At 47.8% G+C, this 144,179-nt stretch overlaps 2 protein-coding genes and 1 pseudogene across 2 annotated transcripts in view; 2 read left to right on the top strand and 1 right to left on the bottom strand.

Moving 5' to 3' along the window:
• Window positions 1-58,787: 58,787 nt before the first annotated feature.
• Window positions 58,788-116,997, bottom strand: LOC137363824 (suppressor APC domain-containing protein 2-like). The gene is made up of 7 exons (XM_068027383.1): window positions 116,513-116,997; window positions 92,577-92,921; window positions 80,822-80,949; window positions 79,256-79,402; window positions 75,998-76,099; window positions 74,105-74,230; window positions 58,788-60,182 (listed from the first exon to the last, which is right to left on the bottom strand). The coding sequence occupies exons 1-7, from the start codon at window positions 116,850-116,852 to the stop codon at window positions 60,054-60,056; spliced, it is 1,317 nt and encodes a 438-aa protein (XP_067883484.1). The 5' UTR covers window positions 116,853-116,997; the 3' UTR covers window positions 58,788-60,053.
• LOC137363825 (small ribosomal subunit protein eS28 pseudogene) lies at window positions 93,183-93,491 on the top strand (annotated as a pseudogene).
• A 21,495-nt stretch (window positions 116,998-138,492) lies between the features above and the next one.
• The window catches only part of LOC137363826 (UDP-N-acetylhexosamine pyrophosphorylase-like protein 1), a gene marked incomplete at its 3' end in the record, with an annotated part of 16,467 nt that continues 10,780 nt past the window's right edge, over window positions 138,493-144,179 (top strand). Inside the window, exon 1 of the mRNA XM_068027385.1 lies at window positions 138,493-138,905. Coding sequence (XP_067883486.1) covers window positions 138,632-138,905 — 274 coding nt within the window. The remainder of the gene's footprint in view (window positions 138,906-144,179) is intronic.

Raw genomic sequence — 144,179 nt, 5'->3', positions numbered from 1 at the left:
CATCAATACCCGAGAATAGTCCCCATCAATACCCGAGAATAGTGCCCATCAATACCCGAGAATAGTCCCCATCAATACCCGACAATAGTGCCCATCAATACCCGAGAATAGTGCCCATCAATGCCCGAGAATACTCCCCATCAATACCCGAGAATAATGCCCATCTATACCCGAGAATAGTCCCCATCAATACCCGAGAATAGTCCCCATCAATACCTGAGAATAGTGCCCATCAATACCTGAGAATAATGCCCACCCATACCCGATAATAGTGCCCTTCAATACCTGAGAATAGTCCCCATCAATACCCGAGAATAGTCCCCATCAGTACCTGAGAATAATGCCCACCCATACCCGATAATAGTGCCCTTCAATACCTGAGAATAATGCCCACCCATACCCGATAATAGTGCCCTTCAATACCTGAGAATAGTCCCCAACAATACCCGAGAATAGTGCCCATCAATACCTGAGAATAGTCCCCAACAATACCCGAGAATAGTCCCCATCACTACCCGAGAATAGTCCCCATCAATACCTGAGAATAATGCCCACCCATACCCGATAATAGTGCCCTTCAATACCTGAGAATAATGCCCACCCATACCCGATAATAGTGCCCTTCAATACCTGAGAATAATGCCCACCCATACCCGATAATAGTGCCCTTCAATACCTGAGAATAATGCCCACCCATACCCGATAATAGTGCCCTTCAATACCTGAGAATAGTCCCAATCAATACCCGAGAATCGTGCCCATCAATACCCGAGAATAGAGCCCATCAATGCCCGAGAATACTCCCCATCTATACCCGAGAATAGTGCCCATCTATACCCGAGAATAGTGCCCATCTATACCCGAGAATAGTCCCCATCAATACCCGAGAATAGTCCCCATCAATACCCGAGAATAGTGCCCAACAATGCCCGAGAATATTGCCCATCAATACCAGAGAATAGTCCCCATCAATGCCCGAGAATATTGCCCATCAATACCAGAGAATAGTCCCCATCAATACCCGAGAATAGTCCCCATCAATACCCGAGAATAGTCCCCATCCATACCCGAGAATAGAGCCCATCAATGCCCGAGAATATTGCCCATCTATACCCGTGAATAGTGCCCATCAATACCCGAGAATAGTGCCCATCAATACCCGAAAATAGTGCCCATCAATGCCCGAGAATATTGCCCATCAATACCAGAGAATAGTCCCCATCAATACCGGAGAATAGTCCCCATCAATACCCGAGAATAGTCCCCATCCATACCCGAGAATAGAGCCCATCAATGCCCGAGAATAGAGCCCATCAATACCTGAGAATAGTGCCCATCAATGCCCGAGAATATTGCCCATCAATACCCGAGAATAGTCCCCATCAATACCCGAGAATAGTGCCCATCAATACCTGAGAATAGTGCCCATCAATGCCCGAGAATATTGCCCATCAATACCCGAGAATAGTCCCCATCAATACCCGAGAATAGTGCCCATCAATACCTGAGAATATTGCCCATCAATACCCGAGAATAGTCCCCATCAATACCCGAGAATAGTGCCCGTCTATACCCGTGAATAGTGCCCATCAATACCCGAGAATAGTGCCCATCAATACCTGAGAATAGTGCCCATCAATGCCCGAGAATATTGCCCATCAATACCCGAGAATAGTCCCCATCAATACCCGAGAATAGTGCCCATCAATACCCGAGAATAGTCCCCATCTATACCCGTGAATAGTGCCCATCAATACCCGAGAATAGTGCCCATCAATACCTGAGAATAGTGCCCATCAATGCCCGAGAATATTGCCCATCAATACCCGAGAATAGTCCCCATCAATACCCGAGAATATTGCCCATCAATACCTGAGAATATTGCCCATCTATACCCGTGAATAGTGCCCATCAATACCCGAGAATAGTGCCCATCAATACCTGAGAATATTGCCCATCAATACCCGAGAATAGTCCCCATCAATACCCGAGAATATTGCCCATCAATACCTGAGAATATTGCCCATCAATGCCCGAGAATAGTGCCCATCAATACCCGAGAATATTGCCCATCTATACCCGTGAATAGTGCCCATCAATACCCGAGAATAGTGCCCATCAATACCTGAGAATAGTGCCCATCAATGCCCGAGAATATTGCCCATCAATACCCGAGAATAGTCCCCATCAATACCCGAGAATATTGCCCATCAATACCTGAGAATAGTGCCCATCAATACCCGAGAATAGTGCCCATCAATACCTGAGAATAGTGCCCATCAATACCCGAGAATAGTGCCCATCAATACCTGAGAATAGTCCCCATCAATACCCGAGAATAGTGCCCATCAATACCTGAGAATAGTGCCCATCAATGCCCGAGAATATTGCCCATCAATACCCGAGAATAGTCCCCATCAATACCCGAGAATAGTGCCCATCAATGCCCGAGAATATTGCCCATCAATACCCGAGAATAGTCCCCATCAATACCCGAGAATATTGCCCAATAATACCCGACAATAGTGCCCATCAATACCTGAGAATAGTACCCAATACCTGAGAATAGTCCGCATCAATACCCGAGAATATTGCCCATCAATACCCGAGAATATTGCCCATCAATACCTGGGCATAATGCCCACCCATACCCGATAATATTGCCCATCAATAACCCAGAATAGTGCCCATCAATACCTGATAATAATGCCCGACCATACCTGAGAATAATGCACATCAGTACCCGAGAATTGTGCCCACACATGCCTGAAAATAGTCCCCATCAATACCCGTGAATATTGGCCATCAATACCTGAGAATAATGCCCATCAATACCTGAGAATAGTCCCCATCACTACCTGTGAATATTGGCCATCAATACCTGAGAATATTGCCCATCAATACCTGCAAATAGTGCCCACCCAAACCTGAGAATAGTGCCCATCAATACCCGAGATAGTGCCCATCAATACCTGCAAATAGTGCCCACTCAAGCCTGAGAATAGTGCCCATCAATACCCGAGATAGTGCCCATCAATACCTGAGAATAGTCTCCATCAATTCCCGAGAATAGTGCCCACCCATGCCTGAGAATAGTGCCCATTAATACCTGAGAATAGTGCCCATCAGTACCTGAGAATAATTCCCACGCAGACCTGAGAATTGTGCCCATTCATATCTGCAAATAGTCCCCATCAAGTCCTGAGAATAGTGCCGATCAATACTCGCAAATATTGCCCAAAAATACCCGAGAATGTTGCCCATCAATACCCTGGAATAGTGCACACCCAAACCTGAGAATTGTGCCCATCAATACCTGAGAATAATGCCCATCAATACCCTGGAATAGTGCACATCCAAACCTGAGAATTGTGCCCATCAATACCTGAGAATGGTGCCCACCCAATCCTGAGAATTGTCCCCATCAATACCTGAGAATAGTGCCCATTAATACTTGAGAATAATGCCCACCCATACCTGAGAATTGTGCCCACCCATGCATGAGAATAGTCCCCATCAATACCAGAGAATAGTACCATCGAAACCTGAGTATAGTGCCCACCCATACCTGCGAATTGTGCCCACCCATGCCTGAGAATAGTGCCCATCAATACCTGAGAATAGTGCCCATCAATGTCTGAGAATAATGCCCACCCATACCTGAGAATAGTGCCCATCAATACCTGCGAATAGTGCCCATCAATACTCGAATATATTGCCCATCAATACCCAGGAATAGTGCCCATCAATACCTGATAATAATGCCCGCCCATACCAGAGAATAGTCCCCACCAATTCCTGGGAATAGTGCCCACCCAAACCTGGGAATAGCGCCCATCAATACTCGAGATAGTGCCCGTCGATACCTGTGAATAGTCCCCATCAATACGCGTGAATATTGGTCATCTATAATTGAGAACAATGCCCATCCATACCCGAGAGTAGTGCCCATCAATACCTGAGAATAGTGCCCACCCATACCTGAGAATAGTCCCCATCAATACCTGAGAGTAGTGCCCATCAATACCTGTGAACAGTCTCCATCAATACCAGAGAGTAGTGCCCATCAATACCTGGGAATAGTGCCCATCAATACCCGTAAATATTGCCCATCAATACCTGTGAATAATGCCCATCAATACCTGTGAATAGTGCCCATCAACACCTGAGAATAATGCCCATCAATACCTGTGAATAGTGCCCATCAATACCTGAGAGTAGTGCCCATCAATACCTGTGAACAGTCTCCATCAATACCAGAGAGTAGTGCCCATCAATACCTGAGAATAGTGCCCATCAATACCTGAGAATTGTGCCCATCAATACCTGTGAATAGTGCCCATCAATACCCGTAAATATTGCCCATCAATACCTGTGAATAGTGCCCATCAATACCCGAGAATAGTGCCCATCAACACCTGAGAACAATGCCCATCCATACCTGAGAATAGTGCCCATCAATACCTGAGAGTAGTGCCCATCAATACCTGTGAACAGTCTCCATCAATACCAGAGAGTAGTGCCCATCAATACCTGAGAATAGTGCCCATCAATACCTGAGAATAGTGCCCATCAATACCTGTGAATAGTGCCCATCAATACCCGAGAATAGTGCCCATCAATACCTGTGAATAGTGCCCATCAATACCCGAGAAAAGTCCCCATCACTACCTGTGAACAGCGCCCAACAATACCCGAGAATAGTGCCCATCAACACCTGAGAATAATGCCCATCAATACCTGAGAATAGTCCCCATCAACACCTGAGAATAATGCCCATCAATACCTGAGAATAGTCCCCATCAATACCTGAGAATAATGCCCATCAATACCCTGGAATAGTGCACACCCAAACCTGAGAATTGTGCCCATCAATACCTGAGAGTCGTGCCCACCCAAATCCTGAGAATTGTCCCGATCAATACCTGAGAATAGTGCCCATCAATACTTGAGAATAATGCACACCCATACCTGAGAATTGTGCCCACCCATACCTGAGAATTGTGCCCACCCATGCCTGAGAATAGTGCCCATCAATACCTGAGAATAGTGCCCATCAATGTCTGAGAATAGCGCCCATCAATACTCGAAAATATTGCCCATCAATACCCGGGTATGGTGCCCATCAATCCCTGAGAATAGTGCCCATCAATACCTCATAATAATGCCCGCCCATACCAGAGAATAGTCCCCATCAATACCTGAGAATATTGCCCATCAATACCTGAGAATAGCGCCCATCAATACTCGAAAATATTGCCCATCAATACCTGAGAATAGTGCCCATCAATACCCGTAAATATTGCCCATCAATACCTGTGAATAGTGCCCATCAACACCTGAGAATAGTGCCCATGAACACCTGAGAATAGTGCCCATCAATACGCGTGAATATTGCCCATCCATACCTGAGAACAGTCCCAATCAATACCTGAGAGTAGTGCCCATCAATACCTGTGAATAGTGCCCATCAATACCCGAGAATAGTGCCCATGAACACCTGAGAATAATGCCCATCAATACCTGAGAATAGTCCCCATCACTACCTGTGAATAGTACCCATCAATACCCGTGAATATTGGCCATCAATACCTGAGAATAGTGCCCACCCAAACCTGAGAATAGTCCCCATCAAGACCCGAGAATAGTGCCCACCCAAACCTGAGAACCGTGCCCATCAATACCGGAGTATGTTGCCCATTAATACCCTGGAATGGTGCCCATCAATGCCTGATAATAATGCCCGCCCATACCTGTAAATAGTCCCCATCAATACCTGACAGTAATGCCCACCCATACCTGAGAATAGTGCCCATCAACACTCGAAAATATTGCCTATCAATACCCGAGAATGGAGCCCATCAACCACTGAGAATAGTGCCCACCCAAACCTGAGAATAGTGCCCAAAAATACCCGAGAATAGTGCCCATCAATACCTGAGAATAGTGCCCATCCATGCCTGAGAATAGTCCCCATCAATACCTAAGAATAGTACTGATCAATACCTGTGAACAGTGCCCATCAATACCTGAGAATAATTCCCACGCAGACCTGAGAATTGTGCCCATTCATATCTGCAAATAGTCCCCATCAAGTCCTGAGAATAGTGCCGATCAATACTCGCAAATATTGCCCAAAAATACCCGAGAATGTTGCCCATCAATACCCTGGAATAGTGCACACCCAAACCTGAGAATTGTGCCCATCAATACCTGAGAATAATGCCCATCAATACCCTGGAATAGTGCACAGCCAAACCTGAGAATTGTGCCCATCAATACCTGAGAATGGTGCCCACCCAATCCTGAGAATTGTCCCCATCAATACCTGAGAATAGTGCCCATTAATACTTGAGAATAATGCCCACCCATACCTGAGAATTGTGCCCACCCATGCATGAGAATAGTCCCCATCAATACCAGAGAATAGTACCATCGAAACCTGAGTATAGTGCCCACCCATACCTGCGAATTGTGCCCACCCATGCCTGAGAATAGTGCCCATCAATACCTGAGAATAGTGCCCATCAATACCTGAGAATAGTGCCCATCAATGTCTGAGAATAATGCCCACCCATACCTGAGAATAGTGCCCATCAATACCTGCGAATAGTGCCCATCAATACTCGAATATATTGCCCATCAATACCCAGGAATAGTGCCCATCAATACCTGATAATAATGCCCGCCCATACCAGAGAATAGTCCCCACCAATTCCTGGGAATAGTGCCCACCCAAACCTGGGAATAGCGCCCATCAATACTCGAGATAGTGCCCGTCGATACCTGTGAATAGTCCCCATCAATACGCGTGAATATTGGTCATCTATAATTGAGAACAATGCCCATCCATACCCGAGAGTAGTGCCCATCAATACCTGAGAATAGTGCCCACCCATACCTGAGAATAGTCCCCATCAATACCTGAGAGTAGTGCCCATCAATACCTGTGAACAGTCTCCATCAATACCAGAGAGTAGTGCCCATCAATACCTGGGAATAGTGCCCATCAATACCCGTAAATATTGCCCATCAATACCTGTGAATAATGCCCATCAATACCTGTGAATAGTGCCCATCAACACCTGAGAATAATGCCCATCAATACCTGTGAATAGTGCCCATCAATACCTGAGAGTAGTGCCCATCAATACCTGTGAACAGTCTCCATCAATACCAGAGAGTAGTGCCCATCAATACCTGAGAATAGTGCCCATCAATACCTGAGAATTGTGCCCATCAATACCTGTGAATAGTGCCCATCAATACCCGTAAATATTGCCCATCAATACCTGTGAATAGTGCCCATCAATACCCGAGAATAGTGCCCATCAACACCTGAGAACAATGCCCATCCATACCTGAGAATAGTGCCCATCAATACCTGAGAGTAGTGCCCATCAATACCTGTGAACAGTCTCCATCAATACCAGAGAGTAGTGCCCATCAATACCTGAGAATAGTGCCCATCAATACCTGAGAATAGTGCCCATCAATACCTGTGAATAGTGCCCATCAATACCCGAGAATAGTGCCCATCAATACCTGTGAATAGTGCCCATCAATACCCGAGAAAAGTCCCCATCACTACCTGTGAACAGCGCCCAACAATACCCGAGAATAGTGCCCATCAACACCTGAGAATAATGCCCATCAATACCTGAGAATAGTCCCCATCAACACCTGAGAATAATGCCCATCAATACCTGAGAATAGTCCCCATCAATACCTGAGAATAATGCCCATCAATACCCTGGAATAGTGCACACCCAAACCTGAGAATTGTGCCCATCAATACCTGAGAGTCGTGCCCACCCAAATCCTGAGAATTGTCCCGATCAATACCTGAGAATAGTGCCCATCAATACTTGAGAATAATGCACACCCATACCTGAGAATTGTGCCCACCCATACCTGAGAATTGTGCCCACCCATGCCTGAGAATAGTGCCCATCAATACCTGAGAATAGTGCCCATCAATGTCTGAGAATAGCGCCCATCAATACTCGAAAATATTGCCCATCAATACCCGGGTATGGTGCCCATCAATCCCTGAGAATAGTGCCCATCAATACCTCATAATAATGCCCGCCCATACCAGAGAATAGTCCCCATCAATACCTGAGAATATTGCCCATCAATACCTGAGAATAGCGCCCATCAATACTCGAAAATATTGCCCATCAATACCTGAGAATAGTGCCCATCAATACCCGTAAATATTGCCCATCAATACCTGTGAATAGTGCCCATCAACACCTGAGAATAGTGCCCATGAACACCTGAGAATAGTGCCCATCAATACGCGTGAATATTGCCCATCCATACCTGAGAACAGTCCCAATCAATACCTGAGAGTAGTGCCCATCAATACCTGTGAATAGTGCCCATCAATACCCGAGAATAGTGCCCATGAACACCTGAGAATAATGCCCGTCAATACCTGAGAATAGTCCCCATCACTACCTGTGAATAGTACCCATCAATACCCGTGAATATTGGCCATCAATACCTGAGAATAGTGCCCACCCAAACCTGAGAATAGTCCCCATCAAGACCCGAGAATAGTGCCCACCCAAACCTGAGAACCGTGCCCATCAATACCGGAGTATGTTGCCCATTAATACCCTGGAATGGTGCCCATCAATGCCTGATAATAATGCCCGCCCATACCTGTAAATAGTCCCCATCAATACCTGACAGTAATGCCCACCCATACCTGAGAATAGTGCCCATCAACACTCGAAAATATTGCCTATCAATACCCGAGAATGGAGCCCATCAACCACTGAGAATAGTGCCCACCCAAACCTGAGAATAGTGCCCAAAAATACCCGAGAATAGTGCCCATCAATACCTGAGAATAGTGCCCATCCATGCCTGAGAATAGTCCCCATCAATACCTAAGAATAGTACTGATCAATACCTGTGAACAGTGCCCATCAATACCTGAGAATAATGCCCGCCCATACCAGAGAATAGTCCCCATCAATACCAGAGAATAGTCCCCATCAATACCTGAGAATATTGCCCATCAATACCTGGGAATAGTGCCCACCCAAACCTGAGAATAGTGCCCATCAATACCCGAGATAGTGCCCATCAATACCTGAGAATAGTCCCCATCAATACCCGAATATTGGTCATCAATACCTGAGAATAGTCCTCATCAATACCTGAGAATAGTGCCCATCAATACCTGGGAATAGTGCCCACCCAAACCTGAGAACAGTGCCCATCAATACCCGAGATAATGCCCATCAATACCTGAGAATAGTCCCCATCAATACCTGAGAGTAGTCCCCATCAATACCTGGGAATAGTGCCCACCCAAACCTGAGAATAGTGCCCATCAATACCTGGGAATAGTGCCCACACAAACCTGAGAATAGTGCCCATCAATACCCGAGATAGTGCCCATCAATACCCGAGATAGTGCCCATCAATACCTGAGAATAGTCCTCATCAATACCTGAGAATAGTCCCCATCAATACCTGTGAATAGTCCCCATCAATACCTGAGAATATTGCCCAATAATACCTGAGAATAGTCCTCATCAATACCTGAGAATAGTGCCCATCAATACCTGCGAATAGTGCCCATCAATACTCGAATATATTGCCCATCAATACCCGGGTATGTTGCCCATCAATACCCAGGAATAGTGCACATCAATACCTGATAATAATGCCCGCCCATACCAGAGAATAGTCCCCATCAATTCCTGGGAATAGTGCCCACCCAAACCTGGGAATAGCGCCCATCAATACCCGAGATAGTGCCCGTCGATACCTGAGAATAGTGCCCATCAATACCTGATAATAATGCCCGCCCATACCAGAGAATAGTCCCCATCAATTCCTGGGAATAGTGCCCACCCAAACCTGGGAATAGCGCCCATCAATACCCGAGATAGTGCCCGTCGATACCTGAGAATAATGCCCGCCCATACCAGAGAATAGTCCCCATCAATTCCTGGGAATAGTGCCCACCCAAACCTGGGAATAGCGCCCATCAATACCCGAGATAGTGCCCGTCGATACCTGAGAATAATGCCCGCCCATACCAGAGAATAGTCCCCATCAATTCCTGGGAATAGTGCCCACCCAAACCTGGGAATAGCGCCCATCAATACTCGAGATAGTGCCCATCCATACCTGAGAATAGTGCCCATCAATACCCGAGAGTAGTGCCCATCAATACCTGTGAACAGTCTCCATCAATACCAGAGAGTAGTGCCCATCAATACCTGAGAATAGTGCCCACCCATACCTGAGAATAGTCCCCATCAATACCTGAGAGTAGTGCCCATCAATACCTGTGAACAGTCACCATCAATACCAGAGAGTAGTGCCCATCAATACCTGAGAATAGTGCCCACCCATACCTGAGAATAGTCCCCATCAATACCTGAGAGTAGTGCCCATCAATACCTGTGAACAGTCTCCATCAATACCAGAGAGTAGTGCCCATCAATACCTGAGAATAGTGCCCACCCATACCTGAGAATAGTCCCCATCAATACCTGAGAGTAGTGCCCATCAATCCCTGTGAACAGTCTCCATCAATACCAGAGAGTAGTGCCCATCAATACCTGAGAATAGTGCCCATCAATACCTGTGAATAGTGCCCATCAATACGCGTGAATATTGGTCATCTATACCTGAGAACAATGCCCATCCATACCTGAGAATAGTGCCCATCAATACCCGTGAATATTGCCCATCAATACCTGAGAATAGTGCCCATCAACACCTGAGAATAATGCCCATCAATACCCGTGAATATTGTCCATCAATACCTGAGAATAGTGCCCACCCATACCTGAGAATAGTCCCCATCAATATCTGAGAGTAGTGCCCATCAATACCTGTGAACAGTCTCCATCAATACCAGAGAGTAGTGCCCATCAATACCTGTGAATAGTGCCCATCCATACCCGAGAGTAGTGCCCATCAATACCTGAGAATAGTGCCCACCCATACCTGAGAATAGTCTCCATCAATACCAGAGAGTAGTGCCCATCAATACCTGTGAATAGTGCCCATCCATACCCGAGAGTAGTGCCCATCAATACCTGAGAATAGTGCCCATCAATACCTGAGAATAGTGCCCATCAATACCTGTGAATAGTGCCCATCAATACCCGAGAATAGTCCCCATCACTACCTGTGAACAGCGCCCAACAATACCCGAGAATAGTCCCCATCAATACCTGAGAATAATGCCCATCAATACCCTGGAATGGTGCACACCCAAACCTGAGAATTGTGCCCATCAATACCTGAGAGTAGTGCCCACCCAAATCCTGAGAATTGTCCCGATCAATACCTGAGAATAGTCCCCATCAATACCTGAGAATAATGCCCATCAATACCCTGGAATAGTGCACACCCAAACCTGAGAATTGTGCCCATCAATACCTGAGAGTAGTGCCCACCCAAATCCTGTGAATTGTCCCGATCAATACCTGAGAATAGTGCCCATCAATACTTGAAAATAATGCACACCCATACCTGTGAATTGTGCCCACCCATGCCTGAGAATAGTCCCCATCAATACCAGAGAATAGTGCCATCAAAACCTGAGAATAATGCCCACCCATACCTGAGAATTGTGCCCACCCATGCCTGAGAATAGTGCCCATAAATACCTGAGAATAGTGCCCATCAATGTCTGAGAATAATGCCCACCCATACCTGAGAATAGTGCCCATCAATACCTGAGAATAGCGCCCATCAATACTCGAAAATATTGCCCATCAATACCCGGATATGTTGCCCATCAATACCCAGGAATGGTGCCCATCAATCCCTGAGAATAGTGCCCATCAATACCTGAGAATAATGCCCGCCCATACCAGAGAATACTCCCCATCAATACCTGAGAATATTGCCCATCAATACCTGAGAATAGTGCCCATCAATACCCGTAAATATTGCCCATCAATACCTGTGAATAGTGCCCATCAATACCCGAGAATAGTGCCCATCAACACCTGAGAATAGTGCCCATCAATACGCGTGAATATTGCCCATCCATACCTGAGAACAGTCCCAATCAATACCTGAGAGTAGTGCCCATCAATACCTGTGAATAGTGCCCATCAATACCCGAGAATAGTGCCCATGAACACCTGAGAATAATGCCCATCAACACCTGAGAATAGTCCCCATCACTACCTGTGAATATTGGCCATCAATACCTGAGAATAGTGCCCACCCAGACCTGAGAACCGTGCCCATCAATACCCGAGTATGTTGCCCATCAATACCCTGGAATAGTGCCCATCAATGCCTGATAATAATGCCCGCCCATACCTGTAAATAGTCCCCATCAATACCTGACAGTAATGCCCACCCATACCTGAGAATAGTGCCCATCAATACCTGAGAATAGCGCCCATCAATACTCGAAAATATTGCCCATCAATACCCGGATATGTTGCCCATCAATACCCGAGAATGGAGCCCATCAACCACTGAGAATAGTGCCCACCCAAACCTGAGAATAGTGCCCAAAAATACCCGAGAATAGTGCCCATCAACACCTGAGAATAGTGCCCATCCATGCCTGAGAATAGTCCCCATCAATACCTGAGAATAGTCCTGATCAACATCTCAGAATAATGCCCATCAACCACTGAGAATAGTGCCCACCCAAACCTGAGAATAGTGCCCAAAAATACCCGAGAATAATGCCCATCAATAGCTGAGAATAGCCCCCATCAATACCTGAGAATAGTCCTGATCAATACCTGAGAATAGCCCCCATCAATACCTGAGAATAGTCCTGATCAATACCTGAGAATAGTGCCCATCAACATCTCAGAATAATGCCCATCAATACCTGAGAATAGTCCTGATCAATACCTGAGAATATTGCCCATCAACATCTCAGAATAATGCCCATCAATACCTGAGAATAGTCCCCATCAATACCTGAGAATAGTCCTGATCAATAGCTGAGAATAGTCCCCATCAATACCTGAGAATAGTGCCCATCAATACCTGTGAATAGTGCCCACGAACACCTGAGAATAATGCCCATCAATACCTGTGAATAGTGCCCATCAATACCCGAGAATAGTGCCCATCAATGCCTGTGAATAGTGCCCACGAACACCTGAGAATAATGCCCATCAATACCCGTAAATATTGCCCATCAATACCTGAGAATAGTCCCCATCAATACCTGAGAATAATGCCCATCAATACCCAGAATAGTGCACACCCAAACCTGAGAATTGTGCCCATCAATACCTGAGAGTAGTGCCCACCCAAATCCTGAGAATTGTCCCGATCAATACCTGAGAATAGTGCCCATCAATACTTGAGAATAATGCACACCCATACCTGAGAATTGTGCCCACCCATACCTGAGAATTGTGCCCACCCATGCCTGAGAATAGTGCCCATAAATACCTGAGAATAGTGCCCATCAATGTCTGAGAATAATGCCCACCCATACCTGAGAATAGTGCCCATCAATACCTGAGAATAGCGCCCATCAATACTCGAAAATATTGCCCATCAATACCCGGGTATGGTGCCCATCAATCCCTGAGAATAGTGCCCATCAATACCTCATAATAATGCCCGCCCATACCAGAGAATAGTCCCCATCAATACCTGAGAATATTGCCCATCAATACCTGAGAATAGTGCCCATCAATACCCGTAAATATTGCCCATCAATACCTGTGAATAGTGCCCATCAACACCTGAGAATAGTGCCCATGAACACCTGAGAATAGTGCCCATCAATACGCGTGAATATTGCCCATCCATACCTGAGAACAGTCCCAATCAATACCTGAGAGTAGTGCCCATCAATACCTGTGAATAGTGCCCATCAATACCCGAGAATAGTGCCCATGAACACCTGAGAATAATGCCCATCAATACCTGAGAATAGTGCCCATCAATACCCGTAAATATTGCCCATCAATACCTGTGAATAGTGCCCATCAACACCTGAGAATAGTGCCCATGAACACCTGAGAATAGTGCCCATCAATACGCGTGAATATTGCCCATCCATACCTGAGAACAGTCCCAATCAATACCTGAGAGTAGTGCCCATCAATACCTGTGAATAGTGCCCATCAATACCCGAGAATAGTGCCCATGAACACCTGAGAATAATGCCCGTCAATACCTGAGAATAGTCCCCATCACTACCTGTGAATAGTACCCATCAATACCCGTGAATATTGGCCATCAATACCTGAGAATAGTGCCCACCCAAACCTGAGAATAGTCCCCATCAAGACCCGAGAATAGTGCCCACCCAAACCTGAGAACCGTGCCCATCAATACCGGAGTATGTTGCCCATTAATACCCTGGAATGGTGCCCATCAATGCCTGATAATAATGCCCGCCCATACCTGTAAATAGTCCCCATCAATACCTGACAGTAATGCCCACCCATACCTGAGAATAGTGCCCATCAACACTCGAAAATATTGCCTATCAATACCCGAGAATGGAGCCCATCAACCACTGAGAATAGTGCCCACCCAAACCTGAGAATAGTGCCCAAAAATACCCGAGAATAGTGCCCATCAATACCTGAGAATAGTGCCCATCCATGCCTGAGAATAGTCCCCATCAATACCTAAGAATAGTACTGATCAATACCTGTGAACAGTGCCCATCAATACCTGAGAATAATGCCCGCCCATACCAGAGAATAGTCCCCATCAATACCAGAGAATAGTCCCCATCAATACCTGAGAATATTGCCCATCAATACCTGGGAATAGTGCCCACCCAAACCTGAGAATAGTGCCCATCAATACCCGAGATAGTGCCCATCAATACCTGAGAATAGTCCCCATCAATACCCGTGAATATTGGTCATCAATACCTGTGAATAGTGCCCATCAATACCCGAGATAGTGCCCATCAATACCTGAGAATAGTGCCCATCAATACCTGGGAATAGTGCCCACCCAAACCTGAGAACAGTGCCCATCAATACCCGAGATAATGCCCATCAATACCTGAGAATAGTCCCCATCAATACCTGAGAGTAGTCCCCATCAATACCTGGGAATAGTGCCCACCCAAACCTGAGAATAGTGCCCATCAATACCTGGGAATAGTGCCCACCCAAACCTGAGAATAGTGCCCATCAATACCCGAGATAGTGCCCATCAATACCCGAGATAGTGCCCATCAATACCTGAGAATAGTCTCCATCAATACTTGTGAATAGTCCCCATCAATACCTGAGAATATTGCCCAATAATACCAGAGAATAGTGCCCATCAATACTCGAATATATTGCCCATCAATACCCGGGTATGTTGCCCATCAATACCCAGGAATAGTGCCCATCAATACCTGATAATAATGCCCGCCCATACCAGAGAATAGTCCCCATCAATTCCTGGGAATAGTGCCCACCCAAACCTGGGAATAACGCCCATCAATACCCGAGATAGTGCCCGTCGATACCTGAGAATAGTGCCCATCAATACCTGATAATAATGCCCGCCCATACCAGAGAATAGTCCCCATCAATTCCTGGGAATAGTGCCCACCCAAACCTGGGAATAGCGCCCATCAATACCCGAGATAGTGCCCGTCGATACCTGAGAATAATGCCCGCCCATACCAGAGAATAGTCCCCATCAATTCCTGGGAATAGTGCCCACCCAAACCTGGGAATAGCGCCCATCAATACCCGAGATAGTGCCCGTCGATACCTGAGAATAATGCCCGCCCATACCAGAGAATAGTCCCCATCAATTCCTGGGAATAGTGCCCACCCAAACCTGGGAATAGCGCCCATCAATACTCGAGATAGTGCCCATCCATACCTGAGAATAGTGCCCATCAATACCCGAGAGTAGTGCCCATCAATACCTGTGAACAGTCTCCATCAATACCAGAGAGTAGTGCCCATCAATACCTGAGAATAGTGCCCACCCATACCTGAGAATAGTCCCCATCAATACCTGAGAGTAGTGCCCATCAATACCTGTGAACAGTCACCATCAATACCTGAGAGTAGTGCCCATCAATACCTGAGAATAGTGCCCACCCATACCTGAGAATAGTCCCCATCAATACCTGAGAGTAGTGCCCATCAATACCTGTGAGCAGTCTCCATCAATACCAGAGAGTAGTGCCCATCAATACCTGTGAATAGTGCCCATCAATACCTGTGAATAGTGCCCATCAATACGCGTGAATATTGGTCATCTATACCTGAGAACAATGCCCATCCATACCTGAGAATAGTGCCCATCAATACCCATGAATATTGCCCATCAATACCTGAGAATAGTGCCCATCAACACCTGAGAATAATGCCCATCAATACCTGTGAATAGTGCCCATCAATACCCGTGAATATTGTCCATCAATACCTGAGAATAGTGCCCACCCATACCTGAGAATAGTCCCCATCAATATCTGAGAGTAGTGCCCATCAATACCTGTGAACAGTCTCCATCAATACCAGAGAGTAGTGCCCATCAATACCTGTGAATAGTGCCCATCCATACCCGAGAGTAGTGCCCATCAATACCTGAGAATAGTGCCCACCCATACCTGAGAATAGTCTCCATCAATACCAGAGAGTAGTGCCCATCAATACCTGAGAATAGTGCCCATCAATACCTGAGAATAGTGCCCATCAATACCTGTGAATAGTGCCCATCAATACCCGAGAATAGTCCCCATCACTACCTGTGAACAGCGCCCAACAATACCCGAGAATAGTCCCCATCAATACCCGAGAATAGTGCCGATCAATACCTGTGAATAGTGCCCATCAATACCCGAGAATAGTCCCCATCACTACCTGTGAACAGCGCCCAACAATACCCGAGAATAGTCCCCATCAATACCTGAGAATAATGCCCATCAATACCCTGGAATAGTGCACACCCAAACCTGAGAATTGTGCCCATCAATACCTGAGAGTAGTGCCCACCCAAATCCTGAGATTTTTCCCGATCAATACCTGAGAATAGTCCCCATCAATACCTGAGAATAATGCCCATCAATACCCTGGAATAGTGCACACCCAAACCTGAGAATTGTGCCCATCAATACCTGAGAGTACTGCCCACCCAAATCCTGAGAATTGTCCCGATCAATACCTGAGAATAGTGCCCATCAATACTTGAAAATAATGCACACCCATACCTGAGAATTGTGCCCACCCATGCCTGAGAATAGTCCCCATCAATACCAGAGAATAGTGCCATCAAAACCTGAGAATAATGCCCACCCATACCTGAGAATTGTGCCCACCCATGCCTGAGAATAGTGCCCATAAATACCTGAGAATAGTGCCCATCAATGTCTGAGAATAATGCCCACCCATACCTGAGAATAGTGCCCATCAATACCTGAGAATAGCGCCCATCAATACTCGAAAATATTGCCCATCAATCCCCGGATATGTTGCCCATCAATACCCAGGAATGGTGCCCATCAATCCCTGAGAATAGTGCCCATCAATACCTGAGAATACTGCCCGCCCATACCAGAGAATACTCCCCATCAATACCTGAGAATATTGCCCATCAATACCTGAGAATAGTGCCCATCAATACCCGTAAATATTGCCCATCAATACCTGTGAATAGTGCCCATCAATACCCGAGAATAGTGCCCATCAACACCTGAGAATAGTGCCCATCAATACGCGTGAATATTGCCCATCCATACCTGAGAACAGTCCCAATCAATACCTGAGAGTAGTGCCCATCAATACCTGTGAATAGTGCCCATCAATACCCGAGAATAGTGCCCATGAACACCTGAGAATAATGCCCATCAACACCTGAGAATAGTTCCCATCACTACCTGTGAATATTGGCCATCAATACCTGAGAATAGTGCCCACCCAGACCTGAGAACCGTGCCCATCAATACCCGAGTATGTTGCCCATCAATACCCTGGAATAGTGCCCATCAATGCCTGATAATAATGCCCGCCCATACCTATAAATAGTCCCCATCAATACCTGACAGTAATGCCCACCCATACCTGAGAATAGTGCCCATCAACACTCGAAAATATTGCCTATCAATACCCGAGAATGGAGCCCATCAACCACTGAGAATAGTGCCCACCCAAACCTGAGAAAAGTGCCCAAAAATACCCGAGAATAGTGCCCATCAACACCTGAGAATAGTGCCCATCCATGCCTGAGAATAGTCCCCATCAATACCTGAGAATAGTCCTGATCAACATCTCAGAATAATGCCCATCAACCACTGAGAATAGTGCCCACCCAAACCTGAGAATAGTGCCCAAAAATACCCGAGAATAATGCCCATCAATACCTGAGAATAGCCCCCATCAATACCTGAGAATAGTGCTGATCAATACCTGAGAATAGCCCCCATCAATACCTGAGAATAGTCCTGATCAATACCTGAGAATAGTGCCCATCAACATCTCAGAATAATGCCCATCAATACCTGAGAATAGTCCCCATCAATACCTGAGAATAGTCCTGATCAATACCTGAGAATAGTCCTGATCAATACCTGAGAATAGTCCCCATCAATACCTGAGAATAGCCCCCATCAATACCTGAGAATACTCCTGATCAATACCTGAGAATAGTCCCCATCAATACCTGAGAATAGTCCTGATCAATACCTGAGAATAGTGCCCATCAACATCTCAGAATAATGCCCATCAATACCTGAGAATAGTCCCCATCAATACCTGAGAATAGTCCTGATCAATACCTGAGAATAGTCCTGATCAATACCTGAGAATAGTCCCCATCAATACCTGAGAATAGTCCTGATCAATACCTGAGAATAGTCCTGATCAATACCTGAGAATACTGCCCATCAACATCTCAGAATAATGCCCATCAATACCTGAGAATAGTCCCCATCAATACCTGAGAATAGTCCTGATCAATACCTGAGAATAGTCCTGATCAATACCTGAGAATAGTCCCCATCAATACCTGAGAATAGCCCCCATCAATACCTGAGAATAGTCCTGATCAATACCTGAGAATAGTCCCCATCAATACCTGAGAATAGTCCTGATCAATACCTGAGAATAGTGCCCATCAACATCTCAGAATAATGCCCATCAATACCTGAGAATAGCCCCCATCAATACCTGAGAATAGTCCTGATCAATACCTGAGAATAGTGCCCATCAACATCTCAGAATAATGCCCATCAATACCTGAGAATAGTCCCCATCAATACCTGAGAATAGTCCTGATCAATACCTGAGAATAGTGCCCATCAACATCTCAGAATAATGCCCATCAATACCTGAGAATAGCCCCCATCAATACCTGAGAATAGTCCTCATCAATACCTGAGAATAGTGCTCATCAACACCTGGGAATAGTGCCCACCCAAACCTGAGAATAGTGCCCATCAATACCCGAGATAGTGCCCATCAATACCTGAGAATAGTGCCCATCAATACCTGATAATAATGCCCACCCATACCAGAGAATAGTCCCCATCAATACCAGAGAATAGTCCCCATCAATACCCGTGAATATTGGTCATCAATACCTGTGAATAGTGCCCATCAATACCCGAGAATTGTGCCCATCACCACCTGAGAATAGTCCCCATCACTACCTGTGAATAGCCCCATCACTACCTGTGAATAGTGCCCATCAATACCCGTGACTATTGGCCATCAATACCTGGGAATAGTGCCCACCCAAACCTGAGAATATGCCCATCAATACCCGAGATAGTGCCCATCAATACCCGAGATAGTGCCCATCAATACCTGAGAATAGTCCTCATCAATACCTGAGAATAGTGCCCATCAATACCTGGGAATAGTGCCCACCCAAACCTGAGAACAGTGCCCATCAATACCCGAGATAATGCCCATCAATACCCGAGATAGTGCCCATCAATACCTGAGAATAGTCCCCATCAATACCTGAGAATATTGCCCAATAATACCAGAGAATAGTGCCCATCAATACCTGAGAATAGTGCCCATCAATACCTGAGAATAGTGCCCATCAATACCTGATAATAATGCCCGCCCATACCAGAGAAGAGTCCCCATCAATACCTGAGAGTAGTGCCCATCAATACCTGTGAATAGTGCCCATCAATACCCGAGAATAGTGCCCATGAACACCTGAGAATAATGCCCATCAATACCTGAGAATAGTCCCCATCACTACCTGTGAATAGTACCCATCAATACCCGTGAATATTGGCCATCAATACCTGAGAATAGTGCCCACCCAAACCTGAGAATAGTCCCCATCAATACCGGAGAATAGTGCCCACCCAAACCTGAGAACCGTGCCCATCAATACCCGAGTATGTTGCCCATCAATACCCTGGAATGGTGCCCATCAATGCCTGATAATAATGCCCGCCCATACCTGTAAATAGTCCCCATCAATACCTGACAGTAATGCCCACCCATACCTGAGAATAGTGCCCATCAACACTCGAAAATATTGCCCAAAAATACCCGAGAATAGTCCCCATCAATACCTGAGAATAGTCCTGATCAATACCTGAGAATAGTGCCCATCAATACCTGAGAATAGTCCCCATCAATACCTGAGAATAGCCCCCATTAATACCTGAGAATAGTCCTGATCAATACCTGAGAATAGTGCCCATCAATACCTGAGAATAGTCCCCATCAATACCTGAGAATAGTCCCCATCAATACCTGAGAATAGCCCCCATTAATACCTGAGAATAGTCCTGATCAATACCTGAGAATAGTCCCCATCAACACCTGAGAATTGTGCCCATCAATCCCTGAGAATACTGCCCATCAACACCTGATAATAGAGCCGCCCATACCTGAGAACAATACCCATCAATACCTGAGAATAGTGCCCATCAGTACCTGAGAATAATTCTCACCCATACCTGAGAATTGTGCCCACCCATGCCTGAGAATAGTCCCCATCAATACCAGAGAATAGTGCCATCAATACCTGAGAATAATGCCCACCCATACCTGAGAATTGTGCCCACCGATGCCTGAGAATAGTGCCCATCAATACCTGAGAATAGTGCACATCAATACCTGAGAATAGTGCCCATCAATGCCTGAGAATAATGCCCACCCATACCTGAGAATAGTGCCCATCAATACCAGAGAATAGTGCCCATCAATACCTGAGAATAGTGCCCACCCATGCCTGAGAATAGTGCCCATCAAAACCTGAGAATAGTGCCCATCAATACCTGACAATAGTGCAAATCAATGCCTGAGAATAATGCCCACCCATACCTGAGAATAGTGCCCATCAATACCTGAGAATAGTGCCCATCAATACCTGAGAATAGTGCACATCAATACCAGAGAATAGTGCCCATCAATACCTGAGAATAATGCCCACCCATGCCTGAGAATAGTGCCCATCAATACCTGAGAATAGTGCCCATCAATGTCTGAGAATAATGCCCACCCACACCTGCGAATAGTGCCCATCAATACCTGAGAATAGTGCCCATCAATACTCGAACATATTGCCCATCAATACCCGGGTAAGTTGCCCATCAATACCCAGGAATGGTGCCCATCAATCCCTGAGAATAGTGCCCATTAATACCTGATAATAATGCCCGCCCATATCAGAGAATAGTCCCCATCAATTCCTGGGAATAGTGCCCACCCAAACCTGAGAATAGTGCCCATCAATACCCGAGATAGTGCCCATCAATAACTGAGAATAATGCCCATCAATACCTGAGAATAGTCTCCATCACTACCTGTGAATAGTGCCCATCAACACCTGAGAATATTGCCCATCAATACCTGAGAATAGTGCCCATCACTACCTGTGAATAGTGCCCATCAACACCTGGGAATAGTCCCCATCAATACCTGTGAATAGCGCCCATCAACACCTGAGAATAATGCCCATTAATACCTGAGAATAGTCCCCATCACTACCTGTGAATAGTGCCCATCAACACCTGAGAATAATGCCCATTAATACCTGAGAATAGTCCCCATCACTACCTGTGAATCGTGCCCATCAATACCTCAGAATAATGCCCATCAATACCTGAGAATAGTCCCCATCAATACCCGAGAATAGTGCCCATCAACACCCGAGAATAATGCCCATCAATACCTGAGAATAGTCCCCATCAATACCCGAGAATAGTGCCCAACAACACCTGAGAATAATGCCCATCAATACCTGAGAATAGTCCCCATCAATACCTGAGAATAGTCCCCATCAATACCCGAGAATATTGCCCATCAATACCTGAGAATAGTCCCCATCACTACCTGTGAATAGTGCCCATCAATACCCGGGTATGTTGCCCATCAATACCTGAGAATAGTCCCCATCAATACCTGTGAATAGTGCCCATCAATACCTGTGAATAGTGCCCATCAATACCCGAGAATAGTGCCCATCAACACCTGAGAATAATGCCCATCAATACCTGAGAATAGTCCCCATCACTACCTGTGAATAGTGCCGATCAACACCTGAGAATAATGCCCATCAATACCTGAGAATAGTCCCCATCACTACCTGTGAATAGTGCCGATCAACACCTGAGAATAATGCCCATCAATACCTGAGAATAGTGCCCATCAACACCTGAGAATAATGCCCATCACTACCTGTGAATAGTGCCCATCAATACCCGGGTATGTTGCCCATCAATACCTGAGAATAGTGCCCATCCATACCTGAGAATAGTGCCCATCAACACCTGAGAATAATGCCCATCACTACCTGTGAATAGTGCCCATCAATACCCGGGTATGTTGCCCATCAATACCTGAGAATAGTGCTCATCAACACCTGGGAATAGTGCCCACCCATACCTGAGAATATTGCCCATCCATACCTGAGAACAGTCCCCATCAAGACCTGAGTGTAGTGCCCATCAATACCTGAGAATAGTGCCCACCCAAATCCTGCGAATTGTCCCGATCAATACCTGAGAATAGTGCCCATCAATACTTGAGAATAATGCCCACCCATACCTGAGAATTGTGCCCACCCATGCCTGAGAATAGTCCCCATCAATACCAGAGAATAGTGCCATTAAAACCTGAGAATAATGCCCACCCATACCTGACAATTGTGCCCACCCATGCCTGCGAATAGTGCCTATCAATACCTGAGAATAGTGCCCATCAATGTCTGAGAATAATGCCCACCCATACCTGAGAATAGTGCCCATCAATACTCGAAAATATTGCCCATCAATACCCAGGAATGGTGCCCATCAATCCCTGAGAATAGTGCCCATCAATACTCGAGCATAGTGCCCATCAATTCCTGGGAATAGTGCCCATCAATACCCGTGAATATTTGTCATCAATACCTGAGAATAATGCCCATCAATACCTGAGAATAGTCCCCATCACTACCTGTGAATAGCGCCCAACAGTACCCGAGAATAGTCCCCATCAATACCCGAGAATAGTCCCCATCACTACCTGTGAATAGCGCCCAACAGTACCCGAGAATAGTCCCCATCAATACCTGAGAATAGTGCCCATCCATACCTGAGAACAGTCCCCATCAAGACCTGAGAGTAGTGCCCATCAATACCTGAGAATAGTGCCCACCCAAATCCTGCGAATTGTCCCGATCAATACCCGAGAATAGTGCCCATCAATACTTGAGAATAATGCCCACCCATACCTGAGAATTGTGCCCACCCATGCCTGAGAATAGTCCCCATCAATACCAGAGAATAGTGCCATCAAAACCTGAGAATAATGCCCACCCATACCTGAGAATAGTGCCCATCAATACCTGAGAATAGTGCCCATCAATACTCGAGAATATTGCCCATCAATACCCAGGAATGGTGCCCATCAATTCCTGGGAATAGTGCCCATCAATACCCGTGAATATTTGTCATCAATACCTGAGAATAGTCCCCATCACTACCTGTGAATAGCGCCCAACAGTACCCGAGAATAGTCCCCATCAATACCCGAGAATAGTCCCCATCACTACCTGTGAATAGCGCCCAACAGTACCCGAGAATAGTCCCCATCAATACCCGGGAATAGTCCCCATCAATACCTAAGAATAGTGCCCATCACTACCTGTCAATAGTGCCCATCAATACCCGTGAATATTGGCCATCAATACCTGAGAATAATGCCCATCAATACCTGCAAATAGTGCCCACCCAAACCTGAGAATAGTGCCCATCAATACCCGAGATAGTGCCCATCAATACCTGAGAATAGTCCCCATCACTACCTGTGAATATTGGCCATCAATACCTGAGAATAGTGCCCATCAATACCTGCAAATAGTGCCCACCCAAACCTGAGAATAGTGCCCATCAATACCCGAGATAGTGCCCATCAATACCTGAGAATAGTCTCCATCAATTCCCGAGAATAGTGCCCACCCATGCCTGAGAATAGTGCCCATTAATACCTGAGAATAGTGCCCATCAGTACCTGAGAATAATTCCCACGCATACCTGAGAATTGTGCCCATTCATATCTGCAAATAGTCCCCATCAAGTCCTGAGAATAGTGCCGATCAATACTCGCAAATATTGCCCATCAATAACCGAGAATGTTGCCCATCAATACCCTGGAATGGTGCCCATCACTCCCTGAGAATACTGCCCATCAATACCCTGGAATAGTGCACACCCAAACCTGAGAATAGTGCCCATCAATACCTGAGAATAGTGCCCATCAATACTCGACCATATTGCCCATCAATACCCGGGTATGTTGCCCATCAATACCCAGGAATGGTGCCTATCAATCCCTGGGAATAGTGCCCATCAATACCTGTGAATAGTGCCCATGAATACCCGAGAATAGTGCCCATGAACACCTGAGGATAATGCCCATCAATACCTGCGAATAGTGCACATCAATACTTGAGAATAATGCCCACCCATACCTGAGAATTGTGCCCATCCATGTCTGAGAATAGTCCCCATCAATACCAGCGAATAGTGCCAACAAAACCTGAGAATAATGCCCACCCATACCTGAGAATGGTGCCCACCCATGCCTGCGAATAGTGCCCACAATGTCTGAGAATAATGCCCACCCATACCTGAGAATAGTGCCCATCAATACCTGAGAATAGTGCCCATCAATACTCGAAAATATTGCCCATCAATACCCAGGAATGGTGCCCATCAATACCTGAGAATAATGCCCGCCCATACCAGAGAATAGTCCCCATCAATACCTGAGAATAGTGCCCATCAATTCCTGGGAATAGTGCCCATCAATACCCGTGAATATTGGTCATCAAAACCTGAGAATAATGCCCACCCATACCTGAGAATTGTGCCCACCCATGCCTGAGAATAGTGCCCACCCATACCTGAGAATATTGCCCATCCATACCTGAGAACAGTCCCCATCAAGACCTGAGAGTAGTGCCCATCAATACCTGAGAATAGTGCCCACCCAAATCCTGCGAATTGTCCCGATCAATACCTGAGAATAGTGCCCATCAATACTTGAGAATAATGCCCACCCATACCTGAGAATTGTGCCCACCCATGCCTGAGAATAGTCCCCATCAATACCTGAGAATAGTGCCCATCAATACTCGAAAATATTGCCCATCAATACCCAGGAATGGTGCCCATCAATCCCTGAGAATAGTGCCCATCAATACCTGAGCATAGTGCCCATCAATGTCTGAGAATAATGCCCATCAATACTCGAAAATATTGCCCATCAATACCCAGGAATGGTGCCCATCAATCCCTGAGAATAGTGCCCATCAATACCTGAGCATAGTGCCCATCAATGTCTGAGAATAATGCCCACCCATACCTGAGAATAGTGCCCATCAATACTCGAAAATATTGCCCATCAATACCCAGGAATGGTGCCCATCAATTCCTGGGAATAGTGCCCATCAATACCCGTGGATATTTGTCATCAATACCTGAAAATAATGCCCATCAATACCTGAGAATAGTCCCCATCACTACCTGTGAATAGTCCCCATCAGTACCTGAGAATAGTGCCCATCACTACCTGTCAATAGTGCCCATCAATACCCGTGAATATTGGCCATCAATACCTGAGAATAGTCCCCATCACTACCTGTGAATATTGGCCATCAATACCTGAGAATAGTCCCCATCACTACCTGTGAATATTGGCCATCAATACCTGAGAATAGTCCCCATCACTACCTGTGAATATTGGCCATCAATACCTGAGAATAGTGCCCATCAATACCTGCAAATAGTGCCCACCCAAACCTGAGAATAGTGCCCATCAATACCCGAGATAGTGCCCATCAATACCTGAGAATAGTCTCCATCAATTCCCGAGAATAATGCCCACCCATACCTCTGAATTGTGCCCACCAATGCCTGAGAATAGTGCCCATCAATCCCTGAGAATAGTGCCCATCAATACCTGTGAATAGTGCCCATCAATACCTGAGAATAGTGCCCATCAATACCTGTGAATAGTGCCCATCAATACCTGAGAATAGTCTCCATCAATTCCCGAGAATAGTGCCCACCCATGCCTGAGGATAGTGCCCATTAATACCTGAGAATAGTGCCCATCAGTACCTGAGAATAATTCCCACGCATACCTGAGAATTGTGCCCATTCATATCTGCAAATAGTCCCCATCAAGTCCTGAGAATAGTGCCGATCAATACTCGCAAATATTGCCCATCAATACCCGAGAATGTCGCCCATCAATACCCTGGAATGGTGCCCATCACTCCCTGAGAATACTGCCCATCAATACCCTGGAATAGTGCACACCCAAACCTGAGAATTGTGCCCATCAATACCTGAGAATAATGCCCATCAATACCCTGGAATAGTGCCCACCCAAACCTGAGAATAGTGCCCATCAATACCTGAGAATAGTGCCCATCAATACCCGGGAATGGTGCCTATCAATCCCTGAGAATAGTCCCCATCAATACCTGAGAGTAGTGCCCATCAATACCTGTGAATAGTGCCCATGAATACCCGAGAATAGTGCCCATGAACACCTGAGAATAATGCCCATCAATACCTGAGAATAGTCCCCATCTCTACCTGTGAATAGTACCCATCAATACCCGTGAATATTGGCCATCAATACCTGAGAATAGTGCCCACCCAAACCTGAGAACCGTGCCCATCAATACCCGAGTATGTTGCCCATCAATACCCTGGAATGGTGCCCATCAATGCCTGATAATAATGCCCGCCCATACCTATAAATAGTCCCCATCAATACCTGACAGTAATGCCCACCCATACCTGAGAATAGTGCCCATCAACACTCGAAAATATTGCCCATCAATACCCGAGAATGGTGCCCATCAAACACTGAGAATAGTGCCCACCCAAACCTGAGAATAGTGCCCATCAACACTCGAAAATAGTGCCCAAAAATACCCGAGAATAGTGCCCATCAATACCTGAGAATAGTGCCCATCAATACCTAAGAATAGTCCTGATCAATACCTGAGAATAGTGCCCATCAACATCTCAGATTAATGCGCATCAATACCTGAGAATAGTCCCCATCAATACCTGAGAATAGTGCCCACGAACACCTGAGAATAGTGCCCATCAATACCTGAGAATTGTGCCCATCAATACCTGAGAATAGTCCCCATCAATACCTGAGAATAGTGCCCACGAACACCTGAGAATAGTGCCCATCAATACCTGAGAATAGTCCCCATCAATACCTGAGAATAGTCCCCATCAACACCTGAGAATAGAGCCCATCAATACCCAAGAATAGTGCCCATCAATACCTGAGAATAGTCCCTATCAACACCTGAGAATAGAGCCCATCAATACCCAAGAATAGTGCCCATCAACATCTCAGAATAATGCCCATCAGTACCTGAGAATAGTCCCCATCAACACCTGAGAATAGAGTCCATCAGTACCCAAGAATAGTGCCCATCAAGATCTCAGAATAATGCCCATCAATACCTGAGAATAGTCCCCATCAATACCTGAGAATTGTGCCCATCAATCCCTGAGAATACTGCCCATCAATACCTGAGAATAGTGCCGCCCATACCTGAGAATAATACCCATCAATACCTGAGAATAGTGCCCACCCATGCCTGGGAATAGTGCCCATTAATACCTGAGAATAGTGCCCATCAGTACCTGAGAATAATTCTCACCCATACCTGAGAATTGTGCCCACCCATGCCTGTGAATAGTCCCCATCAATACCAGAGAATAGTGCCATCAATACCTGAGAATAATGCCCACCCATACCTGAGAATCGTGCCCACCGATGCCTGAGAATAGTGCCCATCAATACCTGAGAATAGTGCCCATCAATGCCTGAGAATAATGCCCACCCATACCTGAGAATAGTGCCCATCAATACCTGAGAATAGTGCCCATCAATACCTGAGAATATTGCCCATCAATGTCTGAGAATAATGCCCACCCACACCTGCGAATAGTGCCCATCAATACCTGAGAATTGTGCCCACCCATGCCTGAGAATAGTGCCCATCAATGTCTGAGAATAATGCCCACCCACACCTGCGAATAGTGCCCATCAATACCTGAGAATAGTGCACATCAATGCCTGAGAATATTGCCCATCAATGTCTGAGAATAATGCCCACCCACACCTGCGAATAGTGCCCATCAATACCTGAGAATTGTGCCCACCCATGCCTGAGAATAATACCCATCAATACCTGAGAATAGTGCCCACCCATGCCTGGGAATAGTGCCCATCAATACCTGAGAATAGTGCACATCAATGCCTGAGAATAATGCCCACCCATACCTGAGAATAGTGCCCATCAATACCTGAGAATAGTGCCCATCAATACCTGAGAATATTGCCCATTAATGTCTGAGAATAATGCCCACCCACACCTGCGAATAGTGCCCATCAATACCTGAGAATTGTGCCCACCCATGCCTGAGAATAATACCCATCAATACCTGAGAATAGTGCCCATCAATGTCTGAGAATAATGCCCACCCACACCTGCGAATAGTGCCCATCAATACCTGAGAATAGTGCCCATCAATACTCGAAAATATTGCCCATCAATACCCGGGTATGTTGCCCATCAATACCCAGGAATGGTGCCCTTCAATCCCTGAGAATAGTGCCCATCAATACCTGATAATAATGCCCGCCCATACCAGAGAATAGTGCCCATCAATACCTGGGAATAGTGCCCACCCAAACCTGAGAATAGTGCCCATCAATACCCGAGATAGTGCCCATCCATACCTAAGAACTGTCCCCATTAACACCTGAGAGTAGTGCCCATCAATACCTGAGAATAGTGCCCATCAATACCCGTGAATATTGCCCATCCATACCTGAGAACAGTCCCCATCAATACCTAAGTGTATTGCCCATCAATACCTGTGAATAGTGCCCATCAATACCTGAGAATAGTGCCCATCAACACCTGAGAATAATGCCCATCAATACCTGAGAATAGTCCCCATCAATACCTGTGAATAGCGCCCAACAATACCCGAGAATAGTCCCCATCAATACCCTAGAATAGTGCCCATCAACACCTGAGAATAGTGCCCATCAAGACCTGAGAATAGTCCCCATCACTACCTGTGAATAGTGCCCATCAACACCTGAGAATAATGCCCATCAATACCTGAGAATAGTCCCCATCACTACCTGTGAGTAGTGCCCATCAATACCCAGGTATATTGCCCATCAATTCCTGAGAATAGTCCTCATCAATACCCGTGAATAGTGCTCATCAACACCTGGGAATAGTGCCCACCCAAACCTGAGAATAGTGCCCATCAATAACTGAGAATAGTCCCCATCAATACCTGAGAATAGTGCCCATCAATACCTGATAATAGTGCCCGCCCATACCTGAGAATAATACCCATCAATACCTGAGAATAGTGCCCACCCATGCCTGAGAATAGTGCCCATTAATACCTGAGAATAGTGCCCATTAATACCTGAGAATAATTCCCACCCATACCTGAGAATTGTGCCCATCCATACCTGCAAAGAGTCCCCATCAATACCTGAAAATAGTCCCCATCAAGTCCTGAGAATAAAGCCCATCAATACCCTGGAATAGTGCACACCCAAACCTGAGAATTGTCCCGATCAATACCTGAGAATAGTGCCCATCAATACTTGAGAATAATGCTGACCCATACCTGAGAATTGTGCCCACCCATGCCTGAGAATAGTCCCCATCAATACCAGAGAATAGTGCCAACAAAACCTGAGAATAATGCCCACCCATACCTGAGAATGGTGCCCACCCATGCCTGAGAATAGTGCCCATCAATGTCTGAGAATAATGCCCACCCATACCTGAGAATAGTGCCCATCAATACCTGAGAATAGTGCCCATCAATACTCGAAAATATTGCCCATCAATACCCAGGAATGGTGCCCATCAATACCAGAGAATAATGCCCGCCCATACCAGAGAATAGTCCCCATCAATACCTGAGAATAGTGCCCATCAATTCCTGGGAATAGTGCCATCAATACCCGTGAATATTGGTCATCAAAACCTGAGAATAATGCCCACCCATACCTGAGAATTGTGCCCACCCATGCCTGAGAATAGTGCCCATCAATACCTGAGAATAGTGCCCACCCATACCTGAGAATATTGCCCATCCATACCTGAGAACAGTCCCCATCAAGACCTGAGAGTAGAGCCCATCAATACCTGAGAATAGTGCCCACCCAAATCCTGCGAATTGTCCCGATCAATACCTGAGAATAGTGCCCATCAATACTTGAGAATAATGCCCACCCATACCTGAGAATAGTGCCCATCAATACCTGAGAATAGTGCCCATCAATTCCTGGGAATAGTGCCCATCAATACCCGTGAATATTGGCCATCAATACCTGAGAATAATGCCCATCAATACCTGAGAATAGTCCCCATCAATACCCGAGAATAGTCCCCATCAATACCTGAGAATAGTGCCCATCACTACCTGTGAATAGTGCCCATCAATACCCGTGAATATTGGCCATCAATACCTGAGAATAATGCCCATCAATACCTGAGAATAGTCCCCATCACTACCTGTGAATATTGGCCATCAACACCTGAGAATATTGGCCATCAATACCTGAGAATAATGCCCATCAATACCTGAGAATTGTCCCCATCACTACCTGAGAATAGTGCCCATCAATACCTGCAAATAGTGCCCACCCAAACCTGAGAATAGTGCCCATCAATACCCGAGATAGTGCCCATCAATACCTGAGAATAGTCTCCATCAATTCCCGAGAATAGTGCCCACCCATGCCTGAGAATAGTGCCCATTAATACCTGAGAATAGTGCCCATCAGTACCTGAGAATAATTCCCACGCATACCTGAGAATTGTGCCCATTCATATCTGCAAATAGTCCCCATCAAGTCCTGAGAATAGTGCCGATCAATACTCGCAAATATTGCCCAAAAATACCCGAGAATGTTGCCCATCAATACCCTGGAATAGTGCACACCCAAACCTGAGAATTGTGCCCATCAATACCTGAGAATAATGCCCATCAATACCCTGGAATAGTGCACACCCAAACCTGAGAATTGTGCCCATCAATACCTGAGAATGGTGCCCACCCAATCCTGAGAATTGTCCCGATCAATACCTGAGAATAGTGCCCATCAATACTTGAGAATAATGCCCACCCATACCTGAGAATTGTGCCCACCCATGCCTGAGAATAGACCCCATCAATACCAGAGAATAGTGCCAACAAAACCTGAGAATAATGCCCACCCATACCTGAGAATGGTGCCCACCCATGCCTGAGAATAGTGCCCACAATGTCTGAGAATAATGCCCACCCATACCTGAGAATAGTCCCCATCAATATCTGAGAATAGTCCCCATCAATACCCGAGAACAGTCCCCATCAATACCCGAGAATAGTCCCCATCAATACCCGAGAATCGTCCCCATCAATACCCGAGATAGTGCCCATCAATACCTGAGAATGGTGCCCATCAATACCCGAGAATAGTGCCCATCAATACCTGAGAATAGTCCCCATCAATACCCGAGAATAGTGCCCATCAATACCTGAGAATAGTCCCCATCAATATCTGAGAACAGTCCCCATCAATACCCGAGAACAGTCCCCATCAATACCTGAGAATAGTCCCCATCAATAACCGAGAATAGTGCCCATCAATACCTGAGAATAGTCCCCATCAATATCTGAGAACAGTCCCCATCAATACCCGAGAACAGTCCCCATCAATACCTGAGAATAGTCCCCATCAATACCCGAGATAGTGCCCATCAATACCTGAGAATAGTGCCCATCAATACCTGAGAATAGTCCCCATCAATACCCGAGATAGTCCCCATCAATACCTGAGAATAGTGCCCATCAATACCCGAGAATAGTCCCCATCAATACCCGAGATAGTGCCCATCAATACCTGAGAATAGTGCCCATCAATACCCGAGAATAGTGCCCACCCAAACCTGGGAATAGTGCCCATCAATACTCGAAAATATTGCCGATCAATACCCGAGAATGTTGCCCATCAATACCTGATAATAGTGCCCGCCCATACCTGAGAATAATAACCATTAATACCTGAGAATAGTGCCCATCAGTACCTGAGAATAATTCCCACCCATACCTGAGAATTGTGCCCATCCATACCTGAGAACAGTCCCCATCACTACATGTGAATAGCGCCCAACAGTACCCGAGAATAGTCCCCATCAATACCTGTGAATAGTGCCCATCAATACCCGTGAATATTGGCCATCAATACCTGAGAATAATGCCCATCAATACCTGAGAATAGTCCCCATCACTACCTGTGAATATTGGCCATCAATACCTGAGAATAGTGCCCATCAATTCCCGAGAATAGTCTCCATCAATTCCCGAGAATAGTGCCCACCCATGCCTGAGAATAGTGCCCATTAATACCTGAGAATAGTGCCCATCAGTACCTGAGAATAATTCCCACGCATACCTGAGAATTGTGCCCATTCATATCTGCAAAAGTCCCCATCAAGTCCTGAGAATAGTGCCGATCAATACTCGCAAATATTGCCCACAAATACCCGAGAATGTTGCCCATCAATACCCTGGAATGGTGCCCATCACTCTCTGAGAATACTGCCCATCAATACCCTGGAATAGTGCACACCCAAACCTGAGAATTGTGCCCATCAATACCTGAGAATAATGCCCATCAATACCCTGGAATAGTGCACACCCAAACCTGAGAATTGTGCCCATCAATACCTGAGAATGGTGCCCACCCAATCCTGAGAATAGTCCCCATCACTACCTGTGAATAGTGCCCATCAATACCCGTGAATATTGGCCATCAATACCTGAGAATAGTCCTCATCAATACCCGAGAACAGTGCTCATCAACACCTGGCAATAGTGCCCACCCAAACCTGAGAATAGTGCCCATCAATACCTGAGAATAGTGCCCATCAATACTCGAAAATATTGCGATCAATACCCGAGAATGTTGCCCATCAATACCCTGGAATGATGCCCAACAATCCCTGAGAATATTGCCCATCAATACCTGATAATAGTGCCCGCCCATACCTGAGAATAATACCCATCAATACCTGAGAATAGTGCCCACCCATGCCTGAGAATAGTGCCCATTAATACCTGAGAATAGTGCCCATCTGTACCTGAGAATAATTCCCACCCATACCTGAGAATTGTGCCCATCCATACCTGCAAAGAGTCCCCATCAAGTCCTGAGAATAGTCCCCATCAAGTCCTGAGAATAATGCCCATCAATACCCTGGAATAGTGCACACCCAAACCTGAGAATTGTGCCCACCCATGCCTGAGAATAGTGCCCATCAATACCTGAGAATAGTGCCCATCAATACTCGAAAATATTGCCCATCAATACCCAGGAATGGTGCCCATCAATCCCTGAGAATAATGCCCGCCCATACCAGAGAATAGTGCCCATCAATACCTGAGAATAATGCCCGCCCATACCAGAGAATAGTCCCCATCAATACCTGAGAATAGTGCCCATCAATACCCGTGAATATTTGTCATCAATACCTGAGAATAGTCCCCATCACTACCTGTGAATAGCGCCCAACAGTACCCGAGAATAGTCCCCATCAATACCTGAGAATAGTGCCCATCAATACCCGAGAATAGTGCCCACCCAAACCTGAGAATAGTGCCCATCAATACTCGAAAATGTTGCCGATCAGTACCCGAGAATGTTGCCCATCAATTCCCTGGAATGGTGCCCAACAATCCCTGAGAATACTGCCCATCAATACCTGATAATAGTGCCCGGCCATACCTGAGAATAATACCCATCAATACCTGAGAATAGTGCCCACCCATGCCTGAGAATAGTGCCCATTAATACCTGAGAATAGTGCCCATCAGTACCTGAGAATAATTCCCACCCATACCTGAGAATTGTGCCCATCCATACCTGCAAAGAGTCCCCATCAATACCTGAGAATAGTCCCCATCAAGTCCTGAGAATAATGCCCATCAATACCCTGGAATAGTGCACACCCAAACCTGAGAATAGTCCCCATCAATACCAGAGAATAGTGCCAACAAAACCTGAGAATAGAGCCCATCAATAGCTGTGAATATTGCCCATCAATACCCGAGAATATTGCCCATCAACACCTGAGAATAGTGCCCATCAATACCCGTAAATATTGCCCATCCATACCTGTGAATAGTGCCCATCAATACCCGAGAATAGTCCCATCAATACCCGAGAATAGTGCCCATCAATACCCGAGAACAGTCCCCATCAATACACGAGAATAGTCCCCATCAATACCCGAGAATAGTCCCCATCAATACCTGAGAATAGTCCCCATCAATACCCGAGAATAGTCCCCATCAATACCCGAGAATAGTCCCCATCAATACCTGAGAATAGTCCCCATCAATACCTGAGAATAGTCCCCATCAATACCCGAGAATAGTCCCCATCAATACCTGAGAATAGTCCCCATCAATACCCGAGAATAGTCCCCATCAATACCCGAGAATAGTCCCCATCAATACCTGAGAATAGTCCCCATCAATACCTGAGAATAGTCCCCATCAATACCCGAGAATAGTCCCCATCAATACCCGAGAATAGTCCCCATCAATACCCGAGAATAGTCCCCATCAATACCTGAGAATAGTCCCCATCAATACCCGAGAATAGTCCCCATCAAGACCCGAGAATAGTCCCCATCAATACCTGAGAATAGTCCCCATCAAGATCCGAGAATAGTCCCCATCAATACCTGAGAATAGTCCCCATCAATACCTGAGAATAGTCCCCATCAATACCTGAGTATAGTGCCCATCAATACCTGAGAATAGTCCCCATCAATACCTGAGTATAGTCCCCATCAATACCTGAGTATAGTGCCCATCAATACCTGAGAATAGTCCCCATCAATACCTGAGTATAGTGCCCATCAATACCTGAGAATAGTGCCCATCAATACCTGAGAATAGTGCCCATCAATACCTGAGAATAATGCCCATCAATACCTGAGTATAGTGCCCATCAATACCTGAGAATAATGCCCATCAATACCTGAGAATAGTCCCCATCAAGACCCGAGAATACTCCCCATCAATACCTGAGAATAGTCCCCATCAATACCTGAGTATAGTGCCCATCAATACCTGAGAATAATGCCCATCAATACCTGAGAATAGTGCCCATCACTACCTGTGAATAGTGCCCATCAATACCTGGGAATAGTGCCCATCAATACCCGAGAATAGTCCCCATCAATACCTGAGAATAATGCCCATCAATACCTGAGAATAGTGCCCATCACTACCTGTGAATAGTGCCCATCAATACCTGGGAATAGTGCCCACCCAAACCTGAGAATAGTGCCCATCAATACTCGAAAATATTGCCGATCAATACCCGAGAATGTTGCCCATCAATACCCTGGAATGGTGCCCAACAATCCCTGAGAATACTGCCCATCAATACCTGATAATAGTGCCCGCCCATACCTGAGAATAATACCCATCAATACCTGAGAGTAGTGCCCATCAATACCTGTGAACAGTCTCCATCAATACCAGAGAGTAGTGCCCATCAACACCTGAGAATAATGCCCATCAATACCTGTGAATAGTGCCCATCAATACCTGAGAATAGTGCCCATCAATACCCGTAAATATTGCCCATCAATACCTGTGAATAGTGCCCATCAATACCCGAGAATAGTCCCCATCACTACCTGTGAACAGCGCCCAACAATACCCGAGAATAGTCCCCATCAATACCCGAGAATAATGCCCATCAATACCTGTGAATAGTGCCCATCAATACCTGAGAATAGTGCCCATCAATACCTGTGAATAGTCCCCATCAATACCTGAGAATAGTCCCCATCACTACCTGTGAACAGCGCCCAACAATACCCGAGAATAGTCCCCATCAATACCCGAGAATAATGCCCATCAATACCTGTGAATAGTGCCCATCAATACCTGAGAATAGTGCCCATCAATACCTGTGAATAGTCCCCATCAATACCTGAGAATAGTCCCCATCAATACCTGAGAATAGTCCCCATCAATACCTGTGAATAGTCCCCATCAATACCTGAGAATAGTCCCCATCAATACCTGAGAATAGTCCCCATCAATACCTGTGAATAGTCCCCATCAATACCTGAGAATAGTCCCCATCAATACCTGAGAGTAGTGCCTACCCAAATCCTGCGAATTGTCCCGATCAATACCTGAGAATAGTGCCCATCAATACTTGAGAATAATGCCCTCCCATACCTGAGAATTGTGCCCACCCATGCCTGAGAATAGTCCCCATCAATACCAGAGAATAGTGCCCATCAATACCTGTGAATAGTGCCCATCAATACCTGAGAATAGTCTCCATCAAAACCTGAGAATAATGCCCACCCATACCTCTGAATTGTGCCCACCAATGCCTGAGAATAGTGCCCATCAATCCCTGAGAATAGTGCCCATCAATACCTGTGAATAGTGCCCATCAATACCTGTGAATAGTGCCCATCAATACCTGAGAATAGTCTCCATCAATTCCCGAGAATAGTGCCCACCCATGCCTGAGAATAGTGCCCATTAATACCTGAGAATAGTGCCCATCAGTACCTGAGAATAATTCCCACGCATACCTGAGAATTGTGCCCATTCATATCTGCAAATAGTCCCCATCAAGTCCTGAGAATAGTGCCGATCAATACTCGCAAATATTGCCCAAAAATACCCGAGAATGTTGCCCATCAATACCCTGGAATAGTGCACACCCAAAGCTGAGAATTGTGCCCATCAATACCTGAGAATGGTGCCCACCCAATCCTGAGAATTGTCCCGATCAATACCTGAGAATAGTGCCCATCAATACTTGAGAATAATGCCCACCCATACCTGAGAATTGTGCCCACCCATGCCTGAGAATAGTCCCCATCAATACCAGAGAATAGTGCCATCGAAACCTGAGAATAGTGCCCACCCATACCTGAGAATTGTGCCCACCCATGCCTGAGAATAATGCCCATCAATACCTGAGAATAGTGCCCATCAATGTCTGAGAATAATGCCCACCCATACCTGAGAATAGTGCCCATCAAAACCTGATAATAATGCCCGCCCAAACCTGGGAATAGTGCCCATCAATACCCGAGATAGTGCCCATCGATACCTGAGAATAGTGCCCATCAATACGCGTGAATATTGGTCATCTATACCTGAGAATAATGCCAATGCATACCCGAGAGTAGTGCCCATCAATACCTGTGAACAGTCTCCATCAATACCAGAGAGTAGTGCCCATCAATACCTGAGAATAGTGCCCATCAATACCCGTACATATTGCCCATCAATACCTGTGAATCGTCCCCATCACTACCTGTGAACAGCGCCCAACAATACCCTAGTATAGTCCCCATCAATACCCGAGAATAATGCCCATCAACACCTGAGAATAATGCCCATCAATACCCGAGAATAGTCCCCATCACTACCTGTGAACAGCGCCCAACAATACCCTAGTATAGTCCCCATCAATACCCGAGAATAATGCCCATCAACACCTGAGAATAATGCCCATCAATACCTGAGAATAGTGCACACCCAAACCTGAGACTTGTGCCCATCAATACCTGAGAGTAGTGCCCACCCAAATCCTGAGAATTGTCCCGATCAATACCTGAGAATAGTGCCCATCAATACTTGAGAATAATGCCCACCCATACCTGAGAATTGTGCCCACCCATGCCTGAGAATAGTCCCCATCAATACCAGAGAATAGTGCCATCAAAACCTGCGAATAGTGCCCATCAATACTCGAAAATATTGCCCATCAATACCCGGGTATGTTGCCCAACAATACCCAGGAATAGTGCCCATCAATACCTGATGATAATGCCCGCCCATACCAGAGAATAGTCCCCATCAATTCCTGGGAATAGTGCCCACCCAAACCTGGGAATAGTGCCCATCAATACCCGAGATAGTGCCCATCGATACCAGAGAATAGTCCCCATCAATTCCTGGGAATAGTGCCCACCCAAACCTGAGAATAATGCCCATCCATACCCGAGAGTAGTGCCCATCAATACCTGAGAATAGTGCCCACCCATACCAGAGAATAGTCCCCATCAATACCTGTGAACAGTCTCCATCAATACCAGAGAGTAGTGCCCATCAATACCTGAGAATAATGCCCATCAATACCTGTGAATAGTGCCCATCAATACCCGAGAATAGTGCCCATCAACACCTGAGAATAATGCCCATCAATACCTGTGAATAGTCCCCATCAATACCAGAGAGTAGTGCCCATGAATACCTGAGAATAGTGCCCATCAATACCCGTAAATATTGCCCATCAATACCTGAGAATAGTCCCCATCAATACCAGAGAGTAGTGCCCATGAATACCTGAGAATAGTGCCCATCAATACCCGTAAATATTGCCCATCAATACCCGAGAATAGTGCCCATCAACACCTGAGAATAATGCCCATCAACACCTGAGAATAATGCCCATAAATACCTGAGAATAGTGCCCATCAACACCTGAGAATAATGCCCATCAACACCTGAGAATAATGCCCACCCATACCTGAGAATAGTGCCCATCAATACTCGAAAATATTGCCCATCAATACCCGTGAATATTGGCCATCAATACCCAGGAATGGTGCCCATCAATACCTGAGAATAGTGCCCATCAACACCTGAGAATAATGCCCATCAATACCTGTGAATAGTGACCATCAATACCCGTAAATATTGCCCATCAATACCTGTGAATAATGCCCATCAATACCCGTAAATATTGCCCATCAATACCCGTAAATATTGCCCATCAATACCTGTGAATAGTCCCCATCAATACCCGAGAATAGTGCCCATCAATACCTGTGAATAGTCCCCATCAATACCCGAGAATAATGCCCATAAATACCTGAGAATAGTGCCCATCAATACCTGAGAATAATGCCCATCAACACCTGAGAATAGTGCCCATCAATACCTGTGAATAGTCCCCATCAATACCCGAGAATAGTGCCCATCAATACCTGTGAATAGTCCCCATCAATACCCGAGAATAGTGCCCATCAATACCTGTGAATAGTCCCCATCAATACCCGAGAATAGTGCCCATCAATACCTGTGAATAGTCCCCATCAACACCTGAGAATAATGCCCATCAACACCTGAGAATAGTGCCCATCAATACCCGTGAATATTGGCCATCAATACCCAGGAATGGTGCCCATCAATCCCTGAGAATAGTGCCCATCAATACCCGAGAATAGTGCCCATCAATACCCGTGAATATTGGCCATCAACACCTGAGAATAATGCCCATCACTACCTCTGAATGGCGCCCAACAGTACCCGAGAATAGTCCCCATCAATACCCGAGAATAGTCCCCATCAATACCTGAGAATAGTGCCCATCAATACCTGTGAATATTGGCCATCAATACCTGCAAATAGTGCCCAACCAAACCTGAGAATAGTGCCCATCAATACCCGAGAATAGTGCCAATCAACACCTGAGAATAGTCCCCATCAATACCTGAGAGTAGTGCCCATCAATACCTGAGAATAGTGCCCATCAATACCCGTAAATATTGCCCATCAATACCTGTGAATAATGCCCATCAATACCCGAGAATAGTGCCCATCAATACCCGAGAGTTGTGCCCATCGATACCTGAGAATAGTGCCCACCCATACCTGAGAATAGTCCCCATCAATACCTGAGAGTAGTGCCCATCAATACCTGAGAATAGTGCCCATCAATACCCGTAAATATTGCCCATCAATACCTGAGAATAGTGCCCACCCATACCTGAGAATAGTCCCCATCAATACCTGAGAGTAGTGCCCATCAATACCTGAGAATAGTGCCCATCAATACCCGTAAATATTGCCCATCAATACCTGAGAATTGTGCCCACTCATGCCTGAGAATAGTGCCCATCAATACCTGAGAATAGTGCCATCAAATCCTGAGAATAATGCCCACCTATACCTGAGAATTGTGCCCACCCATGCCTGAGAATAGTGCCCATCAATACCTGAGAATAGTGCCATCAAATCCTGAGAATAATGCCCACCTATACCTGAGAATTGTGCCCACCCATGCCTGAGAATAGTGCCCATCGATACCTGAGAATAGTGCCCATCAATGTCTGAAAATAATGCCCACCCATACCTGAGAATGGTGCCCATCAATCCCTGAGAATAATGCCCGCCCATACCAGAGAATAGTCCCCATCAATACCTGAGAATAGTCCCCATCAATACCTGAGTATAGTGCCCATCAATACCTGAGAATAATGCCCATCAATACCTGAGAATAGTGCCCATCAATACCTGAGTATAGTGCCCATCAATACCTGAGAATAATGCCCATCAATACCTGAGAATAGTGCCCATCAATACCTGAGAATAGTCCCCATCAAGACCCGAGAATAGTGCCCATCAATACCCGAGAATAGTCCCCATCAATACCCGAGAATAGTGCCCATCAATACCTGAGAATAGTCCCCATCAATACCTGAGTATAGTGCCCATCAATACCTGAGAATAATGCCCATCAATACCTGAGAATAGTGCCCATCACTACCTGTGAATAGTGCCCATCAATACCTGGGAATAGTGCCCATCAATACCCGAGAATAGTCCCCATCAATACCTGAGAATAATGCCCATCAATACCTGAGAATAGTGCCCATCACTACCTGTGAATAGTGCCCATCAATACCTGGGAATAGTGCCCACCCAAACCTGAGAATAGTGCCCATCAATACTCGAAAATATTGCCGATCAATACCCGAGAATGTTGCCCATCAATACCCTGGAATGGTGCCCAACAATCCCTGAGAATACTGCCCATCAATACCTGATAATAGTGCCCGCCCATACCTGAGAATAATACCCATCAATACCTGAGAATAGTGCCCACCCATACCTGTGAATAGTGCCCATCAATACCTGGGAATAGTGCCCACCCAAACCTGAGAATAGTGCCCATCAATACTCGAAAATATTGCCGATCAATACCCGAGAATGTTGCCCATCAATACCCTGGAATGGTGCCCAACAATCCCTGAGAATACTGCCCATCAATACCTGATAATAGTGCCCGCCCATACCTGAGAATAATACCCATCAATACCTGAGAATAGTGCCCACCCATACCCGAGAGTAGTGCCCATCAATACCTGAGAATAGTGCCCACCCATACCTGAGAATAGTCCCCATCAATACCTGAGAATAGTCCCCATCAATACCTGAGAATAGTGCCCATCAATACCTGTGAATAGTGCCCATCAATACCTGAGAATAGTGCCCACCCATACCTGAGAATAGTCCCCATCAATACCTGAGAATAGTGCCCATCAATACCTGTGAATAGAGCCCATCAATACCTGAGAATAGTGCCCATCAATACCTGAGAATAGTGCCCATCAATACCTGAGAATAGTGCCCATCAATACCTGTGAATAGAGCCCATCAATACCCGAGAATAGTCCCCCATCACTACCTGAGAGTAGTGCCCATCAATACCTGTGAACAGTCTCCATCAATACCAGAGAGTAGTGCCCATCAACACCTGAGAATAATGCCCATCAATACCTGTGAATAGTGCCCATCAATACCCGTAAATATTGCCCATCAATACCTGTGAATAGTGCCCAATACCCGAGAATAGTCCCCATCACTACCTGTGAACAGCGCCCAACAATACCCGAGAATAGTCCCCATCAATACCCGAGAATAATGCCCATCAATACCTGTGAATAGTGCCCATCAATACCCGAGAATAGTCCCCATCAATACCCGAGAATAATGCCCATCAATACCTGTGAATAGTGCCCATCAATACCTGAGAATAGTCCCCATCACTACCTGTGAACAGCGCCCAACAATACCCCAGAATAGTCCCCATCAATACCTGAGAATAGTCCCCATCAATACCTGTGAATAGTCCCCATCAATACCTGAGAATAGTCCCCATCAATACCTGAGAGTAGTGCCTACCCAAATCCTGCGAATTGTCCCGATCAATACCTGAGAATAGTGCCCATCAATACTTGAGAATAATGCCCTCCCATACCTGAGAATTGTGCCCACCCATGCCTGAGAATAGTCCCCATCAATACCAGAGAATAATGCCCATCAATACCTGTGAATAGTGCCCATCAATACCTGAGAATAGTCTCCATCAAAACCTGAGAATAATGCCCACCCATACCTCTGAATTGTGCCCACCAATGCCTGAGAATAGTGCCCATCAATCCCTGAGAATAGTGCCCATCAATACCTGTGAATAGTGCCCATCAATACCTGTGAATAGTGCCCATCAATACCTGAGAATAGTCTCCATCAATTCCCGAGAATAGTGCCCACCCATGCCTGAGAATAGTGCCCATTAATACCTGAGAATAGTGCCCATCAGTACCTGAGAATAATTCCCACGCATACCTGAGAATTGTGCCCATTCATATCTGCAAATAGTCCCCATCAAGTCCTGAGAATAGTGCCGATCAATACTCGCAAATATTGCCCAAAAATACCCGAGAATGTTGCCCATCAATACCCTGGAATAGTGCACACCCAAACCTGAGAATTGTGCCCATCAATACCTGAGAATGGTGCCCACCCAATCCTGAGAATTGTCCCGATCAATACCTGAGAATAGTGCCCATCAATACTTGAGAATAATGCCCACCCATACCTGAGAATTGTGCCCACCCATGCCTGAGAATAGTCCCCATCAATACCAGAGAATAGTGCCATCGAAACCTGAGAATAGTGCCCACCCATACCTGAGAATTGTGCCCACCCATGCCTGAGAATAATGCCCATCAATACCTGAGAATAGTGCCCATCAATGTCTGAGAATAATGCCCACCCATACCTGAGAATAGTGCCCATCAAAACCTGATAATAATGCCCGCCCAAACCTGGGAATAGTGCCCATCAATACCCGAGATAGTGCCCATCGATACCTGAGAATAGTGCCCATCAATACGCGTGAATATTGGTCATCTATACCTGAGAATAATGCCCATGCATACCCGAGAGTAGTGCCCATCAATACCTGTGAACAGTCTCCATCAATACCAGAGAGTAGTGCCCATCAATACCCGTGAATAGTCCCCATCACTACCTGTGAACAGCGCCCAACAATACCCTAGTATAGTCCCCATCAATACCCGAGAATAATGCCCATCAACACCTGAGAATAATGCCCATCAATACCTGAGAATAGTGCACACCCAAACCTGAGACTTGTGCCCATCAATACCTGAGAGTAGTGCCCACCCAAATCCTGAGAATTGTCCCGATCAATACCTGAGAATAGTGCCCATCAATACTTGAGAATAATGCCCACCCATACCTGAGAATTGTGCCCACCCATGCCTGAGAATAGTCCCCATCAATACCAGAGAATAGTGCCATCAAAACCTGCGAATAGTGCCCATCAATACTCGAAAATATTGCCCATCAATACCCGGGTATGTTGCCCAACAATACCCAGGAATAGTGCCCATCAATACCTGATGATAATGCCCGCCCATACCAGAGAATAGTCCCCATCAATTCCTGGGAATATTGCCCACCCAAACCTGGGAATAGTGCCCATCAATACCCGAGATAGTGCCCATCGATACCAGAGAATAGTCCCCATCAATTCCTGGGAATAGTGCCCACCCAAACCTGAGAATAATGCCCATCCATACCCGAGAGTAGTGCCCATCAATACCTGAGAATAGTGCCCACCCATACCAGAGAATAGTCCCCATCAATACCTGTGAACAGTCTCCATCAATACCAGAGAGTAGTGCCCATCAATACCTGAGAATAATGCCCATCAATACCTGTGAATAGTGCCCATCAATACCCGAGAATAGTGCCCATCAACACCTGAGAATAATGCCCATCAATACCTGTGAATAGTCCCCATCAATACCAGAGAGTAGTGCCCATGAATACCTGAGAATAGTGCCCATCAATACCCGTAAATATTGCCCATCAATACCTGAGAATAGTCCCCATCAATACCAGAGAGTAGTGCCCATGAATACCTGAGAATAGTGCCCATCAATACCCGTAAATATTGCCCATCAATACCCGAGAATAGTGCCCATCAACACCTGAGAATAATGCCCATCAACACCTGAGAATAATGCCCATAAATACCTGAGAATAGTGCCCATCAACACCTGAGAATAATGCCCATCAACACCTGAGAATAATGCCCACCCATACCTGAGAATAGTGCCCATCAATACTCGAAAATATTGCCCATCAATACCCGTGAATATTGGCCATCAATACCCAGGAATGGTGCCCATCAATACCTGAGAATAGTGCCCATCAACACCTGAGAATAATGCCCATCAATACCTGTGAATAGTGACCATCAATACCCGTAAATATTGCCCATCAATACCTGTGAATAGTGCCCATCAATACCCGTAAATATTGCCCATCAATACCCGTAAATATTGCCCATCAATACCTGTGAATAGTCCCCATCAATACCCGAGAATAATGCCCATAAATACCTGAGAATAGTGCCCATCAATACCTGAGAATAATGCCCATCAACACCTGAGAATAGTGCCCATCAATACCTGTGAATAGTCCCCATCAATACCCGAGAATAGTGCCCATCAATACCTGTGAATAGTCCCCATCAATACCCGAGAATAGTGCCCATCAATACCTGTGAATAGTCCCCATCAATACCCGAGAATAGTGCCCATCAATACCTGTGAATAGTCCCCATCAACACCTGAGAATAGTGCCCATCAATACCCGTGAATATTGGCCATCAATACCCAGGAATGGTGCCCATCAATCCCTGAGAATAGTGCCCATCAATACCCGAGAATAGTGCCCATCAATACCCGTGAATATTGGCCATCAATACCCAGGAATGGTGCCCATCAATCCCTGAGAATAGTGCCCATCAATACCCGAGAATAGTGCCCATCAATACCCGTGAATATTGGCCATCAACACCTGAGAATAATGCCCATCACTACCTCTGAATGGCGCCCAACAGTACCCGAGAATAGTCCCCATCAATACCCGAGAATAGTCCCCATCAATACCTGAGAATAGTGCCCATCAATACCTGTGAATATTGGCCATCAATACCTGCAAATAGTGCCCAACCAAACCTGAGAATAGTGCCCATCAATACCCGAGAATAGTGCCAATCAACACCTGAGAATAGTCCCCATCAATACCTGAGAGTAGTGCCCATCAATACCTGAGAATAGTGCCCATCAATACCCGTAAATATTGCCCATCAATACCTGTGAATAATGCCCATCAATACCCGAGAATAGTGCCCATCAATACCCGAGAGTTGTGCCCATCGATACCTGAGAATAGTGCCCACCCATACCTGAGAATAGTCCCCATCAATACCTGAGAGTAGTGCCCATCAATACCTGAGAATAGTGCCCATCAATACCCGTAAATATTGCCCATCAATACCTGAGAATAGTGCCCACCCATACCTGAGAATAGTCCCCATCAATACCTGAGAGTAGTGCCCATCAATACCTGAGAATAGTGCCCATCAATACCCGTAAATATTGCCCATCAATACCTGAGAATTGTGCCCACTCATGCCTGAGAATAGTGCCCATCAATACCTGAGAATAGTGCCATCAAATCCTGAGAATAATGCCCACCTATACCTGAGAATTGTGCCCACCCATGCCTGAGAATAGTGCCCATCAATACCTGAGAATAGTGCCATCAAATCCTGAGAATAATGCCCACCTATACCTGAGAATTGTGCCCACCCATGCCTGAGAATAGTGCCCATCGATACCTGAGAATAGTGCCCATCAATGTCTGAAAATAATGCCCACCCATACCTGAGAATGGTGCCCATCAATCCCTGAGAATAATGCCCGCCCATACCAGAGAATAGTCCCCATCAATACCTGAGAATAGTCCCCATCAATACCTGAGTATAGTGCCCATCAATACCTGAGAATAATGCCCATCAATACCTGAGAATAGTGCCCATCAATACCTGAGTATAGTGCCCATCAATACCTGAGAATAATGCCCATCAATACCTGAGAATAGTGCCCATCAATACCTGTGAACAGTCTCCATCAATACCAGAGAGTAGTGCCCATCAATACCTGAGAATAATGCCCATCAATACCTGTGAATAGTGCCCATCAATACCCGAGAATAGTGCCCATCAACACCTGAGAATAATGCCCATCAATACCTGTGAATAGTCCCCATCAATACCAGAGAGTAGTGCCCATGAATACCTGAGAATAGTGCCCATCAATACCCGTAAATATTGCCCATCAATACCTGAGAATAGTCCCCATCAATACCAGAGAGTAGTGCCCATGAATACCTGAGAATAGTGCCCATCAATACCCGTAAATATTGCCCATCAATACCCGAGAATAGTGCCCATCAACACCTGAGAATAATGCCCATCAACACCTGAGAATAATGCCCATAAATACCTGAGAATAGTGCCCATCAACACCTGAGAATAATGCCCATCAACACCTGAGAATAATGCCCACCCATACCTGAGAATAGTGCCCATCAATACTCGAAAATATTGCCCATCAATACCCGTGAATATTGGCCATCAATACCCAGGAATGGTGCCCATCAATACCTGAGAATAGTGCCCATCAACACCTGAGAATAATGCCCATCAATACCTGTGAATAGTGACCATCAATACCCGTAAATATTGCCCATCAATACCTGTGAATAGTGCCCATCAATACCCGTAAATATTGCCCATCAATACCCGTAAATATTGCCCATCAATACCTGTGAATAGTCCCCATCAATACCCGAGAATAATGCCCATAAATACCTGAGAATAGTGCCCATCAATACCTGAGAATAATGCCCATCAACACCTGAGAATAGTGCCCATCAATACCTGTGAATAGTCCCCATCAATACCCGAGAATAGTGCCCATCAATACCTGTGAATAGTCCCCATCAATACCCGAGAATAGTGCCCATCAATACCTGTGAATAGTCCCCATCAATACCCGAGAATAGTGCCCATCAATACCTGTGAATAGTCCCCATCAACACCTGAGAATAGTGCCCATCAATACCCGTGAATATTGGCCATCAATACCCAGGAATGGTGCCCATCAATCCCTGAGAATAGTGCCCATCAATACCCGAGAATAGTGCCCATCAATACCCGTGAATATTGGCCATCAATACCCAGGAATGGTGCCCATCAATCCCTGAGAATAGTGCCCATCAATACCCGAGAATAGTGCCCATCAATACCCGTGAATATTGGCCATCAACACCTGAGAATAATGCCCATCACTACCTCTGAATGGCGCCCAACAGTACCCGAGAATAGTCCCCATCAATACCCGAGAATAGTCCCCATCAATACCTGAGAATAGTGCCCATCAATACCTGTGAATATTGGCCATCAATACCTGCAAATAGTGCCCAACCAAACCTGAGAATAGTGCCCATCAATACCCGAGAATAGTGCCAATCAACACCTGAGAATAGTCCCCATCAATACCTGAGAGTAGTGCCCATCAATACCTGAGAATAGTGCCCATCAATACCCGTAAATATTGCCCATCAATACCTGTGAATAATGCCCATCAATACCCGAGAATAGTGCCCATCAATACCCGAGAGTTGTGCCCATCGATACCTGAGAATAGTGCCCACCCATACCTGAGAATAGTCCCCATCAATACCTGAGAGTAGTGCCCATCAATACCTGAGAATAGTGCCCATCAATACCCGTAAATATTGCCCATCAATACCTGAGAATAGTGCCCACCCATACCTGAGAATAGTCCCCATCAATACCTGAGAGTAGTGCCCATCAATACCTGAGAATAGTGCCCATCAATACCCGTAAATATTGCCCATCAATACCTGAGAATTGTGCCCACTCATGCCTGAGAATAGTGCCCATCAATACCTGAGAATAGTGCCATCAAATCCTGAGAATAATGCCCACCTATACCTGAGAATTGTGCCCACCCATGCCTGAGAATAGTGCCCATCAATACCTGAGAATAGTGCCATCAAATCCTGAGAATAATGCCCACCTATACCTGAGAATTGTGCCCACCCATGCCTGAGAATAGTGCCCATCGATACCTGAGAATAGTGCCCATCAATGTCTGAAAATAATGCCCACCCATACCTGAGAATGGTGCCCATCAATCCCTGAGAATAATGCCCGCCCATACCAGAGAATAGTCCCCATCAATTCCTGGGAATAGTGCCCACCCAAACCTGAGAATAGTGCCCATCAATACCAGAGAATAGTCCCCATCAATTCCTGGGAATAGTGCCCATCCATACCTGAGAACAGTCCCCATCAATACCTGAGAATAGTGCCCATCAATGTCTGAGAATAATGCCCACCCATACCTGAGAACAGTCCCCATCAATACCTGTGAATAGTCCCCATCAATACCCGAGAATAGTCCTCATCAATACCTGAGAATAGTGCCCACCCAAACCTGAGAATAGTGCCCATCAATACCCGAGATAGTGCCCATCAATACCTGATAATAATGCCCGCCCATACCCGAGAGTAGTGCCCATCAATACCCGAGATAGTGCCCATCAATACCTGATAATAATGCCCGCCCATACCCGAGAGTAGTGCCCATCAATACCCGAGATAGTGCCCATCAATACCTGAGAATAGTCCCCATCAATACCCGTGAATATTGGTCATCAATACCTTTGAATAGTGCCCATCAATACCCGAGAATTGTGCCCATCAACACCTGAGAATAATGCCCACACAAACCTGAGAATAGTGCCCATCAATACCTGAGAATAATGCCCATCAATACCTGGGAATACTGCCCACACAAACCTGAGAATAGTGCCCATCAATACCCGAGATAGTGCCCATCAATACCTGAGAATAGTCCCCATCAATACCCGTGAATATTGGTCATCAATACCTGTGAATAATGCCCATCAATACCTGAGAATAGTCCTCATCAATACCCGAGAATTGTGCCCATCAACACCTGAGAATAATGCCCATCAATACCTGTGAATAGTGCCCATCAATACCCGTGACTATTGGCCATCAATACCTGAGAATAATGCCCATCAATACCAGGGAATAGTGCCCACCCAAACCTGAGAACAGTGCCCATCAATACCCGAGATAGTGCCCATCAATACCTGAGAATAGTCCTCATCAATACCTGAGAATAGTGCCCATCAATACCTGGGAATAGTGCCCACCCAAACCTGAGAACAGTGCCCATCAATACCCGAGTATGTTGCCCATCAATACCTGAGAATAGTCCCCATCACTACCTGTGAATAGTACCCATCAATACCCGTGAATATTGGCCATCAATACCCGAGAATAGTGCCCACCCAAACCTGAGAACCGTGCCCATCAATACCCGAGTATGTTGCCCATCAATACCCTGGAATAGTGCCCATCAATGCCTGATAATAATGCCCGCCCATACCTGTAAATAGTCCCCATCAATACCTGACAGTAATGCCCACCCATACCTGAGAATAGTGCCCATCAACACTCGAAAATATTGCCCATCAATACCCGAGAATGGAGCCCATCAACCACTGAGAATAGTGCCCACCCAAACCTGAGAATAGTGCCCAAAAATACCCGAGAATAGTGCCCATCAATACCTGAGAATAGTCCTGATCAATACCTGAGAATAGTGCCCATCAATACCTGAGAATAGTGCCCATGAACACCTGAGAATAGTGCCCACCCATACCTGCAAATAGTGCCCATCAATACCTGAGAATAGTGCCCATGAACACCTGAGAATAGTGCCCATCAATACCCGAGAATAGTCCCCATCAATACCTGAGAATAGTCCCCATCAATACCCGAGAATAGTCCCCATCAATACCTGAGAATAGTCCCCATCAATACCCAAGAATAATGCCCATCAATACCTGAGAATAGTCCCCATCAATACCTGAGAATAGTGCCCATCAATACCCAAGAATAGTGCCCATCAATACCCGAGAATTGTGCCCATCAACACCTGAGAATAATGCCCACACAAACCTGAGAATATTGCCCATCAATACCTGGGAATACTGCCCACACAAACCTGAGAATAGTGCCCATCAATACCTGAGAATAATGCCCATCAATACCTGGGAATACTGCCCACACAAACCTGAGAATAGTGCCCATCAATACCCGAGATAGTGCCCATCAATACCCAAGAATAGTCCCCATCAATACCCGAGAATAGTGCCCATCAATACCCAAGAATAGTCCCCATCAATACCCGAGAATAGTGCCCATCAATACCCAAGAATAGTCCCCATCAATACCTGAGAATAGTGCCCATCAATACCCAAGAATAGTGCCCATCAATACCTGAGAATAGTCCCCATCAATACCCGAGAATAGTCCCCATCAATACCTGAGAATAGTGCCCATCAATACCCAAGAATAGTGCCCATCAATACCCAAGAATAGTGCCCATCAATACCCAAGAATAGTGCCCATCAATACCTGAGAATAGTGCCCATCAATACCCAAGAATAGTGCCCATCAATACCTGAGAATAGTCCCCATCAATACCCGAGAATAGTCCCCATCAATACCTGAGAATAGTCCCCATCAATACCCGAGAATAGTGCTCATCAATACATGAGAATTATGCCCACCCAAAGCTGAGAATAATGCCCACCCATACCTGAGAATAGTAGCCATCAATACACTGTAGTAGTGCCCACCCCTACCTAAAAATAGTGCCCATCAATACCTGAGAATAGTGCCCATCAATACCCGAGAATAGTCAGCATCAATACATGAGAATCGCGCCCAACAATACCCGAGAATGGTGCCCATCAATTCCCTGGAATGGTGCCAATCAATACCCGCGAAAAGTGCCCCTCCATACCTGAGTATAGTGTCCATCAATACGCTGTAATAGTGCCCACCCCTACCTAAGAATAGTGCCCATCAATACCTGAGAATAGTGCCCATCAATGCCCTGGAATAGTGCCAATCAATACTAGAGAAAAGTGTCCATCATTACCTGAGTAGAGTGCCCATCCATACCTGTGACTAGTGCCCATCAATACCTGAGAATGGTGCCCACCCATTCGTGAGAACAGTGCCTTCCATACCAGAGAGTAGTACCCACCTCTACCTGTGAACAGTGCCCACCAGTACCTGAGGGTAGTGCCCATCTGCATCTGAGAACAGTGTCCATCCGTACCTGGCAATAGTGTCCACCTGTACCTTTGAACAGTGCCCATCCATACACGAGAAGGGTGCCCATCCATACCTGAAAATAGTGCCCACCCCTATCTGAGAATAGTGCTCAACTGGAGCTTGCCATGATGTCCAGATGACCTGAACATAGTGCTCAAATGTCGTTGAGTCCTGTGCCACCTGTCACTGAACACCTGCACCTGAAGTCAGTGCCCACTTTTATCTGTGTGGTGCCCACCTGTACTTGAGTACATTGTCCTTCTGCACCTGGGTACAGTGCCAAGTTGTACCTAACAACAATGCCCATCAAGCCTACCTGTTTCTTCGCACATATCCCATGTCATGTATCTGTGGGACTCATGTCCTATATCCATGTCACATCATGTACCTATGTGTAACATGTATTCGTAGAGAGAGAGATACAGCACTGAAACAGGCCCTTCGGCCTTCCAAGTCTGTGCTGACCATCAACCACCCATTTATACAAAAACGACATCCCCACCTTCCCTCAATTCTTCTACCACTTACCTATACTAGGGGCAATTTACAATGGCCAATTTATCTATCAACCTGCAAGTCTTTGGCTGTGGGAGGAAACCAGAGCACCCGGCGGAAACCCACGCGGTCACAGGGAGAACTTGCAAACTCCACACAGGCAGTACCCAGAACCAAACCCGGGTCGCTGGAGCTGTGAGGCTGCGGTGCTAACCACTGTGCCATGCATTCATGCGTCACATCTACCATGTCATGCCTCTATGCGTCATTTTTCCCATTTCGAACATCCATGTGCCACATGCCCATGTGACATACCTATGTGTGAATTAAGAATTATGTTATATTTGATTGTAAGTAAAGTTTTCATCGAAATCCGTCTTTACTGGGATAAACTGAATGGATTAAGCTCTTGTTCTCCATTCTCCTGAAGGTGCTAATTCAAGCTGTGATACACCTTCGCGGTCAAGCACAGCCTGCACTCAGTGACCTGTTGTCCTCATGGACCTTGGATGGGTGTTGTTACTCCGCTCCCGCAGGGGTCAATGTGTTGTTACTCTGCTCCAACACGAGCTAGTGTGTTGTTACTCCATTCCAGCAGAAGGCAATGTGTTGTTACTGAACTCCAGCATAGCTCAGTGTGTTGTTGCTCACCTCCTGCAGGGGGCAGTGTGTTGTTACTCCCCTCCAGCAAGATGCAGTTTTCTGATACACCATTCCACAGTATCAGTGTGTTGTTACTTTCATTCATTGATGGGATGTGGGCATCGCTGGCTAGGCCAGCATTTATTGCCCATCCCTAATTGCCCTTGAGAAGCTGGTGGTGAGCTGTTTTCTTGAACTGCTGCAGTCCATGTGAGGTAGGTATACCCACAGTGCTGTTAGGAAGGGAGTTCCAGGATTTTGACCCAGCGACAGTGAAGAAACGGCAATATAGTTCTAAGTCAGGATGGTGTGTGACTTGAAGGGGAACTTGCAGGTGGTGGTGTTCCCATGCATTTGCTACCCTTGTCCTTCTAGTTGGTAGAGGTCGTGAGTTTGGAAGGTGCTGTCTGAGGAGCCTTGGTGCATTTCTGCAGTGCATCTTGTAGATGGTACACACTGCTGCCACTGTGCATCAGTGGTGGAGGGAGTGCATGTTTGTAGATGGGGTGCCAATCAAGCGGGCTGCTTTCTCCTGGATGGTGTCGAGCTTCTTGAGTGTTGTTGGAGCTGCACCCATCCAGGAAAATAGAGAGTATTCCATCACACTCCTGACTTGTGCCTTGTAGATGGTGGACAGGCTTTGGGGAGTCAGGAGATGAGTTACTCACCTCAGGATTCCTAGCCTCTGACCTGCTCTTGTAGCCACAGTATTTATATGGCTACTCCAGTTCTGGTCAATGGTAGCCCCCAGGATGTTGATAGTGGGGGATTCGGCGATCGTAATGCCATTGAATGTCAAGGGGAGATGGTTAGATTCTCTCTTGTTGGAGATGGTCATTGCCTGGCACTTGTGTGGCTACTTATCAGCTCCGGCCTGGATATTGTCCAGGTCTTGCTGCATTTGGACACGGACTGGTTCAGTATCTGAGGAGCCGCGAATGGTGCAGAACATTGTGCAATCATCAGCGAACATCCCCACTTCTGACCTTATGATTGAAGGAAGGTCATTGATGAAGCAGCTGAAGATGGTTGGGCCTAGGACACTACCCTGAGGAACTCTTGCAGTGATGTCCTGGAGCTCAGATGATTGACCTCCAACAACCACAACCATCAACCTTTGCGTTAGGTATGACTGCAAACAACACAGTGTTTTCCCATTGACTTTAGTTGTGCTAGGGCTCCTTGATGCCATACTCAGTCAAATGCTGCCTTGATGTCAAGGGCAGTCACTCTCATCTCACCTCTTGAGTTCAGCTCTTTTTTCCATGTTTGAACCAAGGCTGTAATGAGGTCAGGAGCTGAGTGGCCCTGGCAGAACCCAAACTGAGCGTCATTGAGCAGCTAATTGCTAAGCAAGTGCTGCTTGATGGCCCTGTTGACAACACCTTCCATCATTTTACTGATGATTGAGAGTAGACTGATGGGGTGGTAATTGGCCGGGTTGGACTTGTCCTGCTTTTTGTGTACAGGACATACCTGGGCAATTTTGCCAGTGTTGTAGCTGTACTGGAACAGTTTGGCTAGGGGCACAGCAAGTTCTGCGGCACAGGTCTTCAGTACTATTGCCGGAATGTTGTCAGGGGCCATAGCCTTTGCAGTATCCAGTGCCTTCAGTCATTTCTTGACATCACGCGGAGTGAGTTGAATTGGCCAAAGTCTGGCATCTGTGATGTTGGGGACTTCAGGAGGGGGCCGAGATGGATAATCAACTCAGCACTTCTGGCTGAAGGTGGTTGTAAATGCTTCAGCCTTATCTTTCGCACTGATGTGCTGGGCTCCCCCATCATTGAGGATGGGGATATTTGTGGAGCCACCTCCTCCAGTTAGTGGTTTAATTGTCCACCACCAGGGGGCACTGAGTTGTTACTCTGATCCACCGTGCAAAATGGGGTGGATTTTGAACAGATCTCACAACTCAAATCTGAACATCCATGAGTCTCTGTGAGTCATCAACAGCAGCAGAATTGTATTCAACCACAATCTGTAACCTCATGGTCCGGCGTATCCCCCACTCTACCATTACCATCTAGCCAGGAGAGCAACCCTGGTTCAATGAAGAGTGCAGGAGGGTATGCCAGGAGCAGCACCAGGCATACCTCAAAATGAGGTGTCAACCTGGTGAAGCTACAACACAGGACTATCTGCGTGCCAAACTGCGTAAGCAGCATGTAATAGACAGAGCTAAGTGATCCCACAACCAATGGATCAGATCTAAGCTCTGCAGTCCTGCCAGGTCCAGTCACAAATGGTGGACAATTAAACAACTAACTGGAGAAGGTGGTTCCACAAATATCCCCATCCTCAATGATGGGGGAGCCCAGCACATCAGTGCGAAAGATGAGGCTGAAGCATTTGCATCCATCTTCAGCCAGAAGTGCCGAGCTGATGATCCATCTCAATCTCCTCCTGAAGTCCCCAGCATCACAGATGTCAGTCTTCAACCAATTCGATTCACTCTGCGTGATATCAAAGAAACGACTGAAGGCACTGGATACTGCAAAGACTATGGGATTTGACAACATTTTGGCAATAGTAGTAAGACCTGTGCTTCAGAACTAGCCGCATCCCGAGCCAAGCTGTTCCAGTACAGCTACAACACTGGTTCTACCTGACAATGTGGAAAATTGCCCAGGTATGTCATGTACACAAAAAGCAGGACAAATCCAACCCTTTCAGTCTACTCTCAATCATCAGCAAAGTGTTGGAAGGTCTGATTGACAGTGCTATCAAGTGACTCTTGCTCAGCAGTAACCTGCTCTCACTGACACTCAGTTTGGGTTCCGCCAGGGCTAATCAACTCCTGACCTCATTACAGCTTTGGTTTAAACATGGACAAAAGAGCTGAACTCAAGAGGTGAGGTGAGAGTGACTGCCCTTGACATCAAGGCAGCATTTGACTGGGTATGGCATCAAGGAGCCCCAGCAAAACTGGAGTCAGTGGGAATCGGAGGAAAACTCTCCATTGGTTAGAGTCATACATAGCGAAAAGGAAGATGGTTGTGGTCCTTGGAGGTCAATCATCTCAGTCCCAGGACATCACTGCAGGAGTTCCTCAGGGTAGTGTCCTAGGCCCAACCATCTTCAGCTGCTTCATCAATGACCTTCCTTCAATCGTAATGTCAGAAGTGGGGATGTTCGCTGATGATTGCACAATGTTCAACACCATTCACGACTCCTCAGAGACTGAAGCAGTCCGTGTAGAAATGCAGCAAGACCTGGACAATATCCAGGCTTGGGCTGATAAGTAACATTCACATTACACAAGTGACGATCTCCAACAAGAGAATCTAACTATCTCGCCTTGACATTCAGAGGCATGAACATTGCTGAACTCCCCACCATCAACATCCTGGGGGTTACCATTGACCAGAAACTGAACTGGACCAGCACATAAACGATGTGGGTACAAGAGCAGGTCAGAGGCTAGGAAACCTGCGGCGAGTAACTCCCCAAAGCCTGTCCACCATCTACAAGGCACAAGTCAGGAGTGTGATGAAATACTCTCCACTTGCCTGGATGGGTGCAGCTCCAACAACATTCAAGAAGCTCGACATCATCCAGGACAAAGCAACCTGCTTGATTGGCACCTTATCCAGAAACATTCACTCCCTCCATCACCAATGCATAGTGGCAGCAGTGTGTACCATCTACAAGATGCACTGCAGCAACGCACCAAGGCTCCTTCGACAGCACCTTCCAAACCCCCGACCTCTACCAACTGGGAGGATAAAGGCAGCAAATGCATGGGAACACCACCACCTGCAAATTCCTCTGCAAGTCACACAATCCTGACTTGGAACTATATCACCATTCCTTCACTGTCACTGGGTCAAAATCCTGGAACTCCCTTCCTAACAGCACTGTAGGTGTACCTGCACCCCTTGGACAGCAGTGTTCAAGAAGGCAGCTCACCACTACCTTCTCAAGGGCAATTAGGGATGGGCAATAAATGCTAGCCTAGCCGGCGATGCCCACATCCCATGAATGAATAAAAAGAAACAGGGCACAGTGCGTTATTACTCCACTCCCGCCGGGGGCAGTGTGTTTCTTCATTCCAGCTGATCCTGGTCATTTGCTGCCACCTGCTGGTGGATTGAAAGTGCCTGTGACGCCTTTCTCCAGCTGGTTAAATTCAACCAGTTTCAAAAGCAGCCAAATTACTTCCTTTCAAGGCACTGACAGTCGCATTCAAACAGACTGCATGCAGTTAATAAATCAGAGTTAATTTTTCTTCGGAAAGAGTTGATGAACACAATGGTTTTGGTTTCTCCCCAGCTGTTTTGTGCGATGCAGTTTAGCTCGGGTTTGTAACCTTCCCCAAACTCTGCAGTCTCCAGGAATTAAAATCACAAAGGATTTAGAACGTTTAGGTTTGATTTTTTTCTTTGCATCCTTTCCCTTCCGACTTATTTTGGAGATAAGGAACTGACAGTTCCATGATTGCAAGATGCTGGACTGACAGGCGGTTCCTGTTCCAATTGGCGGGGCTCTCAGTTGACCAATGCCAGCAGGGCTCGGTGTCAGAGGCTGTGCCCCATGGCGGTGTCATCGCCCTGGGCTGCGCGCCCCCCTCTGCAGTTCTATCAGCCCATCGTGCTACCTCAGTTGAGGAAGACTCCCACTGGCCCAGGCACAAACCCCAGGCTCGGAGCGCTGTTCTGTGCTGATGCAGGGGCCGTGCAACAGGACTAAGATTGAATCGAGGGTTGAGTTGTAACGACTCCTGCAGTCAAATAGCCTGCTAACAGAGACCCATACAACCATGAGAAACAGTGCAGAAGGAAAAGGATGAAAATGGGTCGGAAAATTCCTCCCAGGTTTCTACTGAGAACTAACAATTGAAAAAGACAGACTTGCATTTCTATAGCGCCTTTCACAGCCTCAGGATGCTCCAAGAGCCAATGAAGTATTTTTTCAATTGCAGTCACTGTTGGAATGTAGGAACTGTAATAGCCAATTTGTGTACAGCAAGATCCCACAAATGAGACTATGAGCAAACAATGTGTTTTCATGAGGTTGGGCATGGGAAAGATATTGGCCAAGATTTTGGGGAGAACTCCCTGGCTCTTTGAATGGAACCTCGGGATCTCTTACATCCAGCTGAAGGGACAGTCGGTGCCGTGGTTTAACATGACACTCGAACAATGGCACCTCCATAGCACTCCTTCTATACTGCCCCTCTGATAGTGCAGTGCTCCCTCAGTACTGCCCCTCTGACAGTGCAGTACTCCCTCAGTACTGACCCTCCGTCAGTGCAGCGCTCCCTCAGTACTGACCCTCCGACAGTGCAGCGCTCCCTCAGTACTGCCCCTCCGACAGTGCAGCGCTCCCTCAGTACTGCCCCTCCGACAGTGCAGCGCTCCCTCAGTACTGACCCTCCGACAGTGCAGCGCTCCCTCAGTACTGACCCTCCGACAGTGCAGCGCTCCCTCAGTACTGCCCCTCCGACAGTGCAGCGCTCCCTCAGTACTGACCCTCCGACAGTGCAGCGCTCCCTCAGTACTGACCCTCCGACAGTGCAGCGCTCCCTCAGTACTGACCCTCCGACAGTGCAGCGCTCCCTCAGTACTGACCCTCCGACAGTGCAGCGCTCCCTCAGTACTGACCCTCCGACAGTGCAGCGCTCCCTCAGTACTGACCCTCCGACAGTGCAGCACTCCCTCAATAGTGACCCTCCGACAGGACTGCACTGGAGTCAGTCTGGAATATGGGCTCCTTTTGCCACCCAAACCTGATGTCAGGCTCTTCCAACTCCCAGTGAATTAGGAATCAGTGCATTTCTGCTCTGAATACTGGACACACACAGACTGTAAATGTAACTTTATTATAAAACAGAGATGACCACTGCAGTGGAGACAATCTCCCTGTCAGTGGTGACTCCACCATAGCTTCCTCCGATCTTGAGGAGATGTTGGAGGTTTTGTCCAGTACCATTTTTTGAGAAGTACCAACAGTAACAAAATGTAAACTCAAAGTTGGGGAGTGTGTAGAGACTGTGTTCTTAGCCACTTCCCAAGGACCTGTGCTTGGAGAGAGAGAGAGAGAGAGAGAGAGAGAGTCTGGGAAAGAGAGCGTGAGAGAGAAAGGGCGTGAGAGAGAGATTCTGAGAAAGAGAAAGTGTGAGAGAGAGAGAGACTGTGAGTGAGAGAGAGTGTGAGAGGGAGAGAGTGAGTGAGTGAGGGAGAGAGTGTGAGAGAGAGTGAGTGAGTGAGGAATAGAGTGAATAGAGAGACAGAGAGTGAGAGAGTGTGAGTGAGAGAGAGTGTGAGAGGGTGAGTGAGTGAGTGAGTGAGAGAGAGAGTGTGAGTGAGAGAGAGAGTGTGAGGGAGAGAGAGTGTGAGAGGGAGAGAGAGTGTGAGAGGGAGAGAGAGTGTGAGAGGGAGAGAGTGAGTGAGAGGGAGAGAGTGAGTGAGAGGGAGAGAGTGAGTGAGAAAGTGTGAGAGAGAGTGAGAGAGAGAGTGAGAGAGAGAGAGTGCGAGTGAGAGAGAGTGTGAGTGAGTGAGTGAGGGAGAGAGAGAGTGAGAGAGAGAGAGAGAGTGAGAGAGTGTGAGAGAGTGAGAGAGAGTGAGAGAGAGTGTGAGAGAGTGAGAGAGAGTGTGAGAGAGTGTGAGAGAGTGAGCGAGAGTGAGCGAGAGTGAGCGAGAGTGAGCGAGAGTGAGAGAGAGTGAGCGAGAGTGAGAGAGAGAGAGTGTGAGAGAGAGTGTGAGAGAGAGAGTGTGAGAGAGAGTGAGAGAGAGTGCTGAGCAGCATCACAATCTGGTAAAAAACCTAGAGTGATGTAAGTAAACAATGCCTGGGCTTCAGAAAGACAGGGAGAGAGCGAGGAATTGGATCACAGCCAGTATCCCCCCCATCCCTCCCTGTACAATTTGCCAGTGAGAGCCTCCACATACCATGTCAAGTTGACTGAGGGCTGTGGCTTTGTTGGCCTTGAACACAAGGCCCAGTCCGGGTGTGTGTTGACAGTGGGGACAGGACAAGGTGTCAGAAAGTGAACTACTTGTAAAGTGCTCGCTGCTCCCAGTTCGTGTCTGGATACCAGGAGCTGGTTGTGGAGCTGGAGTGAGTGAGGAACATTCAATCTGCCAGTCAGGGAGTGTCACGCAGGCCTCTCGGCCTATGAGCATGCGGAGAGGCCCATGTCTAGACTGGATTCAGTCTGTGTCAGATGAAAGTGGAGTCGAGTTGGCTGTTCTCCTGATGGTTGCGCGATCGAGCGGTGAAGAGCTGTTTGATCAGGGCCGACTTCTCCTGCTCCAGCTGGGTGATGCGATCGCTCTTGTTGCTCACCTCCTGAAACAAGACACTAGTTAGTTAGACCACGGCAAGTGTTTACCAGGTCGCCACGAGCACCTACCACCACCTCCATTGGCTGCTGAAATCCTCAGCCATGCCTTAGTTACCTCCAAACTCAACAATTCCAACACTGCACTGGCCACCCTTCCATCTTCCCCACTCCATAAACTTAACTCATCCAAGAAAGAAATGAGGAAATCATAGGCCTAAGTAGTCTAATGTCAGTTGTGGGGAAGCTACTGGAACTTTCCAGACCATTCCTTGATGTTCTCATTACCGAGTCTCATAATGGTATACCAGAATGCCAAGTCTACCGCAGCCCAGTCATACTGATAGATTCCTAAACTACCGGTCTTTTCATTATCCCTCCACTCTTCCGTCTCCAACACCCTCGACAGAAGAGCCTACTCCATTAGCGATAAGACACATCTGGAACAAGAACTGCAGCATATCAAGTTTACACTCCAATTCAATGAATTTCCTTCTCATAGGATCAACATGCGTCCATCTGTTACTCACACTGCAAGAACTACCTCAACCAAGACAAGAGCCAGCCTCCCATATATCGACTCCACCTCGCACAGACTATAACGCATACTCAAGTCAGCAGACATAGAAGTCCAACATAAGTCATCCAAGAAACTCCACTGTATTCTTCATACTCACAAAGACAAGAAACCATCTCGCAACAAACCAGGAATTTACAGCGTACCACGTGACTGTGGACTTGCCTACATTGGAGAAACAGGCGGCAGCCTACATGCTAGGTCAAGGAACATTAAGCCTGCTTCAAACACAGTGAATGGGACAAGGCAGCTATCTATCATCAAGCATGCTCAACTCAATAACCACTGCACTGAATGGTCCAATACCAAACTCATCTCATCCATTATGCACTGGCATACAAGACGTGTCAGGGAAGCGATAGAGATCTATCAACACCATACTGTTCCCCAAGACAGTGGGTGGGCCTACTCATCAGTGATATCTGGCCACTGCTAACCAGGAAACACATCACCGCCTGCTCTGCAGGTGACTTGCCCCAATAACAACATCCTGGGGGTTTCCATTGACCAGAAACTGAACTGGACCAGCCACATAAATACTGTAGCTACAAGAGCAGGTCACAGGCTCGGAATTCTGTGGTGAGTAACTCACTTCCTGACTCCCTGTCCACCATCTACAAGGCACAAGTCAGGAGTGTGATGGAATACTCTCCACTTGCCTGGACGGGTGCAGCTCCAACAACACTCAAGAAGCTCAACACCATCCAGGACAAAGCAGCCCGCTTGATTGGCATTCACTCCCTCCACCACCAATGCACAGTAGCAGCAGTGTGTACCATCTACAAGATGTACTGCAGCTACGCACAAAGCCTATTTCAACATCGCCTTCCAAATCTGTGACCTCTGCCACCTATAAGGACAAGGGCAGCAAATGCATGTGAACACCACCACCTGCAAGTTCCCTTCCAAGTCACACACCATCCTGACTTGGAACTATATCACCGTTCCTTCACTGTCGCTGGGACAAAATCCTGGAACTCCCTTCCTAACAGCACTGTGGGTGTACCTACCCCACATGGACTGCAGCGGTTCAAGAAGGCAGCTCACCACCACCTTCTCAAGGGCAATTAGGGATGGGCAATAAATGCTGGCCTGGCCAGTGATGCTCACATCATGAAAGAGTAAAAAAAAGCATGTCTCAACTTACCATGAGACACAACAGCAGACCAATCAGCAGCAAGAACAGTAGTATGTACCGACCTATCATGGAACACAATTAGCCAACCAATAGCAGCAAGAACATGCAATAACCTATCAGCAGTAAGATCCTGCCCACATTCCCATCCTCCACCACATATAAACCCACTGTTTCCACCCTTTCCAGTTATTCCTCCAGGCGATGGGTAGAGTATGCTGCCCGCTTTGGTCTGCCCAAAACCTGCTGGTCTTCCAGTGCAAGGAGTTCTCCACAACTGAGTATTGCAGTCAGGTATATTCCAAGTTCCAGGACTACGTGCTGAGGGACGCGCTAAAGCTTGGGGCAGCCGCTGCGGGGACAAACCACTGTGTAAGGTCCTCCCGCCATAGTGAACCAAGGGGCTGGAACCTGTGTAAAACCCCTCGGGCTTTATGCACCAAAATGTTTTTTACTATGGAATGCCAATGTACATTGCATTTAAAATGGAATGACAAAAATTGTGAGGCACTTCATGTATCGAAGAAATCTGATCTCTATTGTACTTTCCGAAGTATGAAATTGGAACTGTTTTGTAATGTACTTTTGCAGATTTTTATGAATAAAGTATATTTATGGACAAAAAAAAAAGAGGGGCCGGCCAATTCTTCCAAGAACCTTTTTTTCAAGGAAACAACTGCTCTTTTCACAGAAAATTCACATGGAGTAAAATGTCAAATCGTCTTGCTCAACATTACCACTCTCACCCATGAGAATCTTCAAACACCTTTATACTGGAATTGGTTATTCAGGACAGAGTGAGTGAGCATTTAGGTAAATATGAGCTGGTCAGGGAGAGCCAGCATGCATTTTTAAAGGGCAAGTCACGTCCAATGAACCTAGTTGAATTTTTTGAGGAGTTTTAACTAAAGTAGTCGATTGCAGAATCACAGAATTGTTACAGCACAGAGGGAAGCCATTCAGCCCATCATGTCTGCACTGGCTCTCCGAACGAGCAATTCACCTAATGCCATTTCCCCTGCCTTCTCCCCATAGCCCTGCACATTCTTCTTTTTCAGATAACAGTCTAATTCCCTTCTGAATGCCTCGACTGAACCTGCCTCCACCACACTCTCAGGCAGTGCATTCCAGATCCTAACCACTTACAGTGCGAAAAAAAATTTCCTCGTGTCACTTTTGCTTCTTTTGCCAATAACATTAAATCTGTGCCCTCTCTTTCCCGATCCTTTCAAGAGTGGGAACATTTTCTCCATATCTACTCTGTCTGACTCCAGAATGATATCAATGGTTTGGTTGAGTGGGCGGAAAAGTGGCAAATGGAATTCAGTCCAGAGAAGTGTGAGGTAGTGCATTTGGGGAGGGCAAACAAAGCAAGCAAATACACAATAAACAGGAGGATATTGAGCAGGGGTAGAAAAAGTGAGAGACCTTGGAGTGCAAGTCCACAGGTCCCTGAAGGTGGCAGGACAGGTAGATAGAGTGGTGAAGACGGCATGTGGAATGCTTTCCTTTATTGGCCAAGGTATAGAATACAAAAGTAGGGATGTAATGCTGGAACTGTATAAACGCTGGTTAGGCCACAGCTGGAGTATTGCATACAGTTCTGGTCACCACATTACAGGAAGGACATAATTGCTCTGGAGAGAGTACAGAAGAGATTTACAAGAATGTTACCAGGGCTTGAAAGTTGCAGCTATGAGGAAAGATTGTACAGGCTAGGGTTGTTTTCCCTAGAACAGAGGAGGATGAGGAGTGACTTAATTGAGGTGTTCAAAATTATGAGGGGCCGAAATAGAGTAGACAGGAAGGACCTGTTTCCCCTAGCGGAGAGGTCAATTACCAGGGGACACAGATTTAAGGTGATTGGTAGAAGGATTAGAGGGGATATGAGGAAAACTTTTTCACCCAGAGGTTGCTGGGTATCTGGAATTCACTGCCCAGATCAGTGGCGGAGGCAGAAAACCTCAACTCATTTAAAAGGTACCTGGACATGCACCTGAAGTGCTGTAACCTGCAAGGCTACAGACCAGGTGCTGAAAGGTGGGATAAGATAGTGGCTAGTTTGTTCGGCTGGCACGGACACAATGGACTGAATGGCCTCCTTGTGTGCTGTAATTTTTCTATGGTTCTATCCAGCCCCCTCATGATTTTGAATACCTCTATCACTGAGTGTGACGTGAACAGAGTGCTGGGAGTTCGGTGAGCTGAGAGAATCGCTTTCTAAAAATATAATTTTGTTTGTACTTAACATTTAATTGAAAGTTATTATTTAAATTCTAAAGTTTGTTCGGGGCATAAGCAGGGATATACAAGCTATCCACTGGGGTGCAGCAGTAGTTAGTTAATTAAGGAAACTAGCTTGAACTGATTTTTCTGTACATGGGGCTCAGTGAAGCTCTTCAGTTTCAGAACGAATAAATACAGGCCACTTGAACAGAGTGCTGGGAGTTCGGTGAGTTGGGGAAGGAGGTGCTCATTTGCTTTTTCTAACTTTTTCATCCTGTAGGATTTGGTTCTTATTCTACTATAGGGGAGGAAACAAGCTGTTTGGTGAGTACCTGGTAAGCACATAAGTAATATTCTATTCCTAAGGTTTAAAATAGTACAGGAACTGGTGGTAAGGTTAATAAAATATATAAAAAAGGAAAATAAATAATTGAATAAAATAATTAAGTAGTTTATTAAAGCACATGAAGGATGGCAGGACTGGTGATGTGTTTTGGCTACAGCATGTAGGAGCTCCTGGATGCCAGTGTGATCCGGGGCAAACACCTCTGCACTGAGTGTTGAAGCTTGAGGAGCTTCGGCACAGAGTCATTGATCTGGAGGCCGAGCTGCAGACACTGTGACACATCAGGGAGGGGGAAAGTTACCTGGACACTTTGTACCAGGAGGTGGTCACACCCCTTAGGATAGGGTCTTCTCAGCTGGTCAGTGGTCAGGGATAGGAGAGTGTGATCGCAGCTGAGACAGGTAAGGGGACCCAGAGGGCAGGAGTGCAGGAGCCTCAGACTTTGCGATTATCCAACAGGTTTGAGGTTCTTTCAGCTTGTTTGGATGAGAATGGGGGCTGCAGGGTGGATGAGCTAACTGACCATGGCACCATGGTACAGGAAGCCATTCAAGTGGGGGGAGCAAAAAGGAATGTAGTGGTAGTAGGGGACAGTACAGTGAGGGGGATTGACACTGTTCTCTGCAGCAAAGAGCGAGAGTTCAGACGGCTGTGTTGCCTGCCTGTTGCCAGGGTTCAGGATATCTGCTCAGGACTGGAGAGGAACGTACAGTGGGAGAGGGAGGATCCAGTGGTCATGGTCCACATAGGCAGGACAAGGAAGGAGGTACTGCATAGTCAGTATGAGGATCCAGGTGCCGAACTAAGAAACAGAACCTCAAAGGTAATAAACTCTGGATTATTACCTGAGCCGGGGTGGGCGGGGGTGCAGTTAGCTCAGTTGGCTAGACGGCTAGCGTGAATTGCAGGAAGACGCCAACGGGGTTCAATCCCCGTACCTACTGTGGTAATTCATGGAGTCCTGCCTCCTCGCCTTGCCCCACCCTTGAGGAGAGGTAACCCTCAAGCTATACATCACCAACTGTCTCTCTCTAATGGGCAGAGATGCCTATGGTCCTTTGGGACTATGGCTAGACCAATTACCTAAGCCACGTTCAAATTGGCGTGGTCAAATAAGGTTAGAGAAATGAATGCGCGGCTCTATAACTGGTGTGGTAGAAGTGGGTTCTGGTTTTTGGGGCACTGGCACTAGTACTGGGGAAAGTCAGGGCTGTACTGTTGGGATGGTCTACACCTGAACCGTGCTGAGACCGGTGTTCTAGAGAGTCGCATAACTAGAGAAGTAGCGAGGGTTTTAAACTAAATAGTGGGGGCAAGGGATCAAATTTGAGAAATCAAAGAGTATAGGCGAGGCAAGGGAGTAAGGTATTAATATGGGAAATGATAAATAGACTGTGACAGGAAGGGATAAAGAGCACAAATCTAAGAGTAAATCAGCAGGCAAGGATACATTTTACAAAAATAATAAAAGGACTAAACCAAGGGCTCTGTATCTGAATGCACATAGCATTCTAAACAAAAAAGATGAACTGATAGATCATACTTATTTGTTTCTATTCGCACTGATAGCCATTACAGAGACGTGGCTGCAGGATGACCTAGATTGGGACCTGAATATTGAAGAGTACATGACATTTAGGAAGGACAGGAAGCTAGGAAAAGGTGGAGGGGTGGCTCTGTTAATTAATGATGGTATTAGCGCAATAAAGAGGGATGACCCAAGTTCAGGAAACCAGGACGTAGAAGCAGTTTGGGTAGAGATGAAAAATTATGAAAGCAAGAAGTCGCTCATAGGAGTGGTGTACAGGCCCCCTAACTGTAACCACACGGTGGAAAAGAGTACAAAGGAAGAAATAATGAGAGCTTGAAAGAAAGGCATGACAATAATCAGGGGGGATTTTAATCTACATATGGACTGAAAAAATCAGATGGGCTGGTGAAGCTACAACCCAGGACTACTTGCATGCCAAACTGCATAAGCAGCATGCGATAGACAAAGCTAAGCGATCCCATAACCAATGGATCAGATCTAAGTTCTGCAGTCCTGCCACATACAGTCGTGAATGGTGGTGGACAATTAAACAACTAACTAGAGGAGGTGGTTCCACAAATATCCCCATCCTCAATGATGGGGGAGCCCAGAACATCAGTGCAAAAGATAAGGCAGAAGCATTTGCAACAATCTTCATCCAGAAGTGCCGAGTTGAAGATCCATCTCGGCCTCCTCCTGAAATCCCAGCATCACAGATGCCAGACTTCAGCCAATTCGATTCACTCCACGTGATATCAAGAAACGACTAAAGGTACTGGATACTGCAAAGGTCCTGACAATATTCCGGCCATAGTACTGAAGACCTGTGCTCCAGAACTTGCCGCACCCCTAGCCAAGCTGTTCCAGTATAGATACAACACTGGCATCTACCCGGCAATGTGGAAAATTGCCCAGGTATGTCCTGAAAACAAAAAGCAGGACAAGTCCAACCCGACCAATTACCACCCCATCAGTCTACTCTCAATCATCAGTAAAGTGATGGAAGGTGTCATCAACAGTGCCAGGAAGGATCTAAAGGGAGAGCTAAGAAGAGCGAGGAGAGGACACGAGAAGTCATTGGCGGATAGGATCAAGGAAAACCCTAAGGCTTTCTACAGGTATATCAGGAATAAAAGAATGACTAGAGTTAGATTAGGGCCAATCAAGGATAGTAGTGGGAAGTTGTGTGTGGAATCAGAGGAGATAGGGGAAGCGTTAAATGAATATTTTTCGTCAGTATTTACAGTAGAGAAAGAAAATGTTGTCGAGGAGAAAACTGAGATACAGACTACTAGGCTAGATGGGATTGAGGTTCACAAGGAGGAGGTGTTAGCAATTTTGGAAAGTGTGAAAATAGATAAGTCCCCTGGGCCAGATGGGATTTATCCTAGGATTCTCTGGGAAGCCAGGGAGGAGATTGCAGAGCTTTTGTCCTTGATCTTTATGTCGTCATTGTCGACAGGAATAGTGCCGGAAGACTGGAGGATAGCAAATGTTGTCCCCTTGTTCAAGAAGGGGAGTAGAGACAGCCCTGGTAATTATAGACCTGTGAGCCTTACTTCGGTTGTGGGTAAAATGTTGGAAAAGGTTATAAGAGATAGGATTTATAATCATCTTGAAAAGAATAAGTTCATTAGAGATAGTCAGCACGGTTTTGTGAAGGGTAGGTCGTGCCTCACAAACCTTATTGAGTTTTTCGAGAAGGTGACCAAACAGGTGGATGAGGGTAAAGCCGTGGATGTGGTCGATATGGATTTCAGTAAGGCGTTTGATAAGGTTCCCCACGGTAGGCTATTGCAGGAAATACGGAAATATGAGATTGAAGGTGATTTAGTGCTTTGGATCAGAAATTGGCTAGCTGAAAGAAGACAGAGGGTGGTGGTTGATGGCAAATGTTCAGCTTGGAGTTTAGTTACTAGTGGTGTACCGCAAGGATCTGTTTTGGGGCCACTGCTGTTTGTCATTTTTATAAATGACCTGGATGAGGGTGTAGAAGGGTGGGTTAGTAAATTTGCGGATGACACGAAGGTCGGTGGAGTTGTGGATAGTGCCGAAGGATGTTGTAGGTTACAGAGGGACATAGATAGGCTGCAGAGCTGGGCTGAGAGATGGCAAATGGAGTTTAATGCGGAAAAGTGTGAGGTGATTCACTTTGGAAGGAGTAACAGGAATGCAGAATACTGGGCTAATGGGAAGATTCTTGGTAGTGTAGATGAGCAGAGATCTTGGTGTCCAGGTACATAAATCCCTGAAAGTTGCCACCCAGGTTAATAGGGCTGTTAAGAAGGCATATGGTGTGTTAGCTTTTATTATAGGGGGATCGCGTTTCGGAGCCACGAGGTCATGCTGCAGCTGTACAAAACTCTGGTGCGGCCGCACCTGGAGTATTGCGTGCAGTTCTGGTCACCGCATTATAGGAAGGATGTGGAAGGTTTGGAAAGGATGCAGAGATTTACTAGGATGTTGCCTGGTATGGAGGGAAGGTCTTGTGAGGAAAGGCTGAGGGACTTGAGGTTGTTTTCGTTAGAGAGAAGGAGGAGGAGAGGTGACTTAATAAAGACATATAAGATAATCAGAGGGTTAGATAGGGTGGATAGTGAGAGTCTTTTTCCTCGGATGGTGATGGCAAACACGAGGGGACATAGCTTTAAGTTGAGGGGTGATATATAGGACAGATGTCAGAGGTAGTTTCTTTACTCAGAGAGTAGTAGGGACGTGGAACGCCCTGCCTGCAACAGTAGTAGACTCGCCAACTTTAAGGGCATTAAGTGGTCATTGGATAGACATATGGATGAAAATGGAATAGTGTAGGTCAGATGGTTTCACAGGTCGGCGCAACATCGAGGGCCGAAGGGCCTGTACTGCGCTGTAATGTTCTGTGTTCTGTGTGCCATCAAGCAGCACTTGCCTAGCAATAACCTGCTCAGTGATGCTTAGTTTGGGTTCCGACAGGGCCACTCAGCTCCTGACCTCATTACAGCCTTGGTTCAAACATGGACAAAACAGCTGAACTCAAGAGGTGAGATGAGAGTGACTGCCCTTGACATCAAGGCAGCATTTGACCGAGTATGGCATCAAGGAGCCCTCGCAAAACTGGAGTCAATGGGAATCAGGGGGAAAACTTTCTGCTGGTTGGAGTCATACCTAGCGCAAAGGAAGATGGTTGTGGTTGTTGGAGGTCAATCATCTGAGCTCCAGGACATCACTGCAGGAGTTCCTCAGGGTAGTGTCCTGGGCCCAACCATCTTCGGCTGCTTCATCAATGACCTTCCTTCAATCATAAGGTCAGAATTGGGGATGTTCGCTGATGATTGCACAATGTTCAGCACCTTTCGCAACTCCTCAGATACTGAAGCAGTCTGTATAGAAATGCAGCAAGACCTGGACAATATCTGGGCTTGGGCTGATAATTGGCAAGTAACATTCGCGCCACACAAGTGCCAGGCAATGACCATCTCCAACAAAAGAGAATCTAACCATCGCCCCTTGACATTCAATGGCATTACCATCACTGAATCCCCCGCTATCAACATCCTAGGGGCTACCATTGACCAGAAACTGAACTGGAGTAGTAATATAAATACCGTGGCTACAAGAGCAGGTCACAGGCTAGGAATCCTGCGGCGAGTAACTCACCTCCTGACTCCCCAAAGCCTGTCCACCATCTACAAGGCACAAGTCAGGAGTGTGATGGAATACTCTCCACTTGCCTGGATGGGTGCAGCTCCAACAACACTCAAGAAGCTCGACACCAACCAGAACAAAGCAGCCCACTTGATTGTTTGTGGATGGTGTGCCATTCATTCCCTCCACCACCGACGCACAGTGGCAGCAGTGTGTACCATCTACAAGATGCACTGCAGCAACGCACCAAGGCTCCTTCGACAGCACCTTCCAAACCCGCGACCTCTACCACCTCGAAGGACAAGAGCAGCAGATGCATGGGAACATCACCACCTGCAAGTTCCCATCCAAGTCACACACCATCCTGGCTTGGAACTATATCGCCGTTCCTTCACTGTCACTGGGTCAAAATCCTGGAACTTCCTTCCTAACAGCACTGTTGGTGTACCTACCCCACATGGACTGCAGCGGTTCAAGAAGGCAGCTCACCACCGCCTTCTCAAGGGCAATTAGGGATGGCAATAAATGCTGGCATAGCCAGTGACGCCCATATCCCATGAATGAATAAAAATAACGGTCTAGGTCATTAATACACATCAGAAAAATCAAGGGTCCCAATACTGATCCCTGGGGAACTCCACTACAAACCTTCCTCCAGCCCAACAAACATCCATTAATCACTACTTTGTTTCCTGTCACTCAGCCAATTCCGTATCCAAGTTGCTACCGTCCCTTTTATTCCATGAGCTACAAGTTTGCTCACAAGTCTGTTTTGCGGCACAGTATGATTTTTTTTATTCTTTCACAGGATGAGAGTGTTGCTGGCTAGGCCAGCATTTATTACCCATCGCTAATTGCCCTTCAGAAATGCCTTCTGGAAGTCCATACATACATGAACACCACTGCCCTCATCAACCCTCTCCGTTAGCTCCGCAAAAAACTCCAGCAAGTTAGTTAAACCTGATTTTCCCTGAACAAATCCGTGCTGCCTTTCCTTAATTAACCAGCATTTGTCCATGTGCCTATTCATCGTGTCCTGAATTATTTTTTCTGTATGATTCCCCACCACTGAAGTTAAACTGATTGGTTATAGTTGCTGGGCTTATCTTGACACCCTTCTTTGAACAAGGGTGTAACATTTACAATTCTCTAGTCGCCTGGCACCACCCCCAAGTCTAAGGAAGACTGAAAAATTAAGGCTAGTGCCTCCGCAGTTCCCACTCTCACTTCCCTCAGTATCCTTGGATGCATCTCATCCGGCCCTGGTGCCTTATCAATTTTAAGTACAGACAGCCTGTCTGATGCCGCCATCTTATCAATTTTATATCCTGTTAGTGTATTAATTACCTCCTCTTTCACCTTGGCCTGGGTAGCACCTTCTTCTTTAGTAAATCCAGATGCAAAGTATTCATAAGAGCATAAGTAATAGAGCAGGAGTAGGCCATTCGGCCCCTCAAGTCTGCTCCGCCATTCAATAAGATCATGGCTGATCTGCCCCAGACCTCAATTCCTCTTTCGTGCCAGCTCCTCATAGCCCTCAACTCCCCGATATTTCAAAAGTCTATCTACCTCCTCATTAAATACTTTCAGTGATCTAGCCTCCACAACTCTCTGGGGTAGAGAATTCCAGACATTCACTACCCTCTGAGAGAAGAAATTCCTTCACGTCTCAGTTTTAAATGAGTGTCCCCTTATTATGTAACTATGTCCCCAGTTCGAGATTCCCCCACTAATGGAAACATCTTCTCAACATCTACTCTGTCAAGCCCCCTCAGAATCATATATGTTTCAATAAGATGACCCGTCATTCTTCTAAACTCTAATGAATAAAGGCCTAACCTGTTTAGCCATTCTTGATAAGTTAACCCCTTCATCCCAGGAATTAGAGGCCTGCTTCCCGACCCGAACCCGACGGGACCCAAAGACATGTGTCGGCGGGTCGGGTCGGGCCCATCTTCTGGGGCCGGCTTTCGGGCTCGGGCCGAGTCCAGATCGAGTCAGTTCGGGTTGGGCTGGACACACACGGTAAGTGCTCTGCTGGTAAGTATTAAAAATAAAAATAAAAACTTACCTGAGCTGGGAGACCGGGACAAGACTGAGTCTGCGCAGTGAGTGAGTGACGTCACTATGACGTCTCGTGCATGCCCTGCAGTATTTTGCAGTGGCGGGTTCGGGTCGGGTCGGGCTTGGGGCAAAATCGGAGGGACTCGGGCCGGGTCCGCTGTGGTTCGGTCGGGTTCTCTACTACGAATCAGCTGAGTGAATCTCTTTTGAACTGCCTCCAATGCCAGTATATCCTTTCTTAAATACGGGGACCAAAACTGTACACAGTACTCCAGGTGCGGCCTCACCAACACCCTGTACAGTTGTAACAAGACTTCCCTATTTTTAAACTCCAGCCCCCTAGCAATAAAGGCCAAAATTCCATTTGCCTTCTTAATTACTTGCTGCACCTGCATGCTAACTTTTTGTGTTTCAGTCACAAGAACACTCAGATCTCTCTGTGCTGCACTTTTTTTGAAGTCTCTCTCTATTTAAATAACAGTCTGCCTTTTGATTCTTCCTACCAAAGTGCATGACCTCACATTATCCCACATTAAACTCCATCTGCCAAGTTTTGTCCCACTCGCTCAACCTATCTATATCCCCTTGCAGATTCCTTATGTCCTCATCACAACATGCCCTCCCACCTATTTTTGTATCGTCAGCAAGTTTGGATATATTACACTCTGCCCCCTCCTCCAAGTCATTAATATAGATAGTAAGTAATGAGGCCCTAGGACTGATCCTTGTGGCACTCCACTAGTTACGTCTTTCCAACCTGAAAAAGACCCATTAATCCCGACTCTCTGTCATCTGTAAATCATTTAGCATCTCAGCTAATCCCCCTACCTCTATGTGTAAATACCCCTTTCTGGTGCCTAATCAGCCCTACTCCTCCTTTTACCACCTTTTTGCTATTTATATGCCTATAGAAGACTTTGGGATTCCTTTTATGTTAGCTGCCAGTCTCTTCCTACTCTCTCTTTGCTTCTCTTATTTGCTTTTTCACTTCCCCTCTGATTCTTCTATATTCAGCCTGCTTCTCCATTGTATTATCCACCTGACATTTTCTTCTTCATCTTAATCTCTATCTCTTTCATCATCCAGGGAGCTCTGGATTTAATTGCCTACCTTTTCCCTTCAAGGGAATATACTTGACTGTGCTCGAACTATCTCTACTTTGAAGGTAGCCCATTGTTCAGCTACTGTTTTCCCTTCCAGCCTTTGATTCCAATTTATTCAGCCCAGATCCATTCATACCTCATTGAAGTTGGCTTCCCACCAGTAATTATTCTTACTCTAGATGAGGGAGAGTCTATGAATGTTAATTATATGGACTTCCAGAGAAGGCATTCTACAAGTTTCCAAACAAGAGACTGTTAACACAAGAGGGAATTAAAGGCAACCTATTTGGATAGCAGATAGGAGACAGAGAGTAGGGATAATGGTTATGTGCTCCTATTGGCAGTATGTGACAAGTGGTGTCCACTAGGAATCTACTGTGTCTGCAGCTTTTCACTGTATTTAACAATGACTCGGATGTGTGAATAGAGAGCCGTGCATCTAAGTTTGCTGCCAACACTACGTTAGGTGGCACAGTAAATAGTGTAGATGGAGCAGAAAGTTGCAAAGGAACATTGATAGATGAAGTGATTGGGAAAAACTGTAGGAGATGGAGTTCAATGTGGGAAAGTGTGAGCTCATCCAGGGAAGATAGAGCAGAGTATCTTCTAAATGGTGAGAAGCTCGGAATGTGGATGAGCCGAGATTTAGAGATCCAAGTGCAGAAATCACTGAAAGCAAGTGGACAGGTACAAAATATAATAAAAAGGATAATGGGTGTTAGCTTTCATCTCAATAGGGCTGGAATAGAAAGGGGAGGAAGTTATACTACAGCTGTACAGAGTTCTGGTTAGACCTCATCTGGAATATTGTGTTCAGTCCTGGGCACCACACCTTAGGAAGGAAATATCAGCCTCGGAGAGGGTGCAGTGTAGATTCACCGGAATGATACCTGGGCTAAAAGGCTAAATTATGAGGACAGGTTACACAGACTAAGCTATATCCCCTTGAATATAGAAAATTCAAACATGGTCTAATTGAGGTGTTTAAGATGATTGAAGGATTTGATAGGGTCGGTAGAGAGAGACTATTTCCTCTGGTGGGAGAGTCCAGAACAAGGGGGCAGAACCTTAAACTAGAGCTAGGCCGTTCAGGGATGATGTCAGGAAGTCACAGGTAGTGGAAATCTGGAATGCTCTCCTCAAAAAGACAGCGAGGCTGGGTGTCCATTGAAAACTTCGAAACTGAGATTGATAGATATTTGTTAAGTAAGGGTATGAAGGAGGTAAATGGCGTTAAGATGTCAATCAGCCACATTCTAATTGAATGACAGAACAGACTCAAGGGGTTGAACGGCTTCCTCCTGTTCCTATATCTGTTTCTTACCTTGGTTAGTTGTCGGTTTTGCTCTTTCAGCATATTGACCACCTGTGGATTGATCCCAAGGCCCAGAATGCTGCATTGGGTGGGAGGCTCACACCCATTCACTGCAGTGGACGATCGCACCAGTGTCTGTGAATTACAAGATCAGGAAACCAGTGTTTGAAAACACACTCAATAACAAGAATTACAGTCTGTATCTAATCTTCAGAGAGCACAGAAACCCATGCAGTGGGGATCACACACTAACTGGACATTCACACATCAAACTGTTTCCAAATTCACAGCAAGAAAAATGCTCATCAGACATAAGTAGCAGCAGGGAAGGACAGACTTCTTACCATCCATTGTCCATCTACACTGTCCCATCAAACTCTCCCAGGGCAGGTACAGCACGGGGTTAAATACAGTGTAAAGCTCCGTCTACACTGTCCCCTCCGTCCAATGCATCATGAGAAAAAAGAGGAACTTCTAATCAAGTGTATCTTAATCACAAACAAAGAAGAACAATATTTCTATTGTCACCCAGTCACTCAGCAGCCGTCTAACTGAGGCTGGCAATTTACTCCCAACTGAAGGCTGGATTTGTGCCCTCCGCCCCTATCTACAGGGAACGGGATTAAACTGAATGAACTAACTTGCAATTATATAGCATCTTTTACAACTTCAGGAAGTTCCAAAGTGTTCTACAGGCAATGAAGTATTTTTCAAGTGTAGTCACTTGTGTAATGTAGGAAACAGCAGCCAATTTGCGCACAGCAACATCCCACGAACAGTAATGTGATAATGACCAGATATTTTGTTTACAGGATGTTGATTGATGGATAAATATTGGCCAGGACACCAGGAAGATCATTCAGGTTCTTCAAATAGTGCCATGGGATCTTTTAAATCCACCCGAGAAGGCAGACTGGGCCTTGGTTTAACATCTCATCCGAAAGACAATGCAATCTCGTTACACGCAGGCTGTCAGACACTTACACTCACACAGTCTCTGCTTGGTTAGATTCCTGGTCACAGAGATGATATACCTGTGCCTGGCCCTCTACCCACACAGTCTCCAGGCACCTACACAGCTGAGTACTCAGTGCAACGTGGGAACATGGCACTTTCAGATGTGCGCAGTGATTCCCGGGCTCAAACACTCAGAAAAACATTAGGGTCTGAGTCCCACTGTGGGTTGAGAATGACCGTTGACTGTGCAGGGAAAGTATCTGAGTCCCACATATGAAATGGTGGCCCACACAACACACAGCTTACTGACAACAGCTCTCAGTGATGGAAGGGTCGGCACCGTTATGATGCCTGTAGTAGTCAAATAGTCAATCACCACTCATCACCTATACTCGCAGACCAAGGATGGTCAGGTAGGAGAGGTGCACGCCGTGGAACCCAGACCCCAGTTAGCCTCAGCACCCTGGGGAGGAGAGGGGTCAATACGTTGGGAAAAGGCAGCAAGTTTTGCTGTCATACAGATTCAGTCAATGCACAGAAGTTCTGGGGAATATTTCGTAAAATTTGATTCCATTCAGTAACAGAGCACATTCAGATCTTACAAAGTTCCAGGCAATGACGAGCAAGAGAGAGCAGGAAGAGGGAGGCAGGAGAATGTGTGTGGGGTGGGGGTGGGGGGCAGGAGAACGGGGGGGGGGGGGCAGGGGCAAGAGAACGGAGGGGTGCCAAGAAAACGGGGAGGGGCCGCGAGGGATCGGGTGGGGCGCAAGGGAACGGATGGGGGGGGGGGGGGGGCAAGGGGGGCAAGGGAACGAGGGGGGAAAAGAGAACGAGGGGGGCAAAGAGAACGAGGGGGGCAAAGAGAACGAGGGGGGCAAAGAGAACGAGGGGGGCAAAGAGAACGAGGGGGGCAAAGAGAGTGTAGAATAATTCACTGGTGCAAACCTTGGCAGAGCAGGAAATTAGGTCAGCAAGGCAGCGCCTCACTTCCTGCAGTTTGGACAGTAGCTGGTCCAGTCGTACCGAGTTTACTTCAACAGCTTTGCCCTGTAGGGAGGAGAGGAAATACGATCACATCTCCACATTATTTGCCCTCAATCCATCCCACTACAGTCAGCCCTTCTCAAACAAACAGCACCATCAGTCTGTAATGACATTCCCACTCATCTCACACTGACAATAAGAAAATCAGTAACCGAACAAACCCTCAATGACCAGCACTTACTCCCTCGCTTGGGGAAACAAACACAGTGCTAGCAATGAGCCACTACATCAAACACTCCCAGGGGAGGTATAGATGGGTTAGATACAGAGTAAAGCTCCCTCTACACTGTCCCATCAAACACTCCCAGGACAGAATTGTAAAAGGCAGATCATGTTGAATAATCTATTTTTTGATGAAGCAACAATGTCGATGAAGGGAATGCAATGGATGTTGTCTATATGGATTTTAAGAAAGTGTTTGACAAAGTACCACATAAAAGGCTGGTTAACAAAATTGAGGCTCATGGAATAGGAGGGTCAGTGTCAGCTTGGATAAAAAAATTGGCCTAAGGACAGAAAACAGAGTTGTGATAAATGGTTGTTGTGGACATGGGTGTTCCCCTAAGTCCAGTGCTGGGATCATTAATCTTTTTTATGTATGTGTGTATATATATATATATATATATATATAAATATAAATGACTTGGATATTGGAATACAGAGTAAAATTTCAAAATTTGCCAATGCTCCCAAACTTGGAGGAGTAGTAAACAATGAGGATGATATTAATCCACTGCAAGAGGACATAGATAGACTAGCAGAATGGGCAGACACGTGGCATACAGAATTTAATACAGAGAAGGGTGAGGTGATGCATTGTGGCAGAAGGGATGGGGAGCGGCAATATAGACTTATTAGCAGGCACTCAGGGACCTGGGGTTCATGTGCATCGATCTTTGAAGGTGGCAGTACATGTTGGGAGAGAATTTAGAAAAGCATATGGGATCTTGGGCTTCATAAGCATAGCATTGAGTACAAAAGCAGGGAAGTTATGCTGAACCTTTATGAAGTTCTGGTTAGGCCCCAACTAGAGTATTGAGTCCAGTTCTGGTCGCCACACTTTTGATAGGATGGGTAGGTCCTCAACAGGGTGCAGAGGAGAATGGTTCCAGGGATGAGGGAATTAGCTATAAGGTTAGGTCGGAGAAGCTGGGGTTGTTCTCCTTACAACAATGGAGATTGAGGGGATATTTGACAGGTACACAAGATCATGACAAATTTAGATAAAGCCGTTCCCATTGGCTGATGATACAAGAATTACTGACACAGATTTAAGGATTTGGGCAAGAGGAGAAGTGGAGAAAAGCTTTTTTTTAATGCAGCGTGTGGTAATGACCTGGAACTTGCTGCCTGTGAGGGTGGTGGAAGAGGAGGTGATCAATGATTTCAAAAGGAAATTGGATGGGCACTTGAGGGAAATAAACTTGCAGGGCTATGGGGATAGAGCTGGGAATGGGACTGACTGGATTGCTCTACAGAGAGCTGGCATGGACTCAATGGGATGAATGGCCTCATTCTGTGCCGCAATGACTATGACTCTACATACTAATGAGACACCAGGGATGAATAAAGACATAAGGAAAAATTTAAGGTAAGGAAGGAGACATACACGAAGCACATGGAAAGCAGGGGAGAGCATGACAAGGGACAATACAAAGAGATTCGGAGAAAAGTCAAAAAACTATTAGGAAGGTAAAAATGAACTACAAAATTAAAACATCAAGGAACAGAAAACAAAATAGTAAAATATTCTTCAAGCATACCAATTTTTTTTTAAAAATCAGGAAGGGAATATGGCCACCAAGGGATGGACAGGATAAAAATCACAGGTAGCAATTGCAAAATGGCAGGAATATTAAATAATTAATTTGCTTCGGCGTTTATCAGGGAGATGGATCAAGTGGGCATGACATCAGAAGATGAGATTAGAACTGAAGGCAAATTATTAACCTGGTTTGGAAATTGGCCGAGTGGCAGGAGACAGAGAGGCGGGATAATGGGCAAATATTCTAATTGGTAGGATATGACTAGTGATATACTTTGGACCCAAATTGGTTAGAACAGGGTAATTTCTAAATGGTGAAAAGCTGGAACGAGTGGCGGTCTGTAGAGACCTGGGGATCCAGGTTCATGGATTAAAATGTCATAAATAGGTACAGAAAATATCCAAAAAAGGCTAATGGAATGCTGGCCTTGATATCTGGAGGACTAGAATACAAGAGGGTAGAAGACATACTTCAGTTACACAAAAACCTGGTTAAAACACACCTGGAGTACTGTGAGCAGTTCTGGGCACCACACCTTAGGAAGGATACATTGGCCTTGAAAGGAGTGCAGTGTAGATTTACCAGAATGATACCTGGACTCTAAGGGTTAAATTACGAGGAGAGATTACACAAACTGGGGTTGTATTCCCTGGAATTTGGAATGTTAAAGGTGATTTGATCAACGTTTTCAAATCTAGTTGAAGTGAATAGTATCATACATTTAAGGGGAGGCTAGATAAGCATATGAGGGACAAGGGAGTAGAGGGTTAGGCCGATTGAGTTAGATGAGGAAGGATGGGAGGAGGATCAAGTGGAGCATAAACACCAGTATGGACTGGTTGGGCCGAATGGCCTGCTTCTGTGAGTTATATCCTATGTAATTTGATGCTTTTTTTTAAATTTATGAAGAAACTGACAACTGTAAACCAACATAATTAGAAAACAGTTCTGTATAATCTTCTGAAGTCATTTTCAGCTATTTCAAATCGAGTTACTCACAGTTGGTGGACAAGACACTCTGGTTAAAACTGATTTGTTTTTTGATAACCCCATTTTCAATTGTATTAATCAAACTGCACCAAGTTACCACTCTTAAACATATCACAGAATATTTTTAAATCAAAACTTTTTTTTCAAATCTTTTCTGAAACACTGCCCTAGTTCATGGCAGATTTTGTATCTGACGATATGCAAATGAATTTGAGCAGAAACCCGAGGATAAAAAACTTCTCAAAATCTAGCACAATTTGCTGATTGTGTCCAAAGAGGAGAATCTACTGAAGAAGTTTATACAAACAGGGAACGTGCCAAGGGTTTGTTCTGGTGGTGAGATCTACTCCAGTGGCTGGTCTTTGCTCAGCACAGAGGTCTGCCCCTCCCAGGACCCACTCACACTGCCAGCAGGTGATTTGCTGATGCTCTTCTGGCGCTCCTGAATTGCCTGGATCTGTTGGATGTACCAGTCGCGGGCGCAATCAACCATCTCCAGACCCTGTAGCAAGGCATCCTTCTCCTGCTCCAGGTCCTTCATACACTTGAGCTGCAGACGCATAAAAACACTGTCAGCATGACAAACCGGCCAATTGCAGCACAGCCAAGGAACCAGATCACGACCAACCAATCACAGCAGAGATGGTATCACAAACCGACCAATCACAGCACAGCCAGGAGCTGTACCACAGGCCAACCAATCGCAGCACATCCCAAGAACCATACCAGTAACCAATCACAGCAGAGACCGTATCACAAACCAGCCAATCACAGCAGAGTTCAGGAAATGGCCTGCAGGGGTGTTCAAGGAGTTGCTAAACTATCAGACTTATCCAACATCGGATGAGCAGGATTTCCTCCAATTAAATATTGGGAAAACTGAAGCCGTTGTTTTCAGTCCCTGCTCCAACCTCCATTCCCAAGCTACCGACTCCATCCCTCGACCTGGCAACAGCCTGTTCACAACCTTGATGTCACATTTGACCCCAAAATGAGTGTCTGACCTCATATTCATGCTATCACTAAGACCGCCTATTTCCACCTCCGTAACATCGGCCAACATCGCCTCCGTCTCAGCTCATCTGCTGCTGAAACCCTCATTCATGCCTTCGTTACCTCTAGACTTGACTATTCCAACGCACTCCTGGCTGGTCTCCCACATTCTACCCTCTGTAAACTTGAGGTTATCCTAAACTCTGCTGCCTGTGTCTTAACTCACACAAAGTCCTGTTCCCCAATCATCCCTGTGCTCACTGACCTACGTTGGCTCCCGGTCAAGTAATGTCTTAATTTTAAAATTCACAATCTTGTTTTCAAATCCCTCCATGGCCTCACCTCTCCCTATCTCTGTAATCTCCTCCAGCTCCACAACCAGCCAAGATACCTGCGTTCCTCTAATTCTGGCCCTTTGGGCATTCCTGATTTTAGTCGCTCCATGATCAGTGGCTGTGCCTCCAGTTGCCGCGACCACAAGCTCTGGAGTTCCCTCCCTACACCTCTCCGCCTCGCTTTCCTCCTTAAAACCCAAGTCTTCAACCAAGCTTTGGTCATTTGACCCAGTATCTCCTTTTGTGGCTCGGTGTCATACTTTGTTTTATAATGCTCCTGTGAACTGCCATGGAACCTTTTAGTATATAAGAGATGTTATAGAAATATAAGTTGCTGAATAAAATATCTATCAATTCTGTGACAGAGGGGACTGAATGAATGAACAAAAACACTTACATTTCTATAGCACCTTTCACATTCTCAGGATGTCCCAAAATCTTTCACAACCAATGAAGTATTTCTGAAGTATAGGCCACTGTTGTAATGGAAATGCAGCAGCCAATGCAGCTGAGATACCCGGGCCTAGACTCCCTCCGCCACTCGCCCCAGAACGCCGCCCCCTCACCCTCTCCCAACACTCACACACATGCACCCCCATCGGTACATGGTGGCCTCAGCACAGCTGCCAGCTGTGACTTACCGTGCCATAGTCAACCCCGCTGGTTATGGTGTGACGCCGGAGCTCGCCACGGTCCCGCCCTTGTCGCCGGCCATATGCTATTCCGCTGCAGGTGGTCTCACTTTGGCAGCGGGCCATGTGCCTCCCTTCTGCAGGGGGAGGAAAGAGGATTAATAGAAACCGTCGCAGCCGAGGTGCTAAGACTCTGTGCCCCCTCCCCCATTGGGCTGCCGTGGGTCATGATGTCAGACACCCCCACTCTCGACAGTTAGCAGGTGCATGGGGAGCAACTGAGCAACACAGAACAGCTCCTGGGCTCAGCAGTGGGGGTGGGGGAGGGGGGGGGTGGGGGAGGGGAGGGGCGGGGAGGGTGGTGCTGTACAAACTGGTGTTAGCGACTTATTCCTGCTCCCGATGACTATCCAGTGAGGCGAGGGCAGAATCAGGCTCTCACTCAATTGTGATGCCCCTGCAGCCAAATAGGACAAAGTTCAAAACAAGTATATTCATAGAAAGCAAAAAAGGGGATGTTCGAAAGGATAGAGTTTGATGGTAAACAGATTAAAAATAAACTTAAAAGGGAGGCACACAATGAAGTGAGGACTTGCAATACTTTGGATAATTAGGGGAATGTACAAAATAGTCGGGAGGTGAATAAGGAGATTAGACAGCCCAGAAGGGAATATAAGAAAGGACAACAAATAATGTAAAAGGAAACAATGACAGCTTTTAAAAGCATCTAAAAGTAAGAGAATTGTTAAAGAGAGGATAGGATGGGAGTGGTCTAAGTGTGCAGGACGAAGGTGGAAATATTATTATTTTGCTTTTTTGTTTTACAGATAATGGTTGGCATGTTTGCATTTGGGGGTTCTTACAGGAGTGTGAATGTCAGTTAACTACAGGACAATATGGAACAACTGTTAGCGATAACTGGAGGAAACTGGAGGGCGGCGCAGTGGTTAGCACCGCAGCCTCACAGCTCCAGTGACCTGGGTTCAATTCTGGGTACTGCCTGTATGGAGTTTGCAAGTTCTCCCTGTGTTTGCGTGGGTTTCCTCCGGATGCTCCGGTTTCCTCCCACATGCCAAAGACTTGCAGGTTGATAGGCAAATTGGCCATTAGCAATTGCCCCTAGTGTAGGTAGGTGGTAGGGAAATATAGGGACAGGTGGGGATGTGGTAGGAATATGGGATTAGTGTAGCATTAGTATAAATGGGTGGTTGATGGTCGGCACAGACTCAGTAGGCCGAAGAGCCTGTTTCAGTGCCGTATCTCTAAACTGAAAGGAATTTTTTGACACCTGCACTCAGAGAAGTCAGAGGGGACACAGCAGAGGCTCCAGTCAGAATTTTTCAATTGTTGAAAACGCAGTGTGGCGTGGGCTGAAAAGTATCCTGTGTAACACCCTGTTGAAGGTGAAAGCGAGAGAGAGATGAGAGAGAGAGACTGGGCAATGGCAGACTAGTTAGTCCAAGGTTGGCTCTGGGCAAAATCAGAATTCATAATTCAAGATAAAACAAGTGAGCATTTCAAAAGGCACAGATTAATCAAGGACAGCCAGCTGGATTGTTAAATTCAAGTCAAGCTCGACAAATTTAATGGTTTGTTAAAGAAGTGAGCAACTGGATAAATAAAGGGCTTGCAGTAGATCTGCAGTGTATGCATTGTCAGAAAGTATCTCAAAGTATTGTATGTAAGGAAATGAAGCAGGATGGAGAGAAAGTTGATTGACAGACAAACAAAGGGTTAATAGGTGCTGTGCAGGCTGGAGAGAAGTTGGATGTGGTGTACCCCAGGATCAGTGCTGGGTGCACCTTTGCTCTCGTGTTTGGAGGTCGTTTGGGCTTAGTATAGGGAACACAACCTTGTTCTGATAAAAGGTTAACTCTGTTTCTCTCTCCACAGATGCTGCCAGACCTGCTGAGTATTTCCGGCACTTACTGTTTTTATTTCAGATTTCCAGCATCCGCAGTATTTTGCTTTTATTACAATCTTGAAATTTACTGGTTGCACAACAGTAGGTGTTTGGCAAACAGTGAGTGGAAGACACAAACTTGTTGGCGGAATGAGTAGACCAGATTTAATCTGGATTAAGTGGGAGGTAAAACGTTTGTAGAAGGAATGAAAGCACACACTCAATGGAGAGACATTGCTGTGTCTGGATAAGCCAAATCCAAGGGTTCAAAGACAGAGTTCCCTCCATTTTGGGTTGTATAGAATACAAAATAAAAGGGTAAGAGTAAACATGAATTAGGTCATAGTTCAAGTACTGCGTGCAGATCTGGGCATCCCATTTTAGAAATATTCAAATCATAATGGATGTCTGGAGTCACTAGGATGATGCCAGATATGGGAAACGTCAATTATAAGGAAAAATATTGGGACTGTTTCCACTGGAGCAGAGACAGCCAAGAGGAATTTTTAAAATTCTGAATGGTTTTAATAGTGTAAATGGGGAAAGATAATTCACTCTGGTTGGACATCGGTGTTGAGGAGTCATTAATTTAAAATATTCACAAGGAGAGGGAGGACAGGATAGAGATGACTGTTTCCAGAGGGTTGCTGAAGCAGGGAACACTGCCACAGAGAGTGGCTGAAGGGAGATTATTATATCTTTTAGGGCAAAACAGAATCATATTTGAGACAGAGGAAGATGCAGGGCAAATGTGAGAACAGGGCCGTGGGATTACTTTGGGATTGATCTTGGGCTATGGGCAGGGAGGAGGGCAGTGAGATTAGTTGGGATTGATACAGGACTATGGGGAGACAGTGGGATTAGTTTGAGATTGATACAGGACTATGGGGATTCAGTGGGGCAGTGGGATTAGTTTGGGATTGATACAGGACTATGGGGATTCAGTGGGGCAGTGGGATTAGTTAGGGATTGATACAGGACTATGGGGATTCAGTGGGGCAGTGGATTAGTTTGGGATTGATACAGGACTATGGGGATTCAGTGGGGCAGTGGGATTAGTTAGGGATTGATACAGGACTATGGGGATTCAGTGGGGCAGTGGGATTAGTTAGGGATTGATACAGGACTATGGGGATTCAGTGGGGCAGTGGGATTAGTTAGGGATTGATACAGGACTATGGGGATTCAGTGGGGCAGTGGGATTAGTTAGGGATTGATACAGGACTATGGGGATTCAGTGGGGCAGTGGATTAGTTTGGGATTGATACAGGACTATGGGGATTCAGTGGGGCAGTGGGATTAGTTTGGGATTGATACAGGACTATGGGGATTCAGTGGGGCAGTGGGATTAGTTTGGGATTGATACAGGACTATGGGGATTCAGTGGGGCAGTGGATTAGTTAGGGATTGATACAGGACTATGGGGATTCAGTGGGGCAGTGGATTAGTTAGGGATTGATACAGGACTATGGGGATTCAGTGGGGCAGTGGATTAGTTTGGGATTGATACAGGACTATGGGGATTCAGTGGGGCAGTGGGATTAGTTTGGGATTGATACAGGACTATGGGGATTCAGTGGGGCAGTGGATTAGTTTGGGATTGATACAGGACTATGGGGATTCAGTGGGGCAGTGGATTAGTTAGGGATTGATACAGGACTATGGGGATTCAGTGGGGCAGTGGATTAGTTTGGGATTGATACAGGACTATGGGGATTCAGTGGGGCAGTGGATTAGTTTGGGATTGATACAGGACTATGGGGATTCAGTGGGGCAGTGGATTAGTTAGGGATTGATACAGGACTATGGGGATTCAGTGGGGCAGTGGGATTAGTTTGGGATTGATACAGGACTATGGGGATTCAGTGGGGCAGTGGGATTAGTTAGGGATTGATACAGGACTATGGGGATTCAGTGGGGCAGTGGATTAGTTTGGGATTGATACAGGACTATGGGGATTCAGTGGGGCAGTGGATTAGTTTGGGATTGATACAGGACTATGGGGATTCAGTGGGGCAGTGGGATTAGTTAGGGATTGATACAGGACTATGGGGATTCAGTGGGGCAGTGGGATTAGTTTGGGATTGATACAGGACTATGGGGATTCAGTGGGGCAGTGGATTAGTTAGGGATTGATACAGGACTATGGGGATTCAGTGGGGCAGTGGATTAGTTTGGGATTGATACAGGACTATGGGGATTCAGTGGGGCAGTGGGATTAGTTTGGGATTGATACAGGACTATGGGGATTCAGTGGGGCAGTGGGATTAGTTTGGGATTGATACAGGACTATGGGGATTCAGTGGGGCAGTGGATTAGTTTGGGATTGATACAGGACTATGGGGATTCAGTGGGGCAGTGGGATTAGTTTGGGATTGATACAGGACTATGGGGATTCAGTGGGGCAGTGGATTAGTTAGGGATTGATACAGGACTATGGGGATTCAGTGGGGCAGTGGATTAGTTTGGGATTGATACAGGACTATGGGGATTCAGTGGGGCAGTGGGATTAGTTTGGGATTGATACAGGACTATGGGGATTCAGTGGGGCAGTGGGATTAGTTAGGGATTGATACAGGACTATGGGGATTCAGTGGGGCAGTGGATTAGTTAGGGATTGATACAGGACTATGGGGATTCAGTGGGGCAGTGGGATTAGTTAGGGATTGATACAGGACTATGGGGATTCAGTGGGGCAGTGGGATTAGTTAGGGATTGATACAGGACTATGGGGATTCAGTGGGGCAGTGGGATTAGTTTGGGATTGATACAGGACTATGGGGATTCAGTGGGGCAGTGGGATTAGTTTGGGATTGATACAGGACTATGGGGATTCAGTGGGGCAGTGGGATTAGTTAGGGATTGATACAGGACTATGGGGATTCAGTGGGGCAGTGGGATTAGTTAGGGATTGATACAGGACTATGGGGATTCAGTGGGGCAGTGGATTAGTTTGGGATTGATACAGGACTATGGGGATTCAGTGGGGCAGTGGGATTAGTTAGGGATTGATACAGGACTATGGGGATTCAGTGGGGCAGTGGGATTAGTTAGGGATTGATACAGGACTATGGGGATTCAGTGGGGCAGTGGGATTAGTTTGGGATTGATACAGGACTATGGGGATTCAGTGGGGCAGTGGATTAGTTAGGGATTGATACAGGACTATGGGGATTCAGTGGGGCAGTGGGATTAGTTTGGGATTGATACAGGACTATGGGGATTCAGTGGGGCAGTGGGATTAGTTAGGGATTGATACAGGACTATGGGGAGACAGTGGGGCAGTGGATTAGTTAGGGATTGATACAGGACTATGGGGATTCAGTGGGGCAGTGGGATTAGTTTGGGATTGATACAGGACTATGGGGATTCAGTGGGGCAGTGGGATTAGTTAGGGATTGATACAGGACTATGGGGATTCAGTGGGGCAGTGGGATTAGTTTGGGATTGATACAGGACTATGGGGATTCAGTGGGGCAGTGGGATTAGTTTGGGATTGATACAGGACTATGGGGATTCAGTGGGGCAGTGGATTAGTTAGGGATTGATACAGGACTATGGGGATTCAGTGGGGCAGTGGATTAGTTAGGGATTGATACAGGACTATGGGGAGACAGTGGGATTAGTTAGGGATTGATACAGGACTATGGGGATTCAGTGGGGCAGTGGATTAGTTTGGGATTGATACAGGACTATGGGGAGACAGTGGGATTAGTTTGGGATTGATACAGGACTATGGGGATTCAGTGGGGCAGTGGATTAGTTTGGGATTGATACAGGACTATGGGGATTCAGTGGGGCAGTGGATTAGTTTGGGATTGATACAGGACTATGGGGAGACAGTGGGATTAGTTTGGGATTGATACAGGACTATGGGGATTCAGTGGGGCAGTGGATTAGTTTGGGATTGATACAGGACTATGGGGATTCAGTGGGGCAGTGGATTAGTTTGGGACTGATACAGGACTATGGGGATTCAGTGGGGCAGTGGGATTAGTTTGGGATTGATACAGGACTATGGGGATTCAGTGGGGCAGTGGAATTAGTTTGGGATTGATACAGGACTATGGGGATTCAGTGGGGCAGTGGAATTAGTTTGGGATTGATACAGGACTATGGGGAGACAGTGGGGCAGTGGATTAGTTAGGGATTGATACAGGACTATGGGGATTCAGTGGGGCAGTGGGATTAGTTAGGGATTGATACAGGACTATGGGGATTCAGTGGGGCAGTGGGATTAGTTAGGGATTGATACAGGACTATGGGGATTCAGTGGGGCAGTGGATTAGTTAGGGATTGATACAGGACTATGGGGATTCAGTGGGGCAGTGGGATTAGTTAGGGATTGATACAGGACTATGGGGATTCAGTGGGGCAGTGGGATTAGTTAGGGATTGATACAGGACTATGGGGATTCAGTGGGGCAGTGGGATTAGTTTGGGATTGATACAGGACTATGGGGATTCAGTGGGGCAGTGGGATTAGTTTGGGATTGATACAGGACTATGGGGATTCAGTGGGGCAGTGGATTAGTTAGGGATTGATACAGGACTATGGGGATTCAGTGGGGCAGTGGATTAGTTTGGGATTGATACAGGACTATGGGGATTCAGTGGGGCAGTGGATTAGTTTGGGATTGATACAGGACTATGGGGATTCAGTGGGGCAGTGGATTAGTTAGGGATTGATACAGGACTATGGGGATTCAGTGGGGCAGTGGATTAGTTAGGGATTGATACAGGACTACGGGGATTCAGTGGGGCAGTGGATTAGTTAGGGATTGATACAGGACTATGGGGATTCAGTGGGGCAGTGGATTAGTTTGGGATTGATACAGGACTATGGGGATTCAGTGGGGCAGTGGATTAGTTAGGGATTGATACAGGACTATGGGGATTCAGTGGGGCAGTGGATTAGTTAGGGATTGATACAGGACTATGGGGATTCAGTGGGGCAGTGGATTAGTTTGGGATTGATACAGGACTATGGGGATTCAGTGGGGCAGTGGGATTAGTTAGGGATTGATACAGGACTATGGGGATTCAGTGGGGCAGTGGGATTAGTTAGGGATTGATACAGGACTATGGGGATTCAGTGGGGCAGTGGGATTAGTTAGGGATTGATACAGGACTATGGGGATTCAGTGGGGCAGTGGGATTAGTTAGGGATTGATACAGGACTATGGGGATTCAGTGGGGCAGTGGGATTAGTTAGGGATTGATACAGGACTATGGGGATTCAGTGGGGCAGTGGGATTAGTTTGGGATTGATACAGGACTATGGGGAGACAGTGGGGCAGTGGGATTAGTTAGGGATTGATACAGGACTATGGGGATTCAGTGGGGCAGTGGATTAGTTTGGGATTGATACAGGACTATGGGGATTCAGTGGGGCAGTGGGATTAGTTTGAGATTGATACAGGACTATGGGGATTCAGTGGGGCAGTGGGATTAGTTAGGGATTGATACAGGACTATGGGGATTCAGTGGGGCAGTGGATTAGTTAGGGATTGATACAGGACTATGGGGAGACAGTGGGGCAGTGGGATTAGTTAGGGATTGATACAGGACTATGGGGATTCAGTGGGGCAGTGGATTAGTTTGGGATTGATACAGGACTATGGGGATTCAGTGGGGCAGTGGATTAGTTTGGGATTGATACAGGACTATGGGGATTCAGTGGGGCAGTGGATTAGTTTGGGATTGATACAGGACTATGGGGATTCAGTGGGGCAGTGTATTAGTTTGGGATTGATACAGGACTATGGGGATTCAGTGGGGCAGTGGATTAGTTTGGGATTGATACAGGACTATGGGGATTCAGTGGGGCAGTGTATTAGTTTGGGATTGATACAGGACTATGGGGATTCAGTGGGGCAGTGGATTAGTTTGGGATTGATACAGGACTATGGGGATTCAGTGGGGCAGTGGATTAGTTTGGGATTGATACAGGACTATGGGGATTCAGTGGGGCAGTGGATTAGTTTGGGATTGATACAGGACTATGGGGATTCAGTGGGGCAGTGGATTAGTTAGGGATTGATACAGGACTATGGGGATTCAGTGGGGCAGTGGATTAGTTTGGGATTGATACAGGACTATGGGGATTCAGTGGGGCAGTGTATTAGTTTGGGATTGATACAGGACTATGGGGATTCAGTGGGGCAGTGGGATTAGTTAGGGATTGATACAGGACTATGGGGATTCAGTGGGGCAGTGGGATTAGTTAGGGATTGATACAGGACTATGGGGATTCAGTGGGGCAGTGGGATTAGTTTGAGATTGATACAGGACTATGGGGATTCAGTGGGGCAGTGGATTAGTTAGGGATTGATACAGGACTATGGGGATTCAGTGGGGCAGTGGATTAGTTAGGGATTGATACAGGACTATGGGGATTCAGTGGGGCAGTGGATTAGTTAGGGATTGATACAGGACTATGGGGATTCAGTGGGGCAGTGGGATTAGTTTGGGATTGATACAGGACTATGGGGATTCAGTGGGGCAGTGGGATTAGTTAGGGATTGATACAGGACTATGGGGATTCAGTGGGGCAGTGGGATTAGTTTGAGATTGATACAGGACTATGGGGATTCAGTGGGGCAGTGGATTAGTTAGGGATTGATACAGGACTATGGGGATTCAGTGGGGCAGTGGGATTAGTTTGGGATTGATACAGGACTATGGGGATTCAGTGGGGCAGTGGGATTAGTTAGGGATTGATACAGGACTATGGGGATTCAGTGGGGCAGTGGGATTAGTTTGAGATTGATACAGGACTATGGGGATTCAGTGGGGCAGTGGATTAGTTAGGGATTGATACAGGACTATGGGGATTCAGTGGGGCAGTGGGATTAGTTTGAGATTGATACAGGACTATGGGGATTCAGTGGGGCAGTGGGATTAGTTTGGGATTGATACAGGACTATGGGGATTCAGTGGGGCAGTGGGATTAGTTAGGGATTGATACAGGACTATGGGGATTCAGTGGGGCAGTGGGATTAGTTTGAGATTGATACAGGACTATGGGGATTCAGTGGGGCAGTGGGATTAGTTAGGGATTGATACAGGACTATGGGGATTCAGTGGGGCAGTGGATTAGTTAGGGATTGATACAGGACTATGGGGATTCAGTGGGGCAGTGGGATTAGTTAGGGATTGATACAGGACTATGGGGATTCAGTGGGGCAGTGGGATTAGTTTGGGATTGATACAGGACTATGGGGATTCAGTGGGGCAGTGGATTAGTTAGGGATTGATACAGGACTATGGGGATTCAGTGGGGCAGTGGGATTAGTTTGGGATTGATACAGGACTATGGGGATTCAGTGGGGCAGTGGGATTAGTTTGAGATTGATACAGGACTATGGGGATTCAGTGGGGCAGTGGATTAGTTAGGGATTGATACAGGACTATGGGGATTCAGTGGGGCAGTGGGATTAGTTAGGGATTGATACAGGACTATGGGGATTCAGTGGGGCAGTGGATTAGTTAGGGATTGATACAGGACTATGGGGATTCAGTGGGGCAGTGGGATTAGTTTGGGATTGATACAGGACTATGGGGATTCAGTGGGGCAGTGGGATTAGTTAGGGATTGATACAGGACTATGGGGATTCAGTGGGGCAGTGGAATTAGTTTGGGATTGATACAGGACTATGGGGATTCAGTGGGGCAGTGGGATTAGTTAGGGATTGATATAGGACTATGGGGATTCAGTGGGGCAGTGGATTAGTTAGGGATTGATACAGGACTATGGGGATTCAGTGGGGCAGTGGGATTAGTTTGGGATTGATACAGGACTATGGGGATTCAGTGGGGCAGTGGGATTAGTTAGGGATTGATACAGGACTATGGGGATTCAGTGGGGCAGTGGATTAGTTAGGGATTGATACAGGACTATGGGGATTCAGTGGGGCAGTGGATTAGTTAGGGATTGATACAGGACTATGGGGATTCAGTGGGGCAGTGGATTAGTTAGGGATTGATACAGGACTATGGGGATTCAGTGGGGCAGTGGGATTAGTTTGGGATTGATACAGGACTATGGGGATTCAGTGGGGCAGTGGATTAGTTTGGGATTGATACAGGACTATGGGGATTCAGAGGGGCAGTGGGATTAGTTTGGGATTGATACAGGACTATGGGGATTCAGTGGGGCAGTGGATTAGTTTGGGATTGATACAGGACTATGGGGATTCAGTGGGGCAGTGGGATTAGTTTGAGATTGATACAGGACTATGGGGATTCAGTGGGGCAGTGGGATTAGTTTGGGATTGATACAGGACTATGGGGATTCAGTGGGGCAGTGGATTAGTTTGGGATTGATACAGGACTATGGGGATTCAGTGGGGCAGTGGATTAGTTTGGGATTGATACAGGACTATGGGGAGCGGGTGGGGCAGTGGGATTAGTTTGGGATTGATACAGGACTATGGGGAGACAGTGGGATTAATTTGGGATTGATACAGGACTATGGGGATTCAGTGGGGCAGTGGGATTAGTTTGGGATTGATACAGGACTATGGGGATTCAGTGGGGCAGTGGGATTAGTTTGGGATTGATACAGGACTATGGGGAGACAGTGGGATTAATTTGGGATTGATACAGGACTATGGGGAGACAGTGGGATTAATTTGGGATTGATACAGGACTATGGGGATTCAGTGGGGCAGTGGGATTAGTTTGGGATTGATACAGGACTATGGGGAGACAGTGGGGCAGTGGGATTAGTTTGGGATTGATACAGGACTATGGGGAGACAGTGGGGCAGTGGGATTAATTTGGGATTGATACAGGACTATGGGGAGACAGTGGGGCAGTGGGATTAATTTGGGATTGATACAGGACTATGGGGAGCGGGTGGGGCAGTGGGATTAGTTTGGGATTGATACAGGACTATGGGGAGCGGGTGGGGCAGTGGGATTAGTTTGGGATTGATACAGGACTATGGGGAGACAGTGGAGCAGTGGGATTAGTTTGGGATTGATACAGGACTATGGGGAGACAGTGGAGCAGTGGGATTAGTTTGGGATTGATACAGGACTGTGGGGAGACAGTGGAGCAGTGGGATTAGTTTGGGATTGATACAGGACTATGGGGAGACAGTGGGCAATGGGATTAATTTGGGATTGATACAGGACTATGGGGAGCGGGTGGGGCAGTGGGATTAATTTGGGATTGATACAGGACTATGGGGAGACAGTGGAGCAGTGGGATTAGTTTGGGATTGATACAGGACTGTGGGGAGACAGTGGAGCAGTGGGATTAGTTTGGGATTGATACAGGACTATGGGGAGACAGTGGGCAATGGGATTAATTTGGGATTGATACAGGACTATGGGGAGCGGGTGGGGCAGTGGGATTAATTTGGGATTGATACAGGACTATGGGGAGACAGTGGGCAGTGGGATTAGTTTGGGATTGATACAGGACTGTGGGGAGACAGTGGAGCAGTGGGATTAGTTTGGGATTGCTCCAGCCACGAGCTAACAGACATAATTGGCCAAATGGTCTTCTTCAGTGCTGTAAACCTCTATCGCTCACCTTGACTGGTATTGGCAAACAGAAACAGACAACATACAGCAAATGGAAGTTCTGGGACCCTTGCTAATAATGACGAGAGAATAAACCCAGGCTAGCTTTTAAATTACATGAAAATCTCAAAACTGACACAGGCTGTTCAGCCCACCCAGTCCTTGATGGTATTTAGCCTCCAAGTGAGCAGGAGTCCTCATCCTATCTGCCTGCCCTGTTACCAGTTCCCTTCACCACCCTTTCCTACCTAATGTATTCTGAAATGTTTGAAGCCTGGCAGTTTCCTGCCCATTTTACATTCACTCTTATTCTCCAGCTCACTTACCGGTTTTCAGATGTCTCTGCTCTTCCAATGCAAGAGACTTAACGACTATGTGCTGTGACCCCATACTGGTTTCTCTCCGTTCCACTCGTGGCTCCTTGCCACCCACTGTGGTTCTGCACTGGCCCAGCTCCCGTGAGCTGGGGTCTGGCTCTGACTGGGCATCGGGGATGTTCATGGACCTCATCCTCAGAGGCGATTTCGGCCTCTCCCCATGACCTTTGAACTTCTCCGACATAGGGTAGTGATGTTCAGTCACCAGCTGGGTCTGCTCGGACACCATGGACACTCTTGAGCACGGCTGCTGCCCACTGCCCCTGCCTGCGCCATTCTTACTTCTCTTCCTCACTGCAAAACATCAGCAAACACAGAGCTGGGATCAGACAGAGAAACAGTTGGATTTGCCAAATGCCCACGGTACCCCAGTTAGAGAGGGATGTGAAAATTCAGCATTCTCGAGCTCAACCCCACCAGCTGTAGGTCTCAGAGCACCAAACTGAGCAATGTCCCAAACACTCCAAAGCAAGTACAGCACGGGGGTTAGAGACAGAGTAAAGCTCCCTCTACACTGTCCCGTCAAACACTCCCAGGACAGGTACAGCACCAGCGCCGCCGCCATCATGGAAGGTCCGCGAGCGCAGACCGTCAAACTGGCGCGGGTTACCAAAGTTCTTGGAAGGACTGGTTCCCAGGGACAGTGTACTCAGGTCCGTGTAGAATTTATGGATGACAGCAAACATTCCATCATTCGAAACGTGAAAGGACCAGTCCGTGAGGGAGATGTGCTCACACTTTTGGAGTCTGAGCGTGAAGCAAGACGATTACGATAACAGATCTACAAAACTGATGCCAACTGAAGCCTCTATCTAAATAACTGGTTGCGGACAATTACACGACTTCTTTTGACAAAATGGAACAATAAACGGCTAATAATGAATTGTCTTTAAAAAAGAAACGGGGTTAGATACAGAGTAAAGCTCCCTCTACACCGTCCCGTCAAACACTCCCAGGACAGGTACAGCACTGGGATTGGCTGGGCAATTTGGAGCACTTCCTGCCAGCAATCAGGGGGAGCAGCTGCACCTGTGCTGCAGCAACTGCAGACTGGAGACTGGAGTAATTGGAGAAAGTGGAGAAAGGTGAATACAGAGTGGAGAGAAACCATCAAGGAAGGCTGCACTTGTTTTGGAGAGGTGGATGTCAGGGCACCTGAAGAACTCTTAAGTTTGAACTGTTTGGGGGAGGGAGAAGAGGCCGGAAGACTTGGGTGGGGCTGCCAAATCCATTAGGGGGCCCCTGTATTGGTGCTTGCACACAGGGAGCTCCCTCCCCACCCCAACTGCCTGCTCGGGACAGCTGGAGTTACCCGGGTGAAGACCTTGTTAAAATCAGAAGAGGAGAGTACCGGGCAGCTCCAGCCATCCCGGGCGAAGAAGCCTCCCCCAACTGGAAGACAACAAACAGTTTTGGACTAATTGTGGTAAAGGTGCTCCAACTGGCAGTTGGATCAAACATCCTTTTCAGCCTTTCTCTCCCTTCCTCCACTCAGTCACCTCAGTCACCTATCCTCCCCATTTCCTTTACCATCCTACCCCTATCCTCCTCTACTCCCACTCCACTTTGTTTAAAGTTTGCTTTTTTTTTTGTTTCAATTGTGTAAATTTGTTTTGTTTCTTGGGGGTGGACGTGGCTCTTAGACCCCATGGCAAGCCCTCCTTCGCCGGTGGCGGGGCCTTCCCGTACATATGCTGCTGCGGCTGCTGCAGCTGCACCTGTTGCCCCGTCACCGTTTGCTTTATTAACATCGAAGCATGGGGTCAAGAGCTATGTCCACCCGAACATGACTATAGAGGCATGCGTGAAAGCAATGGCCGAGGTTGTCGGCCCTTCGGCCATTGTTGCAGCCTCTAAAATGTACAGGAAGGCAGTGTTATTCCTGAAGACCGAGCGGGCGGTGTCCCTGGCTCTGAGCAAGGGGCTCACCGTGGGCGGGACCTTTCTGCCACTGGACCCCCTGGAGGCCACTGCGCAAAGGCTCATTCTATCCAATGTCCCGCCCTTCATCCCTGGTGAGCTCCTCCTTCCCCACCTGCACCATCTGGGGGAGGTAAAGACGAGGCTCACCCCAGTCCCGCTCGGACTTCGGGAGAACAGCCTCCGACACGTGTACTCCTTCCGCCGCCAGTTATTCATGCAGCTGGCGCGGGAGGAGGTTACAGAGGGCCAATTTAATGTAGAGTTCCAGGGGACGGCCTACCGCGTCTTCTGGACCTTGGACGGAGTGCGGTGCCATGTCTGTAAGGGGGTGGGGCATGTTCGTAAGAACTGCCCCAACCTCCCGGCTGCCAACTTCAACTCGGCGGCCCAGGGTGGCGACGCTGCACCTCCACCCACCCCCCCTACACCACCACCAGATACCATTCAGTCGGTACCGGAGGCTGTGGTTTTCACAGCGTCTGGCAGGGAGGGGGGTGACCGTCCAAGTGGAAGGAAGGCGCGGAGGAGAAATAAACATCGAGAGGCGCGTCCCCAGGACACCGTGACACTACCCAAGTCTGAGCTCAGCACAAAGCCCAATCTCGGGAAGTCAACTTGCCCCAGGGCTGGGCTCAGGCCCAGGGTGAATAAAAAAAAAAGAGAGTGCGGAGGTGGAGGCCTCTGATGACATGGAGGTCTCTGAGCCTCCGCACCCAACTGGGAAAAAGAGGAGAAGGCACCCCTCCACAGAGGTAATACGGGGCCCTGAGGCGCATGGTCCATCTGTTGGAGGGGAGCTGTCTCCTGTCTCGGGTCCCCAGGTTTCCCCTACCGCCACCACCAAGGCTACAAAGTCCGGGCAGGAGCTCCCTATTCCTCAGGATGGAGGGGAGGGGGAGACACCTGTACATGTGGCCCCTCCCGGGGAAGCCAGTGGAGCCCTGCTTGTTGTGGGGGAGCCTGGGGACGCCGCCCATTCTGCCATTGCCACTGGGTCGGGTGCCCTGATTAGAGGGGAGGGCGGGACCCCAAAGGGTCGACCCTCCCAGCCGGAGTCCACCACCAACCAGGAGACGCCCGACCCGGTTCTAACCGAGAATGCTGCCCCATCTGCTGGGCCTGTGGGTGCTGGCGGAGCGGGAGATGGCCTCCGCTCTCTGCCTCCGGTCTCGGCTCCGGCTGGATTTCCGGAGTCGGGAACTTCTGTCTCCCCTGGACCATTCATTGGCCTGGGGACGGAGGTGGAGTGGGGTCCTGGGCTGCTGGTACCCACAGGCTCCAGTTTCACAATAGAACCCAGAGAGGACTCCTCCGCCATCGATCCTGGGGGTGGGATTGTGACGGAGGCAGGTTCAGCTGGCGCGGCCGGGACGTCCGCCCCACAATGTGTGGTGGATGTGTCGGCCGCTGGCGGTTACGACCTGGAGGAAGATGGGGATTCGGTGGGGGGCACGGAGGATGACCTTGATTCCATCGCCAGTGAGGTGGTGGAGTCCCTCATGCATCCCACCGAATCTCCTCTCATCCCCACGGCGGAACTCCGGGATTTCCTCGCGGTTTGCAGGGGCTGCCGCGATAAAGTTCAGCTGGCCCTTGACCGCTGGTCGAATCTGGCGCTGATCATCCAGTCCGTCCGTGCCGCCCTTAAGATAGCGGGCAAGCGCGCGGGCGTGAAACTGGTTGAGAGGCGCCGTTTTAATGTGTTCCTCAATGGGTTGCTGGGGGAGTGGAGGGCCAGGTGCACTTCCACTCCCTCCTCACAGTGAGGTGTTGGTGACGGGTTTTAAGTACCTTTGACATGAAGATAACCATAGCCAGCCTCAACATCAACGGCAGCAGGGGGTCTCACCGCAGATTTCACAATCTCTCAGTCCTTAGGGAAGGGAGATATGCAGTGAGCTTTCTGCAGGAAACCCACACTGTTCCGGGAGACGAAGCCACCTGGCTCCTGAAGTGGCAGGGTGGGGTCTACATGAGTCACCTCACCCCTATTTCTAGTGGGGTGACTATCTTGTTGGCCCCAACTTTTCAGCCGAAGATCTTGGGGGTCAAGGAGCTAGTGCCGGGCCGCTTGCTCCACCTCGCCGTTCGCCTGGGTAGCGTGCCGCTCCACTTTGTGAACGTGTACGCGCCCAGGCCCGGCGCGTTGCAAGCGCGCTTCTTTGAAGAAGTGTCTGCTCTCTTGAGCTCCATCGATAGCGGCGAGTGCATCATCCTCGGGGGGGATTTTAACTGCACCCTCGAGGTGGGGGATCGCTCCGGTCCCCAGCGCGGCCAAGCGTAGGTGGAGAGGTTGAGGGGACTGATCAGCTCCCTTAACTTGGTGGACGTCTGGCAGAAACTCCATCCCGACTCCAGCGCCTTCACGTGGAGGTCTGGAGGACGTCTCCCGCGTCTCGGCGGCCTCCATGCGGCTGGTGCCGTGCACGGACCACCGCCTGCTGTGGGCGCGTACGTGAGGTCGCGGATCCAGATCCTGGAAGATTTGGACCGCGCCTCACCCTTCTTCTACTCGCTGGAAAAATGGCTGGGGGTCCGTAAGCAGCTCATGGAGCTGCTGGCCGACGACGGATCCTCCATCACGGATCCGGAGGGAATGGGCCTCCTGGTCCGTACTTATTACAGTACGTTGTTCTCTCCGGATCCGTCCAGCGAGGATGCGCGCAGAGTTTTGTGGGAGGACCTGCCGCAGGTCAGCCCGGAGTGCGCCGAAGGATTGGAGGCTCCGCTCACGTTGGCGGAGCTGACTGGCGCCCTCCACCAGCTCTCAAGGGGCAAATCCCCAGGGCTGGATGGGTTGACCGTGGAGTTCCTCAGGGCGTTCTGGGACATCCTGGGGGACGATTACACGTGGGTCCTGGGGGAAAGTCTGGCGACCAGGGAGATGCCCCTCTCGTGGCGCAGGGCAGTCATCGTCCTGCTGCCGAAGAGGGGCGATCTCCGCCTGCTTAAAAACTGGCGTCCAGTCTCCCTCCTCAGCACGGATTATAAGATCTTTGCCCGGGCTATGTCTACCCGCCTGGGCTCCGTGCTGGCCCACATGATCCACCCCGACCAGTCCTACACGGTCCCGGGCCGGTCCATCCAAGACAACATCCACCTGGTCCGGGACCTGATCCACCTTTCCCAGAGGACTGGTCAGTCGGTCGCCTTTCTCTCCCTCGATCAGGAGAAGGCGTTCGACAGGGTGGATCACGAATACCTTTTTGGGACTTTGCGCGCTTTCAGACTCTGGCCGCCTTTCGTGGCCCGGGTCCGACTTTTATACTCCGCCGCAGAGTGTCGAATCAAGGTTAACGGATCCTTGACGGCGCCCCTTCGCTTTGGGAGAGGAGTGCGCCAGGGATGCCAAATGTCCAGCCAATTGTATACCATCTGCGTGGAGCCCTTCCTGTGCCTGCTTCGCAGGAGGTTGACAGGATTGGCTCTGCGCGAGCCGGCCATGCGGGTCGTCCTCTCGGCTTACGCCGATGACGTGCTCCTCGCGGTCACAGATCCCGTTGACTTGCGGAGGATGCGCGACTGCCAGCAGAACTTTTCTGCCGCGTCCTCTGCGAGGATCAATTGGGAGAAATGTTCCGGACTCCTGGTGGGTCAGTGGCGGGTGGACTCCCTGCCGGAGGAGATGACATCTTTTGCGTGGCGCACTGCGCACCTCCTCTATCTGGGAGTCCACCTTAGCCCCGCTGAGGAAGCCTGGCCGGCAAACTGGCAGGAGTTGGAGGCGAAAGTCACCGCTCGGCTGGGGCGCTGGACAGGACTGCTCGGAGTGCTTTCCTACAGGGGCTGAGCGTTGGTCATAAACCAACTGGTGGCCTCCATGCTGTGGTACCGGTTGGTCACTTTGGCCCCGCCCGCTGTATTTGCCACCAAGATCCAGAAGAAACTCGTCGATTTCTTCTGGGACAAGAGGAAACACTGGGTCTCTGCCGCGGTCCTGAGTCTCCCGATTGAGGAGAGCGGCCAGTCGCCGGTGTGCGTCCGCACCCAGGCGGCGACTCTCCGCCTTCGGACCCTGCAGAGATACCTGGACGTCGAGCGTCCTCCCAGACGGTGTGCGCTGGCGATGTATTTTTTCCGCCAGTGTCACTGCCTTCAAGACGACACGCAGCTCCCGGTGGAGTCCGTTAGCCGCGCCTCTCTGAGGGAGTTGCCTGTCTTTTACCGGGATCTATTCCGAGTCTGGAACATGGTCGTCTCCAGTCAGGGCGCTCCCCCGCCGGCGGAGGAGAGCGCCTCGGCTTTCCGGGCGGCCGACTCCGGGGATGGTCTGGCGGGCGGAGGAGTAGCCGAAACCCCCGGGACGCCCCTCACTGCGGGTGGCGAGGGGGCTCGGGAGTGCGGAGCGATCCCGGCCGAGCTGACTCCCGCTCGGCCAGAACTGCTCATCGGACCCAGGCCCCGAAACCCTCCTCGGGAGCCGGTCCCGCACAACCCGAGCCGCCTCTCGGAAATGCTCTCCGTGCCATTCCAATCGGCGCGGAGGGGTTTCCTGTACGGGCTGCTCCTGCACACTCTCCACTTCCTCGCCCTCGTCAGCCGGCCGGACACGCCCTGGCGGTCCGCGTTGCCATCTGGCGGCGAGGGGAAACCCCGATGGAGGTCTCTCTACGCGGGAGTCTTCCCCCTTTACATCGGGGACCTGGGGTGGAGGGTGCTGCACAGAGCAGTCCCGTGCAATAGGCTTTTAAGTAGGTTCACGGACTCCCAGGCCAGCTGTACTTTCTGCGGCCTGGACGAGTCCGTGTTCCACGTTTATATGGAGTGTGCGAGGTTGCAGCCCCTATTTGAGTATCTGAAGGGGCTGCTCCTCAAATTCTGGCTGCACTTCAGTCCCACGCTCCTGATCTTTGGGCACCCGGTGCGGAGGGGCTCGGGCCGGGAGGAGGATCTCCTCGTCGGTCTGCTCCTGGGCCTGGCCAAGGTGGCAATTCACAGGTCCAGGTTGCGGGCCGTCGGGGGGTCCGTCCTCCCCGATTGCCTGCCCCTCTTCCGCGGTTACGTTCGCGCCCGGGTGTCCCTGGAAAAGGAGCATGCGGTGTCCGCCGGTACGCTTGAGGCCTTCCGCGACCGGTGGGCACCGCAGGGACTGGAGTGCATCGTCGACGCCGAGAATGGCATTTTAATTTGAGTTTTTTGTTTATTTATCTGTTTTAATAAAGTTATTTTAAAACTGTAAATATGTACATAAAGGGGGCCTGAGGGATAAAGGCCCCCTCGATGTGAAAAATATAAAAGGGGCCTGGGGTATAAAGGTCACCTTGTGAAAAAAAAACGGGGGTTAGATACAGAGTAAAGCTCCCTCTAAAAAAAAAAATGGGTTAGATACATAGTAAAGCTCCCTCTACACTGTCCCCATCAAACAAGAAAAAAAAACGGGGTTAGATACAGAGTAAAGCTCCCTCTACACTGTCCCCATCAAACAAGAAAAAAAAAAAACGGGGTTAGATACAGAGTAAAGCTCCCTCTAAAAAAAAAAATGGGTTAGATACATAGTAAAGCTCCCTCTACACTGTCCCATCAATCACTCCCAGGACAGGTACAGCACGTGTTAGATACAAGCTTACGAATTAGGAGCAGGAGGAGGCCCCTCGAGTCTGCACCATCATTCAACAAGTTCATGGCTGATCTGATTGTAACCTCAACTCCACATTTCCACCTTCCCCCAATAACCTTTCACCCCCTTGCTTATCAAGAATCTATCTACCTCTGCCTGAAAAATATTCAGACTCTGCTTCCACCTCCTTTTGAGGAAGAGAATTGCAAAGACTCACGACCCTCTGGAGGGAAAAAAAACTCTCCTCATCTCTGTCTTAAATGGGTGGCCCCTTATTTTTAAACAGTGATCCCTAGTTCTAGATTCTCCCACAAGAGGAAACATCCTTTCCACATCCACCCTGTCAAGACCCCTCAGAATCTTATATGTTTCAATCAAGTCGCCTCCTACTCTTCTGAACTCCAGCCAATACAAGCCTAACCTGTCCAATCTTTCCTCATAAGACAATATATCCATTCTAGGTATCAGTCGAGTAAACCTTCTCTGAACTGCTTCCGACGCATTTACATTCTTCCTTAACTAAGGAGACCAATACTGTACACAGTGGTCTCATCAGCGTCCTGTGTAACTGAAGCATAACCTCCCTACTTTTGTATTCAATTCCTCTCGCAATAAACAATAACATTCTATTAGCTTTCCTAATTACGTGCTATACCCGCATACTAAGCTTTCGCGATTCATGCACTAAGACACCCAGATCCCTCTGTATCTCAGAGCTCTGCAGTCTCTCACCATGTAGATAATATGCTTCTTTTTTATTCTTCCTGCCAAAGTGGACAATTTCCCACTTTCCCACATGATACTCCATTTACCAGATCTTTGCCCACTCACTTAACCTATCTATATCCTTCGTAGCTTCCTTAGGTCCTCTTCACAACTTACTTTCCTACCTAACTTTGTGTCATCAGCAAATTTAGCAACCATACCTTCGGTCCCTTCACCCAAGTCATTTATATAAATTGTAAAAAGTTGAGGCCCCAGCACTAATCCCTGTAGCACACCACTCGTTACATCTTACCAACAAGAAAATGACCCATTTATGCCTACTCTGTTTTCTGTTAGCTACCCAATTTTCTATCCCCATGCCAATACGTTACCCCTGCACCATGAGCTTTTATTTTCCGCAATAACCTGTCATGTGGCACCTTATCAAATGCCTTCTGGAAATCTAAGTACAGTACATCCACGTGTTCCCCTTTATCCACAGCACATATTACTTCTTCAAAGAACTCCAATAAATTGGTTATACATGATTTCCCTTTCACAAAACCATGTTGACTCTGCCTGATTACCCTGAATTTTCCGAAGTGTCCTTCTATAACATCTTTAACAATAGCTTCTAACATTTTCCCTATGGCAGATGTTAAGCTAACTAGCCTGTAATTTCCTGCTTTCTATCTCCCTCCCTTTTTGAAATGTTACTCTAATGTGCTTTGTTGAATGATAATTTTCTTTAATCCACTGATTGGAGATCTGAATTTATACTTTTTTGAAGAAATTTAAAAGGAACAGTTAAAAAAGATGACTTTGCTGGCATCTTAGGATAGCCACCTAATTTGCAACACTATATCCTACACTGCAATGCTTGTGAGGAAGGAGACAAAATATCTGCTTATATCCCAGCAAGAACCAAGACCCTGGAAGTTTAAAGGAACTACTTGTTCTCTTTAGCAAGAGAGAAATACTGCTAACTGCTATGTCTTGAATCACTGAGTGACTGTCATGTGACAAGCCCCTCCCTATCTGTGGTTTTTAAGCTTGTGTCTTTCTGCAGCAGAGGGAGGAGAAGCAACTAGACTCTGACACGTGCAGACCCAAGTGAGGCTCTCCGTCTCTCTCTCTCCATTCCAGCTTGAAAGCTTCAAATCCTGCTTGTTGACCGACCACCTTTGAATACTCCGACTACAATCAGAAACCCCATTGGAGGAAATCATCCGCATCACTGTCTCCAAGAGACCCACTGAACTAGTCATCTACCTCTTCAAACTAAAAGCCTCAGGACCACTGAATTCAGCTAGAAGTCAGCCGAATCACCAAATGCCACAGACTGTATGCTGCTTTTTTTCCATGGACTCTAACTCAACTAATCTACATTTCCCCACTCTGTAACCTTTTGTATGTGTAAATCTGCAGACAGTGTGTGTGTGACATTTGGTGCGCTGTTTATTATTTTTATCAGTTTGGTTTAGGTACAATAAAGTTAACCGATTTTTGTTAACTCAAGAAAACCTGTCCGATTACTTAGTGCATCCACTTTAAGAAAGAATTAAACCTGTTGTGGTCAAACAGAGAGGGAAAAGAGGGAAGCCCTTCAACCCCTTCTCACCTGACCGTAACAGAATAAAGGAGTTACATTTGCTATTTTCCAATCTAATGGAACCTTCGCTTCATCTAAGGAATTTGGGAAATTTAAAGCCAACGCATCAACTATCTCACTAGCCACTTCTTTTAACACCCTAGGATGAAGTCCATCAGGACCCAGAGACTTGTCAGCCCGCAGCTCCAACAATTTGTTCAATACCACTTCCCGGGTGATTGTAATTTTCTTGAGTTCCTCGCTTCCTTCCATTTCCTGATTTACAGCTAATTCTGGGATGTTACTTGTATCCTCAGTAGTGAAGACCGATGCAAAATACCTGTTCAATTCACCTGCCATCTCCTTATTTTCCCTTATTAATTCCCCAGACTCATTTTCTATAGGACCAACACTCACTTTGTTAACTTTTTAAAATATTTATAGAAACTCTTACCATCTGTTTTTATACTTTTAGCTAGCTTACTTTCGTACTCTAATTTTTCCCTCCTTATTAATCTTTTAGTCATTCTTTGCTGTTTTTTATATTCGGTCCAATCTTCTGACCTGCCTCCCATCTTTATGCAATTATATGCTCCCTCGACACTGTCCCATCAAACACTCCCAGGGCAGGTACAGGACAGGGTTAGAAAAAAAAAGATTAAAAAATGGGATTGGCTGGGCAGTTTGTGGAGCACTTCCTGTGTGCAATCAGCTGAAGCAGCTGCACCTGTACACGCTAGTGGGAACAGAGAACTACAACATAAGTGTTGAACTGATTCTATCATTCTATCGGATGAGACGTATCCCAGGCTGTTATGTGAGGCAAGGGAGAGATAGCAGGGGCTCTGACACAAATTTTCAAATCCTCTCTGGCCACAGGAGAGGTACCAGAGGACTGGAGGACAGCGAATGTGGCACCATTGTTCAAGAAAGGAAGCAGGGATAAACCAGGCAATTACAGGCTGGTGAGTCTAACATCAGTGGTTGGGAAACTATTGGAAAAAATTCTGAGGGACAGGATTAATCTCCACTTGGAGAGGCGGGGATTAATCAGGGATAGTCAGCACGGCTTTGTCGTGTCTAACTAACTTGATTGAATTTTTCGAGGAGGTGACTAGATGTGTTGATAAGGGTAAAGCAGTTGATGTAGTCTACATGGATTTCAGTAAGGCTTTTGATAAGGTCCCGCATGGGAGATTGGTTAAGAAGGTAAGAGCCCATGGGATCCAGGGCAATTTGGCAAATTGGATCCAAAACTGGCTTAGTGGCAGGAGGCAGAGGGTGATGGTCGAGAGTTGTTTTTGCAATTGGAAGCCTGTGACCAGTGGTGTACCGCAGGGATCAGTGCTGGGACCCTTGCTGTTTGTAGTGTACATTAATGATTTAGACATGAATATAGGAGGTATGATCAGTAAGTTTACAGATGACACGAAAATTGGTGGTGTTGTAAATAATGAGGAGGAAAGCCTTTGATTACAGGACGTTATAGATGGGCTGGTAAGATGGACAGAGCAGCGGGAAATGGAATTTAATCCTGAGAAGTGTGAGGTGATGCATTTTGGGAGGACTAACAAGGCAAGGGAATATACAATGGATGGTAGGACCCTAGGAAGTACAGAAAGTTAGAGGGACCTTGGTGTACTTGTCCATAGATCACTGAAGGCAGCAGCACAGGTAGATAAGGTGGTTAGGAAGGCATATGGGATACTTGCCTTTACTAGCCGAGGCATAGAATATAAGAGCAAGGAGGTTATGATGGAGCTGTATAAAACGCCAATTAGGCCACAGTTGGAGTACTGTGTACAGTTCTGGGCACCACACTATAGGAAGGATGTGATTGCACTGGAGAGGGTGCAGAGGAGATTCACCAGGATATTGCCTGGGCTGGAGCAATTCAGCTATGAAAACAGACTGAAAAGGCTAGGGTTGTTTTCCTTAGAGCAGTGAAGGCTGAGGGGGGACATGATTGAGGTATACAAAATTATGAGGGGCATTGATAGGTTAGATACGAAGAAACCTTTTCCCTTAGAGGACGGGTCAATAACAAGGGGGCATATATTTAAGGTAAGGGGCAGGAGGTTTAGAGGGGATTTGAGGAAAGGTTTTTTCACCCAGAGGGTGGTTGGAGTCTGGAACACACTGTCTGAAGAGGTGGTTAGCACCGCAGCCTCACAGCTCCAGGGACCCGGGTTCGATTCTGGGTACTGCCTGTGCTGAGTTTGCAAGTTCTCCCTGTGACCGCGTGGGTTTTCGCCCGGTGCTCCGGTTTCCTCCCACCGCCAAAGACTTGCAGGTGATAGGTAAATTGGCCGTTGTAAATTGCCCCTAGTGTAGGTAGGTGTTAGGGAATATGGGATTACTGTAGGATTAGTATAAATGGGTGGTTGTTGGTCGGCACAGACTCGGTGGGCCGAAGGGCCTGTTCCAGTGCTGTATCTCTAAAATAAATTTAAAAAAAAATAAAAATAACCATTTAAGAAGTATTTAGATGAGCACTTGAAACACCATAGCATGCAAGGCTACGGGCCAAGTGCTGGAAAATGGGATTAGAATAGTTAGGTGCTTCATGGCCAGCACAGATACGATGGGCCGAAGGGTCTGTTTCTGTGCCGTATAACTCTATGATTCTATGACTCTATCTATTGGAGTAATGGACCTGTGAGTTATTTTGGAGAGGCCACCCGGGTGAAGAAACTCTTTGTAACCACAGCAGAAAGTGGAAAGAAATGGGCGGCTCCAGCCAACCCAGGCGAAGAACCCTCCCCTGACCTGAAGACTGGACTTTGTATTCTCTGCAGTAAGGTACTCCAAACACCAATTTAAGAGAAACATCCTTGCAGCCTTTCTTTCCCTTTCACCACTCAGCTACCTATCCTCTCCTCTACCTTTGCTTTTTCCTTTCCACCCCATCCTCCTCTACTCACACCATAACTCCCCGCTATCATATCGGTTAAATTCTTAAAAACAAAACTGTTGTTTGCTTTATTTGTTAAGGGTGGGTGTGACTCTTTGACTCCATGGCAAGCCCCTCTTCGCCAGTAGCAGGGCCTTCTTGCACATATACTGCTGTGGCTGCTGCCGCTGCACCTGTTGACCCATCAGCATTTTTGCTGTTAACATCAAAGCATTGGGTCAAGAGCTACACCCATCCAATATGTCATTAGAGGCATGCGTAAAAGCAATGGCTGAAGTTGTCAGCCCCTCGGCCATTGTTGCTGCCTCTAAAATGTGTGGGAAGGCAGTGTTTTTCCTGAAGACCGAGCGGGCGGTGTCCCTGGCCCTGAGCAAGGGGCTCACTGTGGGTGGGACCTTTCTGCCAGTGGACCCCTGTAGCCAACTGCGCAGTGGGTCATTCTGTCCAATATCCCACCCTTTGTTCCTGGAGAGCTCCTCCTCCCTCACCTGCACCATCTGGGGGAGGTAAAAACAGGGCTCACCCCAGTTCCACTCGGTCTTCAGGAGAACAACCTCCAGCATGTGTACTCCTTCCGCCCGCCACCAGTTCTTTATGCAGCTGGAGCGTGAGGACGTTACGGAAGGCCAACTTGAATACCGCGTCTTCTGGACATCGGACAGGGTGCAGTGCCATGCTTGTAAGAGGATGGGGCATGCTCGTAAGAGCTGCCCCAACCTCCGGGTCGCCAACTCCATCTCGGTGGCCCAGGGTGATGCCGCTGCACCTCCCCCAACACCTGCAACAACTGCTGCTCAGCCAATTCCAGAGGCCATGGTTTTCACGGCCTCCGGTGGGTAGGGGGGGGGGGGGGGGGGGAAGACCCGTCCGGGTGGAAGGAAGGCGCGACGCAAAGCAGAACACCCAAAAGCGCGCCCCCTGGATACGGAAAAAAAGTCCTAAGCCTGAGCTTGGCCTTACGGCTGATCCAGGGGAGCCCACCTGCCCTGCAACTGAGCTGAGGCCCCAGATATCTGGGCAGTGGGTGTGTGGATGGAGAAGCAGAAGGCTCGACTGAGATGGAGGTCTCTGAGCCTCTGCGCTCCTCCCACAAGAGGAGGAGACGTCCCTCCTCTGAAGAGGGCCATGAGCTGCAGCACGAGGGCCGAAAGCCCTAGGCTCTGTCCCTCGGGGTGGAGGGGGGGGAAAGAGACGCCCCTGTAGCTTTGAGAAGTCCCGAGGAAGGGGACCCACCCATGGTGGGGGGCCCGTGGACCCTAAGGGAGAAATCATTCCTTTGGCCAATGGGTCGGGGTTCCTGGTTGGGGGCGAGATCTGTGAGGGCCAGCCCTCCCAACATCCTGGTGCTGCTGCCCAGGACGTACCAACCCAGAGGCCAATCTGTGTAATTCCCTGTCTGATGGGTCTATGGGTGCTGGCGTAGTGGGAGGTGGCCTCCTCTCTCTGCCTCCAGTCCCAGCTGCAGCTAGATTTCCAGAGTCGGGAACTACCATTTCCCTTTGACCGCTCACTGGCCTGAGGACGGAGGTGGGGGCGGGGATCCTGGACTGCTGGCACCCATAGGCTCCAGCCCAATAGTTGAACTCAGAGAGGACTCCTCCGCCATCGATCCTGGGGGTGGGATCGTGACAGAGACGGGGCCAGCTGGAGTGGCCAGGACGGTCGCCCCAATGTGTGTGTCGGGTGTGTCGGTCGCTGGCGGTGACGACCTCGAGGAGTATGGGGATTCGGTGTGGGGCACGGAGGATGATCTTGAATCCATCACCAGTGAGGCGGTGGACTCCCTCATGCCTCCCACTGAGTCTCCTCTCATCCAAACAACGGAACTCCGGGACTTCCTCACAGCAAGCAGGGGTTGCCGCAATAAAGTCCAGCTGGCCCTCGGCCAGTGGTCAAGTTTGGCGCTGATTATTCAGTCTGTCCGTGCCGCCCTCAAGAAGGGTGGGAAGGGAGAGGGCGTGAAACTGGTTGAGAGGGGCCGGTTTAAAGCATTCCTCTCCGAGTTGCTGGAGGAGTGGAAGGCGAGCTGCACTTCCGCTCCGTCCTCACAGTAAGGTGTTGGTGACAGGTTTCTAAGTACCTTTGACATGAAGATATCCATTGCCAGCCTCAACATCAACACCAGCAGGTGTTTCACAATCTCTCAGTCCTCAGGGAAGGGAGCTTTGCGGTGAGCTTTCCGCAGGAAATCCACACCATTCCGGGAGATGAAGCCACCTGGCTCCTGGAGTGGCAGGGTGGGGTCTACATTAGTCACCTCACCCCTATTTCTAGTGGGGTGGCTATCTTGTTGGCCCCGACTTTTCAGCTGGAGATCTTGGCGGTCAAGGAGCTTGTGCCGGGCCACTTGCCCTCGCCATTCGCCCGAGTAGTGTGCCTCTCCACTTTGTGAACATATACGTGCCCAGCCTGGTGCGTTCCAAGCGTGCCTCTTTAAAGAAGCGTCCACTCTCTTGAGCTGTATCGATAGTGGCGAGTGCATCATCCTTGGGCAGGGATTTTAACTGTACACACGAGGTGAGAGGTCGCTCCAGTCCCCAGCGCGGCCAAGCGTCGGTGGAGAAGTTGAGGGAACTGGAGAAGTTGAGGGAACTGATCAGCTCCCTGGGTGGACATCTGGCAGAATCTCCATCCCGACTCCAGCGCCATCACATGGAGGTCTGGAGGAGGAGGGTCTCGAATCGACAGCCTCTACTTTTCGCTGGCTTACGTCTCCCATGTCTTGGTGGCCTCCATGCGGCTGGTGCTGTATTCGGACCACCACTTGGTGTGGACAGAGTTCACTGGAGAACAAGCAATTCTGGGACTTGTTCCGTCGATGCTGGGCCGACTGGAGAAGGAAGCAGGGGGGCTTCCCCTGCTTGAAGCTATGATGAGATGTGGGCAAGACTCACATCCGTGTCTTCTGTCAGGAGTACGCTAAGGGGTTGACCAAGAGGTGGGAAGCCGAAGTCGGACACCTGGAGAGGGAGGTGCTCGACTTGGAATCCCGCCTCGGTCATGCCGTCGCGGACCCGGCCCTGTGGCAGGCATACAAAGAGGAGAAGGGCACGCTGGGGGACCTGCAGCTCATAGGGTCCCGAGGCGCATGCAGAGGCCGCGGATCCAGATCCTGGAAGATTTCGCCTCACCCTTCTTCTACTCGCTAGAAAAATGGCAGGGGGTCCGTAAGCAGCTCATCAAGATGCTGACTGACGCCGGATCCTCTGTCACGGATCGAGAGGGAATGGGCCTTTTGGTCTGTACCTATTACAGTGCGTTGTTCTCTCCGGATCCGTCCAGCGATGACGCGCGCAGAGTTTTGTGGGAGGACCTTCCAAAAGTCAGCCTGGAGGGCGCCGAAGGACTGGAGGCTCCGCTCACATTGGCGAAGCTGACCGGCGCCCTCTGCCAGCTATCGAGGGGCAAATCCCCGGGGCTGGACGGGCTGGCTGTGGAATTCCTCTGGGCGTTCTGGGACGTCCTGGGGGAAATGTACACACGGGTCCTGGGGGAAAGCCTGGCGACCGGGGAAGTGCTCCTTTCCTAGCGCAGAGCAGTCATCATCCTGCTGCCAAAGAGGGGCGATCTCCGCCTGCTTAAGAATTGGCGTACGGTCTCCCTCCTCAGCACAGAGTATAAGATCTTTGCCCGGACTATGTCTATCTGCTTGGGCTCTGGCCCACATGATCCACCCCGACCAGTCCTACACGGTCCCGGGTCGGTCCATCCAGGACAACATCCACCTAGTCCAGGAACTGATCCACCTTTCCCAGCGGACAGGTCTGTCGGTGGCCTTTCTGTCTCTCGATCAGGAGAAGGCGTTCGACTGGGTGGATCACGAATATCTTTTCGGGACTCTGCGCGCATTCGGATTCGGGCCGCATTTTGTGGTCCAGGTCCGACTTTTATACGCCGCCGCAGAGTGTCCAGTCAAAGTTAACGGTTCCTTGACAGCGCCCCTTCACTTTGGGAGAGCAGTGCATCAGGGATGCCCCATGTCCAGCCAATGGTATACCATCTGCGTGGAGCCAATCCTGTGCCTGCTTCGCAGAAGCTTGATGGGTTTGGCTCTGCGTGGGCCGGGCATGCGTGTAGTCCTCTCGGCTTATACCGATGACGTGCTCCCACGGTCACAGATCCCGTTGACTTGTGGAGGATGCGCGAGTGCCAGCAGACCTTTTCTGCCATGTCCTCCACGAGGATCAATTGGGAGAAATGATCTCTGCCGTGGTCCTGAGTCTCCCGATTGAGGAGGGCAGCCAGTCGCTGGTGTGCGTCCACACCCAGGCTGTGACTCTCCGCCTTCGGACCCTACAGAGATTTGCGCCAGGACACTGCCTTCAAGACGACACGCAGCTCCCGGCGGAGTACGTTAGCCACACTGCTCTTAGGGAGTTGCCTATCTTTTACCGGGATCTATCCAGAGACTGGAACATGGTTGCCTCCAGTCAAGGCGCTTCCCCCCCAGAGCAGGACAGCGCCTTAGCTGTCTGGGCAACCGGCTCTGGGGACGGACTGACGGGCGGTGGAGTAGCCGAAGCCCCAGGGACGCTCTCACTGTGGGTGACAAGGGGGTCTGGGAACGCAGAGCGCTCCTGGCTGAGCTGAGCCCTGCTCGGCCAGAACTGCTCATTGGACCCAGGCCCCGAAACCCTCCTCAGAAGCCGGTCCCACACAACCTGAGCCGCCTCTTGAAATGCCCTCCGTGCCATTCCATACGGCACGGAGGGATTTCCTGTACGGACCGCTCCTGCACACTCTCCACTTCCTCGCTCATGTCAGCCGGCCGACCTCTCCGTGGAGGTCCGTGTTGCCATCTGGCGGCGAGGTGAAACCCCGGTGGAGGTCTCTCTACACGGGAGTCCTCCCCCTTTACATCGGGGACCTGGGGTGGAGGGTGTTGCACAGGGTAGTCCCGTGCAATAGACTTTCAAGCAGGTTCACGGACTCCCAGGCCGCCTGTAATTTCTGCAGCCTGGGTGAGTCTGTGTTCCATGTTTATATGGAGTGTGCGAGGCTGCTCCTCAAGTTTTGGTTGCACTTCAGCCCCAAGCTCCTGATCTTTGGGCACCCGGTGCGGAGGGGTATGGGCCATGATGAGGATCTCCTCGTCGGTCTGCTCCTGGGCCTGGCCAAAGTGGCAATTCACAGGTCCAGGCTGCAGGCCGTCAGGGGGTCCATCCGCCCTCATTGCCTGCCCCTCTTCCACAGTTACGTTCACGCTCAGGTATCCCTGGAGAAGGAGTATGCAGTGTCTGCCGGTTCGCTTGAGGCCTTCCGCGACCAGTGGGCACCGCTGGGACTGCAGAGCATTATTGATGCCGAGAATGACACTTTAATTTGAGTTTTTGTTTTATTTATTGGATTTTAATAAAGCTATTTTATGAAATGTATATAAGGGGGGCCTGTGGAATAAAGTCACCCTTGACATAAAGGGAAAAAAACAGGTTAGATACAGAGTAAAGCTCCCTCTACATTGTCCCCATCAAACACTCCAGGGTGTCCATAGTGACTGTGCAGATCACAGAGATCTTTGTGATTTGAGATCCTCCAGATGATGCACAGTGACTTGGAGTGGGATCAATCCCCAGATGTTGCAGTAACTGAAATACAGAATCGTTACAGTGCAGAAGGAGGCCATTCAGCCCATCGTGTCCACACTGGCTCTCTGAAAGAGCAACTCCCTCAGTTCCATTCCCCTGCCTTCTCCCCATAACCCTGCACATTCTTCCTTTTCATATAACTGTCTAATTCCCTTTGAATGCTTCAATTGAACCTGCCTCCACCACGTTCTCAGGCAGCGCATTCTAGACCTTAACCACTTGCTGTGTGAAAAAGTTTTTCCTCGTATCACTTTTGCTCCTCTTACCAAATACTTAAAATCTGTGCCCTCTCATTCTCGATCCTTTCACGAGTGGGAACAGTTTCTCTCTATTTACTCTGTCCAGACCACTCATGATTTTGAATACCTCTATCAAATCACCTCTCAGCCTTCTCTTCTCCAATCTATCTTCATAACTGAAATCCCTCATCCCTGGAACCATTCTCGTGAATCTCTTCTGCACTCTCTCCAATGCCCTCACGTCTTTCCTCAAGTGCGGTGCCCAGAATTGGTCGCAATACTCCAGCTGAGGCCGAACTAGTGTCTTATACAAGTTCAACATAACTTCCTTGCTCTTGTACTCTATGCCCCTATTAATAAAGCCCAGGATACCGAATGCTTTATTAACTGCTCTCTCAACCTGTGGCAAAGTGGAAAATGGAATGCAACCTGGAGAAGTGTGAGGTGATGCATTTGGGGAGGTCAAACAAGGCAAAGGAATACATGATTAATGGGAGATTACTGAGAAGTGTAGAGGAAGTAAGGGACCTTGGAGTGAATGTCCAGAGATCCCTGAAGGTAGCAGGACAGGTCGATAAGGTGGTTAAGAAGGCATATGAAATCCTTTCCTTTATTAGCCGAGGTATAGAATATAAGAGCAGGGAGGTTATGCTGGAACTGTATAAATCATTGGTTAGGCCACAACTTGAGTACTGTGTGCAGTTCTGGTCACCTCATTACAGAAAGGTTGTAATTGCACTAGAGAGGGTACAGAGGAGATTCACAAGGATGTTGCCAGGACTGGAAAAATGCAGCTCTGAGGAAAGTTTGGATAGGCTGGAGTTGTTCTCCTTGGACCAGAGAAGGCTGAGGGGAGATCTAATTGAAATGTACAAAATTTTGAGGGGCCTAGATAGAGTGGAGATGAAGGGTCTATTCACCTTAGCAGAGAGTCAGTGGCGAGGGGGCATAGATTTAAAGTGATTGGTAGAAAAATTAGAAGAGAAATGACGAAAAACATTTTCACCCAGAGGGTAGTGAGGGTCTGGAATTCACTGCCTGAAAGGTTAGTTAAGGCAACTCATTCAAAAGGAGTCTGGATGTGCATCGCAAATGCTGTAATCTGCAGGGTTACGGACCAAATGTTGGAATTAGAATAGGTGGATCGTTTTTCAGCTGCACAGACATGATGGGCCAAGTGGCCTCTTTCTGTGCCTTAAACTTTCTAATGATTCTATGATTCTAACCTGTCCTGCCACCTTCAGTGACTTATGCACATATACACCTCGGTCCCTCTGCTTCTGGACCCCCTTTAGAATTGTACCCTTTATTCTATATTGTCTCTCCATGTTCTTCCTCCCAAAATGAATCACTTCACATTTCAATGCATTGAACTTCATCTGCCACCTGCCTGCCCATTCCACCAACTTGTCTAGTCCTTTTGAAGTTCTACACTATCCTCCTCACAGTTCACAATGCTTCCAAGTTTCATATCATCTGCAAAATTTGAAATTGTTCCCTGTACACCAAGGTCTGGGTCACTAATATATATCAGGAAAAGCAACGGTCCCAACACTAATCCCTGGGGAACCCGACTACAAACCTTCCTCCAGCCTGAAAAACACCCATTAATGACCACCCTCTGTTTCCTGTCACTCAGCCAATTTTGTATCCATGTTGCTACCATCCCTTTTATTCCATGAGCTACAAGTTTGCTCACAAGTCTGTTGTGTGGCACTGTATCAAACGCCTTTTGAAAGTCCATGTACACCACCTCAACAGCATTGCCCTCATCAACCCTCTCTGTTAGCTCCTCAAAAAAATGCCAGAAAGTTAGTTAAACATGATTTTCCCTTAAGAGATCCATGCTGGCTTTCATTAATTAACTTGCATTTGTCCATGTGACTTTTGATTTTGTCCCGAATGTCCCACATGTTGCTCAGTGACTGAGCTGGGGATCGATCCCCAGATGTTGCTCAATAACCATGGAGTAGAAACAATCCCCAGATGTTTCAATGACCAGGGAGGGGATTCAAACCCCAGATGTTTCAATGACCAGGGAGGGCGATCAATCCCCAGATGTTTCAGTGACCGGGCAGGGGGTCAATCCCCAGATGTTTCTCAGTGACCGGGGAGCAGGATCAATCCCCAGATGTTGCAGTAACTGGGGAGGGGGATCAATCCCCGGATGTTGCAGTGACTAGGGGAGGGGATCAATCCCCAGATGTAGCAGTAACTGGGGAGGGGGAGCAATCCCCGGATGTTGTTGTGACTGGGAGGGGGATCAATCCCCAGATGTTGCTCAGTGACCGGGAAGGGAATCAATCCCCAGATGTTGCAGTGACCAGGAAGGGGATCAATCCCCAGAAGTTGCAGTGACTGGGAGGGGGAATCACTCCCCAGATGTTGGTGACCAGCTAGGGGGATCAATCCCCAGATGTTGCTCAGTGATCAGGAAGGGGATCAATCCCCAGAAGTTGCAGTGACGGAGGGGGATCGCTTCCCAGATGTTGGTGACCAGCTTGGGGATCAATCCCCAGATGTTGCAGTGACTGGAAGGGGGATTAATCCCCAGATGTTGGTGACCGGGAAGGGAGATCAATCCCCAGTTGTTGCAGTGACTAGGGAAGGGGATCAATCCCCAGATGTTGGTGACCGGGAAAGGTGATTAATCCCCAGATGCTGCTCAATGACCATGGAGGGGAATCAATTTCCAGATGTTGCAGTGACCGGGGAGGGGATTCAAATCCCAGATGTTTCAATGTCCAGGGAGGGGGATCATTCCCCAGATGGTTCAGTGACCGTGGAGGGGGATCAATCCCCTGATGTTTCAGTGACTGGGCAGGGGATCAATCCCCAGATGTTTCAATGACCGGGGAGGGGATTCAAACCCCAGATGTTTCAATGACCGGGGTGGGCGATCACTCCCCAGATGTTTCAGTGACCAGGCAGGGGGTCAATCCCCAGATGTTGCAGTGACCGGGAAGGGGGATTAATCCCCAGATGTTGCTCAGTGACCGGGGAACGGGATCAATCCCCAGATGTTGCAGTAACTGGGGAGGGGGATCAATCCCCAGATGTTGCTCAGTGACCGGGAAGGGATCAATCCCCAGAAGTTGCAGTGACGGAGGGGGATCGCTTCCCAGATGTTGGTGACCAGCTTGGGGATCAATCCCCAGATGTTGCAGTGACTGGAAGGGGGATTAATCCCCAGATGTTGGTGACCGGGAAGGGAGAGCAATCCCCAGTTGTTGCAGTGACTAGGGAAGGGGATCATTCCCCAGATGTTGGTCACCGGGAAAGGTGATTAATCCCCAGATGCTGCTCAATGACCATGGAGGGGAATCAATTTCCAGATGTTGCAGTGACCGGGGAGGGGATTCAAATCCCAGATGTTTCAATGTCCAGGGAGGGGGATCATTCCCCAGATGGTTCAGTGACCGTGGAGGGGGATCAATCCCCTGATGTTTCAGTGACTGGGCAGGGGATCAATCCCCAGATGTTTCAATGACCGGGGAGGGGATTCAAACCCCAGATGTTTCAATGACCGGGGTGGGCGATCACTCCCCAGATGTTTCAGTGACCAGGCAGGGGGTCAATCCCCAGATGTTGCAGTGACCGGGAAGGGGGATTAATCCCCAGATGTTGCTCAGTGACCGGGGAACGGGATCAATCCCCAGATGTTGCAGTAACTGGGGAGGGGGATCAATCCCCAGATGTTGCTCAGTGACCGGGAAGGGATCAATCCCCAGATGTTGCAGTGATCGGGAAGGGGATCAATCCCCAGATGTTGCAGTGACGAGAGGAGGGGATCATTCCCAAGGTGTTGGTGACCGGGAAGGGGGATTAATCCCCAGATGCTGCTCAATGACCATGGAGGGGAATCAATTCCCAGATGTTGCAGTGACCGGGAGGGGAATCAATCCCCTGATGTTTCAGGGACCGTGGAGGGGGATCAATCCCCAGATGGTTCAGTGACCGGGAGGGGGATCAATCCCCTGATGTTTCAGTGACCGGGAGGGGGATCAATCCCCTGATGTTTCAGTGACCGGGAGGGGGATCAATCCCCTGATGTTTCTTGGGACCGTGGAGGGGGATCAATCCCCAGATGGTTCAGTGACCATGGAGGGGGATCAATCCCCTGATGTTTCAGTGACCGGGAGGGGGATCAATCCCCTGATGTTTCAGTGACCGGGGAGGGGGAATCAATCCCCAGATGGTTCAGTGACCGTGGAGGGGGATCAATCCCCAGATGGTTCAGTGACCGTGGAGGGGGATCAATCCCCTGATGTTTCAGTGACCGGGGAGGGGGAATCAATCCCCAGATGGTTCAGTGACCGTGGAGGGGGATCAATCCCCAGATGTTTCAGTGACCAGGCAGGGGAATCAATCCCCAGATGTTTCAGTGACTGGGAAGGGGATCAATCCCCAGATGTTTCAGTGACTGGGAGGGGGATCAATGCCCAGATGTTTCAGTGACTGGGAGGGGGATCAATGCCCAGATGTTTCAGTGACTGGGAGGGGGATCAATGCCCAGTTGTTTCAGTGACTGGGAGGGGGATCAATGCCCAGATGTTTCAGTGACTGGGAGGGGGATCAATGCCCAGTTGTTTCAGTGACTGGGAGGGGGATCAATCCCCAGATGTTTCAGTGACTGGGAGGGGGATCAATCCCCAGATGTTTCAGTGACTGGGAGGGGGATCAATCCCCAGATGTTTCAGTGACTGGGAGGGGGATCAATGCCCAGTTGTTGGTGACTGGGAGGGGGATTAATCCTCAGATCTTGGTACCTGGGAGGGGATCAATTCCCAGATGTTGCAGTGACCAGTGAGAGGATTAATCCCCAGATGTTATTACCTGGGAGGGGGACAAATCCCCAGATGTTGCTCAGTGACCAGAGAGGAGGATCAATCCCCAGATGTTGCTCAGAGACCAGTGAGGGGGATCGATCCCCAGATGTTATTCAGTGACCAGTGAGGGGGATCAATCCCCAGATGTTGGTGACTGGCGAGGGGGATCAATCCCCAGATGTTGGTGGCTGGGAAGGGGATCAATCCCCAGATGTTGGTGGCTGGAGGGGGATCAATCTCCAGATGTTGCAGTGATTGGGGAAGGGGTTCAATCCCCAGATGTTGGAGGCTTGGCAGGATTCACTCTCCAGATGTTGCAGTGGCTGGGGAAGGGGTTCAATCCCCAGATGTTGGAGGCTTGGCAGGATTCACTCACCAGATGTTGCAGTGGCTGGGGAAGGGGTTCAATCCCCAGATGTTGGTTGCTGAGAGGGGGATCAATCTCCAGATGTTGCAATGACTGGGGAAAGGGATCAATCTCCAGATATTGCAGTGACTGGGGGGGATCCCCAGGTCCCTCTCCCACTGTTCCCCAAACTTACCGCCGCTGCCGCCGTTCTGTGGTCCGCTTCTGTGGCCCGTGTACCGGCTGTTCCTGGGGCTGAGAAGTGATGAGTGGAGCCCGGCCACGAACCTGTCGAAGGTGAGGTAGCCCGAGGCCGGCGCCACGCTCCGCAGGCACTGCAACACCCCCGGGGGTAGTGCACGGCCAGAGCCGTCCTGCCGCCAGCGGGACTCAATCTCCAGAATGTGCACCGACCCCCGCCGCCCATCGTCCAGGATGTCGAAGAGAGTCCGGAGACTGTGCAGGAAGCCCCGGGGCAGTTCCTGCGAGTATGGCCCGGGCTCCAGCTGGACAGCGACCGGAACAGCTGACTGCATTGGTCCGCTGCTGATCCCGCAGAGCCAGGTTAATCTCTGGTCGATTCCCAGTCCCGGGTTAGTCTCTGGTCGATTCCCAGTCCCGGGTTAGTTTGTTACAGTTCAGTCCCGGGTTAGTTTGTTACAGTTCAGTCCCGGGTTAGTTTGTTACAGTTCAGTCCCAGGATGTCTCTGGTCAATTCCCAGTCCCGGGTTAGTTTGTTACAATTCAGTCCCGGGATGTCTCTGGTCGATTCCCAGTCCCGGGTTAGTTTGTTACAGTTCAGTCCCGGGATGTCTCTGGTCGATTCCCAGTCCCGGGTTAGTTTGTTACAATTCAGTCCCGGGATGTCTCTGGTCGATTCCCAGTCCCGGGTTAGTTTGTTACAGTAAATTCCAGTTGTTACCTTCAGTTTCCGGTGAGTTTCAGTTTGTCACAAAAAAACCTTTCCCGCCTTGACCACTTCCCCTTTGATTGGCTGCCAGGAAAAATCCTGCAACCTGAATGGTGGAGCTTGAATTAAAAATAGATTCACAGTTTCAGCCTGGGAGAAAGAGGCAGAGGGAGAGAGGGAAAAGAGTAAGAGGACAGAGAGAAAGAAAAGATGATTATGAGAGAGAGAATCAAGGACAGAGCAGGCTGGGCTGGAGGAGAGAGGGGTTATTTGAGGGGTTTATTTCCCGTGTCCTGCTTTGGCATGTTCTAAACTTATGACTAACATTCAGTGATTCTGCTGGAGGGAGGTAGCGTCTCCCATTGCTCAACTACTAAAGGCAACGAGACCCGGGTGCTAACGCCGCTCTGTGCTGAGTTATTTAATCTCAGCCAGGGTGTTAAAGTTAGCCTCAGTACCCCTGGGGTGGTGAAGAGGTAAGATGAAACAGTGTTTCTGCTCTAGATCACGATTAAGTGATCTCCTGCTGAAAATTCCGTGCGAGGAAGTTGGGTGAGGACAGGATTGGACTTTGCAGTGATGCCCCCCCCGTGGTCAGATAGCCTGTCGACAGTCACATGAAGAATGCTCCCCCAAAAGTAAACCTTGTGTAAAGTATTGTGGGGCAATTGTAGGTGGAAAATACCACAGCAAGGGAATATTGGGGGTGGTAATTACAAGAACAGAGTCCAGTGTGAAACAACGGAGAAGTTTGCCCTCCCCAATGGATGCTTCTCATGGCCTGGATGACTACATTTGCAGAAAGTGTTGCCAGCTAGAGCAACTTGAGTTCCGGGTTTAGGAGCTTGAGTAGCTGCTAAAGTCACTACGGGGAAAGCGGAGAGCTAATGGGTGACTGCCAAATAACAAGGAGGACCAGGCAGGCAGGCAGGGCAGGGATCCCATGAGTGCATCTCACTCTGCAACCAGTATTCAGTTCTGAATAGTGGTGAGAGTGATGGTTCCTCTGTGGAGTGTAGGCAGAGCCAAGACCACGGCACCATGGGTGACTCAGCTGTATAGGTGAGAAGGAAGAAGAGGGAATTTATTAGAAAGACACAGACTAATCTAAGGCAGCAGGGATTTGTTAAGGGAAGGTCATGTCTGACTAACATGATTGAATTTTTTGAGGAGGTAGCAAGGAGGGTCGATGAGGGTAGTGCATTTGATGTAGTCAATATGAATTTTAGCAAGGCTTTTAGTAAGGTCCCACATGGCAGACTGGTCATGAAAGTAAAACCCATGGGATCCAAGGCAAAGTGGTAAGTTGGATCCAAAATTGGCTCAGAGGCAGGAAGCAAAATGTAATGGGGGACGGGTGCTTTTGTAACTGGAAAGCTGTTTCCAGTAGGATTCTGCAGGACACTACTCAGTCCCTTGCTTTTTGTGGTATATATCAATAATTTGAACTTGAATGTAGAGGGTATGATTAAGAAGTTTGCAGACAAGACAAAAATTGGCCCTTACCACCAACTTTGATGCCCTCATCCCTACGAAAACCATTACTCTCTCTCACCCTGACTGTTCCACCTGATACGGCCCTCATCTCCGCTTACCCTAAGTCCAAGAGACGCAGACTTAAAAGTATATGGCAGACAATTGGTTTAGCCATTCACTGCCAGATATGGCTGAGCCACTTTAATCACTTTCGGGTCCTGCTTCCATCTGACAAAACTGCTCAATATTCTAGGATTATCCTGGAGTACAAAAATAACACCTGGTTTCTTTTGCCTACTGCAAACCTTCTTCTTAAACCCCTCTCTCCTGTCCCCTCCACTTTCACCTCCAACAATAAGTGTGAGGAGCTCTTGGACTTCTTTGTCACTAAGATTGAGACCATCCAATCAGCTGCCTCTGCTCCTTCCCTCCTTTCCACTAGCCCACTGAGCCAAACTTCCTCTCATGCTCCCCTCCTGCCCTAGCCCTGAACTCACATATTTCTCTAGTTTCTGTCCTATCAAGCCTCATGCCCTCTCTGAGCTCATCTTGTCCATGCGACCCACCTCCTGCTCCCCCAATCCTATTCCCGTTAAACTGCTGATCACCCGACTTCCCCTCCTGGTCCCCATGGTAGCCGATATTTTTAACAGTTTTCTCTCTTCAGGTGTTGTCCCTCTCTCCTTTAAATCTGCCATCATCACTCCTCTCTTCAAAAAAACACCCCTGGACCCCACCGTCCTATCTCCAACTTCCCTGGACCCCACCGTCCTATCTCCAACTTCCCTGGACCCCACCGTCCTAACTCCAACTTCCCTGGACCCCACCGTCCTATCTCCAACCTCCCTCTGCTCTCCAAAGTCCTTGTACGTGTTGTCACCTCCCAAAACCATTCCCATCTTTCCTGGAATTCCATGTTTGAATCCCTCGCCCGCCACAGTACCAAAACAGCTCTTATCAAAGTCACGAATGACATTCTATGTGACTGTGACAAAGGTAAACTTTCCCTCCTTGTTCTTCTCGACCTGTCTGTAGCCTTTGACATGGTTGACCACACCATCCTCCTCCAACGCCTCTCCACTCTCATCCAGCTGGGTGGACTGCTCTCACCTTGTTCCATTCTTAGTAATCTCTTCAGAGCCGGAGAATCACTTGCAATGGCTTCTCTTCCTGCTCCCACACTATGATCTCTGGTGTTACCCCAAGGATCAATCCTTCACCTCCTCCTATTTCTCATCTGTATGCTGCCCCTCAGTGACATCATCCAAAAGCACAGTGTTAGTTTTCATATGTATGCTGATGACACCCAGCTCTACCTCACCACTATCTCTCTCGACTCCACTGTTGCTAAACTATCAGAGTGCTTATCCGACATCCAGCACTGAATGAAGAGAAATTTCCTCTGTTTAAATATTGGGAAGACTGAAGCCATTGTTTTCAGTCCTCGCTCCAAACTCTATTCCCTAGCTACCAATTCCATTCCTCTCCCTAGCAACAGTCTAAGATTAAGCCAGACTGTTCACAAACTCGATGTCACATTTGCCATCACTAAGTCCGCCTATTTCCATCTCAGTAACATTGCCTGATTTTTCCCCATGCCTCAGCTTATCTGCTGCTGAAACCTTCATTCATGTCTTTGTTATCTCTCGGCTTGGTGATTCCAATGCACTCCTGGCTGGTTTCCACATTCTACCCTTCGTAAACTTGAGGTCATCCAAAACTCTGCTACCTGTACCTTAACTAGCACCAAGTCCTGTTCCCCTCTCATCCCTGTGCTCGCTGACCTACATTGGTCAAGCAATGTCTTGATTTTCAAATTCCCATTCTTGTTTTTAAATTCCTCCATGGCCTCGTCCCTCCCTATCTGTGTAAATTCTTCCAGCCCCACAACCCTCCAAGATACCTGTGCTCCTCTAATTCTGTCCTCTTGAGCATCCCCAATTTGAATTGCTGCACCTTTAGTGGCCGTGCCTTCAGTTGCCTAGGCCCCAAGCTCTGGAACACCCTCCCTATACCTCTCCACTTTGCTTTCTTCCTTTAAGACACTCCTAAATACCCATCTCTTTGACCAAGTTTTTGGTCATCTGACCTAATAATTCTGTTTGTGGCTCTGTGTCATACTTTGTTTTATAATGTTTCTGTGAAGCACCATTGAATGTTTTATTATGTTAAAGGTGGTGTATAAATATAAGTTGTTGTTGTTTGGTTGATAATGAAGACGAAAGCTGTAGACTGCAGAAAGATACTAGTCAGGTGAGCAGAACAGTGGCAAATGGAGTTCACTCTTGAGAAGTGTGAGCTAATGCATTTGGGGAAGGCTAACATGGTAAGGGAATACACAATAAATGGTAGGATACTGAGAAACGCAGAGGAACGGAGGGACTTTGGTGTGCATATCCACAGATCCCTAAAGGTGGGTGGACAGGTAGATAAGGTGGTGAAGAAGATATACTGGATACTTGCCTTTCTTAGCCGAGGTGTAGAATATAGGAGCAGGGAGGTTATGCTGGAACTGTATAAACTATATAACTGGTTAGGCTACAGCTGGAGTACTGCGCACAGTTCTGGTCACCACACTATTGGAAAAATGTGATCATACTAACGGGGTACAGAGGAGATTTACGAGGATGTTGCCTGGACTGGAGAATTTTACTTATGAGGAAAGATTGGACAGGCTGGGGTTGTTTTCTTTGAAACAGAGGAGGCTGAGGGAAGGCTGGATGACTATCTGCCAGCCAGCGTGGACATGATGGGCTGAACAGCCTCCTACCGTGCTGTAAATTTCTATGATTCTGTGTGTTCTGGGAGCTTGGTCCTTGAAGCCTGGAATGTTCTGGAAAGAGCCTGTTTTTACTTTCTTGAACAGGCACCTCCTGTCTTCATCCCAAACAAACAGACCTTTCATTCGGGGAAGATGTGGTTGGCTGCTGAATGAATCATTGAGGATTACCTTTCACTCCACCAAGTCATCTGGAACACAAACAGCAGCAGCTGACAGCAGGGCATGGGGCCCAGCACAAAATGGCACCAGCATGTTACTCAGCTCCACCCTGTGGATCAGCTCAGTGAGGCTGCAAACATACTGTGCTCAGACACAGCCACAGTCCTGGCAGCTCAGCTGGTTATAACTGAGCTGTACAGAGCAGAATATCACAGGTTCGACTCCTGCTCTGTGCTTAATAGCTAATTTTCCGCTATCTAAACATGCCTTATTTACTGAGATCACCGGCTGTACAGTGCAGTTATACAGTGTGTTACAAGTGAGGTGGAAGGAATGCACTGTTTTTTTCTAATTCCACTTCTCCACAGGTCACAACATATATTTAAATGTTTACCCAGTTACCGATGCGGTCAATCATAGACTCTATTTTTATCCCAGAATAAAATACACCAGGTTTCTTTAATAAACAACAAAATTATCAGTTTATTATAAAACAAGACTTAACCAAGCAAAGCATTAACACAGATTGAAATATGAAAGTTCCCTTTTTACCTTAGTCCCACACACACACACACACACACACACTGGTCAACCGAAAAAATGAAGAGATTTTCTCTTTAGAGCTTTGTTACCTTCAAAAAAATACAAAAAGAATACTTTAGCCAAATGCTTACTAATTCTTGAAGAAAAAAGAGAAGATATAGAAAGATGTCAGTTGTCCCTTTCTAGTTTGTCGTCACTGGGATCTTCCTCGAACAGTTCTTTTCAGGTGACGTTGAAGATCAGTTTGGCAGGCTATCCAGGAGAAATGCGACAATGGGTTTCTGGCAGGCGTTTCAGGAGAAATGCTGCATCAATTTCTCTATTTCTTATACTTGATTCTCAGGAATTCTCAAAGAGATGGAAGAAGGTGCTGAATGGTGACTGCTCTCTTGGCTGGTTTTCTCCAGCTGCCTTCAAAACAGTTCACACCCCAACACACTGTCCAAAGCGAAACCAAAAACAATATCTCAAGAGTCAAGTCTCCTGACCCCTCTAAATCTTGACCTGTCACTTCTCTGTAAACATCTCACCCAAGTCAAAAAGCCTGCTGGGTATTTATCTGAAGACAGGTGACATCCAGTAAATGTTGTTTTCAAACAAGACTTCTCAGTGTCCTTTCAAGTGGAAAAACATCCATGGAATCCTTTTCAGTTTTCCCAAATAAAACAATGTCCGTAATTCTAAAATACGAGTTCTGAAAAAGAAACTTAACAAAAAATGTAGAAGCACTGTCATAACAAGTGTCAGCCATGGCTTAATGGAAGCACTCTTTCCTCGTTGTCAGAAGGTTCAAGTCGCTCTTCATGGACTTGGGCATGTGATCCAGACGGACACTGAAGGAGTGCTGCACTGTCAGAGGTGCTGTCTTTCAGGTGAGCTGTTAAAGTAAGTCCTCGTTGATGTAAGAGATCCATGGCATGATTTCAAAGAAGAGCAGGAGAGTTCTTTCCTATGTCTTGGCCACTATTTATCCCTCAACCAACATTCACTAAAAAACCTGGTCATTACCAGAATGCTGTTTGTGGGACCCTACTGTACACAAATTGATTGCCGCGTTTCCTACATTATGATACTTCCAAAGTTAAGTTCTTTGGGATACCTTTAGGCTATGAAAGGGTTAGGGTTATTTAGTTAGGATTCCTTTCTTTTATTTGTACCTTTATTTAAGCATTTCATCCACTTTGATCGATTTGAAAAATTCAGCTTCTATTTTACGTTCTTCACTCGCTTCTGGCTCAGACAGTAATGTTCGACTGCTGAGTCATGGAAGACACCATTTAGGCAAGGAATAACTTCACTGTACAACCCAACAGCCCCCGATTCATGTTTCACTACCTTGTGGTTTTAACGGATTTAAGACTTGACCCAGTTTTTAAACATTATATTTTGTCGACGAAGAAATCAAATTACGGTCCCTGCTCCAAATGGTTGCCCCCCAACTCCAGTCGGTGCCGCAGCTGCCAATGGTTGCCCTCTGACCCCAGCCAGGCTCCCTGCTCCTGATTACTTCTCACTGATTGGGAAAGAGCAGGGGAGTACAAGGAGCCGGATATGATGGGACGAATGGCCTACTCCTGATCCTTGACTATGGACTCCAGCCAAGGTGTCTGCTTCCTGCTCTTACACTGCAGAAGGACAAAGGAAGCAGCTGCATGGGAACACCATAAGTTACAGATTTCCCTCTGAGTCAAACACCATCCCAACCTGGAAATTTATCACTGTTCCTTCATCGTCACTGGGGCAAAATTCTGGAACTCCCTACCTGACCACACTTTGGCAGCATAGACTGCAGTATTTCAAGATGACAGCCCACTACCACCTTGACATGGATTTATGAATGGGAAATCATGTTTGACGAACCTGTTGGAATTTTTTGATGATGTTACTAACAGAATTGATAAAGGGGAGTTGGTAGACATGGTATACTTGGATTTTCAGAAGGCTTTTGATAAAGTCCCCCACAGGTGGTTGGTTAGCAAAATTAAAGCGCATGGGATAGGAGGTAATATACTGGCATGGATTAAGAATTGGTTAACAGGCAGAAAGCAGAGAGTGGGAATAAACGGGTCATTCTTATGTTGGCTGCTGTAACTAGTAGGGTACCGCAGGGATCAATGCTTGGGTCCCAGCTGTTGACAATATATATCAATGATTTGGATGTGGGGACCAAATGTAATATTTGCAGATGACACAAGACTAGGTGGGAATGTGTGTTGTGAGGAAGATGCAAAGCGGCTTCAAGGAGATTTGGATAGACTTGGTGAGTGGGCAAGAACATGGCAGATGGAATATAATGCGGAAAAATGTGAGGTTATCCACTTTGGTAGGAGGAATAGATGTGCAGAGTATTTCTTAAATGGTGAGAGATTAGAAAGTGTAGATGTACAAAGGGACCTGGGTGTCCTTGTCAATAAGTCACTGAAAGCTAGCATGCAGGTGCAGCAAGCAATTAAGAAGGCAAATGGTATGTTGGCCTTCATTGCAAAAGGATTTGAGTACAGGAGAGTGAAGTCTTGCTTCAATTATATAGAACCTTGGTTAGACTGCACCTGGAGTACTGTGTGCAGTTTTGGTCCCCTTACCTTAGGAAGGATATTATTGCCATAGAGGGAGTACAACGAAGTTCACCAGACTTGTTCCCGGGATGGCAGGACTGTCCTCTGAGGAGATATTGGGGAAACTGGGCCTGTATTCTCCGGAGTTTCGAAGAATGAGAGGTGATCTCATTGAAACCTATAAAATACTTAAAGGGATAGACAGGGTAGATTCAGCTAAGATATTTCCCCTGGCTGGGGAGTCTAGAACCAGGGGGCACAATTTCAAAATAAGGGGGAAGCCACTTAGGACAGAGATGAGGAGAAATTTATTTACTCAGAGGGTTGTGAATCTTTGGAATTCTCTATCCCAGAGGGCTGTGGAAGCTCAGTCATTGAATATGTTTAAAGCAGAGATTGACAGATTTCTAAATACAAATGATATAAAGGGATATGGGGATAGCGTGGAAAAAAGGTATTGAGGTGGATGATCAGCCATGATTGTATTGAATGGCGGGGCAGTCTCAATGGGCTGAATGGCCTACTCCTGCTCCTATGTTGACAAGGGTAATTAGAAGTGGACAATAAATGCTGCTGTTGGCAGCGATCCCCATATCCTGAGAATTATGGTAATTTTAGAAACTCTACCAGGGCAGCAGCAACATATGTTCGATACAGAGTAAAGCTCCCTCTACACTGTCAGACTTGCAGAGGATGCACGACTACCAGCAGACCTTTTCTGCCGTGTCCTCTGCGAGGATCAATTGGGAGAAATGTTCCGGACACCTGGTGGGTCAGTGGCGGATGGACTCACTACCGGAGGAGTTAACACCTTTTGCGTGGAGTACCATGCACCTCCTCTATCTGGGAGTCCACCTTAGCCCCGCTGAGGAAGCCTGGCCGACAAACTGGCAGGAGTTGGAGGTGAAAGCCACCACTCGGCTGGGGCGCTGGACAGGACTGCTCCGAGTGCTTTCCTACAGGGGCCGAGCGCTGGAGATAAACCAACTGGTGGCCTCAATGCTGTGGTACCAGTTGGTCACCTTGGCCCCGCCCCCTGCATTTGCCACCAAGATCCAGAAGAAACTCGTCGATTTCTTCTGGGGCAAGAGGAAACACTGGGTCTCTGCTGCAGTCCTGAGTCTCCCGATCAAGGAGGGCAGCCAGTCGCTGGTGTGCGTCTGCACCCAGGCTGCGACTCTCCGCCTTTGGACCCTGCAGAGATACCTGGACGTCGAGCGTCTTCCCAGATGGTGTGCGCTGGCGACGTATTTTTTCCGCCAGTGTCACTGCCTTCAAGACGACACACAGCTCCCGGCGGAGATCGTTAGCTGCGTCTCTCTGAGGGAGTTGCCTGTCTTTTACTGGTATCTATTCAGAGTCTGGAACGTGGTCGCCTCCGGTCAGGGCGCTCCCCCGCCGGTAGAGGAGAGCGCCTCAGCTGTCCGGGCGACCAACTCCAGGGATGGACCTGTGGGCGGAGGAGTAGCCGAAGCCCCCGGGACCCCCCTCACTGCGGGTGGGAGAGCAGTGCGCTCCTGGCCGAGCTGACCCCCGCTCAACCAGAACTGCTCATTGGTCCCAGGCCCCGAAACCCTCCTCGGGAGCCGGTCCTGCACAACCCGAGCCGCCTCTTGGAAATGCCCTCTGTGCCATTCCAATCGGCACGGAGGGGTTTCCTTTACAGGCTGCTCCTGCACACTCTCCACTTCCTCGCCCTCGTCAGCTGGCCGGACACGCCCTGGCGGTCCACTTTGCCATCTGGTGGCAAGGGGAAACCCCGATGGAGGTCTCTCTACGCGGGAGTCCTCCTCCTTTACATCGGGGACCTGGGGTGGAGGGTGTTGCACAGGGCAGTCCCGTGCAATCGACTTTTAAGCAGGTTCACGGAATCCCAGGCCGCCTGTACTTTCTGCAGCCTGGACCAGTCCGTATTCCATGTGTATAGTGTGTGAGGTTGCAGTCCCTGTTTGAGTATTTGAAGGGGCTGCTCCTCAGGTTTTGGCTGCATTTCAGTCCCACGCTCCTGATCTTTGGGCACCCGGTGCGGAGGGGCATGGGCCGGGAGGAGGATCTCCTCGTCGGTCTGCTCCTGGGCCTGGCCAAGGTGGCAATTCACAGATCCAGGCGGCGGGCCATCAGGGGGACCGTCCTCCCTGATTGCCTGCCCCTCTTCCACGGTTACGTTCGCGCCTGGGTGTCCCTGGAGAAGGAGCATGCGGTGTCCGCTGGTACGCTTAAAGCCTTCCGCGACCAGTGGGCACCGCAGGGACTGGCGTGCATTGTCAACGCCGAGAATGGCATTTTAATTTGAGTTTTTGGTTTATTTATCTGTTTTTAATAAAGTTATTTTTTAAAAATGTATATAAAGGGGGCCTGAGGAATAAAGGGCCCCTCGACATAAAATATATAAAATGGGCCTGGGGTATAAAGGCCAACTTATAAAAATAAGGGTTAAAAAAAAAAACGGGGTTAGATATCGAGTAAAAAAAGCAGGGTTAGATACAGAGTAAAGCTCCCTCTACACTGTCCCCATCAAACACTCCCAGGGCGGGTACAGCTCAGGGTTAGATACAGACTAAGGCTCCCTCTACACTGTCCCCATCAAACACTCCCAGGGCAGGTACAGCTCGGGGTTAGATACAGACTAAAGCTCCCTCTACACTGTCCCCATCAAACACTCCCAGGGCAGGTACAGCTCGGGGTTAGATACAGGGTAAAGCTCCCTCGGTACTGTCCCTATAAAGTGCCTCAATGCACTCAACCTCTGAAGTCTGAGCCATCCTGGGACAGTGTGACACACTCTAGCATCCCTGAAATTGCACGCTTTTTGGGCTAAATTAGAGCTAGTTTTATTTTGGGCCATTAGGACCTGGATTGAAACAGTGTCATAGCATAGGAGGCTTAGAACCAGATGACTTGTAGACTCTGTCCCCTTGGTGTTGGGTGGCATCAGACACAGTGGTAATAGGCTGTCATCTAACCCATTGCACCCACCCACTTTTCTGTTACTCTCAGTTGTTTCTAATATATTCAGAACTGGACTCGCTGCTCAAGGTGGCTCTGACTGGATCCCTGTACAGTTTGATCACAATTATCAGTGATTTTTTTTCTGACTCTAGTTCCACATTCAATTGGCTGTATGCTGAGTCACTGAAGACTCCCTGATCTCTTCATCCTAAGTTATTTCGCCCCCATCGATAGAGTATGGGAATTGTATTTTTTCGTTCATTCATGGAATGGGAGCATCGCTGGCCAGGCCAGCTTTTGTTGCCCATCCCTAATTGCCCTTGAGAGGTGGTGGTAAGCCACATTCTTGAACTGCTGGAGTCCATGTGGTGTAGCTACACCCACAGTGCTGTTAGGGAGGGAGTTTCAGGATTTTGACCCAGTGACAGTGAAGAAATGGCGATATATTTCCAAGGCTGGATGATGTGTGACTTGGAGGGGAACTTGCGGGTGGTGGTGTTCCCATGTGTCTGCTGCCCTTGCCCTTCCAGGTGGTAGGTGCCACGAGTTTGGAAGGTTCTATCGAAGCAGGCTGGTGAGTTGCTGCAGTGCATCTTGTAGATGGTATACAGTGCTGCCACTGTGCACCAGTGGTGGAGGGTGTGACTGTTTAAGATGGTGGATGGGGTGCTGATCAAGCAGGCTGTTTTTTCCTGGATGATATCGAGCTTCTTGATTGTCGTTGGGAGCTATATTCATCCAGGCAAGTATTCTATCACACTCCAGACTTGTGCCTTGTAGATAGTGGATAGGCTTTGGAGAGTCAGGAGGTGAGTTACTCTCCACAGAATTCCCAGCCTCTGACCTGCTCTTTTAGCCAATGTATTTATATGGCTGGTCCAGTTCAATTTCTGGTCAAGGGTGACACCCCACCACAGGATGTTGATGGTGGTGGATTCAGTGATGGTAATGCTGCTGAATGTCAAGGGGAGATGGTTAGATTCTCTCTTCTTGGAGATGGTCATTGCCTGGAACGAATGTTACTTGCCACTTTTCAGCCCAAGCCAAGAATGTTGTCCAGGTCTTGCTGCATATGGACACGGACTGCTTCAGTACCTGAGGAGTTCCCTCTCTTGTAAATTAAATTTGATCTCCCATTGTTCAACTCACTCATATATTGCATCCAATTCATTCTCTAATCTCTGAGCTGTCTTGTTTGATCACACTGCCTTTCCTAATTTGGTACTGAATGCAAATAGTCGAATAAGAATAAAATCAGACGGACTACCCGTCATCAACCTAGGCACCAGATACAACAAGGGCACACTCTGCCCAGTAAACCCTGCAAAGTCATCCTCACTAATATCTGGGAACTTGTGCCAAAATTGGGAGAGCTGTCCCATACATGAGTCAAACAACAGCCTGACGTAGACATACTCACAGAATCATGTCTTACAGCCAATATTCCAGACTCCTCAATCACCATTCCTGGGTATGTCATGTTCCATTGTAAGAACAGACCCAGCAAAGGTGGCAGCACATTGTATACAGTCGGGAGGGAGTGGCCTTGGGAGTCCTCAACATTGACTCCAGACCCCATGAAGTTTCGTGGTATCAGATCAAACCTGGACAAGGAAACCTCCTGCTGATTACCACCTACCACCCTCTTTCAGCTGATGAATCAGTGCCTCTCCATGTGAATACCAATTGGAAGAAGCACTGAGCTGTCTCGTTTGATCACACTGTCTCTCCCAATTTGGTACTGTCTGCAAATAGTCAAATAAGAATAAAACCAGATGGATCACCATGCCAAGGGCACAGAAAATACTCTAGGTGAGGGACTTCAATGTCCATCACCAAGAGTGGCTTGGTAGCACTGACCAAGTTGGCCAACTCCTGAAGTACATATCTGCCAACCTAGCCTTCAGTAGGTGGTCAGAGAACCAACACTAGGGAAAAGCCTACTTGACCTCATCCTCAGCAAACTACCTGTTCCAGGTGCAGGTATCCCTGACAATATTGTTAGGAGTGACCACCACACAGTCCTTATGACCAAGTCCTGTCTTCACACTGAAGACACCCTCCAGCATGTTGTGTGGCACTACCACCATGCTAAATGGGATAGATTCAGAATACATCCAGCATCTCAACACTGGGCATCCATGAGGCGCTGTGAGCCATCAGCAGCAACAGAATTGTATTCCATCACAATGTGTTTTTGTTTATTCTTTCATGGGATGTGGGCGTCGCTGGCTAGGTCAGCATTTGTTGCCCATCCCTAATTGCCCTTGAACTGAGTGGCTTACTTGGCCATTTCAGAAGGCAGTTCAGAGTCAACCACATTGCCATGGGTCTGGAGTCACATGTAGACCAGACCAGGTAAGGATGGCAGATTTCCTTCTCTAAAGGACTTTAATGAACCAGATGGATTTTTACGACAATCGACAATAGTTTCATGTCACCACTGCTAAGACTAGCTTTCAATTCCAGGTTTCTATCAATTAAATTTAAATTCCACCAGCTGTTGTGGTGCGATATGAACCCATGACCTCAGGGCATTAGCCTGGACCTCTGCATTACTAGTCCAGTGACATTACCACTATGCCACCATCTCCCCTAATCTCATGACCCAGCATATCCCTCACTCTATCATTACCATCAAACCAGGGGACCAACCCTGGTTCAATGAAGAGTGTAAGAGAGCATGCCAAGAGCAGCGGCAGGCATACCTAAAAAATTAGGTGCCAACATCCTGGGGGTTTTCATTGACCAGGAACTGAACTGGATCTGCCATATAAATACTGTGACTATAAGAGCAGGTCAGAGGCTGGAATTCTGAGGTGAGTAACTCACCTCCTGACTCCCCAAAGCCTGTCCACCATCTACAAGGCAGGTCAAGAATGTGATGGAATACCCTCCACTTGCCTGAATGAGTGCGGCTCCAACAACACTCAAGAAGCTCAACACCATCCAGGACAAAGCAGCTGGTTTGATCGGCACCTCATCCACCAACTTCCTTCACCACAACGTGCAGTGGCAGCAGTGTGTACCATATATAAGAATGCACTGCAGCAACTCACCACGCCTCCTTTGCTAGCATCTTCCAAACCCGTGATCTCTACCACTTAAAAGGACAAGGGTAGCAGCTATATGGGAACACTACCATCTGCAAGTTTCCCTCAAAGCCACACACCATCCTGACTTGGAAATATATTGCTGATCCTTCACTGTTGTGGGATCAAAATCCTGGAACTCCCTTCCTAACAGCACTGTGATGTACCTACACCACAAGGTGTAGCCATTATGGAGACATGGATGACGAGGGTTGGTCCTGAATATTGAGGGGTATATAACATTCAAGAAGAATAGGAAGCTAGGTAAAGTTGGAGGGGTAGCACTGTTAATAAAGGGTGGTGCAATAGTTAGAGATGATCTTGGTTCAGGAGATCAGGATGTAGAATTGATTTGGGTGGAGATGAGGAATACTAGGGGAAAGAAGTCACTAGTGCCAGTGGTCTACAGGCCCCCAAACAGTAATTACAATGTAGGACGAAGCATATACAAGAAATATTGGGTGCTTGTGATAAAGGGGCGGCAATATTCATGGGTGATTTTAATCTACATATAAACTGGAAAAATCAGATTGGCAATAGTAGCCTTCATGATGAGTTCATAGAATGCTTTCAAGATAGTTTCTTAAGAGCAACATGTTCTGGAATCAACCAGAGAGCAGGTTATATTAGACTTGGTATTGTGTAATGTGGCAGGATTCATTAATGACCTCAGAATAAAGGCACCTTTAGGTAGCAGCGTCCATGATTTGATAGAATTTTACATCCAGTTTGAAAGAGAGAAGAGTGGGTCGAAGACTAATATTTTAAACTTAAATAAAGGCAACTATGTGGGCATGAAAGCTGAGTTAGCTGAACTGAACTGGGTTACTAGGCCAGGAGATAGATCAATAGAGAAGCAGTGGCATACATTTAAGGGGATATTTCAGAATACTCAGAATAAGTATATTCCTACTATAAAGAAAAATTCTAAGCGGAGAACCCCACCATCCGTGGTTAACTAAAGAAATTAAGGAAAGCATCAAACTTGAGGAAAAAGCATATAATTGCGCAAAGATGTGTAGCATGTCAGATGATTAGTCAGAATATAAACAGTAGCAGAGAATGACTAAAAGGTAAATCAGGAGAAAGAAATTAGAGTATGAGAGGAAGCTAGCCAGAAGTCTAAAAACGGATAGCAAGAGTTTCTATAGGTATTTAAAAAGGATAAAAGTAAAATGCGTGTTGGTCCTCTAGAGAGTGAAAATGTTGAGTTAATAGTAGATAATGAGGAAATGGCGGATGAAATGAACAAATATTTTGCTTCTGTCTTCACTATAGAGGATACAAAATAATTCCAGCAATAGCTATAAATCAGGAGGTAGAAGGAAGAGAGGAACTTGTTGAAATTACAATCACCAGGGAAACGGTACTGAGCAAACTAATGGAACTGTGGGCTGACAAGTCCCCGGGTCCTGATGGGCTTCATCCTAGGGTCTTAAAAAGGTGGCTAATGAGTTAGGGCGGCACAGTGGCGCAGTGGTTAGCACCGCAGCCTCACAGCTCCAGGGACCCGGGTTCGATTCCGGGTACTGCCTGTGTGGAGTTTGCAAGTTCTCCCTGTGTCTGTGTGGGTTTTCTCCGGGTGCTCCGGTTTCCTCCCACAAGCCAAAAGACTTGCAGGTTGATGGGTAAATTGGCCATTATAAATTGTCACTAGTATAGGTAGGTGGTAGGGAAATATAGGGACAGGTGGGGATGTTTGGTAGGAATATGGGATTAGTGTAGGATTAGTATAAATGGGTGGTTGATGTTCGGCACAGACTCGGTGGGCCGAAGGGCCTGTTTCAGTGCTGTATCTCTAATCTAATCTAGATGCATTGGTGTTAATTTTTCAAAATTCGCTGGATTCTGGAAAAGTTCCATCAGACTGGAAAGTAGCAAATATAACCCCTCTATTGAAGAAGGGGGAGAGACAGAAAACGGGTAACTATAGGCCAGTTAGCTTGATGTCTGTTGTGGGGAAGGTGTTAGAATTGATCATTAAGGAGGTTATAGCTGGGCACTCAGAAAAACTCAAGGTAATCGGGAATAGTCAGCATGGTTTTGTGAAAGGCAAATTATGCTTAAACAATTTATTGAGTTCTTTGAAGGAGAAACATGTGGATAAAGGGGAGCCCATTGATGTACTGTACTTGGATTTCCAGAAAGCATTTGGCAAGGTGCCACGTAAAAGGTTATTGTGCAAAGTAGGGGCTCATGGTGTAGGGGGTAACATATTAGCATGGATAGAAGTAAAAACAAGAAATGCTGGAAACACTCAGCAGGTCTGGCAGCATCTGTGGAAACAGAAGCAAAGTTAATGTTTCAGGTCAGTGACCCGTCATCATCGAAACATAGAAAATAAGAGCAGGGGTAGGCTATTTGGCCCTTCGAGCCTGCTCTGCCATTCATTATGATCATGGCTGATCATCCAACTTAGTAACCTGTTCCCGCTTTCCCCCCATATCCTTTGATTCCTTTCGCCCCATACAATGTTTTGGCCTCAACTACTTTCTGTGGTAGCGAATTCCACAGGCTCACCACTCTCTAGGTGAAGACATTTCTCCTCATCTCGGTCCTGAAAAGTTTACCCTGTATCCTGAGAATATGACCCCTGGTTCTGGACTCCACCACCATCGGGAACATCCTTCCTGCATCTACCCTGTCAAGTACTGTTAGAATTTTATAGGTTTCTATGAGATCCTCCCTCACTCTTCTGAACTCCAGCGAATATAATCCCAACTGACTCAATCTCTCCTCATACGTCAGTCCCGCCATCCCAGGAATCAGTCTGGTAAACCTTTGCTGCACTCCCTCTATAGCAAGAACATCCTTCCTCAGATAAGGAGACCAAAACTGGACACAATATTCCAGGTGTGGCCTCACCAAGGCCCTGCAAAATTGCAGCAAGACATCCCTGCTCCTGTACTCAAATCCTCTCACTATGAAGGCCAACATACCATTTGCCCTTTTTACCACCTGTTGCACCTGCATGCTTACCTTCAGCAACTGGTGTTCGAGAATACCCAGGTCCCGTTGCATATTCCCCTCTCTCACTTTATAGCCGTTCAGATAATAATTTCTCTTTTTGCTACCAAAGTGGATAACCTCACATTTATCCACATTATACTGCATCTGCCATGCATTTGCCCACTCACTCAACTTGTCCAAATCACCCTGAAGCTTCTCTGCATCCCCCTCACAACTCACCCTCCCACCCAGTTTTGTGTCATCTGCAAATTTGGAGATATTACATATAGTTCCCTCATCTAAGTCATTAATACATATTGTGAATAGCTGGGGTCCTAGCACCGATCCCTGCGGTACCCCACTAGTCACTGCCTGCCATTCGGAAAAAGACCCGTTTATTCCTACTCTTTGTTTCCTGTCTGCCAACCAATTTTCTATCCATCACAGTACACTACCCCCAATCCCATGTGCTTTAATTTTACACGCTAACCTCTTATGTGGGACTTTGTCGAAAGCCTTCTGAAAGTCCAAATAGACCACATCCACTGGGTCCCCCTCATCAACTCTACTAGTTACATCTCAAAGAATTCTAGTAGATTTGTCAAGCATGATTTCCCTTTCGTAAATCCATGCTGACTCTGTCCGATTCTACCACTGTTCTCCAAGTGCTCTGCTACAAAATCTTTGATAATGGACTCTGGAATATTCCCCACTACCGACGTCAGGCTGACGTCTATAATTCCCTGTTTTCTTTCTACCTCCCTTTTTAACTCATCTGACCTGAAACGTTAGCTCTGCTTCTCTCTCCATAGATGCTGCCAGACCTGCTGAGTATTTCCAGCATTTCTTGTTTTTATTTCAGAGTTCCAGCATCTGCAGTATTTTGATTTTATTTTAGCATGGATAGAAGATTGGCTGGCTGACAGAAAACAGAGACTATGCATAAATGGGTCCTTTTCTGATTGGCTGGATGTGACAAGTGGAGTCCTGCAGGGTTCTGTGCTGGGGACTCAACTTTTTACGATTTATATCAATGACTTTGATGAGGGGAGCGATGGCATGGTAGCTAAATTTGCAGAGAACACAAAGATAGGTCGGAAAGTATATTGTGAAGAGGACATAAGGAGGTTGCAGAGTGAGTGGGCAAAAATCTGGCAGGTGGAGTATAATGTGGGAAAATGTGAAGTTGTTCACTTTGGCAGGAAGAATAAAAACGCAGAGCATTACTTAAACTGAGAATGACTGCAGAATTCCGGGGTGCAGAGGGATCTAGGGGTTCCAGTGCATGTGTCACAAACGGTTAGTATGCAGCTACAGCAAATCATAAAGAAGGCGAATGGAATGCTATCCTTTATTACGAGAGGAATAGAAAATAAAAGTAAGGATGTTATGCTTCAGTTATACAGGGCATTGATGAGACCACATCTCAAATACTGTGTGCAGTTTTGGTCTCCTTATTTAAAGAAGGATGTGAATGCATTGGAGGCGGTTCAGAGGAGGTTTACTAGATTGATACCTGGAATGAGCGGGTTGCCTTATGAGGAAAGATTGGACAGACTGGGCATGTTTTCACTGGAGTTTAGAAGAGTGAGGGGAGACTTGATTGAAGTATATAAGATCCTGAACAGTCTTGACAAGGTGGATGTGGAAAGGATGTTTCCTCTTGTGGGTGAGTCCAGAACTAGGGGGCACAGTTTTAAAATTAGGGGTCGCCCTTTTAGGACAAAGATGAGGAGAAATGTTTTCTCTCTGAGAGTTGTGCGACTTTGGAATTCTCTGCCTCAGAAGGTGGTGGAGGCGGGGTCATTGAATATTTTTAAGGTGGAGGTAGATAGATTCTTGTTAGGCAAGGGAATCAAAGGTTATCTGGGGTAGATGGGAGTGTGGAATTCGAGACACAAACAGGTCAGCCATGATCTTATTGAATGGCGGAGCAGGCTCGAGGGGACGAATGGACTACTTCTGCTCCTAATTTGTATGTATGTAAGGACTGCAGAGGTTCAAGAATGCGGCTCACCACCACCTTCTCAAGGACAAATACGGTTGACCTTGCCAGCGACTCCCACATCCCATGAAAGAATAAAAAAAACTGGTGAAGCTGCAACACAAAGCTACAAACATGCAATAGACAGATCTAAGCAATCCCATAACCAACAGATCAGATCAAAGCTCTGCAGTCCTGCCACATCCAGTTCTCTCTCTTCAGCTGTTGTCACTCTCGCCTTTAAATCTGGCGTCATCACTCCTCTCCTCAAAAAAACAGCCCTTGACCCCATTAACCTACCTCTAACCTCCCTTTCCTCTCCCAGGTCTTTGAGCGTGTTGTTGCCACCTAAATCCTTCCCATCTTTTGCAGAATTACATGTTTGAATCCTTCCAAACAGATTTCCACCCCTGCCACAGTACCAAAATGACTCTTGTTAAAGTCACAAATAACATGTTATGTGACTGTGGCAAAGGTAAACCTTCCCTCCTTGTTCTTTTCAACCTGTCTGCAGCCTTTGACACAATAGGCCACACCATCCTCCTCCAAAGACTCTCCACTGCTGTCCAACTGGGTTGGACTGCTCTCACCTGCTTCCATTCTTAACTATTTAATCGTAGCCTGACCTTCACTTGCAATGGCTTCTCTTCCTGTTCCCGGACCGTTACCTATGGCATCCCCCAATGATCTATCCTTGACCTCCTCCTATTTCTCATCTACATGCTGGCCCTCAGCGACATCATCCACCAGCACAGCATTAGTTTTCACCTATATTCTGACATATAGATGAATATATATATTCATCACCACCTCTCTCGCCTCCTCCACTGTTGCTAAATTATCAGACTGTTTATCTGACCTCCAGTACTAGAGGAGTAGAAATTTCCTCCATTTAAATATTGAGAAGACTGAAGCCATTGTTTTCGGTCCCTGCTCCAAAATCTATTCCCCAGCTACCGATTCCATTACTCTCCCTGGCAACAGTCTGAGATTAAGCCAACCTCCGTGTCACATGTGACCCCGAGATGAGCGTCTGACCTCATATTCATGTCGTCACTAAGACTGCCCATTTCCACTTCTGTAATATTGCCCCACTTCGTCCCAGTCTCAGCTCATCTGCTGCTGAAATCCTCATTCATGCCTTCGTTACCTCTAGACTTGACTATTCCAATGCACTCCTGACTGGTCTCCCACATTCTACTCTCTGTAAACTTGAGGCCATCCAAAACTCTGCTGCCCTTATTTTAACTCGCATCAACTCCCGTTCCCCTATCATCCCTGTGTTCGCTGACCTACACTGCTTCTCAGTCAAGCAATGCCTTATTTTAAATTCTCATCCTGGACAGCCACGCAACCCACCAAGATATCTGCACTGCTCTCGTTCTGGTCTGTTGTGCATTCCTGATTTTAATGTGGAGTGCCTTCAGTCGCCTAGGCTCTAAGCTCTGAAAACCCCTCCCTACATCTCCCAGCCTGCCCACCTGCTTTCTTCCTTTAAGACACTCCTTAAAATCTGCCTCTTTGACCAAGCTTTTGGTCATCTGACATAATATTTCCTTATGTGGCTCAGTGTCATAATTTGTTTAATAATGCTCCTGTATTGCGCCTTGGGACATTTTATTATGTTAAGGGCACTATATAAATATGTGGTTGTTGAGACCCTTCCAACACCAGGCCCACCCACTAGACAGCTAAACCAACAGATGTCGCCCACTAGACCACCTCTAAAGCCAGGCACATTGGAACACCTCCAACAGCAGGCCCCGCTCCCAGAACACCTTCAACACAAGGCCACACCCACTGGAAACACCTCCAACACCAGGCCCCGCTCCCAGAACACCTTCAACACAAGGCCACGCCCACTGGAAACACCTCCAACACAAGGCCACGCCCACTGGAAACACCTCCAACACCAGGGTACGCCCACCGGAGCACCTCCAACACCAAACCCGGCTCTCAAAACACCTCCAACGCAAGGCCCCGCCCCCAGAACACCTCCAACAGCAGGCCTGCCCACTGGAACACCTCCAACACCAGGCCCCGCTCCCAGAACACCTTCAACACAAGGCCACGCCCACTGGAAACACCTCCAACACAAGGCCACGCCCACTAAAGCACCTCCATCACTAGGCCCCGCCCACCAGAGCACCTCCAACACCAAACCCCACTCTGAAAACACCTCCAACACAAGGCCCCACCCCCAGAACACCTCCAACAGCAGGCCCGCCCACTGGAACACCTCCAACACAAGGCCACGCCCACTGGAAACACCTCCAACACAAGGCCACGCCCACTAAAGCACCTCCATCACTAGGTCCCGCCCACCGGAGCACCTCCAACACCAAACCCCACTCTGAAAACACCTCCAACGCAAGGCCCCACCCCCAGAACACCTCCAACAACAGGCCTGCCCACTGGAACACCTCCAACACCAGGCCCCGCTCCCAGAACACCTTCAACACAAGGCCACGCCCACTGGAAACACCTCCAACACAAGGCCACGCCCACTGGAAACACCTCCAACACTAGGCCCCGCCCCCAGATCGCCTCCAACACCAGGCCCCACCCACTGGAAACACCTCCAACACAAGGCCACGCCCACTAAAGCACCTCCATCACTAGGCCCCGCCCACCAGAGCACCTCCAACACCAAACTCCACTCTGAAAACACCTCCAACGCAAGGCCCCGCCCCCAGAACACCTCCAACACTAGGCCCGCCCACTGGAACGCCTCCAACATCAGGCCCCGCCCATCGGAACACCTCCAACAGCAGGTCACGCCCACTAACCTCCTAGCTCAGATCCCGCCCATGGTGCAGGCTGTCCCCCCGTTGCTAGGGTTGCACCAGCCTGCAGGCCCAGTCCCCTGTGTGCTGCTTTGCCGAAGGTGTATGTGTTGTTCTACCTGGAGTTGTGATGTTGAAGGCGTTGACGGAGCGGCTGGTGGCGGCCGGGCAGCCTGAGGTGTTGCGGTTTTGGGAGCAGCTGACCGCCGAGGAGCGGCGGGCGTTGGAGGCTGTTTTATACCAGCTGGAGCCGGGGGAGCTGCGGGCTCACTGCGACTCGGCAATCCGGGCACGGACCCCCAGCCAGGCACCGCTAATCCGCCATATGGAGCCCCTGCCTGAGGAGGTGATCGGCAGCGCCCTACGGACAGAGGCCGAGACGCTGAGGAGATGGCAGGAGCGCGGTGAGGAGGGGATCGGGGAGAGAGGGGGCGCAGAGTGGGTGTGAGGGATTGTGGGGGAGGATGGTGAGTTTGGGAGGGTAGGGAGTTTGGGTGTGAGGGAGTGGGTGAGGGAGAATGGTGAGTTTGGGCGTGGGAGAAGGTGAGGGAGGATTGGAAGTTTGGGCGTGGGAGAGGGTGAGGGAGGATTGGGAGTTTGAGCGTGGGAGAAGGTGAGGGAGGATTGGAAGTTTGGGCGTGGGAGAGGGTGAGGGAGGATTGGGAGTTTGGGTGTGAGGGAGTGGGTGAGGGAGAATGGTGAGTTTGGGCGTGGGAGAAGGTGAGGGAGGATTGGAAGTTTGGGCGTGGGAGAGGGTGAGGGAGGATTGGGAGTTTGGGTGTGAGGGAGTGGGTGAGGGAGAATGGTGAGTTTGGGCGTGGGAGAAGGTGAGGGAGGATTGGAAGTTTGGGCGTGGGAGAGGGTGAGGGAGGATTGGGAGTTTGAGGAGAGGGTGAGGGAGGATTGGGAGTTTGGGGGTGTGAGGGAGTGGGTGAGGAGAATGGTGAGTTTGGGCGTGGGGGAGAAGGTGAGGGAGAGATTGGAAGTTTGGGCGTGGAGAGGGTGAGGGAGGATTGGAGTTTGAGCGTGGGTGAGGTGAGGGAGGATTGGAAGTTTGGCGAGTGGGGAGAGGGGCTGAGGGAGGAATGGAGTTTTGGGCGTGGGAGAAGGTGAGGGAGGATTGGAAGTTTGGGCGTGGGAGAGGGTGAGGGAGGATTGGGAGTTTGAGCGTGGGAGAAGGTGAGGGAGGATTGGGAGTTTGGGCGTGGGAGAAGGTGAGGGAGGATTGGAAGTTTGGGCGTGGGAGAGGGTGAGGGAGGATTGGGAGTTTGGGCGTGGGAGAAGGTGAGGGAGGATTGGAAGTTTGGGCGTGGGAGAGGGTGAGGGAGGATTGGGAGTTTGGGTGTGAGGGAGTGGGTGAGGGAGAATGGTGAGTTTGGGCGTGGGAGAAGGTGAGGGAGGATTGGAAGTTTGGGCGTGGGAGAGGGTGAGGGAGGATTGGGAGTTTGGGCGTGGGAGAGGGTGAGGGAGGATTGGGAGTTTGGGCGTGGGAGAAGGTGAGGGAGGATTGGAAGTTTGGGCGTGGGAGAGGGTGAGGGAGGATTGGAAGTTTGGGCGTGGGAGAGGGTGAGGGAGGATTGGGAGTTTGGGCGTGGGAGAAGGTGAGGGAGGATTGGAAGTTTGGGCGTGGGAGAGGGTGAGGGAGGATTGGGAGTTTGAGCGTGGGAGAAGGTGAGGGAGGATTGGGAGTTTGGGCGTAGGAGAGGGTGAGGGAGGATTGGAAGTTTGGGCGTGGGAGAGGGTGAGGGAGGATTGGAAGTTTGGGCGTGGGAGAGGGTGAGGGAGGATTGGGAGTTTGGGCATGGGAGAGGGTGAGGGAGGATTGGGAGTTTGGGCGTGGGAGAAGGTGAGGGAGGATTGGGAGTTTGAGCGTGAGGGAGGATTGGGAGTTTGGGCGGTAGGGAGTTTGGGTGTGAGGGATTGTGGGGAAGATGAGGGAGGTTGGGGAGTTTGGGTGTGAGGGATGGGGGGAGAGGATGGGGGAGCGGAGGGAGGGGGTGAGGGGAGTTTGGGCGTGAGGAAGGGTGGGGGTGAGGGAGGATTGGGATTTTGGGCGTGAGGGAGGTTGGGGAGTTTGGGCGTGAGGGAGGGTGGGGGTGAGAGAGTTTGGGCGTGAGGGAGGATGAGGCGGAGGGTGAGGGAGTTTGGGCGTGAGGGAGTGGGTGAGGGAGGTTGGGGAGTTTGGGCGTGAGGGAGGGTGTGGGGGGGATGGTGGGGTGTGGGGGTGAGGTGGAGGATGTGGGGGTAGAGCGGGGTGGAGGTTTCACAGTGATGATCGGGTGTCGCAGAGAGGGTGTAACTGGCAACTGGGCCTCTGCAATGCCTGCAGACTGAGCTGTTTCATGTCGTAGAAGTAGTTTTTGGTGTTCACTGTGTGATATTCCCGTGACTGACAGAGTCAACAGGAAGCTGCACCGCTCCAGTATATTACATGAAGTCTCTTTCAGGTCAGTTGTGGCTGGCTGCTGACTCAGGAATAATCACCACCACTTGGCTCGTGCTGACTTCCTCAGTGCTGAGCATTCAGCACATAACCATTATTGTCCATCACTATTCCAGCCCATAGTCCCACCCACCTGGCCCACTATTATAAAGCATGGTATGGTAGTTCGAGTCATAGAGAGATTACAGCACCAAAAGAGGCCCTTCGGCCCAACTAGTCCGCGCCAACCATCAACCACCCATTTATACTAATCCTACATTAATCCCATTTCCCTCTTACAAGCCCACCTTCCCTCAATTCTCATACCACCTACCTACACAAGGGCAATTTACAATGGCCAATTTACCTATCAACCCGCAAGTCTTTGTTGACCCTTCAATTCATCATACAGGGGTTGCCTTGCGGAAAGATCTTGTCCTTTTCCCAGACTATTTCAGTTTTGTTCCCCATATGCCAATATGTATCCACTTGCTTCTTAAATCTGTTCTGAATTATGCTGCCATTACTGCTTCTGATAGGACGATCCATGTCCTGAGAACTTTCTGTGTAAGCAAAAAGGCACTCCTAACCTCTCCCTTTGGTGACGGTCTTAACTGATGCCCTCTAGCTACTAACTGATTGACCAGTGGAAATACTTTCTTCTGATTTACCTGTCAAAACCCTTCATTATTTTGAACCCTCTATCAGATATTCTCTTACCAACTTCACTGTTCTAATTTTGAATTATTTTTAAAGGCTTTGTCAACCTGTCATGAACTTTTAAATAAAAACAAGAAATGCTGGAACCACTCAGCAGGTCTGGCAGCATCTGTGGAAAGAGAAGCAGAGTTAACGTTTCGGGTCAGTGACCCTTCATCGGAACTTTTTTATGAACTTTTAAATGTTCACTATCTGACCCCGAGTAGTTTGTATCCCGCTTAGATTTGTTTTATTAGTTTGTGGAATGTGAGCGTCAGTGGCAAGGCCAGCATTTATTGCCCATCCCAAATTGCCTTGGAGAACGTGCTGCTGCCTTCTTGAACTGCTGCAGTCCATATAGTGTAGGTACACCCACCGTGTTAGCAAGGGAGTTCCAGGTTTTTGACCCAGTGGCAGTGAAAGAATGACAGTATAGTTCCAAGTCTTTGCATTTCTTTGAGGCACAAAAACCCAGCAGGAAAAGGGATCCAAACATAGCTAACAAGAGAAGTTAAAGATTGTGTTAGATCAAAGGAAGAGGCTTATAAAGTTGCTAAAAAAAGTAGTAAGCTGAGGATTGGGAACATTTTAAAATTCAACAAAGAAGAACTCGAGAAACTAATAAAGAAGCAGAAAATAGAATATGAAAGTAAGCTTGCAAGAAACATAAAAACAGATGTAATAGTTTCTATAGGTATGTAGAAAGGAAAAGATTAGCAAAGACAAATGTGGGCCTGCTACAGGCAGAGACAAGAGAATTTATAATGGGGAATAAGGAAATGACAGAGAAACTAAACAAATACTTTATCTGTCTTCACGGAGGAAAATACAAAACCACCCAGACCTACTAGAGAACCAAGGGACTAGTGAGAATGAGGAACTGAAATAAATTAATATTAGTTAAAAAGTAGTACTGGGGAAATTAATGGGTCGGAAAGTTGACAAATCCCCTGGACTTGATCATCCACATCCCAGAGTGTTCGTAGAGGTGACCGCGGAGATAGTGGATGCGTTGGTGGTCATCTTCCAAAATTCTATAGATTCTGGAGCGGTTCCTGCAAATGAACCCCCCTATTTAAGAAAGGAGGGAGAGAGAAAATGGGGAACTACAGACCTATTAGCCTGACATCATTAGTGGGGAAAATGTTAGAATCTATTATAAAGGATGTGATAACTGGACACTTAAAAAATAATGGCAGGATTGGGTAGAGTCAACATGGATTTATGAAAGGGAAATCATGTTTGACAACCCTGTTGGAGTTTCATCTGAGGATGTAACTAGCAGAATAGGTAAGGAGGAACCAGTGGATGTGGTGTATTTAGATTTTCAGAAGGCTTTCAATAAGGTCCCGCATAATTGGTTAGAATAAATGGGTCATTCTCAGGTTGGCAGGCAGTGACTAGTGGGGTACCACAAGGATCAGTGCTTGGGACCCAGTTGCTCACAGTATCAATGATTTGGATGTGGGGACCAAATGTAATATTTCGAAGTATGCTGATGACACAAAACAAAACTAGGTGGGACTGTAAGTTGTAAGGAGGATGCAAAGCGGCTTCAAGGGGATTTAGACAGGCTGAGAGAGTGGGCAAGAACATGGCAGATGGAATAAAATGTGAATTTATCAACTTTGGTAGGAAAAACAGAATTGCCAAGTATTTCTTAAATGGTGAGAGATCGGGAAGTGTTGATGTCCAATTGGACCTGGGTGTCCTTCTTTACAAGGTGCAGCAAGCAATTAGGAAGGCAGATGGTATGCTGACCTTTATTGCAAGAGGATTTGAGTACAGGAGTAAAGAAGACTTGCTGCAAATGTATAGAGCCTTGGTGAGGCCACACCTGGAGTATTGTGTACAGTTTTGGTCTCCATACTGAAGGAAGATATACTTGCCATAGAGGGAGTGCAATGAAGGTTTATCAGACTGATTCCTGGGATGGCGGGATTGTCCTGTGAGGAGAGATTGAGGAGTCTGGGCCTGTATTCATTCTCTAGAGTTTAGAAGAATGAAAATGTGATCTCATTGAAGCATACAAAATTCTTACAGGGCTTGACAGGGTTGATGCAGGAAGGATGTTTCCCTCGGCTGGGGGGGTTTAGAACCAGAGGATGCAGCCTCAGAATAAGAGGTAGGTCATTTAGGACTGAGATGAGAAGGAATTTCTTCACTCGGAGAGTGGTGAATCTTTGGAATTCTCGACCCCAGAGGGCTGTGAAGGCTCAGTCATTGAGTATATTCGAACAGAGATCGATAGATTTCTAGATATTAAAGATATCAAGCAATATGGGGATAGTGTGGGAAAATGGCATTGACGTAGATCAGTCGTGATCTAGTTGAATGGCGAGTACAGTACTGGTAGGTACAGGTCTGTCATGTACAACACGGGTACAGTACTTATGGGTACAGGCCTATCACTGCATAACACTGGGGTATAGGTCTGGCACTGTAAATCACAGGTACTTTTCAGTACTGGTGGGTACAAGTCACTGTATAGCACTGGGTGACAATACTGATGGGTACAGGTCTGTTTCGATGACACGGGTGCAGTGCTGGTGGGTAA

Source organism: Heterodontus francisci, unplaced genomic scaffold (assembly GCF_036365525.1).
Source record: "Heterodontus francisci isolate sHetFra1 unplaced genomic scaffold, sHetFra1.hap1 HAP1_SCAFFOLD_1092, whole genome shotgun sequence".
Lineage (NCBI taxonomy): Eukaryota > Metazoa > Chordata > Chondrichthyes > Heterodontiformes > Heterodontidae > Heterodontus > Heterodontus francisci.
The sequence above is the reverse complement of the archived record's forward strand: the minus strand, read 5'-3'. Positions and strand labels throughout refer to the sequence as shown.

Coding starts and splice junctions, on each gene's coding strand:
- LOC137363824 (XM_068027383.1), bottom strand. CDS start 116,852: ATGCAGTCAGCTGTTCCGGTCGCTGTCCAGCTGGAGCCCGGGCCATAC. Junction 76,100..79,255: donor GCAAATCACCTGCTGGCAGT/GTGAGTGGGTCC, acceptor TCCTCCCTACAG/GGCAAAGCTGTTGAAGTAAA. Junction 60,183..74,104: donor AAAACCGACAACTAACCAAG/GTAAGAAACAGA, acceptor GTCTTGTTTCAG/GAGGTGAGCAACAAGAGCGA.